At 35.1% G+C, this 144,179-nt stretch overlaps 7 protein-coding genes across 17 annotated transcripts in view; 6 read left to right on the top strand and 1 right to left on the bottom strand.

Moving 5' to 3' along the window:
- The window catches only part of LOC112285946 (vacuolar protein sorting-associated protein 53 A), a 9,684-nt gene extending 5,454 nt beyond the window's left edge, over window positions 1–4,230 (top strand). For all 4 annotated transcript variants that reach the window (XM_024527366.3, XM_090252402.1, XM_090252401.1 and 1 more), the window contains 12 exons: window positions 253–330; window positions 641–739; window positions 860–925; window positions 1,271–1,348; window positions 1,434–1,567; window positions 1,791–1,884; window positions 1,984–2,061; window positions 2,549–2,611; window positions 2,767–2,835; window positions 3,000–3,095; window positions 3,209–3,512; window positions 3,701–4,230. In XM_024527366.3, the coding sequence (XP_024383134.1) occupies window positions 253–330; window positions 641–739; window positions 860–925; window positions 1,271–1,348; window positions 1,434–1,567; window positions 1,791–1,884; window positions 1,984–2,061; window positions 2,549–2,611; window positions 2,767–2,835; window positions 3,000–3,095; window positions 3,209–3,512; window positions 3,701–3,744 (1,203 nt within the window). In that variant the 3' untranslated portion in view covers window positions 3,745–4,230. The remainder of the gene's footprint in view (window positions 1–252; window positions 331–640; window positions 740–859; window positions 926–1,270; window positions 1,349–1,433; window positions 1,568–1,790; window positions 1,885–1,983; window positions 2,062–2,548; window positions 2,612–2,766; window positions 2,836–2,999; window positions 3,096–3,208; window positions 3,513–3,700) is intronic.
- An 18,983-nt stretch (window positions 4,231–23,213) lies between these two features.
- LOC112285867 (thioredoxin) lies at window positions 23,214–24,520 on the top strand. Its single transcript, XM_024527174.3, has one exon. It carries the CDS (start codon window positions 23,783–23,785, stop codon window positions 24,353–24,355), a length of 573 nt encoding a protein of 190 aa, XP_024382942.1. The 5' UTR covers window positions 23,214–23,782; the 3' UTR covers window positions 24,356–24,520.
- A 9,371-nt stretch (window positions 24,521–33,891) lies between these two features.
- Window positions 33,892–39,461, top strand: LOC112285737 (O-fucosyltransferase 9). Its single transcript, XM_024526819.3, has 10 exons — window positions 33,892–35,971; window positions 36,258–36,384; window positions 36,682–36,749; window positions 36,938–37,026; window positions 37,208–37,405; window positions 37,628–37,835; window positions 37,977–38,147; window positions 38,369–38,536; window positions 38,690–38,880; window positions 38,991–39,461. The coding sequence occupies exons 1-10, from the start codon at window positions 35,525–35,527 to the stop codon at window positions 39,208–39,210; spliced, it is 1,887 nt and encodes a 628-aa protein (XP_024382587.1). The 5' UTR covers window positions 33,892–35,524; the 3' UTR covers window positions 39,211–39,461.
- Window positions 39,462–39,745: 284 nt separating this feature from the next.
- On the top strand, window positions 39,746–41,345 carry LOC112285738 (peroxidase 29). Its single transcript, XM_024526821.3, has one exon. The coding sequence runs from the start codon at window positions 40,157–40,159 to the stop codon at window positions 41,117–41,119; it is 963 nt and encodes a 320-aa protein (XP_024382589.1). The 5' UTR covers window positions 39,746–40,156; the 3' UTR covers window positions 41,120–41,345.
- Window positions 41,346–71,570: 30,225 nt separating this feature from the next.
- Window positions 71,571–75,325, top strand: LOC112286185 (uncharacterized). 4 transcript variants are annotated; one of them, XR_016504427.1, is made up of 7 exons: window positions 71,571–72,048; window positions 72,489–72,899; window positions 73,157–73,249; window positions 73,390–73,455; window positions 73,577–73,647; window positions 73,863–74,921; window positions 75,173–75,325. XR_016504427.1 is itself a non-coding variant. In XM_090252399.1 (6 exons), the coding sequence occupies exons 2-6, from the start codon at window positions 72,747–72,749 to the stop codon at window positions 74,692–74,694; spliced, it is 1,215 nt and encodes a 404-aa protein (XP_090108525.1). In that variant the 5' UTR covers window positions 71,601–72,048; window positions 72,489–72,746; the 3' UTR covers window positions 74,695–75,156. The 4 variants fall into 4 exon arrangements, 3 of the variants coding, with proteins under 3 accessions (XP_090108525.1, XP_024383624.1, XP_024383626.1); XM_090252399.1 differs by lacking the exon at window positions 75,173–75,325 and having other exon boundaries at window positions 71,601–72,048; window positions 73,863–75,156; XM_024527856.3 differs by lacking the exons at window positions 71,571–72,048; window positions 75,173–75,325 and having other exon boundaries at window positions 72,059–72,899; window positions 73,863–75,156.
- Window positions 75,326–81,041: 5,716 nt separating this feature from the next.
- LOC112285301 (nuclear-pore anchor) lies at window positions 81,042–101,164 on the top strand. Of its 2 annotated transcripts, XM_024525987.3 has the most exons (54): window positions 81,042–81,172; window positions 81,613–82,060; window positions 82,472–82,618; window positions 82,895–82,993; window positions 83,268–83,396; window positions 83,573–83,665; window positions 83,916–83,981; window positions 84,267–84,356; window positions 84,488–84,565; window positions 84,866–84,984; window positions 85,179–85,290; window positions 85,424–85,516; window positions 85,699–85,747; window positions 85,958–86,061; window positions 86,186–86,254; window positions 86,586–86,723; window positions 87,091–87,195; window positions 87,403–87,516; window positions 87,839–87,926; window positions 88,312–88,355; window positions 88,477–88,550; window positions 88,734–88,836; window positions 89,145–89,279; window positions 89,378–89,476; window positions 89,605–89,646; window positions 89,786–89,839; window positions 90,083–90,262; window positions 90,543–90,590; window positions 90,691–90,762; window positions 91,018–91,101; window positions 91,286–91,360; window positions 91,478–91,662; window positions 91,872–91,974; window positions 92,095–92,211; window positions 92,326–92,418; window positions 92,786–92,947; window positions 93,044–93,097; window positions 93,423–93,536; window positions 93,769–93,846; window positions 94,080–94,229; window positions 94,742–94,813; window positions 94,959–95,135; window positions 95,429–95,482; window positions 95,627–95,717; window positions 95,992–96,182; window positions 96,373–96,480; window positions 96,908–97,238; window positions 97,431–97,663; window positions 97,816–98,205; window positions 98,445–98,796; window positions 98,920–99,344; window positions 99,638–99,922; window positions 100,277–100,322; window positions 100,549–101,164. In XM_024525987.3, exons 2-54 carry the CDS (start codon window positions 81,755–81,757, stop codon window positions 100,671–100,673), a joined length of 6,945 nt encoding a protein of 2,314 aa, XP_024381755.1. In that variant the 5' UTR covers window positions 81,042–81,172; window positions 81,613–81,754; the 3' UTR covers window positions 100,674–101,164. The 2 variants fall into 2 exon arrangements, with proteins under 2 accessions (XP_024381755.1, XP_024381754.1); XM_024525986.3 differs by having other exon boundaries at window positions 98,445–99,344.
- A 17,619-nt stretch (window positions 101,165–118,783) lies between these two features.
- On the bottom strand, window positions 118,784–122,131 carry LOC112286145 (uncharacterized). 4 transcript variants are annotated; one of them, XM_024527778.3, is made up of 5 exons: window positions 121,454–122,131; window positions 121,130–121,178; window positions 120,543–120,620; window positions 119,443–119,595; window positions 118,784–119,289 (listed from the first exon to the last, which is right to left on the bottom strand). In XM_024527778.3, the coding sequence occupies exons 3-5, from the start codon at window positions 120,606–120,608 to the stop codon at window positions 119,089–119,091; spliced, it is 420 nt and encodes a 139-aa protein (XP_024383546.1). In that variant the 5' UTR covers window positions 120,609–120,620; window positions 121,130–121,178; window positions 121,454–122,131; the 3' UTR covers window positions 118,784–119,088. The 4 variants fall into 4 exon arrangements, with proteins under 4 accessions (XP_024383546.1, XP_024383543.1, XP_024383547.1 ...); XM_024527775.3 differs by lacking the exon at window positions 121,454–122,131 and having other exon boundaries at window positions 120,543–120,719; window positions 121,130–121,232; XM_024527779.3 differs by lacking the exon at window positions 121,454–122,131 and having other exon boundaries at window positions 120,543–120,709; window positions 121,130–121,232.
- Between the last annotated feature and the right edge of the window lie 22,048 nt (window positions 122,132–144,179).

Below are 144,179 nucleotides of genomic sequence, written 5' to 3'. Positions count from 1 at the left end.
GTCGGCAGAACTTGATTTCTCACCGCATTTTATTTCTTTCTAAAGTAGCCTTACACCTCTACATTGAGGAACATTCATCCTTTTGATCGCAAATTTTACTAGTGCTTAACGGTTTCATCTTGCACAAGACGTATCAACAAATTGTTGCATTAAGGCATGTTCATTCTGCACATTTAGGCATATAGGTTTGGGCATGTCAGTCATGGTTTTCATTTGCACACCTAGGCATTACTCAGAGTCAGTTACGCGCAGGTGTTTTTGATCATTAAAAGAAGCTTGAAACGTTGCAGTGCCCTCACCCGCAACCAAACACTTTTCAATTTGTACAAGGTGCTCTTCTTAATTCGTCTTGGTATCCGCCATGTTTATGGTTTTTAGAGGAGTATTTAGTGTAATTAGATCATGTTTAGATTTTGGAATCATGCGGGAATGTCACTTTTCAAGTAGAGCTTGATTAAAATGTGACTTATTATGTAGTTTCTGAAAAAAATCATCTGGATCATCTTTATGTCCTGTTCTTTTGTTTGATGTGTAGTGTTCAATCGTTTCAATGCGCTTCTGTGTAGAGCTCTCAAAATACCATTAAATATTCACATTCCATGTGACAACATTACTAAAATGACCTTTGTTTCTGAAATAGGTCTTCCAGCGAGTGCTTCGAGCTTATGCTGGGAAGCTAGTTGCAAGGCTGCCCAGAGGTCAGCCTGGACTTGTATCTAGCACGGAGGGGCAAGTGAAGGTAATATTGATGTACATTTCAAAATTAATCAAGCTTTAAGATGTAGTTGCTTGCACGAATATTATTTGATACGCTAAAATGGCTACGATGCTCTAATGTTGCGTTCGTCTGTGTATCCAGGTTTCAGACAAAGATGAGAGAGTCATCTGCTATATTGTCAATACGGCAGAGTACTGTCACGAGACGGTATGATTTGGTTCCTCGTATGCTGCTTACTTTGCAGTTTTTTTTTTTTTTTTTTTTTTTTTTTTTTTCTCAGTTTAATTGAGTAATCTGCTGATGTTAATGGGATCTTGATTTTAGATCTGCATTTGTGGACTGTAAAAGGAGCGTGCACTAATCAGCAAATATGGGTTTTGTAATGTCTGATGCCTGGACTTGGAGAATTAAGTTGCTAGACTTTCAGCGATCTTCCTGACGGGAGGCAATATACTTAACAAAGATCTTTCCAGGCTTTTTAAGGTGTAGAATCTCCAATGTCGAACGCACGCTTGAATCATGCATAAGTTATCTGGTGTTATCTCCTCGCAGGCTGCAAATATGGGCGAGAACGTTGCAAAGCTTATTGATTCCCACTTTTCAGAAAGCATAGACATGTCTGAAGAACAGGTATGACCGCCCTATTTGAACCTATTAAATGTAGGTGATTCGCATCTGTGGACAACTTTTTTCTTACTTAAGGCACTTTTCGTAGGATGAGTTTTCTGGAGTAATCACGAAGGCTTTGTCAATATTAGTACTTGGTTTGGAGACACGGCTTGAGAATGAGTTGGCTAATATGGCTCGTCTTCCATGGGCCACTCTTGAGAGTGTGGGCGACCAATCTGAGTACGTATTTCAATCTTATATTTGTAGACAGATATAAGTGGAGAGAGAGAGAGAGAGAGGGGGGGGGAGATTTCATTTTGAAGTGCTTATTTGAGTTCCAGCATCAGTCTTTTACCTCTACGCAGTGTGGGTAAGCTTGAGTTTTGTGGGGACTTTATTTAGCTGCAATGGTGTGTTTCATCCCAAGACCTTACATTTTTTTATAATTGTCGATGATTTGCAGCTACGTTAATGGCATCAGCGTCATACTTTCTAGTAGTGTCCCAGTGATTGCAGGACTCCTATCGCCTCTCTACTTTCAATATTTTATGGATAAGGTATGCTATTCTCAAATGATGGCAGTATTTGTCCTTGTAGAGTGCACATGCACATCATACGTTCATGCATCTCCACTTATTGTATCGTTCCATGTGCAGTTAGCAGCGTCATTTGCTCCAAAATTCCACAACAATATATTCAAATGCAAACGCATCTCTGAAACTGGAGCACAACAGGTGAATCTAGTCCCCACTATTTGAACACCTTTCTCTTACGGTAATATTGACGAGTCTCTTTTCGATGACTGGACACGCTGTCTGCAAATCTAAAACCTTCAAGAGCTGATATGGGCTTGATTGTTCTGATTTGGTAAATGTTCATTATCATTTGACTTGATTAAAACTTAGTGCCTATGTATTTTGAGCCAAAGATGAATTCCTTAGGTGTGGCTACTATTAAGAGCGGATTAAAAAAAATTATAACATAATGGCAACTGGTTATGACTGGAGGCGGATATCTTCTTGGTTAATTCTTATGAAATCAAAAATCGCGCTTTTCGCCCTTACAGATTTCATCATGAAGGTTTTGTTTGTTTATTATTGTTGAGTTATTATCTTGTTTGCTCTTGGATTTGGTTCACCTATAACTAATCCAAGTTGTAGAGTGGAGTGTATGGTGACTTTCATCATTGAATAATATGGTCTTGTTTCTGTTGATATGCAGATGCTATTGGATACACATGCAGTCAAAACTTTGCTTCTGGAGGTTCCTTCACTTGGAGGCCAGGTGAGCCCTGATCTCAACATGTGTGTCTTGAATAGTGGAATAATAAAGATCCTTTTCTTACACTTTAGAGCCATCTATTTTCTTTAGAGGTTGGATTTAATGCGTCTTATCTTGCAAGAAAGTTATGTAAATGAAGTTTGTTCTAAACTGACCAGGCCAGTACCCCAGCAAGCTATACCAAGTACGTGGCGCGTGAAATGAGCAAAGCAGAGCATCTGTTGAAGGTTTGGATAGCTCTCACATTATTGTGGAAGCATTTATAAATGCACATTCCTTCACCATGTTCAGTTATGGTATATTTTGTGAAGAACATTTGAGCCTATGTCTTATTTTCTGGGAAATTGTAGCAAGCTGTAAATCTCGCTAATTACTTAGCAATGAGTTGTAGGTTATATTATCTCCAATGGAGGCCATTGCGGATACTTATCGTGCCTTGCTACCGGAAGGTTCTGGTGCTGACTTTCTTCGAATTCTTGACCTTAAGGTTAGATATCATACTTTTGCTTACCAATCTTAATCGATGTCTTAGTTTTATTTTTTTGACCTTGTCTTTGTTATTTGTTCAAAAATAACGTGTCATTGGTTTCCTCATTTCAGGGTGTAAAACGCACGGATTCGCAGCCATTGATTGACCGATTTACAAACCGTAACATTGAAGCATTACCAACTTCACATGTAAGTGGGTCTCAGCAATCCAATCAAGCGAATACAGCACCGTCCACTCCCACGTTTGCAAACTCTGGACAACAAAGCAAGGAAGCCATGATGTCTCGCGTAGGGGCTCTGGGAAGGGGTGCAATTTCTCAGTCCGCAGCAGCAGCTGCTGCTGCATCTAGTACAGGTTTGAAACGCCTGTTTGCTGTCGTTGAGCAAGCCAAAGAAGGAGCTGCTAAAAAAGAGGGTAAGATGGTGTTACTGGAAACATCTCCTCTATTAACTTATGATATCTTGATAGCCATCGTAGTATCAGCTCACACTTGATTTATTCTAGGGCAATTCTTGGCTTTGCAAGGTTTGGTTGTGCCATGTATTTCCGCAGCATACATTTCCTAATCGCCTCTGATTTTGAGTGCGCTTGGCATGGTGCAGGATCCCATATACAGGAGTGGTTCTCTAACATAGGAAGACGATAGAAGCTACACATTGATGATAAGAATGAGACTGAACCCCATGCGTGTCTTCGTAGCCGATCGCCACTATACACAATTGTTGCTTCCCACTTTGCCATTAGATCTGTCCCTTAGAAAATTGGTCTCTGCTGTCACTGGATCGTGTATTAGTTGCTGGTGACACCTATTCCCAGTGTTGAGCAGAGTATAGGACTAATCACACATCTTCAGTACAATTTGAGAAGACACTCTGCACGTTTGGTCCCTCCAATTCAGTACCATCAGGGTTTTGATGGACGTAAAGGATTTGCCAGGACGTCTTCTGTCAATCCGCTGGACTTGGAAACGATGCTGAATGAACACCGTGAAATCGTGAATGGCGTGCCTTACGAGCGCAAGCCGTTTTCAGGAATCTTTCATTACGATCGACATGATACGTGTCAGGTTGTGAAACAACTACCCAACATCTTGAGCGTTAAGGTCAATATCAATAAGATTTTGATTAAACCATGCAGTTTGTTTTGGATGATAACTTTGTTGTCTTGTCGGACAAAAGTTGTGTGCCATCACCCAAATAGCTACTCGACTGAGGTCTATTACCCTGCTTCGTTTACAAATTGTGATTCATGAATCTTTTACGATTTGAAAAGACACTAAGCACATGCTGCTGAGTCTTCCCAAACTCACCAGAGTTTGTTTCCTATCCCTTTTGACACAGTTGTGGTATACCCATTGCATTGATTAGGGGTTTTGTTATCAGAGAGTTGTCTAATTTCGTAACACATTATCAAAATGTAGAAATTAGAGTACTACAAATCTTTTTTGATATTTAATACTGAATTAATCTACTAGCATTACTTCGTGAATGGTCAATCTGATACACTGTCATTCAAGCCTTTTGTTTATTTAACTCTGAACATTCCTCAACCCATCCATGATCTAAAAGTAGAGATGTTTCAGAATTATGTCGTTTGTTCAATTTATCTCTAATAAACTTCCTCATTAATCTTTTGTAAGTTAGTCCGAATTATTTTTCAAATGTGTTGGTCAAATTATACTTCATTCTTTGATGCTTGAGCAATGTGTTTTATATACATTATCCATATGCATGTTCTTTTAAGCGATGATCAAATGATTTTGAGTCTTTTAGAACAATTAGAATGTCTTTAATAAATTAAAAGCTTGTTAAGGCTTCCAAAATCTTAGACTTGAGATTGGTTTGTAGATCAAAAATAAATATGATAATCAACAAGGCATCAAGTATTCTATAAATCATTTAAAGAAATTTTCTAAGCTAAAATATTTGGTTTTAGATCAAATTACCACCTTCAAATTTTAATTAAATGGCATATATGACATATTTGTTATTTTATAGTTTTGTACTACTTCAAGAAGCCTTAATAGCAATTTAGGCTTTTAGATTGACTACCTATTTTATAAATTTTTCTTTTAGTTGTTCTAGATGATTTAACTCATATTTTTTATTCTAATTTTGTATTTTGATTTTTAAAGTAAGACATATTTTGGGATAATGTCATCCAAAGACTTATTTCATCTCGTATAATCTTTAAGTTTTAGAGGTTGTAAGCTTTTTATAATAAATATTATCAACCTCTCAAATAAGATCTAATCAAATATTGCCAAAAGCTTTTTTTTTCATATACAATAGAAAATTCTTATGTTTCTTAATTATATCTTATAATAAGTAATCTATGCTCTACAACAAAAATTTATTCCAAATCTTTTGAAATATAATTAATGTGGTTTTTTAAGGTACATAGTTAGTTTGGTCATTGCACTTTTAATTTTAAAATAGTTTTTTGAATCTCTATTTTAATAAATAATTTTAAAGCAAAGCATAGACACAATCTGACAATAATTTTTTACTCACCTTTGGCAAAATTAATATTAGTTTGTACATTAGAAACAACTACAAGTTAGATTTACTTAGATATGAGGTTTTAATAATTCATTTTGCAGATTGAAACACTTCTACTACTTTGAGATCCATGAAACAAGATTTTTATTCATCAAAAGATTTACAACATTTATACTATGTGTTTTTAGATTTGATCAAAGATTTGATGTTGTTCCACAGAAAACCTCATATTAAGGCTTTAATTTTTCTTATTTCTTTTTAAAATCTAACTCAAATAGATAAGAATAGTAATAATAATAATAATAATAATAAGTTTTTTATTAAAATTATCTTTCTTACTATATTTATTTTGACTATTATTAGTTATTTTTCTATTTTTCTATCAATACAAATTTAGTCAATATCTTTTGTTAAAAAAATCAAAATAGAATAGAGTACCAAATAATTTTAATAATTTATTTCCAATAGTCCATGACCATCTAAATTCTTCTATCTATTGACATCAAGGAAAGAATTTATTTTGACAATATACCAAGGATTATGACCAATTTCTATCTAATCTTATTTTTTGGCAAAATATTCACAAAATTTCTACTATCTTAAATATAAAGCTACTTCTAATTTTATATTTATTTATTTATTCTTATATATTTTTTCTTTGCAATAAAATTTATAAAAATTGATTCATTTACAAATTTTAATTTAAAAACATCTATATATTATAAAAAATAACCAAAATATAAGATACTTTGGTTTTTACTCATAAATCTATTAGGTACTAAAAATTAAATTTAAAATGATATTTTCTTTAAGATGCTTATTAAATTTGAATATAAAAAATTATTAGAAGATAATCCAATGGTATTATATCAAAATAAATCCTTTGTCAAAATATTTCAATTTGAAGTAGAAACAAACTTCTTATATAAAATTTATTAGATCTTATCAAAATTCTTATGGATTTTTCTTAAAAGTGATAAACTTGTCTATTTTTTTTTTTAAGTTGATCAAGTAATATCATTAAGGCCATTCTTTCTTGCTAAAATCAAATAAGCTTTTTATCTAAGCTACTAAAAAAATACCATTCAAATCAAATTATATATGTAGTCGTTAAGGACACAAACTAGAAGAAGATACATAAACTCGTGGAATGTGTGTCAAAAGAAAAGTGACAAAATAGAAGAAAGTATGTTTTATTCAAGGAAGAATTGGAATGGCTATTGCCAAAGACTAGAAAATATAAGACTCTTGAAATTAGACTAAAAGCAAGAAAGGAGTTGACAAGAGTGAGAAAGACCTCACTCTTGCCTCTATATATACTACTTAACAAAGGAATACATGGCAACATGCTATAAGACCTCTAATATGCATCCAACTTGTAAGATACATGTTTAATTTGTAAAACAAGTTTCTTAGGTGTGTGCCATATGTCCAACTTCTACTACAAGTGGTCAACATGTCAACATGTCGCCTCCTTGTTGGCCAAGTTTTCAATCTATCAATCACCTACAGACATGTATAAAAGCAAAGTAGTGTCTATAAAGCTTCTAGGAAGCTTTTCATAAGATAATGTCATATTTATCTATTTTGACTTACTTCTATCTATTCTTATTACTTAGATAATTATTGGAGTAAATACATATGTCCTTGATATTACCTCCCAATCTAAGGACAAGTTCCACAAGAAGAGATGATTACATATTCATGAAGTCCAAGATGTGCGAATTATATTTGTCACATATTGTGAACTTTGTTCCATTCGAAGGAAGTTGATAGGTCCATTCAACCATCGATAATGTCTCATACCATGGTAAGAAGACTACCCTGATATTTGATCATTATTGAGGCCTTCATAACTTTCTTCAAACAAAACATTAATAATACCATTAATAGTAGTTCCTACCTCCAAAAGTATCACTAAACACTAAGAGTTCTTTCTAAGGTCGTGGTACCAAATACATTATATCTTGCCTAGTATTTGAGGAAGAACATATTATTTTTGAGGGTCTTCATCTCGATTTTGTCATCTTGAAGGTTGTAATAGTTGCAATGTCTCATCTGGTAGCTGAGCAAATGATAGCTCTAAAATTGAATCTACTAGTTGTTGGTTCTTCATCTCTTAAGTACTAAAAAATCCAAAAAAACAATCAAACAAGATAGAATGAAATCTCTATTGGACTTACTTTGCTTCATAGCAAAGAATTTCTTGATTCTTCATCTTAATTTTGATGGATGTTGTTGATGAAATGCTTAAACTTACGCAAATGCATTTACTAGATTCTTAGATGGCTCCTATGTGCATTCATTAATGTCATATCCATGCCAATCTATCAGATATTCTAACCTATTTTGGCACTTCCTTGAATCTAAAACTTCATCCACCTCAAATTCGTCATTATTGTCCACTTCTATAGAATCCATGGTAAAATCTATAGAGACACAAAAGCATACTTGTTCTCGTATAGGTAATGGTTGAAGGAGTTCATCAGATCGATGACGAGGAGTTTTTGATCTTGAAAAAATATCACATGTTTGCACAAATTCTTTAATAGCCTTCTACATTTGAGGCCACCAAAAATCTCTAGATATAAGCTCCAAAGTCTTATTATATCCAAAATGTCCTATTACAGGGAAATTGTGATAAGCTTCAAGAGCATGTAATCATGCTTCTCCTTCTAGAACATATAAATGTCCTTCAAAATAGAGTAGGTCCTCCTTAAACTCAAACTTCAAAATATCTTGAGACTTAGAGGAATTATTTTTAATATCATCAACAAGAAGTTTTGAGGACATACTTGCTTGGATTTGCTTGAGAAAAGACAAATCAATAGTTAATATTGATTTCAGTGCTCAAAAATGAAATTATTCTGGCTTCAATAAAATTATCTTTTGTTGTTCAAAAGTTGCTTCTCTTTCTTTTGGTGTAAGATAAGAATGTCTAGAAAAGACATTAGACAACCTTGATTTTTTTTCTAGCTGATAAGTGATATTGAGCTCGAATCTTAACAAAGATATGCTCCAACGAGCCTAGCAACAATTCAAAACACATGCTGACATGAAATATTTGAGATTCTTGTGAACCATATACATGGTGACTAGACTTGAAGTGACTTCTAAATAATGATACTGTTCTTGAAAAGAATCCACAATTGCAAGAAGTTCTTTATCATAGATTTTATAATTAATCTCGGCTGTTGAAAATTTTCTTGAATGAAAAGCTATTGGATGAATTTTGTCATCTGCTTCTATTTGTGATAAGATTACATCCAAGGCAAAGTGAGATGCATCTATCTCCATAAAAAATGCTTTGAAAAAATCAACACAATACAAGATTGGTGCAGAAATAAAAGCTTTCTTCAAAGCTTTAATTGATGCTTCTACTTCTTTATTCTACTCGAATTTATCTTTACAAGTTAAGCTTATAAACAGTGCTGTAACTTGAAAAAATTTCTTGATGAAATTCAATAATAATTGACAAATCCTAAAAAGCATTGTACATCTTTTATTATTTTTGGAATCTTTCAGTCTATGATTGTATGAACTTTTTTACAATTCATCATTAGACCATTATTTGAAATGATGTATCCTAAGAAGTTAATTTAAGTAGTGTGGAATACATGCTTTTCTATCTTGGCATATAATCCCACATCTCTAAGTTTTTGTAACACACAATGAATATAAATTTTATATTTTTCTGCATTCTTAGAATAGATTAAAACATCGTTTAAGTAACAAACAACAAAATCATCTAGAAACTCACAAAAAACATCATTCATAAGATGTTGAAAACTAGTTGGTGCATTTGTGAGTCCAAAAGGCATGACATTATATTCAAAGTATCCATACCTTGTTCGAAATGTAGTCTTCCATTCATCTCTTTTTTTAATGCAAATCAGATTGTATGCTTCTTATAGATCTATTTTTGTATAGATCTTAGCTTGATTTAATTGATCAAGAAGACTAGATATCAAAGGTATAGGATATCTATTTTTGATGGTAATCTTATTCAGTCCTCGGTAATCTACACACATTTGCAATGATCCGACTTTTTTCTTCACAAATAAGATTGGAAATCTTACATAAGATTTTGAATGATATATGCAATTCTTGGCCAAGTTTTCATCAATGTACTTCTTAAATTCAGCCAATTCATTTTGTCATAAACTATAGATTGGACCAAATAGCGGCTGAGTTTTTTCTTTAAGATCAATTGAGTAATCATATGGACGATGCTTTGGGAGAATATATGCATCCTTCTTCTCAAAAACATCTTGAAAAACTTGATATTGACTTAAAATTTTACTTGAAATCTTTCCATCATTTAAAATAGATGTGGCATAAATAACAAAAGATGATCTTTCTTTTGCAACATGGAAAAAAACTTTTGCATCTACAAGTATAAATTTGGCTATACTAGACTCATCACTTTCTATTCGATTAGAAAAACTCTTAATGATGTTTGAAGAAAAGTCAAGTTTATGAAAAATCCAATCTATCACAAGATTATACTTTTCTAGCGACGATAAACCTAATATGACTGAATTAGAGAGAAATATAATTGTATTAAAAATTACATGACTATTATGATTATTTATTATTACATCTATAGGAAGTATTTTTAGCAAGGTTTGTATCTTGCAACAAGACAATCAATCAATGATATTATACACTTCACAATTTTGTCAATCAGTGATAAATATCAAGTGAGATGATGCATCACTCATCAACTAATTTTTCTACACATTATAATATGAAGTAAAGAAATTGATGCTCAATTTATTTGATCTTTAGACATTGAGTCAAGTAATTGACTTTACTGTGAAATGTGATAATTGGCTTTTGAGTTTTGATCTGAGAATTGCACAAAAAAACCTCAATGTTATTACAATATTTTTTAATCTAAACATTTGGAAGTAGAAGACATACAAATTGATGCAATACGTTTTAAACCTCTTACCAAACAAGAAAAGATTTGTCATTGTCAAAAAGGTCTATATTCATATTGTTGAGAAGCTAAGCACACTGGCCAATATTATCTAAAGAGACGACACAACTACAAAATGAAGAGTATTGCTGTCAAAGATAAAAACATGTCAAGAAACAAATTTATCCAGCTACATAGATCAAAACTCTCCTAAAAATGCTTCCAAATTATCCAATATTGGATCACGTTGTTCAAGAAATGATAAAAACCATGATAAAGTAGAACCTGAAAGTAGTATTCCAATAACCTGACTTGTGATCCTTAAGTTAGATAACTTTGAGGTTGTAGTTCAATCACTAGTTGTACCTGATTGATGAATCCTCAAAACTTAGATCTTGTGCCATCAAACTTCTTAGACCATCCAATTTTTGCTTTCCTGAAACTTGAATGATGTTTTGTTGTAGAAATAATAATATGGCTTAATATAGATATTGAAGTAAGTCCAATCATCTCTATATCTTCATTGCTTGATTATCTTGTTATGCTTTGTGGTGGTAGATTGAGTTGATGCATCGCAAGTATTAACTCTCTCATTTACTCTTGCATTTGAGCCATTACACTCTTCATTTCAGCAAACTCTGCCATACTAGCATAATAAAAAAGAAAGGTTTTTATTTTCACAAAGTACAATACTCAAGAATAAAAAATAAAAATAAATAAAAATAAATAAAAATAAAAAAATCTAGAAACAATATTAGTTTAGAAGAGGATAATCCACAACTTCTAATACGCTTATGCCTTATTAAGAAAAAAGAGTAATCCACTCTTAATCAAGAAAGGACAAAGCTTTGATATTATATGTGTACTCTTGTCAATCTATCAAGGACACAAACTAGAAGAAGATACATAAATTCGTAGAATGTGTATCAAAAGGAAAATGACAAAATAGAAGAAAGTATGTATATTCAAGGAAGAATTGGAATGGCTATTGCCAAAGACTAGAAAACATAAGACTCTTGAAACTAGTCTAAAAGCAAGAAAGGAGTTGACAAGAGTTTGGAAGGCCTCACTCTTGCCTCTATATATACTACTTAACAAAGGAATACATGGCGACATGCTATAAGACCTCTAATATGCATCCAACTTGTAAGATACATGTTTAATTTGTAAAACAAGTTTCTTAGGTGTGTGCCATATGTCCAACTTGTGCTACAAGTGGTCAACATGTCAACATGTGGCTTCCTTGTTGGCCAAGTTTTCAATCTATCAATCACCTATAGACATGTACAAAGACAAAGCAGCGTCTATGAAGCTTCTAGGAAGCTTTCTACAAGATAATATCATATTTATCTACTTTGACTTACTTCTACCTATTCTTATTATCTAAATAATTATTAAGATAAATATGTATGTCCGTGAGAGTAGTGGTATTACCTCAAAAGTAGTATCAAATCCTCTTAATACCTTCTTTGTGCTTGTTGTTAACATTTAAATGTATTGACCTTCCTAATATATTTTGTTGTTATGAATAACTATTTTTATTTGTTGATTTGTATTTTAGTTATCAAATTTGTCTTGCTAATACCATTGTGGCTTACAAATAAAGTTGAAAATAACCAATCAATGAAAGAGATTATTATACATGGTTAATAAGCTTCCCACATTGCTACCAAATATCTAATATCATTCATTGTAGAATTTTTTTAATCCATTAGTATGTCACGGCCATAATCATATAAGCTAATAATTACATATAGAAATAGGTAGAAGTAAGTAAAAGTAGATAAAAGTAAGTTAATTGTATAATATTTAATATAGAAGCTTCCTAGAAACTTCCTAGACGCTGCTTTGACTTCATAGGTGTCTTTAATTGACTTTTTGGATTAGAAACGTGGTCAACAAGTTGGCCATGTGCCACACATGTTGTTAGCTTGAAGATCAAGCTAACTATGTGGCCCACACGTAGGAAAACTTGCCTTGTAAGTCAAGGCATGTGTCCTACAAAGTCAACACATATTGGAGGTCCTATAGAACGTCGCCACGTAGCCCCTAGTTAGATAGTATATATAGAGACAAGAGTGAAGGCTTCTTCACTCTTGTCAACTCCTTTCTTGCTTCTAGTCTAGTTTCAAGGGTCTCTAGTTTTCTTGTATTTTGGCAATAGCCATTCCAGTTTCTTTCTTAATATACATATTTCTATTTTGTCCTATTTCTTTTTTGAGAAAAGTCTCACTTACTCTTTAGCTTTCATCGAGTTCTTGTCCTTGACAGATTGACAAGAGTACACTTACAATATCAGAGCTTTGTCTTTTCTTGATTAAGAGTGGATTACCCCTTTTTCTTGATAAGACATAAGCGCATTAGAAGTTGCGGATTACCCTCTTTTAAACTGATATTGTTCTTAGTATTTTTTTTGTTATCAATTCCTCTCTTCTATTTGTTTTGAGCGTTATTAGACATCTTCTCTTTTCTAAGTGCTACTATGGCAGAGCTTGTTGAAATGAAGAGTACAATGGCACAGATGCGAGAACAATTGAGGGAGTTAATGCTTGCGATGCATCAACTCAATTTACCACCACAAGGAGCAACAAGAATGGTAGGAAGTGAAGATATAGAGATGATTGGGGCTGCTTCAACATCTGCACCAAACCATGTCCCTTCTCCCAGAATGGAACACCCTTCGAGTGTTAGAGAACCGAGAGTTGCCTTGCCCGAGAAGTTTGATGGTACCAGATCCAAGTTTCGAGGATTCATCAATCAGGTCCAACTAGTGATTGAACTTCAACCCCAGAGCTATCCAACTCCAGGGTCACAAGTTAGATTCATTGGTACACTTCTTTCAGGTTTAGCATTGTCATGGTTTTCATCTTTTCTTGAACGACGAGATCCAATATTGGATAATCTGGAGGCTTTTTTGGCGGAGTTTCGATCCATGTTTGGAGAACATGATGCAATTCGTGTTGCAACCAACAAGATCCATATTTTGCGACAAGGCAATCGATCAGTAACATTATATGCTTCGCAATTTCGACAACTTGCAACTGATATCAAGTGGGATGATGCCGCACTTGTGAGTCAATTTCTCTACGGATTACAATATGAGATAAAGAAATTGATGCTTAATTTACCTGATCCTCAAACATTGAGTCAAGCAATTGACTTTGCTGTGAAGTGCGACAATCGACTTTTTGAATTTCGATCCGAGAGTCGCACAAGTGGGCCTCAACGTTACTACAATTCAATGGCAACACCGACGTCTCCTCAACACATATCTTCAGAAGTAGAGGATATGCAAATTGATGCGGTACGTTTCAAACCTCTTACTGAGCAAGAAAAGTCTCGTCGTCGACAAGAAGGATTGTGCTTATATTGTGGAGAACCTAAGCACACTGCTCAACATTGTCCAAAGAAGCGACGTAACTACAAAATGAGGAGTGCGGCTGTCAAAGAAGACAGTATGTCGGAAAACGAGTACGTCCAGCTACAATAGGGACCGTGCGGCTGGAATCTTGTACAACTTCTAATGAAGGTCCTATCCTCTCCTCAGAACCATCTCCTTGTTTTATAATAGATGTGCGTTTAGGACCTAATAATTACAAAGCCTCTGCCTTGATAGATTCAGGAGCCTCAGCTTGTTTTTTAGATGAAGAATTTGCTAGATGTCATAGAATATCATTAATACAAAAAACTAAACCTGTACACGTAGAAGTCATAGATGGTCGTCCGTTGTCTTCTGGAGATGTAACTCACGAAACACTTCCTGTAGATGTAGTAATAAATGGTCATAGTAGTTGCGTAATTTTTAATATAATTAGATCTCCCTCTAATCCAATAATTTTAGGCTTATCATGGTTATGAAAGTATAATCCTCGAATAGATTGGATTTCTCGTAAACTTGATTTTCCTCGGAGCATTAGTAACAGTTCTATTAATCAAGTAAAAAACCATGAGTCTAGTATAGTAAAACCCGCACTTATAGGTGCAAAAGCATTTATACACGCAGCAAAAGAAGGATCAACTTTTGCTATTTATGCTGCACCTATTTCTGAAAGCGTAAAGACTTCAAGTGGCATTCCAAGTCAATATCAAGATTATCAAGACGTTTTTGAGAAAAAGAATGCAGATATTCTTCCTGAGCATCGCCCATACGATTGTTCAATCGATCTCAAGGAAGGAACTCAGCCACCATTTGGACCAATTTACAGTTTATCGCAAGATGAGTTGGCTGAACTCAAGACATATATTGACGAGAATTTAGCGAAGAATTTCATACGCCATTCAAAATCTCCAGCAGGAGCTCCAATTTTATTCGTAAAGAAAAAAGATGGATCTTTACGAATGTGTGTTGATTATCGAGGACTCAACAAGATCACAATCAAGAACAGGTATCCATTACCTTTGATATCAGGACTCCTTGACCAGTTAAATCAAGCTAAGATCTATACAAAAATAGATCTAAGAGGAGCATATAATCTAGTACGGATCAAAGAAGGAGATGAATGGAAGACTGCGTTTCGAACCAGGTACGGACACTTTGAATACAATGTCATGCCTTTTGGACTCACGAATGCACCAGCTGCTTTTCAACATCTCATGAATGATGTATTTCGTGAATTCTTAGACAATTTTGTCGTCTGCTACCTAGACGATATCCTGATTTATTCTAAGAATGTTGAAGAACATGAAATACATGTTCGTCAAGTATTACAAAAACTTAGAGATGCAGGATTGTACGCCAAGATAGAAAAGTGTGTATTTCACACTACTCAAGTTGACTTTTTAGGATACATCATTTCAAATGATGGTCTCATGATGGATTCTAAGAAAGTCCAAACAATCATGGATTGGAAGATTCCAAAGACTGTAAGAGATGTCCAATGTTTCTTGGGATTTGCCAATTACTATCGGATCTTCATCAAAGACTTCTCACGAGTTGCAGCTCCACTTACACGCTTGACTAGTAAAGATAAATTCCAATGGAATCAAGAAGCGGAAGCAGCATTTGAAGCCTTGAAGACATCGTTTGTCTCTGCACCAGTCTTATATCGTGTTGACTTTTCCAAGGTATTTTTTATGAAAACAGACGCATCGGATTTTGCCTTGGGTGCAGTTTTATCACAAATGGGAACAGATGACAAACTTCATCCGATAGCTTTTCATTCAAGAAAATTCTCAGCAGCCGAGATCAATTATGAAATCCACAATAAAAAACTTCTTGCAATCGTGGATTCTTTTCAAGAATGGCGTCATTATCTAGAAGGTGCTTCTAGTCCAGTCACTGTGTATACAGATCACAAGAACCTCGAGTATTTCATGTCAGCACGCGTGTTGAACCGTCGTCAAGCTCGTTGGAGTATGTCTTTGTCAAGATTCGACTTCATTATTATTTATCGGCCAGGAAAACAACAAGGTTTGTCCGATGCCCTGTCTAGACGTTCTTATTTTGCACCAAAAGAAGGAGATGCAGCTTTTGAGCAACAAAGAACGGTCCTCTTGAAACCGGAGCAATTTCATCTCCGAGCAGTGAAATCAACACTGACTGTTGATTCAACTTTTCTCAAGCAAATCCAGTCCAGTATGTCCTCAGACCCTCTTGTTCATGATATCGAGAATAATTCTTCCAAGTCTCATGATTCTTCTAAGTTCGAGTTCAAGAATAATCTATTATATTTTGAAGGACGCCTATATGTTCCAGAAGGAAAAGCACGTTTGCGTGTTCTTCAAGCACGTCATGACTTTCCAGCAGCAGGTCACTTTGGATATAATAAGACTCTGGAACTCATATCAAGAGATTTTTGGTGGCCACAAATGTGGAAGTCAGTCAAAGACTTTGTACAATCATGTGATATTTGTTCAAGATCAAAAATTCCTCGACATCGACCCTACGGACTTCTTCAGCCATTACCTATACCAGAACAACCATGGTCTTCTGTTTCTATGGATTTCATCACAGATCTTCCAAACTCAAGATCTTATGATTCTATATTTGTGATAGTAGATCGTTTCACCAAGATGGCACATTTTATGCCATGTACAAAATCTATCACAGGTGAAGAAACAGCTAAGCTTTTCATTGATAATATCTATCGCTATCATGGATTACCTAAAGATATCATATCGGATAGGGGAACTCAATTTGTGTCGAGATTCTGGAGGACTCTTTTCAAGATTTTAAAAGTGGACATAAAGCTATCTTCAGCTTTCCATCCTCAAACTGATGGACAAACAGAGCGCGTAAACCAAGTCTTGGAACAGTATTTAAGGTGTACCATCAACTACCAACAAGATGATTGGACAATCCTTCTGCCATTGGCAGAGTTTGCTTATAATAATACAGTACACTCTTCCACGCAACAAACACCTTTCTTTGCCAATTATGGCTATCATCCACGACTTGATACTTTTGATTTTTCAAAAGTTGATAATCCTGCAGCAGAAGACATGGCAAATCGGTTGTCAGAGTTACATGCAATAATGAAGGCGCAGTTGAAGAAAGCTCAAGAACGACAAAAGATAAATGCAGATGTATATCGTAAAGAGCAACCACAACTCAACGTGGGTGATAAGGTATGGCTACTTCGTCGCAATATCAAGACCACTCGACCTTGTGACAAATTGGACTATCGTAGGCTTGGCCCCTTTTCTGTTTCTGAACAGATCAACCCAGTTGCATATCGGTTACATCTACCAGAGTCAATGAAGATCCATCCTGTATTCCACGTGTCTCTTCTTGAACCATATAAGACAGTGGATATACAAGGAAGAAGACAAATGCCATCGCCTCCTATAGAAGTAGATAATAATGAAGAATTTGAGGTGGAAGAGATATTAGACTCAAGGCGGCGCCGAAATAAGCTGGAATATCTTGTTCATTGGCGCGGATATGATATTAGTGAGCGCACATGGGAGCCATCCAGGAATCTAGGAAATGCATCAGCTAAAGTCAAAGTTTTTCATCAACGACATCCATCAAAACCAAGATGAAAACCTCTCTTATAAAAGAGACAAGATTGAGGCAAGATAACATTCAATTTCCTATCCTTGTTTGTAACTTCTTTACATTTGTGATGCTAATTAGATGGAGAGCCAACAACCAGCGGATTCAACTCAAGAACCTTCGTTTGCTGACCTACCGGACGAGACATTACGATTGTCACAACCTTCAAGACGACGCAATCGAGATGAAGATCTTCAAGAACGACATGTTTTTCCTCGAACAGATGGTGAGATACAACGCGTTTGGTATCACGATTTGGGAAGGGACTCCCGATGTTTGGTGATTTTGCTAGAGGTAGGAACAACTCCTGATGGTGTTCCGAATATTCTATTCGAAGGAAGTTATGAAGGCCTCAATAATGATCAAATAACTGGGTGGTCTTCCCGCCCTGGTATGGGACACTACCGATGGTTGAGAGGCCCTATCAATCATCTTCGAAGAGAACACAGATCAGAGTATGTGGCGAATATAATTCGTCGCATCATAGATTTCCTCAACATATGATGACCGCTCCTCGTGGAACTCGTCTCTAGAAGGGGAGGTAATGTCACGGCCATAATCATATAAGCTAATAATTACATATAGAAATAGGTAGAAGTAAGTAAAAGTAGATAAAAGTAAGTTAATTATATAATATTTAATATAGAAGCTTCCTAGAAACTTCCTAGACGCTGCTTTGACTTCATAGGTGTCTTTAATTGACTTTTTGGATTAGAAACGTGGTCAACAAGTTGGCCATGTGCCACACATGTTGTTAGCTTGAAGATCAAGCTAACTATGTGGCCCACACGTAGGAAAACTTGCCTTGTAAGTCAAGGCATGTGTCCTACAAAGTCAACACATATTGGAGGTCCTATAGAACGTCGCCACGTAGCCCCTAGTTAGATAGTATATATAGAGACAAGAGTGAAGGCTTCTTCACTCTTGTCAACTCCTTTCTTGCTTCTAGTCTAGTTTCAAGGGTCTCTAGTTTTCTTGTATTTTGGCAATAGCCATTCCAGTTTCTTTCTTAATATACATATTTCTATTTTGTCCTATTTCTTTTTTGAGAAAAGTCTCACTTACTCTTTAGCTTTCATCGAGTTCTTGTCCTTGACATAGTAACACTCAAAATTTTAGTTTGAAATTATTACTTAAATTAAACTTATTGACTACACTTGGATTTATTGTAGTCTTTTCTTTTGATTGATAAATAGATTGTATTACTATTTTTTCTTTTTTCTTTTTTTTTTACTAATTTTTAATTAATAAAAATACTAATTTATATCTTTTTTACATAGGTATTGTCAATGTTGATTAATTTTGATATATTTCATTGCAAATAAGTTTTATTCCTATAATCTACAATACTTTCAATTTTTTGTTGTACTAGTAGCATTAAGAGGATAATATTTTACTCTAGTTCATCTTATTTTTACTTTAGAAATCCTTGTTTTTTTTTTGCTATAGCCTAAGATTTGTGTATTTCTATCATATTGCACTATTGAGTTTTCCAATAGTTCATTGTTAATAATTACCATTTCTTATATTCTGTGTATATAAATATTTTTATAATTTATCTTATGCATTACTTATTGGAAAATCATTATTTTATATTATGTGATTGTTAAAGCAATTGTTACTTGCTCTATTTCTATTGTGTATAATTAATAATTCTATTGTCAATAATTAATTTATCTTTCTATATATTGCTTCTTATTCAATACTATCCCTTAATTATTAGCCTTGGAAACATTGTTATTTTGCACAATATTGTCTCTCTTTGAAACAACACTAACATACAAATAATAATAATAACAACAATAAGATTTATTTATTTTTCTCCTATATCATTTTTTCTATTAGTTTAATATATTGTTTTGAGACACTATTATGTGTACACACTTACTTGGAAAAAATTACTAATATAATAGATATATTAAATAATAATTTTATTTGTATTATTTCTTCCAAAAGTTCAATATCGACTATGTTTTTATTTGATCTTTTTTATTCTTGTAATGTTGTACTACTATAAATCCATTGTCATCAATCTAGTCATTTTGTACATTCTTCTCACTACCTACAATTATATCTGCTTCTGTAAAAAACTACATGTTTTGAGTCATAAGTATAATTGTTATTTATTTCTAAATATATGTCTCCCATTTTTTTCGATGTTGGATATTAAGATCTTCTTTTGGAAGATTATTGGCAATCTATAATTTAATGTTCTAATGCTAAGATAAATAAAATAAATCAATAGATTATAATAGTTAAATAATACACCTTTCATCTTCTTCAAAAGTGACTTTTGCACAACTACCTCTATTTTTTATCTAGCTTCAGCATTCAATGCCATATAAAAAATTGTTCTTTAGAATTGTGGTTTTTAGAACTTTCATCGTATACTTGTTCCATGCTAGCTGCAATTTATTATGCTATTCTTTTGAAGCTTTTAATGACTCCTTTCAGTTAATATACATGGATGTTTTGATGTCTTTTGTATCCATTTATGATTTTAGAATCTGTATTTCCTTAAAGTTGAATTTTAGGTTCTAATTTAAAAATTTGCAATAGCCAAATTATATTTTGTACAAAGAACAATGCAAAAAATTCAAATTGTCTTTACTAATTCCAATTTGAAATAGAAATATTTTTTCTATTATTATATTCAATTATAATAAGAATCATGATATGGTTGGTGCTCAACATTTGAAAACTAATATTTGATGAAGCTATTATGCTAACCTAAAAAAATGAAAATTATTATAGCTCCTGATTGTTAGAGAATGATTTTGAATAATATAGATATAACAAAATGATTAGATTTATTTTTAATAACATCAATTCAATGAGAAAATTAAAACATTGATATGATTGAAATAAGAAATTATACTAAAGTAAGATGATTATATATATATATATATATGGATTAATTAAAATCACAAATAAAGAATTAACCACTTGCATACTCTCAATAATATCCTATTTCAAAGCAAAATATACTAATGGATGGACAAACCCAATTTTCAAAAAAGAAACACACACACACACACACAAACACACAACACAGCATTTCATCACCATTAACTCAGTGAAATAATAGCATCTAAACATTGAGATAAGAAAGAAATGATTGATACAGAACATATCATGCTTAATATCATGCATATTAGTAGATACCCTCATGTGAAAACAAACCATACAGAGATGGACAGACACTTCCAAATAATGCTCATTACACTATTCATCAAAGAAATTCAGTTACTTATCATGTAGCATTCACAAACCACGCATATGTCACATGTAGCATTCACAAATGTTAACATATCACGCTTAATATAGCATTCACAAACCACGCAAATGTAGATATATGTAGATGTGTGTTTATTTTTATATTATTTATTTTAAAAAAAATCTGATCATTTGACGATTGCCATAAAGAACTACACTTTCTCATTAACATATAATTATATATATATATATATATATATGTGTGTGTGTGTGTGTGTGTGGGTGTGGGTGCCATTATTTGCTTTTTTATGAAATAAAATGAAGTTCAGCGTCTGCCGAGTACCCACAAGTCTGTTACTTTTGCAAGTCTCCCCACACAAGCAAAACGTGTCAGCCAGCGCGGCCAAAGCTGCCCTGGTCCACCACCCCTGTGCCCGACCCAACCGTGCAACTACCCTAGTTACCGACCCTCGTAGTCTAGTCAGCAACGCCACCTCACTTGCCACCTGGAAGTAGTCCCCCACGTCAGCCGCCCCATCCGAACCCAGTCTCACCTCCAACATTTGAACGCGCGACCGCGACAGCCCACGCGGTGAACTTTCAGCCCCCAATGCCGTTTATAGTCTCCGCGCAGCGTGGACTCGTCCTCTCCGAGCCTGTCGATAATGCGAACATGTGTTAGCTAAATCCAAGTATAATGTACAGGTGAGCGGTTATAGGAGATGCTTTTGATTGGTCTCTCGTGAAGCTTCTGGTTGCCGCGTTGCGGACTAGGCAAGCTGAATGAAGGCTGCCGTAACTTCACGCCGAAATAATAAGAGTCGCACGCCACCAGCAACCGAGGTAGGATTGATTATTGGCGCGTCGTGGTGAATTGCAGACTTTTGATTGCTTTTATACAGGATTGAGATTCGTTGCACTTCATTGTGTGCTCTTTAGCTCTTTATCTCTTTGGCCCGTACTGGTAGTGTGTGCTGCGCGGATCTGTGCTCAATTTGGAAGGGAGACATCGTTACAGGAGATTTTGGCAAGGTTGTGGTAGGTTTGAAACTCTGAATTATGGGTGCGTTTTCGAAGTGGATCCGAATTGCTTCGGCCGCAGGGTCGGTAGCGTTGGTGAGCTTTGAGGCTGCGATGATGGAGTCGCCGAAAGGAGTGAGTGGTGTTGATAGCTCGCGACGGGAGGGGGATGCAGAGCAAGTGAAGCGTGACGTTGAGAAGAACGCTGGGTTGAGGCAGGAGGCGGCTCGGAGGAGTAGCAGCAGGACTCCCAAGATGGCGCCACAGTTTGACGGGCTCAATTTCTACGAGACTTTCATTCGAGCATCTCAGCGGTAGACGGATGTGTCTCCAGTCTGTTTTTTACTTGATGGCGTGGTGTTAGTGTTTCAAATTGATTTTCGGGGCATTTTCTGAACCCCTGCAATAGACCGTAGTTCAGGAACAACGAGGCGACGAGTCTCATATTCATTGGCACCGAGATTTGCCGCTCGCAGGAAACCATAAGTTGTTTCCAATTGTACAGATTAGGAATTTTTGTACTGTAATTGCTCCGATCAATTCATGAAACTTTACTCTATTTCTTGGAGTGATCCCTGTTTCTACTTTGAACTGTTGTTGGCTCTGTCTTCTACCCCCATTTCCTCCTATGATCGTTTACTTAATCGATTGAAGTTTGCTTACTAGCTCCCGATGCAGTTATCTCCATCCCTTAATTTGAACATCAAATTATATCCGGAAATTCTTAAAAAATGAGTAGGTAGATAAGGCCATGTTGATTTGATTAAAACTGAATATGTGCTGCAACATCACGGAGCATTTTCACATTTCGTTGATTGTAATGAAATCAAGTCCTTCTGAAAATACAAACTCTTATTTTACTGAACATTGTGACGAGTCCTGATTTACTACTCTCCCACAGTTCTTCGAAGAAGCTTTTAGCACATTGTGCCGAGTGGGTAGAAATGCCTTACTTCGAATACATCAGAGACTCTCTCACTAATTTGTAAAGCATCAAGGTCAGAGGCGGAGTCTGATCGCGTCGCCGGATTTCCTCAATGGTGACGACTGCTTCACACGACTCCTTACACGGAACATGCAGAATTGCTCGTGTTGTGTACACAATCCGGCAGAGTTCTCATGCTGTTTGAATTGTATGCCATGTGGAGTGTCTAACGTAATCCGCGCAACTTTCAATGCAGAATGATAAGAACGCATCACATCTGGCAGGTCTTATTTTAACCCTGTCCCGACCCGAAGGCCTAAGGCCACAACCCCGTGATCTCCCGGCTTGGTACGCGTGGAGATTGCATGGAACATTCACAACGTGCTGGGAATATGCACAGATTAATCGCTAGACACGCAATCAAATCTCTGACAGTAACTAATAATTTGATGGGTAATACTTCGATATACGTGCTAAACACGCTCAAGATTTCTCCATGCCCTGGAATCCATGTTCTCAGCGTCAACAAATTCAGACAAAGAGGCATCTTCATGTTCTGTTTCCTGTTGTGCACTTCAAGGATAGCAAGGTAATGGGTAGGATCGCAGACATGTAGATGTTCTTTTACTAGGTGGGTTTTTCAAACATGCGTTAAGGATATAAAATCTCTGAACCGCTTTAACTAGGGATGTGAAGAGCAGTTGGGTTAGAGATTCTTGGCATGGTATGTCTAGATAGGTTTTCCAGATTCTTCTGTTCAGATTGATGGTTCGTTGAAATCCATCCAATAGATTCTTCTGTTCAATTCCTTGGATGGATTTCGCCAGAAAATTATATCATTTTATAAAACAAACAAACGTGGGAAGATGAACCCAGTAAAATAGAGATCGAGGTAAAAGTAATGGACCGGACACCGCCTCGTTGCTGCTTGGTTAGCTGCGCTCATTTCGCCGTATCCTGCAGCTCTTCACCCCAACTACATCCGAATCAGACAATCAGTCGACTATTGTCAATTCTCAATCTTTACAACAGTCACCATCGTGACCGCGCATCGAGGGTTTTTTGTTTTTTGGGTTTGAGAAGCAAGCATTGGCAATTATCATGTTGACATCGTCGCAAGCAGTGGTGAGCAGGGCTGGGGCAGTGTCGTCGGGTTTGGTTAGGAACAATTGTTGTGAAGCAGGATGTAGGGTTTCGGCACAGATTCCGGTGTTGGGTAGTGGCGGATTGCGGCAAGTATCGTGGAGATGGCAGGGGCCAGCGAGCTGTGGGTCGTTGCGGGCGATGGTTAGCAAGGGTAGTCAGAGAATTTCTATCTTTGGAGTTCGGTGTAAGGTTATTAGCGTAAACCAGGATAATTTTGACGCAGAGGTGCGGCAATCGAAGGAGCCGGTGCTGGTTGATTTCTGGGCAAATTGGTGTGGACCTTGTAAGCTTGTGGCCAGCAGCATGGACACCATTGACAGGAAGTATGATGGGAAGTTGAAGGTTGTGAAGGTTGAGACGGACCCTAACCCAACGCTTGTTGAGGAGTACAAAGTGTATGGGTTGCCGACGCTTATCATGTTCGCAGATGGCAAACCCATTCCTGGTGGACGCTACGAGGGCGCGATATCGTTGGCGAAAATTGAATCCATGCTCAAGAAGTGCCTCCCTTCTCTTACAGCTGCGTAACTCGTCGCTTACTGGTCGAGGTTTGTTGTTCATTTCATTGCCATTATTAGTCGAAATTTTAGGACCTTATCCTGCTTGAGGTAAACCTGCAATCAATGTAGTTTTTATCATGCGTATGTAACAATTTTCTCTTGATTGAATTGCTCGGTTCTTGTTTTCAAGTCAGATCAGAATTTCAGACTGGAAGTTTGTCTTTTATGGAACTGCATCGTACATTTGTGTGGAATGCATTTCCGTCTGGAAGACGAGAAGTAGTTGACGATTGTGTTCATACCAAGTCCTGAAATCTACTTGGGTTCACCGTTTCGTCTGGCATTCTGGGTTCTGAGCCTCAAACTTCATCGTAGATTCACATTGTTAATGGGTTTAGACTAGGTTATCAGTTGGGCGTTTCCTGAAAAGCTTAAACATGCATTTCGTTCATGTAAATTTCTTCGTTTCTGTTGAAATGGAGAGAATTCGAATTTATTTTGAGAATGTCAGGTAGGGAAGTTTATGAACATACACTTAGAAATAATATTCCGCCTCCAGCATCGCTTGTTTATCGACCAGTATATAACTTATTTAATTGTTTTTTTGATGGAACCGTGGAGCTCCGAATCTCACTCAGTACCTTGACCAAATCAGACATCTGGATATGGCATGTGAACAGTATACAACTGACAGCACAGGACGGCCGGCGTGAGACAAATCTGAACGTGATCTACAGAGCAATGCCAGTCGATTGAAACTTCTTTACCGTGTAGAAACAGTCTCTGCGTGTAGGATTGTAGCAACGCGAATTGAATATATTTGTGTGGATCAAGACACATGTAACATATCTCCTGACTGCGTACAACTAGACATCTAACTCGACAGGAAGAACCGCAGCAACCCTTTTGATGGGTTTCGTCGTACTGCTTACTTCTACATGACATTATTTTTCTGGCGATTATCACCATACCACTTATCTAAGCTTCAATATAGTTGTGTATGATCCTTATCATCAAAAGCGCGCTATCAGTAAGGCCGGCACGGAGACATTCTCCCATGAGCTATACCTCACATCTATCTATATCCGTGTTTCTTAACACTCGTCGAAGTTATTGGGCGCATTAGTCTTGATCGACATACTCTTGGAGTGATCATAATTGCCCAGGTTAAATGCTCCAACTCCAGATTTCACTTCAATTTGCGTTGAGACTCCAAAAATTCTGTCATAGTACTCTACGTGTGTTGAAAATTTTATGAAGTGGTTTTGTTCCATGTGCATTGGTTCTGATACATCGACTTGGAGTTTATCAACAGTAAGATGTTTGAGAGAGTCGTCGCATTGCCCAACAACTTCTCATCATACTGGTGGCCACGAGCTTACAAGGTCTACACCAATTTGCCTAGAAATCGACCTGCACCAGCGCCTTTGTCCGCAAAATCCCTGCTATATCCACGACACTTGCCGCAATCTATCACTACACCCACCCTGGTCACTACTGCTTGCGACTATGTCAACATGATCCTTGCCAATGCTTGCTTCTCAAACCCAAAAAATAAAAACCCTCGATGCGCGGTCACGATGGTGATTGTTGTAAAGATTGCGAAGTGACAGTAGTCGACTGATTGTCTGATTCGGATGTAGTTGGGGTGAAGAGTTGTAGGATACGGCGAACGAGCGCAGCTACACGAGCGCAGCTACACGAGCGCAGCAACGAGGCGGTGTCGGGTGCACTACTTTTATCTCGATTTGAATTTGGCAGTCTTCTCCTTCTCCATCTTCCCTTGTTTGTTTCTTCTCCACATTACTTTTTTCATTTTCTTTCGTTTCCGGCAGGAAAATCTCGTACCAACATATGCAGAAGTTGTTAAGATGCTGTGTTTGACCTTTCCCGGAACCCTAAACATGAGTTTTTGATTGCTCCTGCGCCCACCCTTGTTCCCATGTCCTTCCTTTACACTGCTGTGGTAATCAATCAATTTTGAAGGCTGTCGAAACCCATCCAATATTCTCATGTAAAATTTTACCACCACTTTACTATTCCTTCACAACCCAGCTGTTGCAACTGCGCCTCTGCAAAAACAATAAGTTCCCCATGATGTTGATCCCACACCAAGAGCTGTCTTTTCCTCTCTCTCACTCTCTCTGTCAGCTCGACGCCGCTTCATCATCAGATCCATTTTCACTGTCCCTCATCCCACTCCACCAATGTCAAAAACGGATACCCAAAATAACATTTCATTGAAAAGTGTTTCATCAAACGTATCGAATGTTGCACTGTGTGGTTCACCTCTAACACAGTAAACAACACAGTGAAATATTCGATACACCACATTCAATTCTCTGAGATTACTTGAACGAAGCAAGAAACGAGAGATACTTGTTGTTTGGCCAAAGATTAGGGCTGCCGTATCTAAGTTTTGGAACCAACCACCCCCTTGTCAACGCTGTGGTCAAATCCTAATTTTTACTTTTTTTATATATTTCCTAGTAGTGGGTGAGTTCCATGTGGAGAGGAGCTGGCAGCTGCCACGCTGGACTCGTGGTGTTATCCACTTGGCAAACAATGTGTAGTGCCCCAAATTCCTCTGCTCAGGAATCAACCCTTGTACTTTTTCCTTTTCACTCTATGCCGCTTTCCCTTCCTATAACTTTTCTTTCCATAAACACCTTTTCAATTCCTCATTCATTCTTTTTCCATCCTTCTCTTTTCTGCTTTTTTGCCTCTTTCCATTCTTCTTATCTTTTGCCATCGTCTTTGTGTTTCTTTTTCTTGCCTTCTTCCAATGGTTACCCTACAAATACCCTTCAAGAAAATTAAACCACCCACTACTCCCATGATTGGGCATCATAGCATTGTATGAAGAGCACGACTACACTCATTGCAAAAGCATATTCAAAAGTTTGAATCTTTTTCCCACATAATTCACTCAAAGCCTCCATCATTTGGATTAGGCATCACAGTATTTTCCCCTGCCCACCAGAAAGTTATTTCTAAAACAAGAGTATGTTTATATATATATATATATATATATATATATATGTGTGTGTGTGTGTGTGTGAGTGTGTGTGTGTGTCCTCACATTTATAAGAAAAAAAAAAGCAAAAAAAAATTTAATGGCTCTCATACAAACACACAGGAACACTTGCAAAAATTATGACTATTATGAATTCCAGCAAAGATTCATCAATCAATGATGCATGCAACTGTTGTAACATAAAGAAGAAAACACATTATTTTCAGTTCTTTTGTTCTGAAGTGAGTTTGCAAGAGTTTTTATGAGAAGGTGTTGTCCCCTGCATGGCTGATTTATGATTGAAGCTGTGATGGTTCCCCCCCAAAAAAGCACATTTGTGAATTGAAATGTGTTTTATTTGTTAGAAACTTCCACCATGTTTGACAGTTTTTATGTACTTTTGCACATGTGGATGTTTCTTGGCATAGGGCATTGCATGATCTTGGAGTTATAACTCCTACCGTTGAAAACTTGTACACAAAAAATGACATACAAAATAAATTAAAATAAAAACTACATTTCAAGAGAAAAGTTGTAATCTTGTTTGCTAAAAGTCATTAAATGTTTCAATGAGTATGTACACTTTTGGTTCTTGTATAGTATACAATGATGTTACTAAAGCAATGCTTCTATTTTCAAATGACCATATATCTTAATTGAACAGATATAGGGTTTTTATTATTTTATTATTTTTTTCACAAGACACATGGAATCTTTCATCCATGGATGAACGTTTCTCATTCCAAGCACTGCACAGACCTTTCTTGGTGCATTCTGTATTTTTTGATTCCATGTTCACTTTGTTGCACCCAAAAGATGTCTCTCGAGATAATCTCATTTGCATGTAATGAAGAGCAGCATTTTCTTTTATTTTATTTCCTTTTCGTTTCTTTCTTGTTCTTTCCTTTTTGAAAGAAATGAAAACTTGGGTAGTTTCAGCATGGGATACTATGTGTGATTGAGTGAGTAAGAAAAGGGGCCCAATGAGTGGGGGCTATAGGCCCATTGAGGGGTAGAGTGTGGGATCCATCAAAGGGAATCTCCAATGATCAGAGCCCCTTTGCTTGCCTTTAACTCAGGATGGCACCAGGACAGCACGGCGCTGTGTGATTTGGTGACCTACAAGGCCCAAAGGGAACCGGACCACCCACACAAAATCCACAAAGGAAAACAAATATAATAAAATAACCCACTTTACTTACAACCAAGGAAAACTAAATATGAGAAGTAAGTATATGTTCTCAACGTTACATTGAATTACACGACACCGAGAGAATTCTTTACGTACCCAACACGGTTGTAGAAAACACGAGTCGAATAGGTCGATTTTAGCCATGAGAATTAAATAAAACACTGCTCACACAGACGTTTAATTTTCATAATTTTCAGCATATATTCTTCTTTTTTATTTCAATAGTACTATGAAACGACCATGAATCCCAAATTCAAGGAAATTCAGACACGGAAGTTACCAACAATTTTTAAAAATTTTAATTTATTTTTTTTAAAAAAATCTCCTTTCTGCAATGGCCTGCAGCACGGCAGCTTTTGCCTCATATTTCCAGCCATATTTGGTACTTTCTCTCTTTCGCTTTTCATTTTGATTTTTGTTTTTTTCCCAATACTTTCAGTCTGTGTCTTGGATTAGAATCAGAGGTCCAGCAAGGCATGAGAGGCACTGCTGCAGTGAGATGAGGACACTGGAGCAGGTGGCCAGCCATGGCCTTCAGTTCGTGGCATTTTCTGAGAGGAAATTATAGAAAATGTCTTGACGTGAATATTGCATGAACATATAAAATTTTACATTTCTTTCTATTTAATTATTTTGAAATATCTTTCCTACGGTTCCATTTCTAAAATGCAACTCATCAGCTAATACCTTCAACTCCTATTTAGTATTTTCTGAAGTACAGACTAGCAAGTCGTAGAAAGGAGATTATTTTAAAAGCTAATCAAAATGTCTCCTATACCATTTATATTGTGTGGGTTTTTTTTTTTTTTTTTTTTTTTTTTCATTGTTCATTTTTCCATTACACAAAATCAGCAAATAAAGTAGAAGGATTTATGCGTAAAAGTCATAAAGTTTCTTTGGATCAACAAAGGTTTTATAATATATAAAAAATAAAATAAAAAAATAAAAAAATAAAGAACTTCCTCAATATAGATAACAGCTGACAGTAAAATTAAGCCTTAGCTACTTATTATTTCAATTAAATTAACATTTCATGTTACATCTACTTAAGTCGTAATATAATGCGATTCATTTAAAACCATTTATTTATTTATTTTTTTTCCAATACAAAGATAAATGTTCCTGTTTTTTTTTTTTTTTTTTTTTTTTTTTCCTTTTTTTCCTGAAAGTAAATTACTACTTTCAAATTCATAATCACTTTTTTTTTGTTTTTTTGTTTTTTTGTTTTTTTTTTTTTTTTTTGTTTCCAGATTAAGATCACCATCAACACCGCATTCATTTAAGATTCTTAATGGCTGAAAATGTGAAGTTACTGTGTGCTAATAATACTGCTTAACACACCATTTAGCAACTACAACATGGTTGTCTGTAAGTATCACAGAATATACCACATCATTAACAATTGATTCAAACTATCTTGTCAGAAAAGACAACTCAATGTTATGATTTAAAATTGAGATACATGCAACTATCATTATTATAAAGAAAGGAAATTGTTCTGTTTCATCCACTCATAATAATTATATATCATGCAAGATTATAATATCAGGCAAGATTATAATATCATGCAAGATATGATTCATTTCTCATGACATAATAGTTACATATCCTGAAAGATATGATTCATTTTTTATTCCCTAATATAATCCTATTTTCAGTTCAAGAAACACTATTAGGCATGACCCATTTTCCTAAACACAAAAAACTTATAAGTTTTAGTACCAACTTTATTGAGAATCCCATGATGAACACACACACCCACATTCCTCTGACAGTGACCATGAGAATGGAGTTCTTCACAAGAAAGCAGTGTGACCCACAACCCCAACCAAGCATGTGAAGACAAATGCAAGGTCAAAGAATTAGGGTTTGCCAGTAGTGACACAAAAGCAGTCCAACAAAACCACGGTTTATTAATAGTTAAACACAACAAGCAGTTTGGCGCTGAAACATCCACCTAAGTCCTAATCTTAAATATAATATTGAGCAATGTGGAGGAGGGGGGTTCATTGGTCCTCCTTTGACATTGGAGCCAAGGATGTATCATGTATATATATACACACAAAAGGCCAAATGTGGGTCCAGATTTTGTGGGAAAACACAGAAACAATCATGTGCAGTGCAGGCTTGTAACAATAGCGGAGTGGGGGGACAGGGCACAGATGATGGAGGTGAAGATTCCAGGCAGTGTGTTACGCTGAATCGACACCTCAGCATGCCAACTCAGCCAATTCCAGTTTGGCATGGGTCTGGTTTGTGTGTGTGTTCCAAGTGCACTGAATGCCATCCACAGTGGCCAGCCAGTTCGTGGGTGAGAATGTTTCCCTGGATTCTGTTAGTTATTGGAAAACTGCTGCTGGCGAGGGGCTATTTGTTTGTTTGTTTGTTTGTTTGTTTTTTTTATTTGCACAGTTTGTGGGTGGCGGTTGTGATTGGTGGGTCCTGGTGCCTCACGCCAGCTCAGCATTACGTGGCGTGTTGGATGCGCTGGAAGAGGATCTGGAACCATCCATCTACCAACTCCACTGTGTGCATGAATGGATGAAAAACGATCCTTCTTCCTCTAATTCATTCATTCATTCGAATGCCCCAGCCTCTGTTCCATGATGCTGACGTCAACTCCCTCCCTCGACACTGTTTTCTGTCCTAAGATGATGTCATCTATTCCTAATTCCTTTTGGTGTTATTCCACTAATGATAGTATAATCGGTGGTGAAAGTCATCATTCCTTGTAATCCAAATTATGGTAAAAGCATCGTAAAAGCTTTTTCTTGTTTTCTCCCACTTGTTGGATTCTTAATGAACTTGGCTCCCTCTTAACTTAACTCAGTTCAGTGTGTTTGGTTTTGTTTTCATTTTTATTTGTTGTAGCTTTTGTGCAACATACTTGTGCTTGTGGATGCTTTATCATAGTCTTGTATACATTATTTTTTTTAATTTTTTTTTTTTGTCATGTGTTAGATGTGGAGTGTGAATTAAGGAAAGGCAAAGATGATGGTTTACAGTGAATGGTGGTGTTGAATCCAACTAGTATTCCATTATTAAGGTATTTTTGCCACTACTCTGTTAGTTTCACTAGATAATAATTATTATAATTTTATTCCCATGCAGTGGAGTACACTGCTGCTCATGAGTGAGTGTCTGCTTGTTTGATGTATTAATCACTACCAACTGTATTAGCAGTGATATAGAAACATAATATTAAAAAATTTAAAAATCCAAAAGTGTGGGTATGCAAGCCTTAAAAATCTCTCCATTCAACAGTACTCAAAGGCTAAAATTTAATGGAGGCAACATGATGCACTAATGTGTTGCCTTATTTTGCTTATATGGTAAATGTGCCAGCAGCTTTTTGGTATTTCAAATCACAAATGCATTCAAAAATAAAATAGTTGAAGGTGGTAGAATGAGAAGTCTTGCTATATTCTGCTCAATTTGTATGAAAAATCTATCATATGGGTCAGCAAGTGACACTTGATATTGAAGACTTTGTGACTAAGACAAGTTCAAGTCTTCTGGAATCCACCTGAGTATTGTTTTTCTGAAGATGAGTCTGATGCACCTGGTCAGCTTGTCAATCCAAAGTCTTCCAGTATTTCTAAGCCACCAAAATCATGTCATTTGAGTGCCTTATCCAAATGCATGTCTTTCTCGTCAATATTTTTCATGTGTAACTATTTTTCAACATCCCAAGTATGTTGAATAGGACTCATGCTTTGGCCCCAAAGTGGAAAGTAATATGTTTGGTTACATTGATTGAGCTCATTGTTGTGTACCATGATAGAATAAACCCCCAAATATTAATGAATGGATGTTCTCCCCCACATGAGTAATCTTTGGATTTATTTTCTTGTTATCATTTCTCTCTTCTTCCCTTGTATACAAATTTGAACATAAAAAGCATGAGGTATAGACTATGGTGTTTGTAGTAGAAGGGTTTAGCACAACAAAATGAGACATTGAGTTTAATTAACTATGCAAGGAGATGGCTATGTTTTGTTTTGTTTTGTTTTGTTTTTTTCTTTTTCTTTTTCTTTTTCTAAGTATAGCTATATGCACTTTGTTATTTTGAACAAAGCTAAATTTTATGAATTAAGTTAACATTTACCACAAATGTTCAATCCCAACACACTCTTATTGGTACAAGCTCAAGGGTTGTTTCTCCATGATCATCATTTGGGGTACTAGATTTGAATGCAATGTGTCTTTGATGGGGGATTCTCCTACACACACACACACACACATTCATTTGTAATTATTCATTCTGTGAGGGATGCTTGACCTTGCAATGTAGCTTTCTACTTGGGAGTGATCAAAGTTTGCATCCCTGTGCTAAAAAGAGTGACAATGACAACAACCCTTTGTACTCTCTCTCCTTAGCTTAACTTGTATTTATCATTTGAATACTCAATTGTAAGAAAAAAGATAAGAAAAAGAAAAAAAATAGGAAGAGTATTTTTATGATTCCCACTATCTCTCAGTGAAGCAGTAGTACTCACAACAGAGAGTGTTGTTTTGACTTGGTCACAATTACCTTTTGCTGCTGTGGGCCAGATGTGACCCTGCCCAAGTCTTTGCTTGTGACCTTGAAAGAGACTTTGCAGTTTCCTGACCACATGGACCTACATCACAGCTCAGGTTTCCTGCATTTGACTGTAGTGGTGGCATGAGACCCCAGTTCTGGGTTATGTGGAACATTCATTGGCTCTCTCACTGCTGAAAGTAAAGGAATGATGTACCCCATAATAATAACAACAACAACAATTATACTTGTGGGTTTATGTGATTTCATAACCCATGTCAAAGCTTAACACACTTTCAAAGAGAATTGAAAGCAAAGCAAAAAGTGGGTTGCCTAGAATGACCTCTCAAACCATACAAATGCCATTTGTCCTCATTGCTATTTTCTAGCCTAAGATTACAACGTTTTTGACACTTACCCATTTCTATTTCAGAAATTTATTAGTGTCATTCATAGTTCGTTTCTTCACAAATTGTATGAAATCCAGAAAAGAGAAAAGCTAGATGATTTGTTATTGTCCCACAAATATCATATCCTGAAACAAACCAACACATCATTTGATGCATTTTGAACCCCCAAATCCTGCAAAAAATCTCATTTCAGCACCTCCCACACAGCTTTCAGCCACAGTTTCACTAAACTCAATCTCCAATAGTCAGCAGTAGATAGTGAATCAGTTTCAATTTTACTGAATGCAACTCCGATTTTAACAGAAGCAGGCTATTTACGGAGGGAGAGAATTGCAACAAGCGCAAATGGGAACTCCAGTTTGCCTCCCAAGTGCGTACTTAAAACCAGTTTCGACACCACCCACAGGACTCAATAGGAAATCATGTGACGGTGAAGGGAAGGCAAAGGCTTGAGAGTAAGAAAGAAAGAAACGGTAGTAGAGCACCATCTCATCCTAATCTGGTAAAGCGTCGATTTCAACAATAACAGGGGAAGAGAGTTTTAAACGATTTAGAAAAGGTGTTCCTGAGGAACAACGTGAGCTTTGCGCCTGGTACCACCGGTTCGCCAATGGACGCCTCCCAGCTGGGCGCCGAGGAGGCCATGATTGGGCTGTGGCATTGGGGAGGGGGTTGGGGGTAAATCAGTGCCCGGGGAAGGAATGTTGCAGGCAAAAGGGGACGAGTAATGTATGTGTGTGTTGTTGGATGTTGCTGGCAGCGCGCGTTCTGGTCGGGGAGTTGATCGATCCATCGGTTCTGTTTTGGTTCGGATGTGAGAGAGTGTGTGTGAGAGTTTTGTTGTTCGCTCGTTGTGGTTGTCATTGCGTAGCTATGCAGGCTTTTTAGTGTCGAAGACATATTTTAGAGGACGGTATGATTTGCCAGTTTAGCTGGCTTTGAAAGGGCTTGCGTTGTGTGCCAATGTGCCGCGGAAGAGGAGGAGGAGGTGGACGAAGACGACACGGTTAGAGTTTCTGTGGGCTCTTGGAGTTGTGTGTGTATCGGAGGAGGGTGGGTGCTTAGGGGGGCCGTTTTTCTGTGGTGAAGCGTATAGGTCAGCCTACTATTGAATTTTTATCGCTTTTTTGAGAGATTTCGTGGTGGGAAAGGGCGTTCTACGAGGGCCGTTTTTTGGGTGTGCGTCCCTTTCGAGGCGTGTAGGTGTGTGTGTGTGTGTGTTTGTGTGTCTTGCGGCTGGTCGGGGTGCGTGATGCGTGTGAAGCTGATTTGAAGTTGGGAAATTCGTACTGTTAGGAGGTTAGTTGGTTGGTTAAGTTCTGAGGGAGCTTCGATTGATTGATTGGGTCTCTGCGGTTCCGCACCTCGTTATGGTGCTGTAAGGGTTGGAGATTTTGCCGCTGGCTGTGGTTCGCCGACGACGAAGGGGTGGAGCTTTGCGCTGACACATGTATGAATCTCAGAGTGAATTTATCCGCAGTTTGTCGTTGCAGGACTGGGGCAGGATCTCCTTGCTTGAGGTGGTCTCTTGCAAGTATCAGTCTCCCAACGCCATCCATCTTTCCTGCCTTCCTTCATCCGTCTGCAGGAAGGTGCAGGCATCATCGGTTTGGAAATACCTTTTCTTCATTGCCGGAAACCCCAACAGGAAACAATCTGGGCAGGGATGCTCAGTAAGTGTGACACAATAGGCTGTTACGTTATTTTTTCACTTGGTCTCCCATAACTCTTAACTCGACTAGGTTGCAACACCAACTCCGGCTTCCACTCTTTACATAGAGAAATATTAGATACGCCAATCTCATTGGGAATTTCGAACGACGGGATTTGGTGCTGCTTCATCTAAACGAGACCTCTTACGTCGTTGCATTCTGCGGTTCGGGAGCGTGCAGTTTTCTCCCGTTGATCCCAAATTTGTCGGAAAACTGAAAGCAGGAGCAGAGGAATCGAGGTTTAGATTTTATCGCTGTGCAAGGTGGTGATGGTCTGGAGGTTCAATAACTAGATAAGCGCTGTTGACAGATGGACTACGGCGGGCGGGTACTTCGCATCCTCTGATGCAGAACGGAAAAGATCACATGCATGTATTCGGCCGCCCTGCTGGTATCCAGAACGGGCACAGCCATGTCGCTACGTATGTCTCCTCCTCTCCTCCAATGTCGCCCGGCAGTTCCCCGCGCCTACGCAGCGGGAGATCTCTCGGTCGAAGCAGTCGCGACACGAAGGTTAAGTATGGATCCCCCGGCGTGAAAGCGCGCCAAGGCGCCACATTCCTGCAGAAGCTGACCCTGCTGTTGCTACATTTCTTCTTTAGACGACATCGAGTGCTCCTGCTCATCCCCTTCATCTATGTCTCGGGGATGCTGCTTTACATGGGCGGCGATATTTCTGTAGACTTTCCGCCGTTTCCAGGCAGGCATCGACCTGGATCTGTGTATCGGAGTGACCAAGTGTTTGAGAATCTATGGCCGGAGATGGAGCGGGCTGACTCCTCCTTTTATGGGGTGAGCATCTTTCTCGTAATGTGTAAGGATTCGGATAGTTTTGTATTCCAAAGACGTTTTCGTTCCCTCACATGTCTCTGATTGTCACAATTTACGACTTCTGTAGTTAAGAAATGGAAACAAGTCTCGTTTCAATTGTAAATCGTCCAAGTTCGACAGTGGCAGTTCCGTCCAGCAGTAACTGTTTGAGCTCTGCTGTCTACCTGGATGGCATGGTTTTATGTAATCTCTTGGAGTTGAGGTTTTAGATTCTTGGCTGGAACCTCATTGGATAGATTGTGTATAGGTGGAATTTGGGACTCTAAATGATGCAGTTGGAGGAAGTCATGGACGACAGGTTCTATCGGTTTGGGAATACCCTAAAGACGGTGGAGGCTTTACGCCCTGCCTTAATTCCATAAAAAATGACGCAGGTAATTGCCGAGGTTGGTCCTTCAGGTTGTGCGTCAGCTGCTTTGTTTTGTGTTGGTCATACAATTCTGCATTGCTGTTGTGATTACGCTTTGAATTTTTCATTCCTTCTCCACCTCTAGTTCCGTAGCATCCGCCTCGACTGTCTTTAAATTGTCTGACGTTGATGGATAAATAGATGAAGTAAATCGTGATGCTTGAGTGTTAGTTTCTTGTTTTAAAGTGGGTAATTCTTGTGGGCCTTCTTCGTAATTGTAATCTCAACTAACATGCCTTGAGTTTTGATGCATTTTCTGTAGGTCTTCCAGAATCAAACGGTTATATTCTTGTAGAGGCCAATGGCGGACTTAACCAACAACGCTCCACAGTATGTGTTGTTTAGTATTCCTATTGTTTGTTGTATAGAAACTCATACAGGTGCCACTGTTGTTCAAATGAACGCTGATTCTGTTTGGTAGCAGCTTGTGTCAATTTGGAAATTGAACGTGGAATTATGCGAAGAATCGGATATACGTGTGGATTTGTCTAAACATTGATTCTGCGAATTTATTGCAGATTTGTAATGCTGTTGCAGTTGCAAAGCTACTAAACGCCACTCTCATTATACCCCACTTCCATCTGAACAGTGTGTGGAAAGACCCCAGGTATGTATTGTTTGGTTTTTGGAGGAATCGTTTACAATTTACGTGCAATGTGGAGATTTAAGGTCATGAAAATGCAGACCTGGTTTTTTACTTTAGGGTTTAAGCTACTTGTTGGGTGGAATCCGAGCTTGTACTTGAAGGATTTGTGCTCATGTTGAGTGTATTTTCACGTTTCCTTCAGCCGTTTTGGGGATATTTTTGATGAAGAGTACTTCATCGAATCTCTATCTCAGCAAGTAAGAATAATGCGGGAGCTACCTAAAGAAGTGATGGCACGATATGAGAACGCTAGCATGATATACAAAATATCTAAGGTTAAAGCATGGTCCCTGCCTCGGTTTTACCTGGAGTCTGCTCTCCCTGAGCTTTTAAAACGGGGGTTAGTTGTGCCTTCACCCACTCAGTGTTGCCACTAATATGTTATTGGGATTGAACTATTAAATTTACAGGAGAGTCCCTGCAAGCAGTTTTTCTGTTGAGCAACATTCAGAGATGGATTGATTTCTCCTTTTCCTTGCAAAAAAACGGATACGAATTTAACTTCAATGGTCAGATCCTGTTTAGGTTCTGACACAAGCGCTGGGTCTGTTGGGTTATACAGAGTTATCAGGTTCTCTCCCTTTGCTAACCGGTTGGCGTATGATGGTATTCCGAAGAAAATTCAAAAGTTGAGGTGTTACACCAATTTTGTGGCCCTGCGTTTTTCCCAGCCAATCGCAGAGATGGGTGACACAGTAGTTAAACGAATGAAAGCTAAGAGTGCAAGTACTAATGGCAATTATGTCTCTATTCATCTGCGGTTCGAAGAGGTATATTCTCATTTAATTTCAGGTCTTGCTTTGTTTCCCTGACTGGGCATAAAGTACTGACAAGTAGCTCTGTTATAGCTCCTTTGATATCATCAGAGGGCAACTGTTAATGGGTTTTTATTTGACATGTGCGCCCAACAGGACATGGTTGCTTTCTCTCAATGTGTCTATAAAGGTGATCAAGAAGAAAAAACTCAGCTTGATAATGCTCGGGAAAAGTCATGGAGGGGTAAATTTAACAGAACAGGGCGTGTCAACTTATCCCCAGAGGACATTAGAAGAGATGGAAAGTGTCCAATGACACCTGTTGAGGTATGCAATTGAATTTATATGTTTAGCTTCGGTTCTTTCGGATTTAAAATCAGTTGAGCATATTACTGCAGCTGTCTCATGATGTATCATGGAACAGTTTTGCTGTATAGGTTGGTTTGTGATTGTATTACAACACGCTCATGGTACTCTCAAGTTTCCTGTTAGTGAGAACAAAGTTTCAAGGGCTGTGAAGATTATTTTAAGACACCCCTTGCCTACAGGTAGGAATGATGCTTCGTGGAATGGGCTTCAGAAATTCTACGCCCATATTTCTAGCAGCCGGGAACATCTATAAAGGTGAAGAGAGCATGGAACCCCTCCGGAGAATGTTTCCATTGCTTCAAACTAAAGAGACTTTATTATCAACAGAGGAGCTCAAGCGCTTCAAGGTGAGCCTTCCGTGGCCGTCTTTGCATGTTGCAACTGTAAATGATCTTTTTTCGTTGTAGTTCGATTCTGCATGAACCCCATATTTTAGTTGTCGCTTGTTGTTACTGGGTTTAAACAGGAACTCATTGGAAAGTGGCCATGCATTTGCGCAGGGCTTTTCGTCGCGATTAGCAGCCATTGATTACACTGTCTGCCTATACAGCGAGGTATTTGTGACCACTCAGGGTGGCAATTTTCCCCAAATATTAATGGGCCATCGCCGGTTTCTTAACAAGGGCCACTCTAAGACCATCAACCCTGACAAGCGACGCCTTGTTAGACTCCTGGATGATCCACATATTGCGTAAGTCTGCTTATCCAAGTATCTGAAATATTCATTTTCACGAACTTGTGCTATTTTTTTGAGATTGGTGCTTGTTCAACGAGTGATGAGTGATCTTTCGTGGTGTTCAGGTGGGAGGTTTTCCGGAAGAATCTAGAAGATATGCGGAGGCATAGTGATTTTAAAGGCTTGCAGCCGCGGAAGGCACTTTCTGTGAAGAAGAATGCGTTTTATACTGTTCCTCCTAAAGCCTCTTTGTACACATTTCCTGCTCCGGAATGCATGTGTGCGGAACCTACGAACACTGGGAATTCGGAGATGCCAGAAGAAGTCGGAGCTTCCCAAGCATAAGAGATGGGATCGATCTGTTGGGACCAATCATTTTTTTTTTTTTTTTTTTTTTTTTTGAGTGAGTTAGTTAGGAGTAGAAGGCTACCTTCATAAATTCATGTGTGGGCAAAGAGCCCCTCTTACTGTAATTTACCAACCAGTTTCATGCTATGATTCTTTCTTTGTAAGTACATGACCCAAGAAGTTTACTGGGATAGCTTCTTGGGTTTCTCAAGTTCGAATAAAATTTGAAAACCAAGTATATGTCTCCACTTTCACGCTCAGAACCTCTGACTGGTGTATCTGATACTGCGCATTGATGTCTAATAATGCATTTCAATACTGAGATGCGTTGTTGTTGAAGCTTTTTGTCGTGGTTATTGTAGTAAAACGTCATGGATGTAGTAGTCACATGATATCCGTTATCTTCAACTGAACAAATCGCCCAAGGATGTCACCTCCGTTAACTGAAAGTAAGGGTATTTATAACAATCCCAAGGGATTCCTCAGCCCCTGAATGATCTTGGACACTTATTCAGGCCGAAAACTAGGTAACGTATTTCACTTGTAGATTTTAGAAGCAGCAAATCGTTTGTGCCCAACCTGTGCTGCTACAGAAAAGTGATGACTGAGCAGTCGTGTCTAGGGCCAATTCATAATGAGGTAGAAGGCGTTGACACTATTCTAGGTGGCTTATTGGTAGAGAGTAATTAATTTGGCAGTCGGCGAGGCAGTTGACACACACTCAACACATAGCTAATCACCCACTGGAATTAATTACTTCGTGGATTCAAGCATACTTATACTGGCTATAAGCAACGGGATCATGTGAGTTGGTAATGCATGGAATGCTGGGTCTTAACAAACTGGTGGTTTTGCAGGCTGAGTATATAAGCAGAGTTTGAGGTAGTGGAGCTGTGTTCGCGTGTGAGGGCTAGACGCAAGAAGGCGATTGGTGGTGTACAGAATGGAGTGGGGATCCGTTTTGATATTATTGCTGCTGAGCAGTGTGATCCTCTTCAGTGAAGGGCACTTGAGCTCAGATTATTATAAAAGCACATGCCCTAACGTCGAACGGGTTGTGCGCAGCAGCTTGAGAAGAGCGTTTCTGCTAGATCCAAGTGCTCCAGCTTCTCTGCTTCGCCTCTCCTTCCACGATTGCCAAGTTGAGAAATGTGATGCGTCCATCTTGTTAGACTCCGTCTCCAATGACATCAACGGGGAAAGAGAGTCAGGCGGGAATTTTGGCATTCGACGATTGGATATCATCGACCGAGTGAAGCAAGATCTCGAAAAGGAGTGCCCGGGGGTCGTATCCTGCGCTGATATCGTAGCCATGGCTGGTCGAGACGCTGTCTCTTACACAGGTGGGCCTGAAATTCCCATTCCGTTGGGCCGCAAGGACGCAACAACTGCAAGCAGCGAAAATGCTGACGATCAGCTGCCACCAGCTTCCTCCACCGTCTCCACGATGCTCCAGGTCTTCTCGCGTTATGGCATGACCGCGGCTGAGACCGTCGGTATTCTGGGAGCGCATACTCTGGGCATAGGGCACTGCGTCAATGTGGTAGACAGATTGTATCCCACTCGAGACCCCGCTCTGTCCACAGGACTTTACCTGCAGCTACGCGTTCTGTGCCCCACCAAGGAGCCCCTCAACCTCACCATACTCCCTAACGACCTCTCAGTCTACAGCTTCGACAACCGCTACTTCAAGGATGTGCTCGGCGGCCGAGGACTCTTCCGAGCTGATGCGAATCTGGTAGGTGACGCTCGTACCAAGCCTTTGGTTGCGAAGTTTGCGTCCGACCAGAGCTTGTTCTTCAAGACCTTTGCCTCGGCGTATGTGAAGCTGGTGTCCGCCCAAGTGTTGACAGGAAGTCGGGGGGAGGTGCGCACCAACTGCCGACGAGTAAATGCACAGGACTAGAGTTCACATGAATTTTGGGGACGGACGACAATACCCACTAAAAATTAGAAGTAAAATTCATTGTTCAAGATTATTATAATTTTTCTCAACGCCAGGATGATTTACGATGATTAATATTTAGGTGAAATGATTTGCAGTTAGATTGCGGCTGTAACTTGCCGACAGGGAGATTGTGTTTGATGCAATGTAATTGAAACCCACCATATTTTGTGTGGCTTCGCCGGAACGACGATTCATACCCAAACTCTCAACACTTCCAGCGGTTACGCTCGAAGTCCACAAACCCTCTTCGAAACAAATTATACTAAACTCAACAGTTCACTAAACTTTAACAATAAGCTCAAAGAAATGGAGATGAAGACTTATCAGAAGTGGTATCAGAAGCAACGATTTTACGTCAATTTAGGATGGCAGCAGTACAGCACAGGACGACCAGCACTTCGAAAACAGGATCGTCAAAGCTAAAATATTGCCGCGAAGGAGACGGCGGAAGCTGACAGCGCAGCGAGAGTCGTCGTTTGCAGGTCGCGGCACACAGACATGCTGACGATGTGCACGCATCATCACCACCCTCTCGTTCTTTCCTCCTCCTTCTCCTGAATTGGCATATTAAAACCCAGCAATCGAGGCAACAGTTCGTGGACTCACGTGGAAGAAAAGCGAAGCCTCGCGTCGCGCTTCCTCCACGGCACACCGCAACCACTGGTGCATGCACTGGCGAGGCCACGCATGAACGAACCGTCGGTTGGGGGGACGGAGAGGCCGTATGGCGGACGGATTCGTTCGTTACCCCCGTTGTCGCGTTCCGACTCCGTCATAATGTTGCTGCCGCTCTTCTTTTCTCTCATTCCGTGATATTCTTTCCTTGCGATTTTGTGGAGCTAAGGAGGGCAATTTTTGCAGTGCGTTTTTCTGCTCGTTCGAGGGTTTTGGTTGGAGCGACGTATCAGCATCATGGAGGGCGCTCGGGAGTGGTTCACGGAGCACAAATTGCGTGCAGTTGGTGAATTCGCAGTGGACTTTTAGAACTTTTTATTGCTGTTTTGGTTTTTTTTGTTTGCTAGGGGGTTTCTTGTGTGGACTGTATTCGGTACAAGGTTCTGGATGGGAATCGAGAATGTGATTGCAATCTCGTGAGAGGGTGTTTATTATTTTGTGGAGACGAAGAACTGTGCTGCACGTTTAAGTGGTTTTGGAGTTGGTTCGTGGATGGGAAAACAGAGTGACCTAGTTTATCCCTTCGATTTTTTTCTGTTTTTTCGTGGAAGTTATGTAGATTTTTGTGTTTGTTCAAGTGCTTGCTAGTGTTGCTGAAATCAAGGTCTTGAGAGTTTGATGTCAGTAAATCGTATTCTATCGGGTGAATCTTGAGGGAGCAGACACTGTATCTCAATCATATAATCATTGTAGGCTTGTAGGTTCATCAATACATGTGGAGAATTGGTTATCTAATCATGTACAGCATCTATGTCGACGATAGAATTTTATTGATTTTCGTAGTGCGTGCGCAAGTTTGCGGACAAGTACCTGCTGCTTTCGTTATTTGGGTTACTGGTCTTTATCTGTAATGAATTGGAAATTCATCCTGGACTGTAGATGACCTTTTTTAACGGAGATTTGCCATCGCGTGGGACTTTAAGGCGACATAGAACATGCCTTATTCACCTCGCAACAGTCCGCCATCCATTATATTTATAATTACGCAGAGTTTAAAATTTTCAGGGACCAGGGGATTCCCTTTAGATGATAGCTCTAATAGACCTAAAATTTACTGACGTGGATAATAAATACATTGTTTCTTGCAATGTCTTCTTAGTGTCAAATATGCTTGATTTTACCTTGGTAATTTGTACTTGCACCATTCATTTTCTCTAACAGTCGTGGTTGCATGCGCCAGGTACACTTTGGGCTTCATCATTGATAGGCTCATTTGCGTACAATTTCGCTCAGCCAGGGGTGAAAATGAGTGTCAAACTGATACATGCCAGGTATGTACAATTCAGGTTAAGTATGTAATGAGGCTGACTTCTTGTCTACACGTAGTTCATCGTATTAGTTAAGGGAAGTCTATTTAAGTTTTGAGGAAGTGCATCACACTCTGTCCTTAGCTTTATTAGTACTTTGATGTGGTAGAACATACGGAATATTAAAAATGAGAGTCAATCCGAATGACTGGGACGTTCAATATTGTCTATGAAGGCCGTTCGAAGAAATTTATCCTCTACCAGTCTACGTGAATCGTTTGGTTTTGGTGCTTTGTTTGTGGGAGGTTGACGTTGATTGCTTGGATTTTATTTCAGGCTACACGCTCAAGCTTTGACCTTGGCAGCACTCGCCGGTAGTGCTCTGGTGGAGGCTTATGATCATCATTCAGGAGAGAAAGCAAAGAGATACGAGAAGCACATCTAAACCTTAGAACGTGAATAGCGAATTCATAACCCCTTGATTGTCTTCATGATCTGTTGCGTATCATTGGTCGAAGTTCAATCAATGAAGAAGCATGCATTAGTAGTGCTCGTTAGTTGTAAGGTAGAGGAAGTTAACTCGCTTGCAGTTTATCATGCATTTTGGGAGTATTTTTTGACTTCTTCACAACGCCCGATGGTAGTGCCCCCCTGAGCAATTAGGGTGGATCATTGAAAAATCTAATTGTTAGTCTTATCGTTCTAGGATTGGCTAAGGTTTTGATTCAGACTCTGATTCTTTTTTTTATTCGTAAATATTTAAAAATTTGTAGATGACAAGATGCTATTCAGATTGCGATGGTTTTGACATGAATTGGCCTCCATTTCCATCATTACCATCAATCCATATTTATTTCTTTAACTAGTTAGTTAATGGTATTCTGATATAGCTTATTCGGACAGTTCCAAGCTAGTAAAATCTTAGTGAATTTGAGTTTACTTAAAACTTGATCTTGCAAGTTGTATGTCTTGTATATTTGTTTCACATTGTAGACTTTGTTTCATGATTTTATTTTATATATATATTTATATATATATATATATATATTCAAGTAAAAAATGCCTAATATTTTAGGTTTATATTGTGAAAAATATTATGCTATTTTTATTTTCATTCAAATGTATATAAAATCGAAATTAGAATATAGTTTTGGATGATGCAAATTGATAAATTACTCAAATTTTTAATGTAAGTTTTGAATTCTTATTTAAGTAATACTTATTGCAAAGATATTTGAGTACTTGGTAGTACCAAATAAAGTTTGAAAATTGAATAATTTATCTGAAATTAAAAGATTATTTTTGTTATTATTATTTTTTATGCAACAAAGATTAAAACCTTTCAATAAATAAACTAAAAACTAGTCCATTAAGATAGAATCTAAATAAAAAATTTATATAGAAATAAAGCATTTTATGCAAAAAAAACTTATAAAGATTTAATATTCTTAAGATTGTATTGTTTCTTCTGAAAGACTTTTGTTTGTAAACAAAATAAATCTAAAAAACTTGAAAGGTTCTAACAAAGATTCTTGAAATAATAAACAAACCATACAACTTATATGCACAAATTTTAGCAAATGTAGAAGATTTTTTATAAAAAAATATAGAGCTTTTAAAGATATGCATTATAAATGCATGTTACTTTTGAGAGATTTTTTTATGATACAATGTTTATGTTTTATATATTTGAATAAAATTTCTATTTGTAAATTAGAAATAGATCAATAATTCTAAATCCATTGAGAAGTAGGGAGATTCTTTCAAAATATATTAAAGTAGGTTCAATATTAAAGACTTTGATTCAAAATATCTATTTAAGATTAAATAAAAATGAAAAATTATAGATAAATATTTCATTGATATGTGAATTTTATCTTCACAAAATTTTGATGTTGATGATTTAAAAAGATGAATTATTGAGAAATTTCTTAAAATTTTATTTATTTATTTCAATGCATATGTAAGAATTATAAAAGATTATGCTAAAAATAGAAAATTTTAATTCAAGCAATTATTTAAATAACTAAATCCACCTACGTTGCTACTATTAACTTAGAATTAAAGGTTCAATATTTAATTATCTTATTGTAAAACATTATTCCAAGTCAAAGACTTGGTAAGAGATTACATGTCAAGGACAAGAATCCAATAAAAGCAAATAATTAAGTAAGACTTTTTTCAAAGAAATATGACAAAATAGAAGTAAAAAAATATTTATATTAAAAGAAAATTGGAATGAGTATTGCCAAAAGACAAGAAAAGTAAAGATTCTTGAATTTCTATTAGAGCAAGAAAAGAATTGACAAGAGTGAAGAAGGTTTTATGCTTGCCTCTATATATACTATCCATTTAGGAGCTATGCAGTAATGTTCTATAGGACCTCCAACATGTATTGACTTTGCAAGCCATATGTCTTAACTTGTAAAACAAATATTCTATACTTGCGCCACATAGTTAGCTTGTTCCATTAGCTACCCACATGTATAATATATGATTAACTTATTAATTAAGTTTTCAACCTAAAAGTCAATTATAAACATGTATAAATTCAAAATCATGTCTATAAAGCTTTTGAAAAGCTTCATTAGAAGATATTATAAAATTAATCTATTTTTATCTATTTTATCTACTTCTATTTATTTCTATCTAATCATATTGATAATTACTATAATAATTATATATGTCTGTGATAATATATCTGTGACAATATTTCTCTCTTTTGAAGATGAGTTTCATAAGGCGTGGTCATCATATGTTGAAGAAATCTAAAATGCAACAAATTGTGTTTGCCACATACTTTGATCTTTGTTTTTTTCTAAGATGGTTGATAGATCCTCTCAACCATTGATAGTATTCCATACTAGGGCTAGAAGACCACTCTATTATTTCATCATTGTTGAACCTTTCATAACTTCTTTCAAATAAAACATTTGGAACATAGTCAAGAGTTGTTCCTATCTCTAATAAAATCACCAAACATCAAGAATCTCTTCTAAGGTCATGATATCAAACATATTATATCTCGCTATATATTTGAGGAAGAATATGTCGTTCTTGAGGACCTTCATCTCAATTACATCGTGATGAAGGTTGATACAATTGTAATTTCTCATTTGATAAGTTAGCAAACGATAACTCTTGAGTTAAATTTGCTGGTTGTTGGTTCTCCACCTCCTTAGCGCCACAATGTAGAAAAAAGTTATAAACCAAAATATAAGGTAAAATATCATTTTTTCTTGAACTTATTTCTTTTATAGCAAAGATTTGTGATTTTTTATCTAGATTTTGACAGATGTCATTGATAAAAAGCCTCCACTTTTTTTGTTATATTTACAAGATTCTTTCCTAGTTCTCATGTGTATTTAATTATATGATACTTGTGCCAATGAACAAGATATTTTAACCTATTTTGGTACCCTTTTCAATCTAAGACTTCTTCTACTTCAAATTCTTTATTATTGTCCACTTTTATAAGAGGAAGTGGCACCTATTTTTTTCTTGGTATATTCATTGTCTTGTATGGTTCAAAAAGAGATATGTGGAATATAAGATGGATTTTTATTAACTCTAATAAGTATAATTAATTAATAATTAGATTGATTTTTTTATAAATAAGAAATAATCTAAGCTTAAAATAATTCAATTTGTCATAAAAATGAGTACTATATTAATATTACAATGAAGTAACCATATCTTATTACTTAAGTTGAATTGTGATTTTTCCTTGTAATAAGCATTTGTGTTTATATTTTTTTTTGTTTTTGAGCTTCTTTTAATTGTACCTTCATTGTTGCATGTACCTCTTACAAACAATTTGTCAAATCTTCTGTTGTAAGATTATCCACTTTTAAAAAGTCAAAAGCATTAAGTTATGGATGATAACCATAATTAATAAAGAAATGTATTTGATGAGTAGAAGAATGTACTATGTTATTATAAGTAAAATTTATTAATAGAAAAAAATCATTCAATTATCTTATTGATAATTGATGGTACATTTCAAATATTGCTCCAAAACTTAATTAACATGCTTTGTCTATCCATCAATTTGAGGATGAAAGACTGAAGATAACTTTGTATCTACTTTTAAAATCTTAAAAAAGATTGTTTTGAATCTTAAAAAAAATTGAATCCCCCTATTTTATATAATTACTTTAGATAATTTATGATAGCAATAGATGTTTTCAAAAAAAATTTAAGCTATTTTTTACATATGATAGATTTTGCATATAGTATAAAATATGCCATCTTGGAAAAATGATCTACAATCACAAATATAAAATCATACAAATGTGAGATTGAAAGATCCGCGATAAAATCCATACAAATAGATGACCATAATTGTTTGAATATGGAAAATGGTTGAAAAAGTTCATAGGGTCAATGACGAGGAATTTTAAATCTTGAACAAATGTCATATGATTGAACAAATTCTTTCACTACCTTTTGCATTTGCAACCACCAAAAATCTCTAAATGTAAGCTTTAAAGTCTTATTGTATTTAAAATATCTGGTCATTAGAAAATCATGACATGCTTTAAGAATACTTAAATGTATTTTTTTTTGGAATATATAGGTGTCTTTTGAAATAGAATAGGTTGTCCTTGAATTCAAACTTGAAAGTATCATGAGACTTAAAAAAAAGATTCTTGATATCATAAATAAGAGGTTTAGAGGACATACTTGATTGAATTTGTTTGAAAAAGCTCAAATCAATAGTCAATATTGATTTTATTGCTTAAAGATGAAAATGCTCTTGCTTCAAAAGAATCATTTTTTATTAATAAAAAGATGTGTTTTCTTCTTTTGGTGCAAGATAAGACTATCTAGAAAGAATGTTTGACAAACTTTGTTGTTTTTTGGATTGATAAGTGATCTTTAAATTAAATATTGACAAAGATATGTTGCAATGGGCTTGACAACAATTCAAAATACATGCTCACATAAAATATTTAAGATTCTTATGGCACATATAAATAATAACTAGATTAAAAGTGCCTTCTAGATAATGGCGTCATTCTTGAAATGATTCCACAATTACAATAAGTTCTTTGTTATAAATCTTATAGTTGATCTTGGCTACTGAAAATTTTCTTGAATGAAAAATTATAGGGTGAAGTTTATTATTTGTTTCCATTTGTAATAATACAACATTTAAAGTAAAATCCAATGCATTTATTTTCATATAGAATGGCTTAGAAAAGTTGATATTATACAAGATTGGTGGAGAATAAAGGTTGTTTTGAAAGCTTCATATGCTATTTTTGCTTCTTAATTCTATTAAAGTTTTCCTTCACAAGTCAAATGCATAAGTAGAACTAGAAATTGAGAAAAATCTTTGATGAAGATTCGATAATAATTGACAAATTTTGAAAAGTATTAAACATTTCTTATGATTTTTGATATCTTCCAATCTATAATAATTTGAAATTTCTTAAGATCTATCATAAATCCATCATTTAAAATGATGTATCCTAAGAAGTCAACTTGAGTAGTATAGAATACATATTTTTTAATTTTTTTTTATCTTAGTATTGAATTTCATATCTCTTAGTTTTTTGTAACACACAATAAACTTGAAGTTCATTTTTTTCTATGTTCTTAGAATAGATTAAGATATTTACATAATAAATAACAAAGTTATCTAAAAACTCTTGAAAGATATCATTTATTAAATATTGAAAAGTTGTTGGTGTATTTATAAGTGTAAAATGTATGAAGTTCTATTCAAAATATCCACATCCAGTTTAAAACATAATCTTTAATTCATTTCTTTCTTTGATGTATATCAAGTTATATGCTCTTTGTAGATCTATTTTTGTATAGATCTTAGCTTGATTTAGCCAATCAAGAAGCTCAAATATCAAAGGTAGTGGGTACTTATTTTTATTGGCGATTTTGTTGAATCTTCAATAACTAAGTTACATTTGCAATGATCTCACTTTTTTCTTTATAAATAAATTGGAGTACCTGCTAGAGATTTGAAATGACATATGAAGTTTTTGGTTAGATTTTCTTCAATATAATCTTTGAATTCAACTAACTTATTTGGTAATAAATTATAGATTGGTCCAAATGATGATTGAGATTTTTTTTGAAGGTCAATTGTATAGTCTTAGAGATGATGTTTTGAAAGAATATTCATATATTTTTTTTTCAAATACATCTTTGAAACCTTAATATTGACTTAGAATGTTACTTCAAGTCTTTATACCATTAAAAACAGTTGTGGCATAAATGACATAAGATAATCTTTCTTTTGTAATATGCAAGAAAACTCTTGTATCTATAAATAAAAATTTAGTTATATTAGAATTGGGACTTTCTACTAAATTAACTATACTCTTAATTATACTTTCAAAAAAATTAAGACTACAAGAAATCTAATTTATTTTTAGATTATATTTTTTTTAGCTATGATAAACTTAAAATAATTGGATTAAAAAGAAATCTACTAATATTATATATTACAAAGTGTAGAATAGATATTAATTCGTTTTTAAAAGATATTGGTAAAATATATTAATAGTCCATATAATAGGAAATTTAGGAGGACGGATGAGTGATTTAGTTATTAAAAGTAGTTAATTACAAAATTACGATTAGAATCTAGAGAATTAGAAGAAAGTATATAAGAGTTGCAGAAGTTAATTAAGGTGCCATCGCTGTGATAGTTATGAGCTAGGATAAGCTTGGTGCTATCTCTTTTCTTTTGTTTGTTATTTTCTTTGAATAAGAGGATTGAGAGTTTCTGAATATTGTAAAGTGAATTTTGGAATAGAAATGTGATTGGTATTATTTGAGAAGAAGAAATTGAATGGTAAAATTTGATTGTAGTTTAGCAGAGAGAATGAGTCTGTGTTTGTGTGAAACACAGTAATGTGAATGGCAGTTCTGTGTGAAGAATTATAGTGATTGGAATGAGGATAATTGTGTGTAAAAAGCTGTGAGGGCATAGTATTACAATTAGAGATTATGAGAGTGAATATATTGGTAGAAATAGCAGTTATTGGTATGACTAAATTGCTATAAGGAAGAGATCGATAAGGTGAAGGAGGAGATTATAGTTTCTATGTGTGTTCAGATATTGGAAATAGAGACGATATATTCAGGAGATAATTGATTGTATGACCTTAACGTGAATGCTTAAGCAACTAGTAATTTCCTATGTTTGAATCCCCCTATACGGATTTATTTCCATTAGATTAATTTGGAATAAATAAAACGAGCAATCACATTTTGGCGTCGCTATTGGAGAGTGATAATTGCTTTGAGTGTTAGGAATTAATTACCAAACATGTAAGAAAATTGGTAATGGAAGACGATTTCAATAGTGTTTGAAGCAAGATTATGGTTAATAAGAATGAGAGCATTGCATCTAGGAAAATAAATCAGTTGAGAAAAAGATAGGGAAGAGTGCAAGGAAGGAACTTGCTTAGAGAGGACCAAGAACGTAATCTTAAAAGGAAGCATCGACAGAATTATCCAATAAAGATAACTATATTGTATTTTAAAATCTGATATTTTTACCTGCAATTCAACCAATAAAACTATTTGCAAAAAATAACAGTAAATCGAGGAGCACTGAGAGCTCGGAAATTAGAATAAGGGAAAGCAGAGATTATTTTAAAATGGAGTTTAGCAGAATAAGAAATTCAATGGTGTCAGGAGGACCAGCCATTCCGATTGCAGTACAAATGGGTATAGTAGGCGATAGTACAACTAGTGTCGCACCACTACCTACTTTCAGGGATTTTTGGGTGCGGATTCCGATCAACATTTATCTCAGTTTTTTACAGCATGTGTAGCTAAAAATGGTAGAATTGAAGATATTTGGTTGTGATGGCTGCTAGCGACCTTAAAAGACACGGCGTTTGAATGGTACAACCGCTAACTAGTGGGTCAATTTTCAAATTGGAAAGCATTGAAGAATGCATTTTTATCTCATTTTTGGCCAATTGGTTTTGAGGACCACCTTTGAGAGAGGTTAATGAACAGCAAAATGATCCTAGTGGAGGTGGTGGAATCGTACTATGGCCGAGTGGCTGATATACTCAGTAAGTGGCCGAATCATCAAATATCGGAGGCATTTATCTTATCCATATTAATCAATGGTTTGTACCCACCAGAGCTAAAAATATTTGTAAAGGAAGCTCAAACCGTCACGGTGGCTACATCCCTTAATAGAGCCAAGGTTTGAGAGGAATGCCATTATGATCAGTTTTTAATTGCGGGAGCCACGATGATTCTAGTTCAAGGTAGATATCAAAATCTAACTTCAAACGAATAAGTGGGTAGTTATCCACGGATGTTAGAAACAGGGGCCAATTCCAATACCAATATTCAGGGACTAGTTAATGTCAGTCCATTGCAAGCTATACCATCGAACGTGACAACAACGTATGCTCTATATTTTTCGTATCAACAACAAGCATTAACTATGGCGGAAATACTAATAATGCCAACCCTAAAAGATTCCAATGAAACCTTGTTATTGAATTTGACGAAGAAAATGGAGGAAATGGCCGTCAATATGGCCAAAGTTAAGGAGAAGAGACAAAAGCCTACCAATACTAGGACCAATGCATGATGCAGTAATTGTAAGGGCCACAATCATTCTGTAACAGAATGCCCTTCATTCTCGCAAATAATGGGTCAATGTACATTTTGCGGAGGAAAGCACCTAATAGCAAATTGTTGAAATTGGCAAAGACAACAACAACAATTTAATAATCAGACCATGATTCCACCAACCCAATGGGACGTCAATCAAGTGCAAATAGAAAATATGTTTGGATGGAATGAAAATCGATTTAATTGACAAAATTGAGCATTTAATAACTTTCAAAGTTCCAATTTTAATCACGAGTTTGCATCGAACTCCCAGAACTATGGTAAGGAGCAGAAGAGGTATCAGCAATATGCTCTACCAATGTCATCAAACCAAGTTTGCTCAGTACCAACGGGACAACCAAGATCATTTTCTAATCCTACATGGAACAAGTCTAGTAGGTATATACCGATGGAGACACCCAATATGCCTGATGGGAGTGCAAGAAGACCACTTCGTTGTTTCCGTTGCAAAAAAATTGGTCATTATGCTAACGAATGTCCCAATCCCAGAGCTAGTGACGATTATGCACCAATTTGTGGAAATTGCAAGCAGTCGGGGCATACGTATCAGCAATGTAATGCTCCATTCAATATCAATAATCGGGGTCAACAGATTCAAAGCCAAGGAAAAATTGAGGAGATAAATCAAGGTCCTCAAGATTCTCTAGTAAATCGGATGGAATGTGTCTAAGCCGTTCTTATCCGGAGTCAGCAAAAAGAAAAAGGACCAATTCAACATTTGGGTAATCCCGATGCGAAAGACCAATTTGACCCAATTAGGGGACCATCCAATCCAGGTTCTGTTATGGGCTTCGTACCCAGTATGAGACCTGTCTCGATGGCACAACCCAATGAGGTCCCAATTACGGAGGCTTCGATTCCATTCCAAGCAGTTTCGATGTCTATGTAATTTTGATCTCTACGTAATTTCGAGAAACGTCCTATCCGTTGAAAGATCCTCTTGAGGACGAGAATTCCAAGGAAGCCTCGGCTGCTGTTCCAATTCCGAGTCCAAGGCGGAAGAATATCTTACCTCACGGAGTTAAATTCAAACCAATGAAAAGAAAGAGGACATTGGAAATTACCCTAAATATTGAACCCTATGATATTTTGAAGGATCTGGATGCTATTCGGCCTTCTATTTCTATGAAGCAACTTCTAGCGGTTACACCAGAGTACCGTTCTACATTGAATTCATCGTTAACACAACATATGCACCGTAATAAAGAAGTTTGTGAAGTGAGTTTGAACCCTGACCCAGGTGCACCAACCATCGATGTTTCGATTGATAGTGTTATGATCTCGGGTGTTCAGGTGGATGGTGGTTCCAACGTCAATTTAATGAACGCTGATACAATGGATGCTTTAGATTTGAAACTCTTAGTACCTACAACATTGGTATTGCGGATAGCAGATCATAGCCGGATTAAACTAATGGGTATCTTACGAAGTGTTCAAACTATGATTGTCGGTATTACATATGAAATCGATTATATTGTCTTTCGGTTACAACATTCAACTTTATCATATCCAATTTTATTGGGACAACCTTGGCTTTATCAAGCAAACGCCAAGAATGATTGGGGTCGAGATACTTTGACAATTGGTAAGGGTGGAGACAAAATGATATTACAAATATACCCAGTACACTATCATGGGGAGTCTCAATTATCAGCATCTGAATTAAAGTCGGACGATGAGCTTAGCTTCGATGACGACGCAGTAGCACCAATTACAGAGGCGCTTGTAGAGGCAGCACTATACTCTGGAGTGGTGTACCAATGTAGAGGTCCGGGGGAGTACTTGATATACCCAATGGACTCGAAAAACTTGGATTATGTTAGTATTGATTACATGACCAAATATGATGTGTACCATGTTAGTGTCGTGGACAAAGGATTCAAAACTTCGTACATGTCGAACTTATCGACTGACTTTAAACCAGCGCGGAGGTTGAAACAGAACATCACCGTTGCACCTTTATGTCAAACTATCAACTTGGCGACCACAGCAAAACCTCGGACAATTAAGGTCTACAAAGGTATTAAGGAATAAGAATTGACTTGCTAGACCGAATTTTTCTTGCATCATAAATTTGCTTTTGCTTGGACTTATGATGATTTAAAAGTTATTCCCGCTGAAGTCTATGAGCATCGTATCATTTTAGAGGAGAACGCTAAACCAGTCTGGCAGAGACAACATCGCCTTAATCCTAAATATTCTCTCATGGTGAAGGAGGAATTGAACAAGCTTCTTGCGGTTGGTTTTATTTACCTGGTACCAAATAGTGAGTAGGTTTCTCCAATAGTGATGGTGCCAAAAAAGAATGGGAAAATCTGAATTTGTCAGGATTTCTGAAACTTAATGCGGCCACCAAGAAAGATTACTTCCCATTGTCCTTCATGGATAGTATATTAGATGCTGTAGCAAGTCATGAATGTTATTCGTTCTTAGATGGATTTTTTGGGTATAATTAGGTTCAAATTGCAATGGAAGATCAGCTCAAGATGACTTTTGCTATGGATTGGGGCACATTCGCTTATTGCGTGATGCCTTTTGGATTATGTAATGCCCCAGCCACGTTTCAGAGAGTGATAACTCAGGCCTTCCAAGACTATCTTTGACTGTTTATGGAGATCTTTTTACATGACTTCTGTGCATTCAGTACAAAATAAGATCATCTTAATTGTCTCTGCAAATGCTTGGCTCAATGCTCTAAGTTTGGGATATCGTTGAACTCGGATAAGTGTCAATTCGGTATTCCATCAAGAAAATTATTGGGACATATTGTCTCTAGCCTTGGTATCGCTATAGATCCGGATAAAGTGACACATATAATGAACTTGCCCAGACCAAAGACGGTCTCTAATGTTTGAGAGTTCGTCGGCCATGTCAGTTATTATTGACGATTTATTTGTTCGTTTGCAGTTATTTGTCAACCTTTAACAAACTTATTGAAGAAACCTCCATGAGATGGAACTAGTCCCATCTGGACCATGGAGTGTACCATGGCCTTTGAAGCATTGAAGTCAAAATTGGTCTCTGCACCAATATTGGTGGCCCTTCGTTGGATCGAGCCCTTTTATGTATATGTTGATGCATCCAATGTGGCTATTGGATCGGTGCTAAGTCAGAAGGATGACTAGGGTCTAGATCATCCTATCTATTATGCTAGTCGATAATTGATGGCTGCTCAACGTAATTACACTACTATTGAACGAGAAGCATTGGATATGATATACTCGGTTCAGAAATTTCGGCATTATTTGCTTGGATATCTATTTGTGTTTTATGTGGATCATGATGCCCTCAAATACATGATTAATAAGCATCAATTGAGTGGACGCATTGCTCGATGGATGTTATTACTTCAAGAATTTAATTTTATTATCAATGTACGACCAGAAAAGAAACATGCCAATGCAGTGTCGTGTTGTAACACGACTCTATGGTGAAAGATGATAATATGGATCTTATTATAGAAGTACCGAGTTAAAAGAAAAAGTAAAAAAATATGGATAAAAGATAGGAAGGTAGTAAAACTTTTAGTAGTAATGCTACCTTTTTAGAAAAAATAGCTTCTACTTATTTTGTAGGGCCAAAAATAAGGCAAAATAAGGTAGATTGAAAAAATAAAAGATATAGACATCTTTAGGAGGAAGTTAAGAGTAAATTCTAGTAAAAATTACTTTAAAAAATTAGATGTTGATACCCGGAGAGGGCCAGTTATGAACCAAGGTCGAAATCAGATCCTGAGGCACAAAACCGAGTCTCGATGATGACTTCGGAATTCTTTGGTAGATCGGAGAGTGGGATTTGATAGAAGATTGGATAGAATTTCTATAGACGTTGATTTTGGATGATTTAGAGTTATTATGGCTTTGTAAGAGCTTTGCAAACTCATGGTTTGTTTCGGATGATTTGGATTTTATGAAATAAAATAGGATTAATGTTTTGGGTGATTTCAAGAATTTTATAATAGATCTACAGGTGGAATTTTTTGGATTTATGGTTATATTTGTATTTAATATGTGTTATAAATTTGAGCTCGATCTAACGATTGAATTAAAGAATATTGAGGTTTAAGTAGATCAAGGTCTCAGAAAGTAGAATTTTAGGTCCAGTGGGGTTTTTTAAGATTTCTCGCATTTAACTAGTAGATTGGAGTGAAACTTGTGTGAGAGGATATTAGACTCGTTTTTCTATGTGTATGAAAATTTTGAGATCTATCGAATGGTGTAAAGGAGAGATATTAGCTCTGGAAGATTGGCATTAAGATTGGAGAAGGAGGCTAGCCAATACCCAAGCACATTTTTGAGGTTATCGTCAATTTGGTATTTTCAATCCTTTTTAATTTTTTTGTGCTTGTTTTGAACTTAGTTTTTAAGAAGTATGCTAAATTTGAGTTAAGATCAACGGTTTATTCATTAGTTATTGAGGTTTAAATCTGTTGTAAGAAATACTAGGATTTGGTTTAGGATTTGGTTAGGAATTGGTTAGGATTTGGTTTAGGATTGGTTTAATGTTTGATTAGGGTTTGGATTAGGATTTGATTTAGGATTTAGGATTTAGGATTTGGTTTAGGATTTAGAATTTAGGATTTGGATTAGGATTTGATTTAGGGTTTAGGATTTGGTTAGGATTTAATTTAAGGTTTAGGATTTGGTTAGGGTTTGATTTAGGATTTAAGATTTAGTTAGGATTTGGTTTAGGATTTAGGGTTTGAATTAGAGTTTGGGATTTGGTTTAGGATTTAAGATTTAGGATTTGGGTTTAAGATTTGATTAGGGTTTGGTTTAGGATTTTATTAGGATTTATTTAGGATTTAAGATTTAATTAATTTGGACCTAAATTTTGAATGAAGTCCAATAAGATTTTAACTAAGATTAAGTTAAGATTGAATTGAGATATATTTGAGAGATATTTGTGATTATTTTAATATTTCTTTAAGATTTCTTATTATTTCTTTGAAATTTTTTTGAGATTTTCTTTGAATTTTATTAAGCTTGGTTAGCATTATTGTGGTCCAATTAGAGCATTGTTTGTATTCTATTAGAATTAGGATTTTGTTATTATAATTTCTATTCTTCCTACTACAGCCAGGTACCTGGAGCATTCTCAAGCAAGACTTCACATAATACGACAGCGGATCACTTGTCCCAATTGTCCAATATCTTGCATAATGAGCCTATTAATGATGCACTTTCTGACGTGCAGTTATTTGCCGTCGAAGTGATTACAACTGACTATAGTGAATTCATTCAATATCTGACATTTCAGACATTTCCACCTACATATAGTGAGAAACTCAAAAAACGACTGATTTTAAAAGTGCACCGTATACGATGATGGGAGATGCCTTGTATAACCAAGGCCGGGATGGAATTCTACGTCGTTGCATCTTTCCCAGTGAAGTATAATCGATACTAGAGGGATGTCATTTGGATAGGTGTGGTGGGTATTTTGCGGGAGACAGTACTGCTCACAAGGCTTTAATGGCCGGATATTAGTGGCCCACAATGTTTTCTGATACGCACCAATTTGTTCATCATTGTGATCCTTGTCAATGAACTGGTTGATCTACGGGTACTTCAGCGATGCTATTAGTACCAATCTTGGCATAAGCACTATTTGAAAAATGGGGAATTGATTTTGTTGGACCCATTGCACCAGCATCGAGATATGAAAAAAAGTAGTATATTTTAGTCGCCACGAACTATGTAACCAAATAGGTGGAGGCTATTGCTACCCGCAATGATAATGCCAATACAATGGTCACTTTTCTTTACGAGAATATTATTACTCGATTTGGGTGTCCAAAGGAATTGGTTAGCGATCGCAACATCCATTTCATAAATGCTACCATAGCAGCCTTGACAAACACATACGAAATCAAGCACAAAAAAACAACACCATATCATCCTCAGGCCAATGGACAAACGAGAAAGACCAATGGTATTCTATGTAAAATTTTAACCAAAACAATTTTGGGCACGAAAACGGATTGGGATACTAAATTGTTTGCAACATTGTGGGCATATCGTACTGCATATAAAGTGACTACCAATTCCACACCATTCCAATTGGTGTACGGGCAAGAAGTAATATCACCAATTGAATTGGAAGTTCAGAGTTTGCGCATTGCATTGGATGAATATCTTGGAGATAAAGAATCACTCTAATATCAGTTGGCAGAGTTGGACAAATTAGATGAAATACAGGCTATAGCTCTCATCAACATGGAAGTAACTCAAAAACGACGGAAGAGTTACTATAATAGTAAATTGCGTCTAAAGAATTTTATGCCCAATGATTTGATATTGTTGTATGATAGCAGGTTTAATCATTTTTTGTTTTGGTTGATAGTAACTTCTAAATATTTAGAGTCACCTTTATTAGACATTGGTGACATTTGAAAACTTATTTTGGTTCTTTTATTTGGTGTTTAGAGCATTCATTATGTAAATCTTATAAGAAAAAGGATTGAAGAAGGATTTTGGTAGCAAAGGGAGTAATTAGGGCACCAATATAGATGAATGGAAATGAAAAATAAAAATCTCCATTCCTATTGGTCAAAAATCATAACCAATGGGCTTTGAGGAGGCTGCCCGAGGCCATATTAGGGATTAGGGTTAGTTTCTCGATGCATTCAAACTTTGAAGGCTAAGATCAGAAGGTTTAGGTTTTTCGTTAAGGTTTTGGTGCAAGTTTTGTGTCATTTGGTGTTTTTTATGAAGAAGTTATAGGTGCTCAAAGTTAAGATGTTAGTTTTGGACCTAGTGTCACTCTTTTGGGCATAACGCACGCGTACGGATGGCAATTGAAGATCAGCAACCACAACTACAGAGAGCACTTTTGCAGCTATACTTTTCACATATTGCTTAGTGGATTCTAAGTTGGAGTCAAGGAGTTATTGGATTTTGAAGTCAGCACATGCAATCTAAGGGTAGTAAGTAAACCGATTTACTAGTGTTTGTCTCTTGAGCTATATCTTGAGCAATTTGACAAGGTTTTGGCTCAAAATTTCAAAGAATGTGTAATTTCATGTTAATAAACTTTGTGCATAAGTTTTATGACATTTGGAGTTCGGGTTTTTGAGATATAAGGAAAATAGTTTTTCGGGTGCTTGTAAATTAGGGTTTGGAGTGTCTGCTAGGATTTCTTAGATGCCAGAAGATCGGGAGTGAATTTACAGTTGGTTTTTTTTTGTGATAAAAGTTAAGGGTAAATAAAACATATCTTTTAAATTTAAAATATGCTGAATGGTTAGATCAATAGTTATGATTTTCTAAAGTTTGGGGTGAGAAAACCCTTCACAGGAAAAATATGTTTTGAAGGGATTTTGTTATATTTGGAGTTTTATACAAAAATAAAGGAGTTTTGGAAGCTAAGAAAAGAATCATATAAAGGTTTAAGGTACACTCTCTACAGCTAGATACCCAGTGTATTCTCAAATAGCAAATCACGCCATACGACACTGAGAAGTTATTTCAAAGGTGGCATGTCATCGTTTGAGAAGAACCAAGGTTGGCGGACGGTTGAGGCAATTACACCAAAGCTCATAGAATGGTTGTGCTTTGTGCTGAGGCATCTAAGATTGTATCAATACAACACATATATATCAAGACGATTAATGTTTGCAGTGGTAGGGACGTTTGAAGGGATAGTGTTCAATTGGGCAGCTTTTGTAGCAACCCGTATTCATACAGAAATAGGAGCCAAGCGCAAAATAGAGAAGTTTACAGCATTCCTATGTTCCAATTATGTGTATGTGATCATAGCATACACATTGCGGCAAACATCGCTAGTAGAGGGAAGTTCTGAAGCAATGCCAGTGCCTCTACAGCGAGAACGGAATTCGTTGAAACAGAATGTCAATAGAACGGAGGTAATATATGAAATTGGAGAATTCAGTCGTCTAGTGGCACCGGAAACGGATCCGATTCATTCGGTGGTGGAGGAGGAGAATGAAGTCTCGACGTTGTTAGATATCAATCAGTTAGCGTTTCCACAGGGCCGACTATTGGAAGGCGTACATCTTAAAAATGCTCTATTGAAGTATATTTTGCAAATACATTATATGGTACGAGCATTAGATGTAAAGGGCAATGGTAAACAGGAATTAGAAGTAAGAAAAAAGGTGATATCAGAGCAGACCCGAAGAATTGAAGAGCAAAAATGGATCATCCAAGCGAATGCGGAATCCAAACTGCTATTGGAGCAAAAAATTGAGAAACAACAAAAAGCTTGGGACAAAGAAAGAGAATGCATGGTAGAAACCCATATGCAAGAACTATTCTGGGCTCGCAGTCATTCAATTTTGGAACTAGAAAAAGTGAAAGGTCAGTTGGTAATGGAATGAAAAAAGGCCAAGTTATTGGCGCAAGAGAAATTGGTATTGAGTGACCAATACAGATGTGAAACGGAGCAGTTAAGGGCTGAAATTGAGGCCTTGAACACCAAGGTGACAAGATTGGCAGAGGATTTAGTCAATATTGGTCAAGCACAAGTATTGACGTTACCAGTTCTCGAAGTTCCAGAAGAAATGAGTCTTTTTCAGCGCCAGTTGGAATTGAGAGATTCCTAGTTCCTGAAATTGGAAGCTCAAGTCCGTGAACTAGGTGAGTACAATGAAGATCTTTTAGCTCAGTTGAGGCAAGAGCCGATGGAAGAATTGGAGGAAGACGAAGATTTGCAGTTGGAACCAGAATCGGTGGAACTAATAACAGATATTATGGCAATTGATTAATTAGATAAGCTAAAGGGATCGTAATTTTTGTAGAGTTTTGTTAGATAATTTTTAGATAGGTATCAATTGAGTGTTTGCGAGGACGTTGCATAGATAGGAGTGGGGCTATGTAGAATAGATATTAATTTATTTTTAAAAGATATTAGTAAAATATATTAATAGTCCATATAATAGGAAATTCAGGAGGACGGATGAGTGATTTAGTTATTAAAAGTAGTTAATTACAAAATTACGATTAGAATCTAGAGAATTAGAAGAAAGTATATAAGAGTTGTAGAAGTTAATTAAGGTGCCATTGCTGTGATAGTTGTGAGCTGGGGTAAGCTTGGTGCTACCTCTTTTCTTTTGTTTGTTATTTTCTTTGAATAAGAGGATTGAGAGTTTCTGAATATTGTGAAGTGAATTTTGGAATAGAAATGTGATTGGTATTATTTGAAAAGAAGAAAGATTGAATGCTGAAATTTGATTGTAGTTTAGCAGAGAAAATGAGTCTGTGTTTGTCTGAAACACTGTAATGTGAATGGCAGTTCTGTGTGAAGAATTCCAATGATTGGAATGAGGGTAATTGTGTGCAAAAAGCTGTAAGGGCACAGTATTACAGTTGGAGATTATGAGGGTGAATATATTGGTGGAAATAGCAGTTATTGGTATGACTAAATTGCTATAAGGAAGAGACCGATAAGGTGAAGGAGGAGATTATAGTTTCTATGTGTGTTCAGATATTGGAAATAGAGACGATACATTCAGGAGGTAATTGATTGTGTGATCCTAACGTAAACGCTTAAGCAATTAGTAATTCCCCGTGTTCGAATCTCCCTATACGGGTTTATTCCCATTAGTTTAATTTGGAATAAATAAAACGAGCAATCATACAAAGCTACTATGAAAATTAGTTGTTATTTATATAGGAAAGATTTTATGAATAATATCTCTTAAAGAAAATGGACATCCATCTATGACTCGTATTTGAATAGGTTTATTTTTCTTCAATAAAGATGTGTTATGTCTTTTATTAAATTTTTCTTCTAAGAAATACGTTGAGACTCCTAATTTTAATAAGAAAAAGGCTTTGTGATATTTAAGTCCTAAAATAATATTTATTATAAAAAAAAAAAAAAGATTTTAAGGAAAAAATAGGACCTTCACTAGGTATTGTACAAGGTTCTAGCTATATGGTTGCTTTTGTAACTGGACAAATTTATTTTCTGACATACTATCTTTTTTAATAGTTGTACTTCTTATTTTATAGTTGAATTGTTTTTTTAAATAATATTGAGTAGTGTACTTAGATTCTCCATAATATAAGCACAATCTTTACCAATAACAATTATTTTTTGTTCAATAAAAGATTTAAAATATAGCACATTAAATTACATATCTTCTACTTCCAAATGTATATATTAAAGAGATGTTGGTATTTCTATTAAATTATAGTAATATTGAGGCACACTTGTACAACTCTCAGATCAAAATTCAAAAAATTAATTGTCACACTTCACACCAAAGTCAATTGCTTGACTCAATGTTTGAGGATCAAGTAAGTTGAGCATCAATTTTTTTACCTCATATTGTAATCCATAAAATAAATTAGCTAATAAGTACAACATCATCCTACTTAATATCATTTATAAGTTGTCAAAATTGTGAAGCATATAACATTATTGATTAATTATCTTATCGCAAAATATAAAACTTCTTGATTGCAATACAAATTGCATCATGTTTTCTATACATGGATTGAAACTCTTCTACATAAGCATCTAGTTTATTTAATATTGGATCTTATTGTTTTAAAAAAGATAAAAATTATGATAATACTAAACTTAAAAAAAGTGTAGTAATGAATCTAACTTGTAATTCTGGAATTGAATAGCTTTAAGGTTGAAGTTCAGCCACAAGTTGTACTTGATTGATAAATTTTTGAAATTTGAAACTTATGCCATCAAATTTCTAAGGCAGTGCAATCTTTGGTTATCTAACAGTGGAAGAATGTTCCACCATAAGAAAAGATGCATGATTTGGTGCAAATATTGAAGCTTCTCCAATCAACTCTATATCTTTACTTCTTGCCATTCTTGTTACTCTTTGTAGTAGTAAATTGAGTTGTTCCATCTCAAATAATATCTCTCTCAATTGTTCTTGTATTTTTGCCATTCTACTCTTGATTTCAAGAAGTTCTACCATGATGACACTTAGAAAAGAGAAGATGTTTAATATTCTTGAAGATAAATAGAAGTGAAGACTTGATAACAAAGAAAATACTAAAAACAATATCAATTTAGAAGAGGTAATTTACGACTTCTAATATATTAATGTCTTATAAAAAAAATGAATAATCTACTCTTAATCAAGAAAAGACAATGCTCTAATATTATAAAAATATTCTTATCAATTTATTAAAGACAAGAATTCAATGAAAGCAATTAACCAAGTGAGATTTCTTTCAAAGAAGTATGACAAAATGGTAGTAAAAAAACATGTATAATAAAAGAAAATTGAAATGGCTATTGCCAAAAGATGAGAAAATTAAAGATTTTTGAATCTATACTAAAGCAAGAAAGGAGTTGATAAGAATGAAGAAGGCTTCAGTCTTGCATCTATATACTATCTATCTAAGAGCTATGTGGCAACATTCTATATAATCTCCAACATGTGTTAACTTTACAAGCCACACGTTTTAACTTGCAAAGCAACTTTTTTATATGTGTGCGACATAGTCAGTTTGTTCTACAAGCTATTCACATGTATGACACGTGGTTAACTTGTTGACCAAGTTTCTAACCTAAAAATCAACTATAAACATGTACAAAGTCAAAACCATGTTTATGAAGCTTCTAAGAAGTTATTCTAAAAGATATTATGAAATTAAACTATTTTATCTACTTGTATGTACTTCTACCTAAACATATAGGTAATTATCACAATAATTATGTATGTCTATGACCTTGTACTTAGTCATTACGTAATTTATTGAACAATTTATAGAGACAAGATTACTATTTGGAAATAAGAAGAGACAATTAACTTTTTTTTTGAAGATATCATTATATCTATCACTTGCAAAGATTTTATTCAAGTTGTAACAAAAATAATTGCTCAGTGGTAATTACAATCACCATCAATAAATTCCAAGAGTAATTACAATGACCATCAATAAATTCTTAAGAGTGGACTTTAGAACCCCAATATTTATACATGGACAATCCTATATTGTCTTTTTGTAATGCACTTCTCTAAATATGATTAAGATCCATTATCTTAAAGATAATAAAGATGAAAATAACACTATAAATATAATTTATTTTTTTAAAAAATAATTTTTTTATAACTATAATAAATAATGATTATATTTTTTAATTATCTTAGTCAATATTTCTTTAGGAGTTATTAATTTTTAATCTAACAAAAATAAATTAAAATAAATTAGTTTTTTTGTGGTCAATTAGATAGATTTTAATAAATATATAAATAATATTTTTTTATCTTTTTATTTTATGTATTTATTATAATAATTTTTACTGAAGCTTACAATTACACATACTTGAATTTTCACCTAAAAATTCAAATCTAAGCAAGTTTTTAGATTTGGGTACTTAAATGAGAATGATGGAACTAATTTTGGACTAGTATTACAGCATGACAAACTGACTATAAAAGAGTTAAGTATAAATACTTCCCTCTTCTATAGCTTTTATGATATTATAAGAATATAAAACTCCTATTAGACATAATGTAGAATGGGAATTGAAACCGCTTTGGCAATTGAAAAGTTGTAGCCACTATTTATTTGTAGTAATATTATTTAGCTATTGTAGCCTACCAAGCTATCATGTAGCCTAACAAGATGAATGTCCACATATTAATTGAACATTGTTGATTTTGCTAGTTGTTTGTGTGTTCATACTAGAAAGTCCATGTTGTTAGACATTAGATTATAAGCATAAGAACTCAAATCAGAAGCTCATTTTGGCAAGTGGTTTTAGTTTTCTTCTCTTCACATATTTATACTTCTATTCGAGCAATATGCTTCTTCATATTTTATCACATGGTATCAAAGCTTGGTACTCTTAAATTACCTTTTGTGGGTTGAGTATATATGTGAGGTTGTTTTATAGAACGTGGTCTCTTAATTACCTTTGAAAAAGTTTAATTTTTTTGGTAGTTCTTGTTAGAAGCAACATAAAAAATCAAGGAAAATAAGAAGAAGGTATTAAAGCTTGAAAAAACTCTATCCATAGTCCATAGTTCCTTCAAGTACAATCCATATTCTATACAAAACTATAATTCGATCTAGAATGTATAGTCAAAAATAGACTATCAAAAATATACAGTCTTGATTAGCTATAAGGTATAGACAATCAAGATTGTTTTCCAAAAATGAACTATTAAGAATGGACAGTTGGATTGGCCAATTTAGAGTTTTGAAATATAGATTAAGACTTCAAATACCAAACTCAAAGAAATTCAAGAAGTCTAGGAAGTCTAATAAGTTTAGAGACTTCAAGAAGATTTGTAATTTAAGTTTTTTGATTTAAATTGGATATCTTAGTCAATTTTAGAAATTTAAACTTGAATTTTTTTGAAATTTTGGTATTTTGGAGGAAATTTAGAATTTCTATAAATACTCAAGTAAAAAGCTATATAAGAAGGTATTGAACTTCACTTTGATTCTATTTTTATTCTTTCTAATTCTTTTTTTAGTCATATTATTTTTTATCTTTATTATATTTTTTATATTATGGCAATAGAGTATTACATCATAGAAAAATTTACTAAGGACAATTGGTACCTATAAAAAAAATATTAAATTTAATATAATTGATAAAGTATTATGAATGGTTATATATAAAAAATACAAGAAATCTATTGGATGACTTATAGATTTGATTGAGTTAGGAAAATGAAAAGATATAGAAGAGGGAGCATTATTTGCAATTTTTCAAGATCTTTTTGGTTCAAAGTTCATAACAACAACTAAAGCAACAAGCGTAGAGGCTCTATAAAAGATTTTAGAAGAATATTTGAGGTTAAAAATACCTCAAGTCTATTTTTTTGATTATAGGTTTTAGACTGTTAAAATAAATGAAGGGGACAATGTCATTATAGACATAGGCAAATTATAAGAGATAGCTAAGCAACTTTCTTCAATTAGAGAGGAAGTTTTGGATACACATTTTAATATGGCATTATAGAAGAATCTTCTAGAGTCATATTATATCTTTGTGGTGTTATTAGGAATACAACCTTCTACTGAGTTGATATTAATTATGGTGATAGCTCAATTATTGCAATAAAAGTTTCACAATAAGAATGTAGGATTGACTTCTAAGGTGGTATTGGCTATAGAAAGAAAATCCAAGCAACATTTTCATATTCATGCTCATATAGGGTCTTTATATGAGTACAAGAAAGATGCCAAATATAAATATTATTACAAGAAAGATCACTATGAGAAAAAACATTGGACCAAGGAAAAAGATAGGAATTCAAGAAAGTTAAAAAAAAAAAATTTAAAATATTAGGTTGATATAGTAGAGAAGAAAGTTTGAAAAGAGGATGAATATGTTTTTATAGCTGTATTATCTATTACTATAAGTGACAAAGAATGATACATCAATTTTGGTGCTTATTAGTACATGACAAAAAATCAAAGTTAGTTTTTAAGTTACAAAAACCTACCACAAGATTCTAAAATTTATTTAAGCAATGATATTGGACTTGCTATTATGGAGAAGGATAAGATTTCTTTCAAATTTCTACATAATATTTGAAAGGATATACATGACATCTTGCATATTGAAGGATTAGCAAAGAATATGTTTTCTATTAGGAAAATGATAGATCAAGGTTATGAAGTTAATTTCAAGACTAATACATGTCTTATGGAACAAGACAATATAACTATAAAAGGTGTTAGGTATGATAGCTTATTTAAATAAAGATTGAAAGACTTTTCTTATTATAGAAATAAAATAAACTTTGAATAAAGATAATCTCTGGCATCAACAATATGATCATCTTGGCATTTCAAGCTTAAAGAAACTACAAGCATGTGATATGATTACTCATTTAGATATAGGCAAAAACATAAAGTTAGAGTTTTATAAGGAGTGAATTTATAAAAAATAATATCATGATGTTTTTTCAATAAAAGATGGTACTTATGCAAGAAAACTTTTAAATACATTCTAATGTAAATGGTATTATGAAGTTATTATCTTGTGGAAGGACAAAATATTTTGTTACTTTTATTGATGATCTTTTAAAAAAGAATTTTTTATATTTCATGAAATAAAAGTATGAAGTTCTAGATAACATTAGGATTTTTAAGGTTCTAGTTGAGAAACAAACAGGCTTGAGGATTTAAAAATTGCATAGTGACAATGGTAGAAAGTACATATCAAAGGCCTTCAAATAGTTGTATAAATAATATAGTATTGAAAGACAATTTTTGATATCTTATATGCCTTAAGAAAATGGAGTTGTAAAATGTAAGAATTTGATATTGTTTGAGAGTACAAGGTATATGTTACAACATAAGCAACTTTTTAATGCATGATAGATAGTGGCCATCATCCATGCAACATATTTTTTTAATCAAGCTCCTATTATTGCTGTGGAAGGAAAAATACTTGAAGAAATTTGTTCAAGTATAAAACCTTCAGTACAACACCTTTGTATCTTTGGATGTGATGCCTATGCACATATTTCAAATAAAAATATACAAAAATTAATCTTAAGAGTAAGAAATGTATATTTTTGAGCTATATTGAAGATATTAAGTGCTATTGATTATATGACATTAGAAATGATTCCATATTTAAGAGCCATGATATTAAATTTGTTGAATGTAAAAATTCTAAGCAAACGGTGTTATGTAGTAATATGACTATATAATAAAACATAAAAATGTGGATATTATCAAAGAAGAACTTAGCAAAAAGATGTAATAAAAAAATAAAGATAAAAGATAGAAAGATAGTAAAAGATTTAATCTTAATGTTGTTATTTTATAGAAAGAACTTCTATTTACTTTGTAGAGGCATAAATAATCCATATCAAAGTAAATGAAGTAAGAAATTAATATAAGCATATTAAAGAGATAATTAACAATAAGATAAAGCAAAATTTACTTCAAATTACTAAAAATTGATATCCAGAGAGAACCAATTGTCAACTTAGATCAAAATTAGATCCCAAAGCATAAAATTACATCCATATGGCAACTTCAAAGTTTATAGGTAGATCAAAAAGTAAGATTTGAAAGAAACCTTAAAGAGAGATTTTTTAGTATTAGTTTTGCATCAATCAAATCAATATTGAATTTATGAAGAATTTTTGAAGTTAGTGATGTTCTTGATTAGTTTAGATTTCAAGAAATAAAAATGTAATTATAAGTTTGAGGGATTCTTCAGTTTTGTAGCATGTATACTAGTAAATTTTGGACAATGTATTGATGTACTAGTTGTAAATGTGTTTGCAAATTTTGAAGTCAATCAAAAGATTAGGTCAAAGTATGTGAAGGTTTTTGTACGTTGAAATCCCAGAAATTAGAATTTGAGGATCAATGAGTATTTCTAAGATCTTCATCAATCTATCAATTGGATTAAATTAAAATATTTTTGTATGAATATTAGATTCAATTTTTAATATTTTAGGTGAAATTTGGAAGCAATTCAATAGTTCAAGAAGGAGATATTGGCACCAGAAGTTCAACATTTAGATTGGAATAAGAGGCCGCCTAATACCCGATTGGATTATCTTACATTTCTCTCAATTAGTAAGTGTGATTGCTTTCATCTTTCTTTTGCTTATTTCTAACTAAAACATTAAGATGTGTGAAAATTTTGAATTGATATCAACGATTTAATTATTAAATGTTGAAGTTCCATTTGCTATAGGATTTATTAAGAGTTTGTTTAAGATCTAAGATTTGGTATAGAAATTGGTTAGGATTAGAGTTTGCTTAAGATTTGGTTTAGAACTTCTTTGGGATTTGTTTAGGATTTAAGATTTTATTAGGATTTTATTAAGATTTGACCTAGTATTTGATTAAGATTTAATTAGGATTTTAATTAGGATTTGACTTAAGATTTGATCTAGAATTTGGTTAAAATTCAATTAGGATTTTAATTAAGATTATATTAAGATTTTTATTTCTAGTATTTTTCTTTAAAAAAATTATATTTTTATTGTGAGTTCTTTTAAATTTATTTCAATACGTTGAAGTTTCATTGGATTATTAGAAATGACTTGAAGTTTATTGAAGGCTCTATTAGTAGGATTGCTATTGCATTATTACTTATCTTACTCAGTTAGGTACCTAGTGTATTTTCAAGCAAGAATACACATAATAAGACAACAAAAGGAACTTGATAAATCTTAAGAAATAAGGATTAAAATTGAATCTATGGAGACTTCATCAGATTTAGAAAGTGACAATGAAGATATATTAAGAGATTTTGTTACTAGCAAAGATCACCAACAACCAATTATTGAATTTTCATCTTCAATTCAAGATATTCAAACACAAGCTTAAGCACTCAGACAATAATGTGTAGCTTTAATTCCACCTCCAATCTCACATCCACTTCCATCTTTACCAATGATGATGCGTGCGAAAACTCGACTTTTGGCACAACAACAAGCAACTAATGAATCAACATTGGCTTAGTTTCTTTCCAAATCATTCATATCTTTAGCATATATGGCATATATTTTTTACAAAAGCACTAAAGAACCATCTACTATCATTAAAGCTATGAAAAGGGATGATACTTGAAAGTAGAAGGAAGCAATGGATTTAGAACATTGGAGTCTTATTAACAACAAGACTTTGACTTTGACTTTGATACTATTATCAATAAACAAAAAATTAATTGATTGCAAATGGATTTTCAAGATCAAATATAATATACATAGATCAATGGAGTACTACAAGGCAAAATTCATTACAAAAAATTACGTGTAAAAAGAAGGTATTGATTACAATGAGTTTTTTGCTTTAGTGGTAAAAATAACCTCAATTCATATATTTCTTACACTAGTTGTATTTAAAGATTTGAAAGTTTATCAAATGAATGTCAAGACAACATTCTCAAATGGAGATCTTAAAGAGGATATATATATATATATATATATATATATATATATACCAATTAAAAGGCTATATATCAAAGAATGAAGAACAATTGATGTATAAACTTTCTAAAACTTTCTATAGACTTAAATAAACTTCTAGGGCATGGTACAAAAAGCTAGATGATTACTTTGCCTTTCAATGTTTAAATAAAAGCCATGCCAACCTTAACATTTATATATTGTAGATAATTGGTGGATTCTTCATGATTATTCTATTTTATGAGGATGAATTGATTCTTGTCTTAATAATAAAGAACTTCTTTTGAAAACAAATAAAAATTTAGCTAAGAGATCTAAGATAAAAGATTTGGAAGAAATCTACTATATTTTGGATATGTAGATTATGAAGAATCAAAAGATTTGTAAAATCTAATTCAATTAGTAAAAATATGTAGAAAACATCCTGAAAAGATTTGGCATGAAAGATTATAAATCTTTGGCTATAGCTTTGGATTCTAACAACAAATTGTTAAGAGATATGAGTCCACAGATTCCTGAAGAGGTTGAAGCAATGAAAGGGATTCCATACCAAAATACAATTGGCAGTTTAATCTTTGAATGATAAGCACTTGAATCAATATTTCTTATTTAGTAGAAGTTGTTAGTCAATACATGGCAAAACTTAGTCCACAATATTGAATAGTAATAAAATGCATTTTGTGTTATGCTCAAGGTACATGAGATCATGTACTATAATATAATGAAAGTTGTTTGAGTTTATAAGTGGTTGATTACTATGATGTAGACTATGCAAGAGATATTGATATATAATGTTTGACCATTGGTTATACATTCTTGTTGGTTGGTGGTATAATTAGTTGGAATAGCAAGAAGCAACTAATAGTCGTATTATCTACTACCAAAGCAGAGTTTATAGCAACTTCTCATACTACAAAAGAGACAATTTGGCTTCAAAGATTTCTTTAAAACATTGGATTTTCACAAGACAATCCTTTGACTATTTTCAATGATAACCAAAGTTGGATTTTTCTTTTAAAGAATCCTACATTCTATATTCATAATAATCATGTTAAAATTCAACATCACTTTGTTTGTAAAAAGATTAAGAGTGGTGACATCAATTTAGTTTTTATTGGGACTCAAGATATAGTTATGGATGTTTTGACCAAAGATTTAACTTATAAGAAAAATTGTAAATTCAAGGAGATAATGGGTATTATCAAATTGAGTTAGTCTAATATGTCAATAAATGGAAGAATATGTAACTCCTATTAGATATAATATAGAATGAGTGGTTGACATTGCTTTGTTGATTCATAAGTTGTAGCCACCATTTATTGGTGGTAATACCATTTAGCCATCGAAGCCTATGAAGCCATCATTCTACATAACAAGACAAGTGTCCACATATTAATTAGACATTGTTGACTAAGCTAGTTGTTTATGTATTCACACTAAAAAGTCCATGTTAATTAGACATTGTTGACTAAGCTAGTTGTTTATGTATTCACACTAAAAAGTCCATATCGTTAGACATTGAACTAGTAGTATAAGAATTCAAACCAAAAGCTCATTTTAGCAAGCAATTTTAGTTCTCCATGTATTTGTACTTCTATTCTAGCAATATATGTCTTCATATTTTATCATATATTATATGATGGACCTTCTAAAAGTTTTATTGCAGTCAATTCATCTTTTATCACACATGATTGATCCTAGAAAAGCTTTATTGCATTCATTCATCTTTTTCACACATGATGGACCCTAGCAAAGCTTTACTGCAGTCATTGCTAGCAAGACTTTACTGCAGTCATTGCTCGCAAGACTCTACTGCAGTCATTGCTCGCAAGACTCTACTGCAGTCATTGCTCGCAAGATACGAAACCCATCTTCGTCGAGATATTTGCATGATCGACGTGTACCGGCGAATTCCAACATTCTACAACGCAAAGTAGAACACATGCACTGAACGGAGCACAAAGGGATCTAGAATCTTGCCCCCGGCGGCACTAATAAGTCTCGACGTATGCAGGAGTCATTGTGTTGGCGTATGCCATTTCTTCTATGATGGCCTGTTTCTTCTATCTCTTTGATTAGCATCGCTGGGAGATAATCAGCTCAGAATGGCAGTGTTCGTGAAAAAGTTACAGCGTTTTCTTTTATCACAAAGTCTGAGATGGAGTTCGCTAAGCTAGATCTGACGTAGCAAGAGGGAAGGCGAAGGCGTTACCAGCGCTCCGGTTCCAGAAGGCTAGGATTTTGTAGGGACGCCAGGGAATAGACAGAATTGCGTGATTGCAGGCCTAGTTTGCAGAGGTGGACGTGACAGTGAGCAATGTGGGTGCCAGAGTAACAAGGCTGAGGCTGCTCCACCTTGTCCATCGTCGGGTGTATCGGCGTCTCTCTCGTCGACCTATAGCGCTGAATGCCATAATTTGCGGGTCTAGATTGTGGCCCCTGACAGCATCAACTACGGACACATTGAGAGACCACACCAGGTTCACATGCTGCGCTCATTGCTCAATTTCCTCTTTAACGTTACTAACCCTGTGACGCTTTCCCTGCTTCTCTTTCTCTCTCTTACTCTCTCTTCCTTCTCCTGTTCATGTCGCAGTCACGACTTTTGTGGTTTAGTGGAGTTAGTGTCGCTGAAAGGGACTCTGTGTTTTCTGTGGTCTAGAGATCGTATGGGATAGGAATGTCGCCAATAGCTAGGAGCATGGGCTGGCCCTGAGCAATGTGAGATGGAATTAGCTTCGTGGACGTCGGGTGTGCGGGCTACCAATGCTGTAGTCACGAATGGTTTGTAGTGATCAACAGTTTCGCGCAGTAGATGTCGACGGTTTGCACATGCCTGGCCGATCCAACGTGTTGCACATGGTGCGGGGCGATCTCGTAGAGCCAGCCGTGTCATACTAAGTTAGTGTTTTTGGTTCAGGTCTGCGTGAAGGAGTGTGTGTACGACGCACTTGTGATTGTAGTTTCAGGAACTCTTAGGGGAGTTGCATATATTATTTGTATTTTCGGTGACACACAGGGGCAACTTGCAGCAGCTGAAGCACTATAGTTGCTGCGATCGACCTATTCGCGCAGTGGGGGGATTGCAACACGCGACGATCGACGCATTTTTTGGAGTGTATTGCAGTCTTAGGGTTTCAGGATACTCAAGGGAGGGTTACTTACAGAGGCAGTCACAATGCCTCTGTTTATGACCGAATCGGAACTGGAGGCGGAAGGTGGTAATGTAGACGCGATAGTGGCAAAGGCTGACGCATTCATTCGGGTGTTACAACAACAGCTTGAGACGCACAAGCAGGCCTGCTTTGATGTCGAGGAGATGTTCCTCACGGTAGGCCTGCGGTTTCATCGACAATTACTTATCCCTCTAAAAAATCAAACTTAATACTGAGCTGAACGGAGTGACCCTATCGGTCTGATGGACAGGCTGTTGTATAGTTTAAACCCTTACGGATTTGCTTTGATTGGTACCTTGCGAGGTTCATTCGTAAGATATTCCTGTAAGCAATGTAGCTTTTAAGCGATGAGTAAGGTGCCAGAAAGGTTCGCAAGCTGTGATGACCTATCGGCTTTAAACTTGATGTACAGGCTGAGAAGAATGGAAAGGACGCTGCTAGGGCTTTGGAGGAGTTGAAGGAGCTAAACCTTGACTTGGAAGCGAAGCTTGAACAAACCAACAAGGTTCGTTAGCCTAGAAGTACCTTGTGCCAGTCCTGTCATGAATCAAATATTTCGTCCCTGGCAAAATAAATTATTTCTGCTTGATTTGTGGCTCCTTGGTGTACCACGGTGATTCCATGTATTGGTTGTGAATTTTGCAGGAGCTGAGTTCCTTGAAAAAGGGTCGCGGTGGAAGAGATCATAGATCCGGGGCCAAAGTTGCTCCGGTACTTGATGTGTTCCACGTTCTCTGAATGTAGATGGCTAGGCTTGTGTTCAACCCTTGAGCTATTCTCTATTAAACTATTTACCTTCGGAGCCTTAATTGTAAGGCCATTTTCTGTACAGGAAGTCGACTCCAAGGAAAAGCTTCACAAGCTGTCAGCTAAGGCCAAACCTACGCCGGTGAAGGCCAAAGAGTGAGAAAAAATTCATTCTCTAGCTGGAAATGCTTTCACGGGACCTATGTATATTTAACATTGCATGCAGCTTTCATGTATTTTTTTTTATTTGTCGGTCCTATTACTTCTTTTTTCTTGTTCTCCTACGTCTGGTTACCATGTTGCTGCGATTGACCTTGTTGTAACATATTGAAGCTGAGCTGCTTTTCGGGATATTCCTTGGTCTTTCTCAGAGAAGCATGTACATCATCAGAAAATGGTGCTCCAGCCCGAGCTTCTGAGTTTTGTGAGAAAGCAAACGGTAAGGATCCCACCCAAAATGGTCGCACTCATGCGGATCAGAGAGCGCCTGTCTCTGCCCGAAATGCCAACCCAACGCACTTCACACCCACATCTGCCCCAGTTGGCGATGGAATTCTCTCATTAGAGCTGTCTAAGGAGGATCAAGATGCACTGGAGACACTGAACAAGGAGGACGCAAAGCTGGGGGAAGAAATGGCCGCACTCAAGAGTAAAGGCGGCAACACATCCGGCTTCAGCTTCAAGAGCCACGAACGAGCAGAGAAGCGACGGGAGTTCTATTCGAAACTGGAGGAGAAGATGCGAGCCAAGGAAGAAGAGAAGAACCAAATCGAGGCGAAGACACAAGAGGAGATGGAGAACAAGGTGAAGGAGTTACGAAAGGGTCTGAAGTTCAAAGCCACTCCGTTGCCAAGCTTCTACCAAGAATCCGGCCCTCTAAAAGTAGAAGTGAAGAAGATTCCACCAACTCGAGCAAGGTCTCCCAAGCTCACCACATCACGAAGAGCTAGTCATGGGGGAGTGGGGACAGAGCATGATCGCTCAAAATCTCCAGTGGCTAGAATTAAGGTCTCCACCGATCATGCTTCTAAGAACGGTTCGAAGGATGAGACGAAGAAGTCACTTCCACGACGTCCAAAGAGTAGTGCTGCCTTATCTAGGCGTGTAAGTCTCGACTCAGGCCTGGCGAAGCTTGCTGCCGGAGCACCCAGCAAGGACAAAGCAACGAATGCAGTGGTACCGGAAGTGGCAGTCGCATTCTAGAGAAGCAGCATCAATGTGCCGGTGTCGTGTAGGATCTGGCGGCCGTAGAAGTTCCAGTGGATTTTGTGTCCTTTTTGTAAAAATGAGGGTTGTGATACTTCAAATCCAGTAGTAGTGGTTTGTTCAGAAGGATATGAACATGCTTGTTACCACTCACAGGAGACCATTGACACGAGATGTGTGCATCCCGTCATCGATGTGCGTCCCAGCGTGAGCTTCTTTCCTGGGTAAGACTCTAGCTTTCCTTGGCGGTTTTTCACCGACGTTTGAAGCCCTCCAGGTTACTGCCTTGTTGTCATCTGAGTCAGCTTTATCTAGTCGACTTTTCTCCATGTTTTTTCAGAGTTTTGTACCCATTCAAGTCAAGTGAATTGGACAGTAGTACAATGCGATCCATGTGCCTGATTGGGCATCTTCAACCTCAATGCTACGGTCACTAAACAGTCCAATCCTTTCGTTTCACTCTGCCTCGTGCCAGTTTGACGATTCTACCCCATCCTGTTGTCGATATGCCCTGCGCCCCACATCATCGATTGTTTCGCTCATTACAAACAGTATTGGGTGGTGCAATTATGTGAACCAATTTTTCTTTCTTCTTGTTGGTTCATTTATTCGAGGTGAGTTACATCTTCCAATGGCACTCTGATTGTATGATCTTTTGGGTTTGATCTCACATGATAATATTCTCAAACACAGAACGTAACAGCAATGTAAATGTCAAAGTGCACGGCATTGAGGCTTGTTTTACCAGGACTCAAGCCACTTTCCATGGAATTAAATGCACTCCTAATGATTAAATTGCAGTAAAAACAAGTGTTGGTGCATCAGATTATTTAGTGTAAACAATTCGAACTGAATTCCATTTGTGCAAGTGGGGACTTGACTGGAAGCCTACAAGATGTTTCAAAATCGATCTATTGAAGTGGGGGACTGCATTTAATAAACGGTGATACCTTGCTGAAGATAAGGAATAAATTGGCTGCATAGGAACATGTGATGTCTTAGAGTTTCACAGAGCAAGCTAATAACTTTAATTCAATGCACAGAATATAAAATAGTGCGTCTCCCTTGTCGAACTTGTCCTTCAAAGAAATGTTTGTACATGTGTACTTAGAGCATGTAACTGAGGATAGAACAGTAGTTTTTTTGCTACAAGGCCCGCCTTTAATAAGTTTGATAATTTTCAACTTTGCCTCTGAATTAGACGGACACTTTTTCATTATTTATTAAAAGAAATGGAATAAGTAATTTATAAACGATAAAAAATAAATGCTAAGGATGCTATGTAATTCACTAAACGATTTATAAAACATTGAACCATTCTAAAGAAGAATGATTGTAAATTGTACATAACAAGTGATGTTCTAGTAGAAAAGTACATACAAGTGTCAAAATCTATTAAAAATTGTAACAATAAGATAAGAACTTATAAGTGCAAGCACATGATATCTTTAGATTTATAGCCAAATTCTTAAACTTTCATTCTACTGTAAGTTTTGAACTTATTTTGATCCAAATTCAAATAAATTTGTCTATACAAAACAGATTTTTAAAATTTATTAGTAGGCATAAAGAAAAAATTACCACATATACATTCATAAATATGTATGTATGTATAGTGGAAATAAAAAATGTAATTATTCCATAAAATTGTTGCATAATATTTTATTAAATAAAGAATCTTATACCAAACCATAAATAAGATTAAAAATTATATACTTCAGAATTTAAGAATGACCAATTCTATATTTATATGTATTCTAATTTACTAAATAAAGTCGTGTGTAAAATAGTTTTAAAAATCTTAAACCTTCAATGTGTTTGTGAAAATTGATACAATATTAAACTAAAATTATAAAATTAAAGAGTTTTTTATACAATAATTCACAAAACATTTAATAAAATAATAATAATAACTAATTATGAATATTTTTTAAAGAATACATATTTAATTATTATAAAATAAATAAATAAATAAATAAATAAATAATATTGTTAAAAAGCTATTTATAATATTATAAACTTTTGGTTTTACAAGCTTTTTAATACCAAGCAGAAAAAGATATACCGAAAATGATGATAGAACTTCAAATTTTATTTAGCATGAGATTTAATTATAAATAATGAATTTTCTATTAATTCTAGGGTTTTTTATTGTAAAAAATCATTTTTTTAGAAGTTTAAGCACAAAATTATGGATCTCGAAAGCATCTAAAGATAAGTGGTTAAAAAATAGATATGTGTTTATACATGATTATGAATATATTTGTGGTTTATGCTTCAGTTTTTATTCATTTATTTATTTATTTATTTATTTATTTTTAATCTGTTTACATTTTTGTAATCAAAAATAAGCATAGGCACATTATCTACCTAATAAAAAAAATTAAAGAATATTATTCAAAAAATCATCAACGTATATCAGACAGTCTTCTAATAAAAACTTGTTTTCCTTTAGATATTCACTACAATGAAGAACAAAAAAATGATTGTATTTTAAATATCGTAAAAAGTATTAATATTCACAGAAAAAATTCTTACTCTCTAATGATTTTTGTAATGAAGTAACTCTTAAATAGAGGTCCCAAATCTCTTATGTTGTAAAAAATACCATGAAGAAGTTTTAAAGTGCATTTATATGTTGTACAAAAATAATTTGTAAAACTATGGGCTTTAAGGGTTATGCACTGAGTAAGACATATTTTTAAAACTTTGAATGACCAGTCTTTTTTGACTACCTAATTATTATATAATTTAATGCAATCAATCAATAAAATCTTAAAGAATAAGATCCTACATTTGCAAGTTATACAAATCAACATAAGATAGAGGTATTAGTCAATCTCATTAATTATTCTTTTTAGTCTTTAATTTCTTGTATCCCGCATGACCATTTGATTGCCTTCTTATGTTGTATTTATTCATAAGTAAATTAAAATTTTATTTTTTTTGCACAAAGACTATACATCTATTTTTTGACTTACCTTCATGTAAATGCTTGGTAGACTTTTAGCATCTTTTTTGCTAATGCAAAGAATGGTGAATACAACAACAATAGATAAATAAATAAAAAGTTGATGACATTCTATATGGCTATCTTTGTAGTAGATATTTATAGAGTTTGATTTTTGGACAACAAGGCTACTAAAAACCCAAGACACCAAACAATACCAACAAACAAACAAATCAAGCCAAATGAACTGTTGTGTGTATTTGTCAAAGTAATGACAATGTTGGTGTCACTGAGAAGGTCTTGACATTTGAGGGCATGGACAGGCTAACATGCTATAATCTTTCACTGTCAGAGGCCGCAATTACTACCCTAAACCTCCATCTCTGAGTAAAGACAACAGCATCATTCCCACATTGTCTAAAGACCATCCTTCTTCAAATTGGTGTTTAATTAATAGGAGTACAAAGGTTCACACCATAGCACACCAGGTGATTCTAAAAAGAGTATTTCTGAGTGAGAAAATGCTGCTATTGGTACTGCAATCAATTCATATTTGGCAAGGACAGGCTGACAACTACTTGGGATAACAAAGATCTGCCATGCTCTAAAGCCTTATCCCTTCACTCGAAATAAAAATCAGAAGTGTAATGGAAATTGGGTTAGTAGTACTTATGTGTGGTGAACTGGACAGTGTTGTCTTGGTTGTTGTAACCCTAGTATTTGGCCTGTGTCATTGTGGAGCAGCCACTTAGAGTTCTTATTCAGAACAACAACAACAACAACAAATTAATACACTGCTTGCCCCCATTGATGGGCAACTACACCTCCAAAACCTCTGATTGTTGCAACTTATGCAGATTTAAAATAAAATAAAATAAAAAAACAAAACAAACAAAAACAAAACGCTTTCCTTCTGAGAGGCACAGATTGTGTGAAAAACATTGGAGTGCACAGTAGATTAAACCAAAGTTGTAGTAAAACCCTAAACATTTAGACAACAAAATCAAGATCCATAATCACTTAGATGCCGCAGTTTGTTTTGTTTTGTTTTTTTTTTGTCGCAGTGTCCATAGTAAAATTTTGTGACAATGCCATGAACTCGACTGACCAAATGAGGATATTGGGTCATTCTGTGTTGAAAAAAACAGAGTGAAGTTAATGCAGTCAGTGTAGCATAGTGAAGACAAAAGAACCCAAAAGTGTGTATGATTAAAATGTGGAACACTGAACAGTGATTTGTTTTAAAACCATGAGTTTTTGGCTTACTCCAGGGAAACTTTTATTAAAATCATGATAATAGTAATGGTGATATATATATATATATATATATATATATATATATAAACATTCTTGGTCTGAAAAGTATAATTTCAGAACATATACAAAATTATATTACAAATAAGAATTTGCACCAATATTGATGTTTGATGTTTGATATTTTGATTTTGAAGTTTATTTTCTATTGAATTAATAATTCAGTTAAAATTACTTTTTTGCTTGTGATTGAATAGAAATGAAAAATTTGAATTTTTGAATTTATTTTAATTAGTTATTAAATAGTTTAACTCTCAAATTTGTATGTGTTTAAAAATTAGAGTATTGCTAATGCCACCATAGTTTTTGCTACTGCCAACACAACTTGTCACCTACTTCACTTGTATTATTTTAGTTTTTTAGTTATTTTATTTGGTTTTTTAAACTCCAATATCTCTCTCTCTCTCTCTCTCTCTCTCTCTATATATATATATATATATATATATATTCAAATCATATTAATTAATTATTTAATAAGAATAGGTTGTGATAGCAATAGCAACTATTATAGTGGCATTAGCAACATCCAAATATTAATGTTGAATAGAAGTTGAATTTTCTTGTTTATATTAATTTATATTATCAAATTTATAAAGTAAATTACACAAGCCTATTTCTAAATTTAAAGAGAATGAAATTTGAATTGAACTATTTAGAAACTTAAGAGATTATTGTGTGTATGTGTTTCTTTTTTCTTTTTCTTTCGTAAAATTATACATGAAAATAAATATTGATAAATGGAGATGTGGTGTAAAGTTATTGCTGAAGATGTTGATGTATACCTACTCTAACAACTCTTTCCAACCTTAAATGTGACCAATAAGTTTTACATAATAAGTCAAAAATATAAAAAATAATAAATATATTATAACATCAATAAATCTCTTCAAAGTAATCTTTAATTTTTTTGGTAAGTAACTTGTTAGCAAAACATTTTATGAAATATTTAGAGTTAAATAACAGTTATTGAATATAGTATTTAGTATATTATTTTTATTTATTTATCACAAAAATATTTTTTGTATACAAAGCACTAAAAGCAAAATGACGTGAGCTTAGTAATACATGTTTGCACTAAGGAATATTGGTATTTTAAGTAGAATACCTTCACATTAAAGATTTATTAAAGAAGTTGATTTTTTTTTTTTTTTTTTTTTTTTTTTAAATTCAAAGGAATAATATTGGATGCATACATCAATACTTTGGTATATATATCTATATATATCAAAGTTCATTTATAGCATCAATTAAATTTAATAAATAATCTGCAATAACATATAGCACGCACACAAATCTTATAATGTAAATTTAAATAAGCAAACATTTATCTATGTGTTAGTATAGATAAATTCAATGTTTTTAACTTTATTCATTTAAAAACATTCTTAGTATTTAGTTTTGTAAATAAAACACTTAATTTTTGTAGGCTCATAAAGAAATATTAATTTAATGGACATGTTGAATGTAAATCATTATTTGAATCACATGTTAGATCTAATGAAGTGTCATTAGAGACAACAAGTACAATGTAGAGTTGTTGCACATTGGTGAGGGGTACTTTTTAAAGGTCAACCATTATTAGATAATTACCTTCTATTCGTGCCATTGCACACATTATTGAACCTAAGAGATTGCATTGTGAAAATCAATTTATCAAAGATTCCATTTTATCTCTCACCCACCTAATTATTGTTATATTTTTGAAATAAGAGATTGAAATTTTAGTATTACAGTCAAACAATTATAATCTTAATAAAAATAAAAAAAAAGTTTGATATAACATGGCTTTTCCACAATCTCAAAGAACAAAAACCTATAAAGCCATTAAGTGGAATGCAAAAAATGATGGAAAAATCTTTCAACATTGCAATTATATTGTGCTTTGGGTCCCCATCAATATTAAAATGAGGTTGACTTTGAAGAGGGAACAAGTGACCGGTAATGGCCGGTGGAAATGGTAATAGGAGTGAAGTGCCAGTGTCCGAGCTCTCTGTGTGTGAGTGACCCCGGCCTGGCACGGCGGAGAGGGAAAGGGGGACCTAATTCCGCACCCCTAGACCATGCTCTCTTGCAGTAAGCGACTGGTGGAGCAATTTTCCTTCGGCTTCCACAACGTTGTGGAGGGGTTTTCGCAATCGCCTGCGGCTCTTTGTGGTTCATTTCCAGCTCGGGTTGTTTCCTCCGCGTGCTAGCCTTGCCTCTCAGCTCCAGGTAGGTGTTTTTTGCGCCAACATTGAGCAAGATCTCAGGATGTTACGGTGAAATTTGAAGTTAGGGTGCCGCTGTTGTTGAGTTTGAAGTAGATCCTCCGTGACAGGCTCTATGTAGGGTTTTGGACGTTGGAGTTTAACCCTGGACTGCTTCGGGTGTAATGTTTTATGGTTTTGATGAAGAGTGTCTAGCGAAGGCCATGAGAAGAGTGGATCCTTTCGGAGGACTCAGTTGTGTATTGCGTTTCGAGGCGGTGTCTTTTAATTTGGAAAAAGAAAAAATGCATTCTCTCCTTCTTGTTCTGGTGTAGTTGGTTTTGAAGTGAATTGCGGTCTGGGAAGCTGATGTTGTATTAGTTTGGTAGTTTGGATAGGGTTTTGTTGAGCTTGGTGATCTGCTTGCGTCATATTATGATTGAGATTAGGTTTTTCTGGGAGCAGGTTCTGGCGCTGGGAACATTGAAGGAAGTTTGTTTCGAATTGCGGTGTTGCATGGAGAAGTAAGTGCGTGGCGAGTGGACTATTAGCAGGAAGTTGATGCTGGAGGAAGCTGCATGGTAAGGTTCTTGCGGTAGCAGGCACAATGCCTCTCTTTATGAGCGATTCCGAGCTTGAAAGAGAGCAGGGGAATGTACACGCTGTCGTATCGAAGGCTGACGCCTTCATTCGGGAGCTCCAAGAGCAACTGGAGACCCAAAAAGCTCGTGCAGATGCTGTAACAATCAATGCGGAGCAGACTTGTTCACTTATCGAACAAAAGTTCCTTGCACTCTCGGCGCAATTTTCGCAGCTGGAGAATGAGAAGGATCAGAGTTTTGCTACTTTGGAGCGACGATCCACTGAGCTCGCCCAAGCTCAAGCACAAATTCATAAGTTGGAAATTGAAGCTGTACGTTCTTCCATTTTTTGTTGAATTTTGTTACAAAACTTTGTTGTCAGAGTATTCAGCCTAGCGCAATCATGTTATTAACTCCCTGAACACTGAAATGTGATTGTGTTGAATAAACTGTCACGACTTTCCGGTGCCCTTACAATTGCTTCTCATTTAACGGGCAAGCCCTAAATTTTTGCTGTCAGATAGCCAGCAGCTAAGCTTGCGATTATTGCATGATTTTTCGGCATCACCTAGATGATGAATGAGATCCGTACTCGAGCTAGAAATCGTAATGTTTTATTATATTATATGGCTCAAAGTTCATCAGTGCTTTCATGTTTTTGTAGTTTACCATATTGTGGTCACTTGAATTGTTATTATCAAATGTATTTAAGCTATACTATTCTTTACGTTTTTTGAAAACAGATAAAGCATAATAGTACCACGGAACGCCTATCATGTGAAGTAGGGGAGCTTTCGAAAATAAAACGGGAATTGTTGGAAGTGATTGAGCACAAGAGGTTAGAACTGGAGGAAAAAAATTCATCTATCAAGACCTACCTCAACAAAGTAGTAAGTTACCTGATCCCGATTTTTTCCAGAAACCTTTTTCAAGAGAATGTGAACCAGATTTCAGCGGAGACTCTGGGTTCCACATTTCTCTTAGATCACATATTCTCCGGTCTATTGAAATGTGATAGGATTTGCTAGTGTAGATACTCTCGTTAAATCCTATTTGTTCATTCTATGTAGTGTTTGTATTTAACAATCTTTGTTACATTGTGTTCGGAGCAGACGTATTTTATATGTGTTTTGTTCTGAAGCTGGCTAGCCTATTTCAATGTGCAGGTTGAGTTGACAAACGACCGCAGCAGCCTTGAAGGCAAGCTCCACGAGCTCGAGGCCGAAGTTATTCGCTCTAGGGCTAGTTTGACAAGAATCTCACAGGTACTCTTGATGCATGTAGACCATTTTAGTGAACGTCAATATGATTTGATTTTGGTGAGGTACGCACAAAATTTGAATGAATTTTCTCTTGTTTATCATCTACCTACGAAGTGAGTTCCAATGGCTCCTAACTTTTTTTAGGGCTTGTTAGTAGATTTATCGAGCAAGACTATGCAAAGCAGATGAGGAGACAAGCATTTCATTGTGTAAAATTGTTCCCTATGCCATTGAGTAGATCTTTATTGGTATTGTGTTGCACTTTATTTTAAACCAGGATAAGGAGTTAGTGGAGCAACATAATGCTTGGCTGAATGACGAATTGACAGCAAAAGTTAGCGCTCTTTTGGAGGAGAGACATGAAAGTGCGGAGACAGAGGCGGGTTTGAAGTTTAAATTATCTGAGGTGCTCACATGACCTTACAGCTCACGTTATGTTTATATTACTTTCGTGAGATGATAAGGGTGGTGCTTTGATAATGTTGGTCCTCTGACCGAATTTGTACTCGAACAGATCTGCTTTGATAGTCGCTTCAAACATTCAGCTAAGGTATTGTGTTACATTCCATAATTGTTGTGCAGGCTGAAAGGTCTGTAAAGGATACAACTCAGACATTGCAGCGAACGAAGGAGTACAATCTTGAGTTGGAGTCTAAACTGAGTCAAGTTCGAGAGGTTTGTGTTCTGAAATAAGACTTCTTCCTATGAGTTTCTATGCGGTTAGCTATTTTCTGTTTTTTTTGTCCCGCAGAATCTAGTGTCTAGATCTGCTTGTTTGTGACTTAAATCAGCCGATCAGTGCGTAATATCGAGCACTTCTACAGAGTGTTCGTAGTATGATAATTTTGAATTCTAATTGGGAATCTGTTTTCGAGCAATCGGTCATTGGCGTCATTTGGTACAATATGATATCTTGCTTGTGCAGGAATTGAAGTTTTTAAAGGAAGACTCTGCCGTGAAAGAGGAACAATTTGCTGCTGAAGTTGCTACGGTAATTTTTCTGTTCGCAGAACTTTCGAGTTTTGTGAGGTTGTCGTACCTGCGTAGTCGTTGCACTGCGTGGCACTGCATCTTACAGCGCTTATGTTATTCGACCATGTGAATGAAGAATTTTCTTTTTCAGAATAACCGTTCGTTTAAGAAAGCATTTTGAAGCAAAACCGTGTATGTTAACTTTAATGATTTGGCGTTCACACTATGCTTTCGGTATCTACTCCATTCATGCAATGTACTTCGATCTTTGATTTTTATTACAACTTTGTGTTACTTTGGGCAGGCTGCTAAGCTTTTGGAGCTTTACAAGCAAAGTTCTGATGATTGGTCTAAGAAGTCTCATGAGCTTGAGGGTGTGATTAAAGCGCTTGAGGTACGTTTGATGAGAGTAAGATGTCCTGATTTGTCTGACCATGGTGCACTTTTAGTCTTTTTTCAGACACTTCCAACGAAAGCGTTTTGCTAGCCACATCCTGATTGTGGTCTTTGGGAACATCTGTATAGACGCACCTAAATCAGATAGAAGCAGACTACAAGGAAAAGCTCAAGACTGAACAAAATGCTCGTGAAGAGGCATCCAAAGTAAGATTATTATTATTATTATTATTATTCTTATTTGTTGTCGTTATTGTTTTGTACTATTTTTTTTTTATTCTGAAGTATTTAAATAAAAACCCATCCAAAAACGATCTAAACTTTTAATTCAATAGTGTAAGTTCAAGAACTATTCTGCAGCTACCAGAGCTCTCAGATGGAATTGATGAAGAACACGGTTATCCTATCATACTGTTTTTCCTGTCAGTCATGGTGTAGTTACTCTGTACTGGCAGTTGCAGTTGATGTAAATACTACGTGATGCTTATATTACCCTGGTCATTGTAGGAAGCTGCCGAGCTAAAAGAAAAGTTGGAGAAGATCACTGCGGAGGCCGATAAAGATATTCAAACCAAGTCTAGTGGAGATTTCCTTGCTCTTGCTGATAAGCCATACACGGGTCCCATGTGCGTTCTTTTATGTTATGTTCTGTGCATTAGTTACATCTTTGTTGCTGTTGCGGTATGCATTTCTAGCGATAATTCACAGCAGGACGGGTCATCGATGGTGGTTTCGTCGGGAACGTGTAGATTGTTTTTCTCCCTTGTATTCAAATTATGGGTGCTCATATTATTTATATACATAATTTTTCTGTTAGCAGAGAAGGACAGCTAGCGCTTGAGTTTCCAGGTGACGGTGCTCTAATACCAGTCGTAGCATCTGAGGTGTCAGGGACCGCTCTCGCTGCTGCACTCCTGCGCGATGGTTGGAGTGTAAGTTGAATATGCTTGCACTGATATTCATTCATCACAATGGCTGGATGTCGTGGCCTCGATTTGGAAGGGTCTCGTTATAAATAATTGTCATTACAAAGCACTTTCTGAACTTAAGGAATGCTGTTTACAGTTGGCAAAATTGTATAGCAAGTATCAAGAAGCTGTGGACGCATGGCGGCACGAGAGGCAAGAACGAAGACACTCCCAGTCACTCCTTGAGCGAGTGAGTGGTTACTGCACCCGGGATTATTAACGCCCACTAGTGTACTCGTGAAGGATTTTTAAACCATATTTAGCACTGTGCGATGTAAAACTTCTTTTTGGAAATGTATGCCCTTTTTCTGTAATTTCTGCGTGTGGAGGGTATGTTTTTGGATCATGGGTTTTGATTTTTAAATATTTCAGGTTCTTCATGAGATAGAGCTGAGGGCGGAGGTCATCATGGAAGAACGAGGTGTGTGTGGTTCTTTTGTATTGATGTTCAAGATAACTGATCACTAAGGTTTTGTAACTTTCTGGAAGCTAAGCTGAACTATATTACTGGTTGATGTTTGCTTCGTCTGATAATGCTTGCTTTAGTCATTTCGAACAACCGACACTGTTTGTATGCAAATGATGTAACCATGCGAAAATCCTGACGGCGGCACATTTTTTTTATTTACAGTTGCTCACAATGAGATGGTGGAGGCTTATCATAAGATGGAGGAGAAGCTTCATCAGTACCTAGAAGATCAAAATTCTCTTGACAAATCTTGCAAAGAACTGAAAGTGAGCCTTGCACAGTATATTATGTTAGCAATGAACACATAACTGCTCTGCGTCAAGTCTGTTTTACTTCGTGAACATTCCCTATTCTGCTCTTTATTGTGCTCCACCTTATTTCAACGTGCAGGCTGAATTGCGAAAGAAGGAGAGAGAGTTGAATATGCAGAGAAAAGAGAAAGAAGATCTACAAACTCAGGTATTTCACAAGTGGATAAGTGGACTAGCCCTTAAGCCTATGACTGTGAACTAGTCATTAGCTATTTGATATAGATTTAGACTAAATCTCAGATGATTGGATTTAACAAGTGTAGAGCGTCTGTTTTCATTTCTTTCCGGTTCTAAGTCATAAAACTTCGCTTCTCGATAAGCGATAAGCATAATAAATTCCCTTTTCCATGTCGTTGAACCCATCGTATACCATAGTTAATTTGTGGAGCTAACATGGCGACTAAGCCCCTGGCTTTGGTATGTTCGTAGTTATTTGCTCCTAAAATGCACTAAAGATCCTTTTTTCTTGTTGGTTGCAGGTCGCAGTGCTACTCAAAGAGTGTTTAGACGTCCAACAGCGATTTGGAGTTGGAGACGCAAATGGAGAAACTGCTATTGAATATGTGACTTCTAGGACTGAAAGCTCTGCTTCAGATGCAGTGATTTCTGAAAGACTCGTAAGGCTATCCTTGTTATTTTAGTCTGCCGCTTTTTTGGAACCTTCGTTTTCTTTTAATAGTCTTATTTAAAATTAAGTTTGATAGCTATTTTGTGGACTTGCTGTGTTAGTTTGTAATTAAGTATTAGTCTTTTGTTCCGGACTCTGAGGCGGTGCTGGTATGAAGTTGGTAGCTTGCTAGAAGTAGCGCTAGAGGTTGTGTAGTGCATGTATTTTACCGTCGTATTCTTGATGTTGCAGTCTTATGTGCTTACTTCAAAATTAGTTTCAGTCGGGAGTTAGCTCCTAGTGATAGACTTCACCATTGTATTTTGGCGTTTTCTGTACTCTATGCGTCTTTGATATTTATCATGTCTTTAATACAGCTTTCATTCAAGGACATTCGAGGCATGGTAGAGCACAACACACAATTGCGGACACTTGTGCGAACACTTGGACAGCAGAATGAACTGAAAGAGCAGGAGTTGAAGGTGAACATCCCCATGTTTTAAAGAAAACAGAAAATTCGAATCTCATTCATTTTTTTTTTCAGCACACACATCAATAGGTGGTCCCAATGTCGTTTTTGTACCTGATTCTTACAAACAACTATGGCTAGGCTGTAGTGGTGGAATTTTCGTGATAACCTTTCAGTGTAGCGCTTACATGCTTTTTTGCATCCTTTCCTATTATTTCAGGAAGAATTTCAGGTAGAGCTGAAGAGACGCCTTGAAGATATAGGCCGTAAAGTTGCCGACACTGTCAAAAGAAGTGAAGAGCAGGCAGAAATTATTGACAGGCTTCAAGGGACTGTAAGTCTTGTTTTGATGGTCTTGTAGTCTTCCACATCATTAGTGTGAAACTTAGGATTTAGTTTATGTGATATTTCTAATAATTATGTGACAATGCGGTACCTGGAGGTTTATTCTGTACATGCTCCGCTTTTTGTGGTCTGCCTGTACTCATTTAGTGCCTGTTTGCAGCTGCGTCAGATAATCTTGTCACATTCAGTTTATTTTTTAAAGTTATTCCTCAGCTGCAGAATGCGGCCAGATTGTCTTCCGTTCCACGACATTTATTTTCCTCCTAGTTTTTGACAGTTTCCTCAACTGCCCTGGTGGTTTAATTCTGCAGGTTGGCATGTACAGAAGGCTTTATGAAGATGAGATGAATACACGTCGTTTGTCCCAACAGAATGCTGGGGTTCCACCAATGGCTTCAGGTACAGGCTTCAATTGTGGATTTGAACATAAATCTGCAGTATCTTCAGCTTAAATAAAAGCATGGTCTCATCTAGAATCTTCGTCAGTGTGTCTGGCTGTGTACATGGATACCTTGGTTGTTTTCATGTCTTCACCCAGATAATCCTTTCAGTAGTTTTGAAACATTTTTTTTGTATGGATGGAACAACAAAGTCAGGTATAGTTGCAGCTGTGTATCAATTTTAGTGAGGCGAGGTAAGGTAAAGTGATTTTGGACCGCAGATACTAGTTTTAGGGGTTGTAATTATTCTGTTGGTTTTGATAATTATTCTGGCGTGGGCATTCAAGTTGAATGTTCTGAAGGTTGAATAATTATTATATTCTTCGTCGATGCCTGAATTGCAGGAAACAATGTTCAGGATCTTCGGAAGCTTCTTGACAATTCTCAGGTGTGAGAGTGCCACATACTTTCATGCTGTACGGTGCTTTTCTAGTATCTGTAGTCTTTGACCAGTTGAATTGAATGAGCTTATCATGCTTATATGTTTTGTTGCATTTTTGTTTGTTCAGGAAGAGATTAGTAAAATACGCGAAGAAGCTACAACTCGAGTTAAACTATTGGAGGAAGAGCTCACCAAAGTTAGGTTAGTTGAATATGAGGGCCTTTTTGTTCTGAAGAGGACGTAGTCTGGGATACAGATTGTTAATTAGCTTTCAAGGTTCTAATACGGAAGAGTTATCAATTCATTTACTGTGATAATTTGATGCCCCTGTATACTACTTAAATTTGACACATATCTGTCATGGGTTATTGACTTGGATATCAGGCAGGAAATTACTAACATGCGTGTGGAGAGTGCGAGAGCTGATGCTGAGGCCTCCTTTGCTAGGGATCAGCTATCATCACGGATGCGTGAGACAGAGAACCAGGTCTCTTCGCGTATCCAATCTGCTCGATGTTTCTTGAGCATCATGAATTACTGTGAACTATTGTTTTGAATATCAATCATTAAAAGGCGAGATGAGTTGCTTCTGGATATAATCTGGTGCATCTAACGGTTGTGGATAATCCAGTAATTGATGTGCCGTGATACGCTCTTGCTTGATGTTTTTCTGTCCTGATTGAATAGCAGCTATGTTACTTTTACTCCTTGCTCGCTGAAAGCTGTTTACTGTTGATACAGAATTTCTGTTTGTTATCATATTAATTATTATACATGATTGGTGCTCATTCTCAGAGGAAAGAGATGGAGACAGTACTTGCAAGGAATATGGAGTTTTCGCAAACAATTACCGACTATCAGCGCCGACTACGGGAGAGTGCCCAAAAGTTGCAGGCGGCAGAAGATCTTGCTCGTCGCCGTTCAATCGAGGTTGATTATCGTATTTACTCATATTTTGGCTTGGTCCCTCGATGCTCACGTAGATAAATTGGATCACGCATTAAATATTCGACGTCTTGGATGTGCAGTTTTCAGTTGCTGAAAGGGAGAAGGAACTGTTAGCAGCTGCAGAGAGAAGATCTTCTGAGGAGGTGGCAATGTTGTCCGATCGTTTGCATCGGGTCCAGGTATAATTAAGTCATTATCGTAACCTTAGCTTAAGTTTTTATCTATGCTTCTTCACTGATGGTTATTCTCCTTATCTGATATTTCATTGATGCACTGTATTGACTGGTTTCTGTAAATGGTCGTACAGGCTGCTCTGGATACGATGCAGAGTGTGGAAGAGACTCGTGAGGTATTATGAACCGGCTTGGTTTTTCTTTTTGGGGCAATATAATTAACACGTTCTAATAGAATACATCTTGATAATGAAAAGACTTGGTACTTTTGAAACTGTGAATAGTAACTCCAAAGTGTTTCCCCATGAATCGCAGAGCATGAGAATTGTCGAGAAGAAGAAGCTAGAAAGCGAGTTAAGCAACCTTCAGGTAAAGATAATGTCTTGCCCTTGCGTCTGAACCCCTAAAACTTGTACATTTTTTACTGCGGAGGAACCTCTATCCTAACTATCAATTAAGTTCTGCAGATTTTTGAGCACTTGTGGATACTTTTGCAGAAGTTTCATACTACGAATGTAATATTTTTATTAAACTAAAAGTAATCTGTATTTAGCTGTGTTGTAAATTTTCTTTGGTACTGATATTTCTTATGTTAACATCAATGTTTTACAGAAAGAATGGGTCGAGGCAAGGAAAGAGCTGGAAATTGAACGAGAACATGGACGACGCTTAACTACTCAGCGTGATAGAGCTGTAAGCGAGGCGTTGGAACGGGTTGAAGCTGTGAGCAAGGAGCTAGCAGTTGCCCTGAAGTCTGTTTCTGCAGCAGAGACGCGGGCGCAAGTTGCAGAGGTTAGCATTGGCATGTCTTTCATTAAACAGATTTTGGCTCGTGTATCCTTCTTGAGTCCTAACGAGCTTTGCCCTAGTTTTCATCGGTTCCGAATGACACTGATGTAGCTATTGTAGTTATTTTTGCATCGTAATACATGATGTCCATCCTTGTTCCAAGTTAGTGTCAATTAGCAGATACGAAAGTAGCTTTAGTTAAGCCAAGTGTTAGCAGTCGTGTTGCTTTGTTCATCATTTCTATTTGGGTAATTGTTTTAAGATTATTTCTCAATGATTGTAGGCGCGCTGTGTTGAGCTGGAGTTGAGTTTGAAGAAGGCTGACGATAAGGTGAATTGCAAACGTACTTGTGATTTTCATGCAGTTATACAATTCATCTGCTGTGTTTAGTATCCTGTAGTCAATATAGGCTGACACCTTGACACCACAGATTCTGCTGGCTTTGGGAGGGTCAAAGACTTTGGTTAGTGATGATGGCGTTGGTGTTGATGTCGATAATGAGGTGAGGATTTTCCTTCGGTTCTCTTGACGATTTCAGCTCTCATCAGGTAGCTAGAATTATCACGCTTGTGTCCACAAATTTCTATCACTTAAATGGTTTGTGAAATCTAATGTTGTATTGAAGCGATTTATATGTGAGTTTTTGCTTGTATTTATTGTTGGACGTCATTGTAAACACGTGCATTTTGGGTTTACGTATTGTGTTATTGAACTTCTCAATTTGTTACAGTAAGTGTTGCTTTCGATTTGTGTACAGATAATGTTAAATCTTCAGCAAACAAAAGAGGAATTGGAGCGTTTGAAGGAAGATTTGGCAGCTGCCAAGATCCATACTGACCAAGTGGGTGTAGAATAGATTCGACGAATTTGCTGTATAATTTGCATTTTGTAACGCACTCTACTCTTGTCAATTAGATGATCTTACCCTTATTCATACTTGTGTAGAGGGCTGTTTCTTCGTCCTGAAATATGCAATTTCTTTTCGTTTTTTACAACCTGCTTACAAGTACGACATATGTATGCAGTACAAAAAGATTGCTCATGCCAGCGAAGAGGCTTTGAAACAGATGGAGGAAGCTTATCTAAATTACAAGGATGAGGTACATTTTTCGTATTAGCCACGTTTTTATCGACATCACAGGCTGTGCCCAGGAATCATAGTTCGTTGTGGTGTTTCTTATTCGAATTTTTTTGTACTTATGTTCTTGATTCTTCAGTCTGAGCGGAGAAGAGAATTGCTGGAATCCGAAGTCAAAGATCTACAAAAGCGGGTCAGTGAGTTGGAAGCGGATATTTCTGAGAAAGACAAAGCTGCAGACGTTGCCGCTGAGGAAAAAGAAAAAGCTCTCACGAGTGCATTGAAAGAAATATCTTCCCTTAAGGAATCTCTCGTCAGTAAAGAGTAAGTTATTAATCTGTCGTCTCTAATAAATAGGCAATTTTTTCCCCTGAAGTTTGGAGCTTGTGTAGATGACTAGATCCCTTTGCAAGATGCTAAGTTTATTCTCATTTTTATCTCAATCGCTGAATGAGCATAGCTCGGTAGTCTTTTTCTTCTGATATTGAATTGCGTTCCTCATCACAAAATGATATTTTTCATCTTTCTTTCAGAGCCGTTGCAGTGGAATCGGAGGAAAGGATTTCATCTTTGAAGCACGAGGTGGAGAAGCTACGTCAACAATGGCGTGATGCTCAGAATAACTACCAGAGTCAGGTTTGGATTTAGAACTCATTTGTTGTAAACGAATTCGCATAATTTTGCTTTATGGTTTGCCATTTCACAAATGTTAAATCAGAGGGTTTGGCGTCATCACTTTCTGGTCATTGTATGTAGGTTCTTCTGCAAGCAGACACAATAAGAGAGTTAACTGCGACTTCTGAGAAACTTTCAAATTTGGAGTCAGTGGAGCAAACTTTGCGTGAGCGAGCAGAGAGTGCCGAAGCAGAATTGGTATGAGCCAACTTGACTGAGGAATTCGAAGAATTTTTTTTCGCAATGACCGAGGAGTTCTTTGTAGCTTGTGGAAACCAGATGTTAACATGTTTGTACGTTTTGGTCGTGCAGGGAAGTTTGCACGTTCATTGGGCAATGGAAAAGTCCTCTTTAGAGGCAGCTAAACTTGAAGCTGAGAAGAAAGTCAAAGCTTTGGATGAGCAGGTACGAAAGTAGAAAATGACGGATGTTGAGAATTAGGTTGGACCTTAATGAATACGGTAGATTTAACACGAACGGTATATGACTCGGCTTTTTTGTTTTACTGTTCACCCGCGGCTGTACATAGGAAAGTGTAACTTTAGGAAGATTCAGTTGATCTATCTCTGTATTAGTTCCTTAGATAGGGTTATTTTGAAGCGAATTCTTTCATTCTTTTTTTCTTTATTGATGATTTATTATTATTTATTTATTATTATTTTTTATCGTTCAATCACGTTGCGTGATTAACCGGTTAATTGAAATATTGTAAGTACTGGCAGTTCAAATCAAGATGCTCTCTATATAACTAAGAACTCGATGTGTTATGCAGAATCAAATATTGTTGGATAGACTGGAAGGCATGCACATCGTGGCTGCAGAAAGTGAACGAAAAGCATCAGTGTCTGTGACCGAATCAGGAGAAACTTCGGAGTTTCAAGGAGGATCCGACCTGCAGAACGTGATCAGATATCTGCGCCGTTCGAAAGAGACGGTTAGTTTCCTCAAGTTGCAGTGCACATTCTGACCCAGATTTCTTGTTTAAAGGTCAAGTATGTAGAATTTCAACCTGACTTGGGAATCGTTGCAGGCGGACACGGAGCTAACGTTAATGAAGCAAGAACGGGTTCGGTTGCAGAAACAGGTACTCTGACCCTGAGAGATTGTTGTGAATATCTCAACAATTAGCATTGATTCATTTTGAGTTCTTTTAATATGTTCATTTTCTTGAGTTTAGAATTAATTGTTTTTGGCTGTTCTTATCAGTCCTTCTCGCCCGACAGTTTGGTTATTTGATCGGTACCCGAAATTGAATGTGCATGTAACCACCATCCTCAGACCCTTGATGATCTTCGGAGAGATTGTTTCAAGTTTAGAGGCTTGGGTCAATTCTACCTTTCTATTATTTGATATGCACAAGTCTGCATTTCACAATTAAGTTCGAGCTTATGTTCTGTGATGTTGGTTAGCTGGAAGGAGCTTATCGGGCTGCTGAGGAAGCACAAGCAAGCTTGCGTCGCGAACATGAAAGTGCACGAGTCAGTTTGTATACTGATGAGGAATTTCGAACTCTCCAAACCCAGGTGTGTGAACCCCATCTGAAGTTGTTGCCAATCTTGGTCACTAGCTTAAATACTCTGCTACTTTGAGATGCTACAATATCAGACAGTCGCAAATGAAGGGGGTCCGTTCATTAGATGTAAGTATCTTGTGCATCTTTTTTAAACGATGCATATAACTGGATGATCTTGTTGCTCCCTCTTTCTACAATGTCTGTGATTTTAAGAATGTTTTTATATGTTTTTGCGCAAGTAGGTCAGGGAGCTGAATCTCCTACGAGAAAGTAATGCGGAACTTCGAGAAGAAAATAAGAAATCCTTCGAAGATTGTCGGGTATGTTATTTCTTTGCTGGTGTTTGTTTCACCGCAAATGACGGGTCCAATGCCTCTTTTTGTGTACTTGTATTTTGTTTGATGTTTCTGGTATTTTATGGCAATCTTTATGATAAGTTGTTACGTTATATGTTGTTATGATCGTGTTAACTATGCTGTAGAAGGTGAAGCGAAGGGTGGGTAATTGTTTGATTTAGTCAGTGGTGTTAATATAGTATGAGATTCTTTGTCAGGAATGGCGCGAGAAGGCTAGAGTGGCACAGTCGGAATTGGAGCCTTTGCGGAAGCGCCTGCGAGAAAAGGAAGTTGATTTAGAAGCAAGTGCACGTACATTGGAAAGTCAGAAAGCACAGACTCAGAGATGGGAGAGGCGAGTGTCACAGGTTTGCAGTCTCTTTGTGGCGACAAAGTTTCTCTGTTGGCATTTTAAAACTGTAGCTGATATATTTCGATCATTGTTCTGGATGTTTGTAACTTCATTTCATATGTAAATCTGCCATGGCATTGTTTTCGTGGTTCAGGCAATCCGTCTGTAGGTTTAGGGGTGTTTTACATCTTGTGCCAAGGGACCGCTCAATGTTTTCATCCGTGTTTGGAAAGGACAAGTAGTAAGACAAGATAGGAGAATATTATAATACATTTTATTTAAAAGTACCTGGGCCCCTGCACAACTTTTGAAGAGATCTCCTCTAACGATCAATGTGACAAGATTATTTTGCAGTTAGTGTTGTTACGTTGGGTCTACGACTATTTTTCCATATCGGGTCTCTTCTATCATACTCATGCTTTAGATAACAGTCCTCAACCTTGAAGCTATCATAACATGGAGTCGAATGACTAAAATTTCCCTCGACTCAGGTGAAACTGAAACTTTGATTCGCTCCATTGTTTGCAGTTGCTAGACAAGTACAAAGCTGTTGACTTAGAAGAGTATCAACGAGTGAAGAACGAGCTTTCTGCGATTCAGGTAAAAAGAGTTCATTTGTGTGTGAACTTGTTTATGCTTTAACATTTCTATTCTTGTAATTGTACGAGATTTTTACCCATTGTGAGATTACTCTTTGTTCGACGTTGTTATCAATGAACTCTTTTACTCTTCGTGCTAAATGCAGGATCGAGAGAAAGAAACCAGGTCTTCACTTGAGATTGCTAGGAAAGAAATACAGGACTTAAAGTCTGTCGTAACAAAATTCGAGGAGGAAAAGCAAGCGAAGAATAACCAAATCAGTGATTTTGAAAATCGTGTTGCGGAATTGGACAGAAAACTGCAGGATGCTTTGCAAAACGAGGTATTTTGTTCATTTATAGTGATCTTTGTCTAAGCACTTACTGATCTAAGAATCAAGTTTGACATATGAAACTTGTCACTGGGTGAGCGTAGGATGGTTGACAAGAGCAACGAGTAGATTTTAACGTTTATTTGTACTATGTTGTATATGTTAGGTTTCTGATATATATTAAAGCTATTTACTACATACCAGACTGTATTGAGGTAGTTTTTTAGCACTGTCATGGTTGGTCCGTGTTAGTACGTTGTTTGTTTTCTTAGTTTTATCTCATTGGTTTTTCAATTCTGACGCAGACAAACGTGAAAACTGAGCTTACACGTTTTAAAAGACACGCTGCTTTTCAGAAGGTGTGTATGAAACCACTGTGTGGGCGAGATACATTCCAAGCTAGTTATTGGACTGTGTTCGGTTGATCTTGTGTCCATGCTAATTTTGATTGGTGCAATGTCTTTTAAAGCACTTGCATGACCTGTGGTATGTGTGGCGTTCAGAAAAAAATTGACGACTTGAACAAGGAAAAAGAGGACATTTCAAATGAGACTGAGAACCTCAGAAAGCAAATTGAAGAGCTCAGAACAACTGGTATGTAATGCACACAGAGTTCTGCCGTATCTTGACTACTTAATGGCAAAAGGCGTAGCTAGTCAGTTGCATATTCTTGTTTTGCTACATTGTGCTTAGTCCACAACTTCGCTTGTCTTTGCGGCTTGGAAATATCTTGTATTGACCATACGTGTTAGAATGCCGTAGTCACTTTTCGGAGTCTCAGCTGATATATCATGTTTTGGAACAGCCTCGGATGTTTTTCTTTTCAGAGGCTCACCACGTTTCTTACAACTCTAATTCTCATCTTCAGGTTCAGGAAGACGACCTGGTGGTGATCAATTTGCTGCAAAGCAATATGAGGCACGGATAGAGCAGGTGCAGAAGGATTTGAAGGACGCAAATAACAGGTTTGAGCAGGCTGAAAGGGAGGCGGCTGCTCGACAAGAGCAAGTTCAGAGGGAGGTTGAAAACCAGTTGAAAGAGAGAGATTCTCGCATTCAGGTTTGTACATTTCGCTATCTTCGCATAGTTCTTAAAATTGAGTTTGTAGTAGTCCTACAATTAATTTGAGTTTCTATGATTTACAAACCGTCGTTGTTATGTTTGAGAGTGTCCAATCCCACTTGATAGTGTAATCCCTCTATTGATGAAAGTTTCTGGGTTACTTGTTACTTGGGTATCTGTCGTCCAGGTTCTGGAAAAAGCTCTTGAGAGAGAAAAAGAAGAAGCGAAGAGAGAGAAAGTCAGGAGAATGAAGAATGATAGAGCTTATCTTGAATACAATCAGAAAGCGCAACAGGTTACATTATTTGTCATTTCTTACCTTGTCTCTAATTTGCTTTTTTGAATGTCTTAATCAATTTTATACCATTTCATGATAGTATGGAATTTAATGAGGATCCTTTGTTATTTTTACGGAGGTAGGAAATGTCTGGATGAACCCGAGCACTTGCAGCCATTTTCTCTTTCTTCTTGTACTTCTCTTGAATTCTCGTATACCCTCCTGTTTGGTCTACTCGGTGTAGAAACAAGGTGATAAATGATTTTGGAGAAGGAGAAGGAGCAGTCTTATGTGTTATGGGCCATCTTTTTTCTAGCTTATCCTACCCGACAGTTTGTTTTCAGTGGTTGAAAGTTACTACCGATGAATCGTCATTTGTGATTGTGGTAATACTAATTCAATTCAGTATTTTGGAATTTAATTATATCTTTTTCTCGATGTGCAGCAACTAGCTAGCGCAGGCCTGGCTGTGGAGCCTTCAACGAAGGCAGCAGAGCATGAGGAGACCGGCGAAACAAATCAAGGAACTTTACAACAGACGGCGCAGGATGCAGCTCCAGAAACATCGACAGCTGCTACCCCTGCCTCTAGCACTCCTGCGCTTTCTGTGCCAACGACAGCAGGAGCTGCAGAGCCATCTGCACCCATTGAAACCACTTCAGCAACTCCAGTTTCTGCAGAGCCATCCACCATTATCACTGAGCCTGCCAGTGGGATGCCGACTGCTCCCATTGAACCACCTTCTGTAGTACCAGCTCCTCCAGCTCCACATTCTGGTGCGACTCGTCCTTATTCGGCGTCCTAGGCTTGATTGAGTTGTACCAGACATTTAAGCTGCCTGTGCACTGATGAGTCGAAGAAAATTAATTATGTACAAAGTACTTTACTAAGCAGGAGTTTCGTTTGTGTCACACGCTCTTTCGTCAAAATTTGCGTCATTTGGTATTTATGCCCATTGTCTTCTTCAGGACGTCCACTGAGGGCCGACGTTAATCCCTTCGTTCCTGGAGTATCGACTTCAGTCCCTCCAGTGCGGCCATCCATTAGAGCTACATCGTCTGCTAGTGCAAATGCTCCTGTGCGGCCTCCAGCAAGATCGATTCCTACAATTCCTGCTGCTGCGCCATCCATTCCAACCTCATTTGACATCGCAAGAGAACGAGAGATGGCTCTGCTTCGTGAAAAAATAAAACAAGAAGAGGTACAATAAAAGCTTAGCTTGTCTCTAGTTTGAAGTACGACAGCTTATTATTCATTTATTGTAGGTAAGATGTTTTATGCGTAGTCTGCTCTCTTAGGGGAGAGTTTTTAACACATGAACTCACTTAGTGGCATTCTTCTCATTTCCAACAGAGCAAACGCAAGACTACTCGCCGTTTGATTCGGCCTCGTATCGAGCCAGCGCATGGAGCGACTACCAGCAGTATGGAAATTGGAGAAGGTTCGCAGGAAGTTGTAAGTGAAATGGTTGATGCCGACATTGAGATTCCAGGTGAAGGGAAGGCACCCGTAATATCAGAGCTTCCTGACCGTGTAGCCTCCCCTCCCACTGGAGTTGGCGAAACCGTACCAAGTGCAGGTGCAGTTGAGACCCCGATCGTGGTTGCTCCACCGGCAACTGCAGTATCTGTTGCACGAAAGCGTGCAGCCCCTGCACAAGAAGCTACGCTTGATGATGAGGTCCCGTTGCAGGATAGCAAATCAGAGAAGGCCCCGCCACAGAAAAAATCACGTCCAGCTGAGGTGAGATGCTTGATTTGATCATGGAGATTCAATAGTATTCTAACCCTTTGGTGTATCAAAGCCATAAAAGAATATCCGTCTCCCATCTGTCAAGGCGGCTAGTTTTCGATTGTCAATAAGGTTTGGCATGAAGTCGTAAACAATCGATTTGTTTGTACTTATCTTCAAAATTAGAGCGTTAGAGTGTTTGGGTGGGCTCTGAAAAGGGCAGCCTTATAAGAAACTTTCCGAATGTGCAGGAAACACAAACGGAGGATCTGAACTCCTTAACTGGCGTACAAAGTAGTGCTCACCATGTGGAGAATGCTGATATTCCATCAGAAGTTCGTCCACAGGGTACTACAATATCCGAGATTTCTGATTCCGTTGATCATCGTCCTCTTGCTGATGCTGCCGATGCTCCAGCTTTGAAAAAGCCAAGAATTGTTCACGTGAATGATATCACTGCACCTGTTCAGTCATTGGAGAAAGGCACGTCCTCATCAAGTCAGAATATAGGTTTGCTCCAAGAGAAGGCTGATTTGGGTCAGAAGGAATCGTCAAATCTAGAGGAGCTGGGTGGAAAACCTGGAGGACAATTACAGGAAGCAGGTACGGAGTCGCTGGAACTACCAGTTGTGTCAACATTCAAGACTGATGGTCAATTTCCAGGTGAATCCATGATGATGGATAGTCTCCCCGCTACAAGTCTTGACCCTTTCACAAACGTTGCAGAGCTGGTTGTGGATTCGATGACTGGAAGTGCTGTCGATGAGGCCATTGGTCAATTTCAAAAACCAGGGCTTGAGGTTGACTTACCTGGGGGCACTGCAACAGAGACTATTACAACAGTGACTACGATCATCGAAGAAGAAATTGTTACCACAACGGAAACAGTTGAAATGGGAACAGAACCTCAGAATCCTGATGACGCTGAAGAAGGTGAAATAGTTCCAGAGGTTGTGGAAGATGTCACCAAACCTGCAGAAGCAGTGCCATCTGATGCTAATGCACACGACAGCAAAGACCGTGGTCCAGAATCAATTGCCAAGCCAGAAGTTGAAGACCCCAAGACATCAACTACTTCCATCACTGTTGATGCAGAAAGTGTTCCCCAAGGAACAGAGGCAGCTGGTCCGAATTCTCCATTGGAATCAGAGGTGACAAATTCATAGTAGGATATAATACTAAAAATCAGTCTAGGTCGGATTCCAATTATCTAAATCATCAACTTTCTATGTATTAACATGATGTAGTCCGTGCTTATTGGAAACGTTAGTGTGATGAGAGTACTAACCATTTTTGTATATTATACTATATCTCCTTTTGGCGGCCTTTGAGAAATCGTAGTGTACTAACACAAATTATGTATTGTGATATCATACACAATACACGACCTCATTTTTGTGGCCTTCAAGTAGTTGTAGAGTATTTAACTGAATGTCTTTCACAGGTACCGATTTCGTCAACCTCTACTCCGGAGGTAGCAAAGCCTGCAGATACTGAGCCGTCTACTGAGATGAGTGTTGAAGAGAGATTGTCTGAGGCTGCTCGAACTGCTGAAGTTGCTAGTGGTCATCGGACAAGACTGGCAACAGGAACTGTGCAAAGATCTCCTGGGCGGGGTGGTACGACTATTAATTTGGCTGATCGTGCCAAGGAGAGAGCCGCACTTCGCCAAGGAGTTGCAGCTCCAACGTCCCCAGGTGGTCGTCGCGGTGGACGTGGTGGAAGAAAGGTACATTTCACCAGTGACATCTCGTTTTAGTTTTGTTTCTATACCAAATACTGACCACCTCGTTCTTTGGTTTTCTTGCAAGAGTATAATGTAGTGAAAGCTAGGTCAGGTGCACTTGCTTAAATTTTATACCTGCTGCTGCGCATCCTAATGTGCTTTAGAAGATGTCTATCAGCTTATGATTCCCATGTAGCTACTGTTATCCTACTACCCTGTGTCTTACATATTAATCAATGTTGCTATATTTAATCTGACCAAATAAATAATGAAAGTAATGATTGTTATATTTAAGAAAATGAGAGTACTGAAAAGGTGTCATTAATATTTTTTCGTACAACAACGTGATGCACTCAGAGAGGTGTAGGAGCAGGGCGTGGCAGGCTAGGCGGTGCAGGTAGAGGTGAGATAAAAGCCTTTTCCTTGTTCTATCTGTTTAAAGAACCTTGATAGCTGTATTCCAGGAAAGCTTTTCTTGGAAATATTTTAGACGGTTGCCGAATGATATACGTGGTTTTTATTTTCAAGGTTTACCTCCTGCTGATATTGGTGGTGTTCCACTTACTGAATATTGGTAGATTTTTGGGAATTTGTCTCGTCTTCTTGAATTTCTTTTGCTTTCTCTGTAGGTGAAGGCAGTGGTACATTACCGCAAGGAGGAGCTTCAGGAACAAATCCAGGCGATCAACCACAACAATCTACCAATCCTTCAGTTCCACACGATTTTACAAACACTAAGGACAGTCAAAGTTGAAGGCAGAGCCAAACAAGGCAGTGAAGGTTGTAGCTTTAGCTCATGTGGAAGCAAAAATGCCATCGATGGCTACAAATTCTGAGTACGATTTACTGAAATTTTATTTGACCTGCTCTAATTATTTTTCTTGTCGAGAAATTCGGGGTACAAAGATGTTCAGACAGTATTGGTTAAGTAATATGTGCATAACTTGTTTTTGGATTACTGTCGAGTTTATAGGGTCTACAGGCTTTCGGAGGGGTAAACCAGGCCTTATGTTCTCGCTGATTATAGTAGACACTTTAGTGTTCAACTCTCATGGTTCTCGAGGGTGCATTTTGGAAGCTTTTCATGAAGTTTCAAGTCTGTAGGTGAGGCTTGTCCCGTCTGTTTGAGGACGCGCATTGGCTGAGTGTTACCAATTTTATCGATGTTGATTTGTCGCGGTTTCTGCACTTGCAAGGAACGTTTCATCCGATGCAACTTCTTTTGTTGCATTTCGTCTGGTGTTATTCAATTGTGTGGAAAATAACGGTTTGAATCTGCTTTTGTGTGATGCGTTTTGTGAATTTTCCAACTTTTGCACTTACGTAATAATCCAAGGGACATAGTATCACTAGTCTCTAATTTTCTACCGTTTATTCGTATAAATTTACATCAAACCTTGGCATCTCAATGTAAAATGCCATTACTTCCATAATATTGATTGCAAAGCATGGATCTCATATAATTGCAAAGGAGATTGTACTTAGTTGCTAGGACAATGGTTCCTTTGTAGATTTCTTGGTGACATACAGAAAATGTACTAACTTTCAATAGATGTTTGTTATTTACTACCAACGCCAAGAACTACTATAGAAGCATGTTATGAACCAAAAATTGGTATGCTTTCTACATAAAAATATAATTTGATTGGGTAGTATTTGCTTTTTTTGACTTAGATGTTTTTCATTTTACACATAAATATGAACCATGGTTGGATATATAATATAATACTCTCGATTTGAGAGTTCAATAAAAGCTATTGTCAATAATTCACTGCAATAAGTTTAAATTCTAACCCTCTGTAACATGCTAAGTATATAATGCTGCTTAAAACTTAGATGATTGTCTTTAAATCCAATGCCAATTTCATTGTCTTCATAAATATTGAGGATCTTGAAGACTAAATACAAAACAACTGCAATACAAGTATATGAATGCTAATATATTTTGTGCTGTAGCGCTAGTTAGATAACCCTCAATTCTATTAAACAACCACCAAATTTTATGGTTTCTTTTAAAAAATTTGGAGCATCACTTAGTGCTAACATAGTCCAAGGTTGCTATTTATTTGAAGAAGCAACATTTATATTCCTTGCATCATCACTTAAGACTATAGAAGAAGTCTCTCTACCGAAATTGGTTTTTATATATACTGCTCCTATAGGTGATGAAACATCATTGATGATGACTTATCAAAACACCTCTCTTAATAAGACTTGGTTTTAGAATATCACAACATACTTAGTCCTTGATTTTAAAATTTGAATGAATGAAGGCAACTTACAAACATTAGAAATGTCCTTTAAAGCTCTTCCATCTTGTTGAGTAAATCAAATAGGTGTGCATTATTTTTCATCATTGCCATGGACATCCAATGCCCATTTAAAATATCATCTATCTTCTAATCAATAGGAAGTATGATTTAAGAAAATACCAAAATTAGCACATAATCACTTAGATTAGTAACCATAAGATTCTAAAGCCATTACATCTATAGAAATTATTAGGCTAAGTAATTGCCAAACATAATGTCTATCTTCTATAATCTTTAGCCACAAATTACTAAATAGAGATATGTTTTTAAAAATGTACATCTATGGTGTAGAATCTACAAGTAGATGACTATTACATGAGTTGCATTAAATTCAAGAAAAGACTTTAATTTAGGTCATTCAATTCATATGATTTTTTTTGTATGATTCATATGATATAACAAATTCATTTTTTTTTTTTTTTTTTTTTTTTTTTTTTTTCCCTTCAATCTTCTATATTAATAAATTTAATGTCACAAAGAAGGTATCCAAAATAATTATAGGTAGTAAAATAATGAAACTAATCTATATATAGGGCTAAAATCCTTTAAAAATGTTGATAAGCTACTAAAGTAGAGGTAATTTTGTTCTTTACATAAATATACTACAAAACTTTAAATCCTTCTTCTTAAATTATTTTTAAACAAATAAGAATAAATTCAAATAATTCCACTATATTAATATCTTCTATTAATAGATGCTAAAGAATTGATTGGACAAAAATTTGCAAAATCAATGGTTTTAACAATACTTTTGGATCCAAAGCATCCATAATGTCTTGATGTTGTCAAAAAAATTCTATATATATTCTTTATGATAGAAATGGATTCTTACTATATTAAATCAGAACTACCAATGTATATATTATTTTGTATAATTCATAAATATTAAGGTTTCTTTTAAGCAAATTAATCTACAATTTAAAATTTTGATTAAGGTACTACAACCAAATATTTTTGACATTGACATAGATAAGATTGTTGTTGTAAATTCCACAAAAATTAGTTGTTTCTTTTCATAATTTGAAAATCATGTTGGTCCAATTTATTCTTCTTTAATCTAATTTTTTATATTAAAACTAAGTAGATAAAGGACTTATTGACTAACTAAAATGTCATGATTAATTTTCTTGATATTAAATACTATAAAAATAAGTGTGAATAAAGTGTTTCTATATACAACACAAAAAATCAACTAGTAAATTTTTTAACTATAACCAATGATATGCTATATGCCCTCTTATCAATGTAGCAATAGTAAATTGACATGATTTGAGGTTATTTGGTCTTAATTTTAATTCTTAGACAAGTTGTTTATCAATCATAATTAATTTGGCTTTAAATTCAATATCACTTTTAATAATATAACATAAGTAGAATTACCACTTATGCCACTAAGCACAAGGACACTATTATTATTAATTAAGAAGATTATTCTTAATTAAAACAATTGAAGGTTCATAAGCAAGCTTAACCACCATGCATGATAAATAAGTGGCTATAGCCACCAATAAAGTAGATAGATTCAATCCTAAAAATATATTGCTATTAACAATTGACATAGCTTTTGCAATGAGCTTTGCATGGAATTGAGCCATCTATTTTAAATGTTTATCTAAAGATGGCATATCCATTGCTTAAGTCATATTTACAAAAGTTATAGCTATCTTGTCTTTTAAAATCTTATCAACTTACTTAAGATCTCTTTTTAATTTAAAATTAGGTTAGATCAATTATAATATTGAGAAGATTGGTATTTGTAACTTCTTAAGTATTTTTGTAGCATCAAAAAACTTAAGTTTACTTTCATATGCCAAATATAATATTTAAGATTGATTTGTAGCAACTTTCTCTAAGAAAAAAGAAAATAGTAAGTGAACTTAACTAACTTAGTGATGAGGACCACCATGCTTATTTTGAATGGTATTTTCTACTCATTTTATAATTAGAATCACTTACATTACATTTAAAAAAATATATTCTTAAGTGGCAATCACCACTACCACCTTCTTAAATACAAAAATCATATAAATATCTAAAATTAAAGTATTAGTTTTACAATTAGAATTCTATCTAAACTTTGTCATTTAACCTTAAGATATCATTGTTCTTAATTTTTCTTTAAAAATAATCACCTTAACTTCTAGAGTCTTTTTCTATTCAAAAAAAGTTATTTTTTTAGATGCAATAAAAAAATGCTTCTCATAATATCCAATCCTATAATAATTGGAGCATGTATCACGGACCAAAAATACAAACAAGAAATCTAAACAAGAAGTTCAAGAAGAAATGACAAGAACTAGATTATCAGATGAGTACAAGAGCAACGCCAAGAGAATTGAGCTAGAGCTTCAAGAGATGTGTTGTCGAGACTGAAGAATTCTTCAGCCTCGACTCCTATATATACTACTGGCCTATGGTTCTAAGGAAGCACATCAAGAAGCTTTCCAAGAACTATGAAGCTTCTTGAGCAACTACCCAAGAGTTAGGAAGCTTCTCAAGTAACTTCCTAGAATCTACTAGAATATTCTAAGAATCTTCTAGAGCCTTCTAAGGGAATCTTTAGAGAATATTAAAAGAATCTTTAGGGAATCTTGAAGAATATTCTAAGAAAATATTCAAGGAATCTTCTGAAATTTTCTAGAGACTTCTTTCTAGAAGATTCTAAAAACTTGTCTCTAGAAAGGTCTAAAAACTATGTCCCTAACATCACCTCCTCTTTTAGCTTCGAGGTCTCCGAGAAGCAATGTTATCGTCAATCAATACCAACGCAAGAAAATGAAGATCTGTCGCATAACCTCTGCTATGAACTCCAATTGTTGTTCACGAGGCAAGTGATTCAATGGTCCTTGAAGCCAACAGTAGTGGCCCACGCTTTCAACTTCTGACCAAGCATGAACCTCCGTGTCTTCATTGTGAAATTGTCCTGCAAACACTCCTTCTGGCTGACCATTGTAGGCAGGCTCGACCTCAAATACAATCACCAGCGATCTGTTGCTCGGAATCCTTCGACGTCGTCGTGGTGCAGGCGGTTCTTCATCTCGCGGTCGTCTTCGTGAGCTAGTTGCTTGAGATGACATGACAAGTGTAGTATCTTGGCTATCCATATTCAAAGGCTAAAATAATAAGAACAAACTTGGGCTACTAACAAAGTTCTACGCTATCTTGGAGAGAATGACTACATCAACTATGGATTTTGGTGGTGCTCTCTCCTCTTTTCTGTTTTCTGGATGAGCAAGCTTCAGTAAGAAGCTATCGTCGAACCAGCTTGAGTTTCTCAGGATATCGTCGATGAAACTCCTGTACCTTTGCGGCGCATTCGCGAGATTTTCGACCGGCTCCCATGTTCGTTCATTAATATCGTAACCGCTCTAATGCACAAAGTATTCTAATTTACCCCGTCTTTGCCGTGAATCCAGGACCTTTTCCACCTCGTATTCTTCGTGGTTCTCTATTTCTATGCTAGGTGGTGGACATTGTACTCTTCCAGGAAAAGACGATTCTCGATAAGGCTCCAACAAAGAAACATGAAAGACAGGATGTACCTTCATAGTAGTTGGTAACTCCAGACGATACGCTACAGGATTGATCTGCTTCTGGATAACAAATGGTCCCAATCTCCGATAGTCCAATTTGTCACATGGCCGCTTGGTCTTAATGTTTCGTCGAAGCAGCCAAACTTTGTCTCCAATCGTGAATTTAGGTGCCTGATTCCGAAATTTATCCACGGACGCCTTGTAAGATTCTTGGGAAGTTTGTAATTGAAGCTTCAATGTAGTTTGAAGCTGCGAAAGCTCCTTCACCAATCCTTCAACTGCCGGATTATTAATCGTTGACGAACTCCATAAGTCAAGCTTCGGATGGTATCCATAATTGGAAAAGAATGGTATTTGTTGAGTTGACGCATGAAGGGTGTTGTTATATGTGAACTCGGCTAGCAGTAGATATGCGACCCAATCATCTTGTTGATTGTTGATGGTGCAACGTAAATATTGCTCTAAAACTTGATTCACCCGTTCTGTTTGGCCGTCCGTTTGAGGATGAAATGACAAAGAAAGCTTGATATCCACCTTCAATATTTCAAAAAGAGATTTCCAAAACTTTGACACAAACTGGGTTCCTCGATCTGATACGATATCATCTGGTAGACCATGATATCGATACACATTATCAAGAAAGAGTCTTGCTGTGTCTTCGCTTGACGATGTCTTCTTGCAAGGGACAAAATGTGCCATCTTTGTAAGCCGATCTACGACAACAAAAATGCTATCAAATGAATTCAATGGTGGTAGATCCGTAATAAAGTCCATGGAAACTGAAGACCATGGTCGGCGCGGAATAGGCAATGGCTGTAGAAGTCCATAAGGCCGATATCAAGGGTTTTTGGATCTTGAACAAATGTCACAAGATACAACAAAATCTTTCACATCCTTCCACATTTGAGGCCACCAAAAATTGCGGGAAATAAGTTCCAAGGTCTTATTAAATCCAAAATGTCCCGCAGCTGGAAAGTCATGACGAGATTGAAGAACTCGGAGTCGTGTTGGCCTTTTTGGGATATACAACCGCTCTTTGAAATATACTAGATCTCCTTCCATCTTGAATTTATCATCACTAGCATGTTGCTTGATATCAAGGGCTAGAGAATCTTCAATGGTTGCGGCCCGTACTTGGTCGAGGAAATCAGCATCAATTGGTACAATAGCTGCATTGAGCCGCAATTTCTCTAGCTTCAACAATGTCGTGCACTGTTGATCAAATGCTGCATCTCCAGCCTTTGGCGCGAGATATGATCTCCTTGATAATGCATCGGACAACCCTTGTTGCTTCCCAGGCCGATAAGTAATAACAAAGTCGAACCTGGATAGCGACATACTCCACCGAGCTTGACGCCGATTCAAAATCCGAGCCGACATAAAATACTCCAAATTCTTGTGATCCGTATATACGGTCACTGGATGTGCAGTTCCTTCGAGAAAGTGGCGCCACTCTTGGAAAGAATCTACTATAGCAAGGAGTTCCTTATCGTGGATCTCATAGTTGATCTCAACAGCAGAGAATTTTCGAGAATAGAACGCAACTGGATGGAGCTTCTCATCTACGCCCATCTGTGAAAGTACAGCTCCCAAAGCAAAATCCGAAGCATCTGTCTCCAAATAAAAGGCCTTTGTAAAGTCCGGATGTACCAAGATTGGAGCTGTAGTAAATACCATCTTCAAATCTTGAAATGCTTTTTCTGCGATAGGTCCCCATTCGAGCTTGTCCTTACACGTTAACCGAGTGAGGGGGGCAGCAACTTGAGAATAATTCTTGATGAAGATCCAATAGTAGTTAGCAAATCCAAGAAAACATTGTACGTCCCTAACCGTCTTCGGAACTTCCCAAGACATGATTGCTTCCACTTTCTTTGGATCCATCTTCAAGCCTTCCGTAGTCGCGATGAATCCCAAAAACTCCATCTCAGTTTGGTGAAATAAGCACTTCTCCAATTTGGCATAGAGTCCTCGCTACCGTAGTTTTTTGAGTACCAGACGAACGTGCTTCTCATGTTCTTCCTCGTTCTTAGAAAATATCAAAATATCATCTAGATAAATGACAACAAAATTGTCTAGATGCTCTCGAAAGATGTCATTCATCATGTGTTGAAAGACCGCTGGAGCATTAGTAACACCAAATGGCATGACATTGTATTCAAAATGGCCATACCTTGTTTGGAACGCTGTCTTCCATTCATCTCCTTCCTTAATTCGCACAAGGTTGTAAGCTCCCCTTAGGTCAATCTTTGTAAAGATCCTTGCACGCCCAAGTTGTTCTAGAAGACCAGAGATCAAAGGTAGTGGATAGCGATTCTTTTTTGTCACCTTGTTGAGACCTCGATAGTCCACGCACATCCGTAGTGAGCCATCCTTCTTCTTCACAAATAAGATTGGTGCCCCAGTTGGCGACTTCGAATGACGGATGAAGTTCTTGGCTAGATTCTCGTCAATGTACTTCCGCAACTCAGTCAACTCCATCTGCGACAAATTGTAGATTGGTCCAAAAGGTGGTTGTGCTCCTTCTTGCAATTCAATGGCACAGTCATAGGGTCGATGCTTTGGCAGCTTATCAGCATTCTTCTTTTCAAAGACATCTTTGAATTCTTCATACTGCTTTGGAATAACCAAAGTCGGAGTTGCATCTTCTCGAGTCGGAGTTGCGAAGATGACAAGAGGTGTATTTTGCTTGGCTTCCTTCATGAAAGCCCTTGCACCTATAAACAAGGATTTGTTTCTAGACATTGTCTTGGCAGATTCCACCTTCAAGGAGTTTGTTGGAAATGTCACTTTCCGCAACTTCCAATCTATCAATGGATTATATCTATCAAGCCAAGATAGTCCCAAAATGATAGGACATGAAGGGGTCTTGATAATATTAAACACAATATTGCTCTCATGGTTTTCAAGACGTACCTTCAATGGTTTAGTTTCATAGATAACATTGCCCGAAGACAGTGGTCGTCCGTCTATGACTTCTACATGGACAGGCTTAAGTTTCTTTACAAGAGAAATATTGTGAAGCTTGGCAAACTCTTCATCTATAAAGCAAGCGGATTCACCCGAGTCTAATAAAGCATCGACTTGTAGTTCTTGAATACCCAGATGTAAAGGTACCATAAAACAATCTGAAGGTTGAGCTGAGAGAAAGGGACCTTGATTAATTTTGGATGTTGAGATGTCCAGCCGCACGGTCCCTATTGTGGCTGGGCGTCCTTGTTTTCCTGCATGCTTGTACTCCTGAGTCTTGTTGTTTGAGGCTTCTGTTTCTTCCGACAATCTACAGCTTTATGGCCCGCTTCTCTGCAATATAAACACAAGTTTTATTCAAACCGTCGCTTCCTTTCCTCAGCTGTGAGGGGTTTGAAACGTACCGCATCAATTTGCATGGGTTCAGGATCTGTGGAGTGATTCTCTGGACCTTTTGAAAATGTAGCAAATGCTCCATCATTTCTCCAGCCTGATCGTCTTTCTTGTTGTAATTCAAAGAGGCGGTTGTCACAAATAATTGCCTGAGATATAAGTTCTTCTAAAGTATCCGCCTTAGGCATGGTGATCAATAAGTTCTTGACATCATCTCTCAGTCCATATCGAAATCGTGTCATGAACGCCTTATCATTCCAATCAAGATCACATGTAAGCTGTTGAAATTCTGCAGCATAGATTACAGCAGAACGTGATCCTTGTCGCAGATTTTGTATCTTTCTTTCAGCCACTCTTTCTCGATCGCTATCTCCAAACGCAGCAGTAAGTCTCTCTATGAAAGCCTCTAGATCGTACAATATTGGAGAATCCTTCTCCAATAGTGGAGCAAACCAAGAGCGAGCATTTCCTGATAGAAGAGTACATATGAAAGCAACCTGGGTAAATCCATTCGGATAACTAGAAGGGTATAGGCATAGATAAAGCCGTACTTGTTGCACAAAACCTCGGAAGTTGGCTCTTGTTCCGTCAAACTTGTCTGGCATACTCGCTTTTGGTTCTTTCGTACTAATCCTTGAAGTATCCATAGGGGTCGTATGTGACACATGTCTTGCTTCTCTCAGTCGAATAATCTCTTGTTGTAGGCTATGAATTTCGCGTCTAGCTTCTTCGGTCACTAGATCAATTTGAGGTTCTTTACTTGGATTGCGAAGAAATGCAATCTCCTTTCGTACACTATTCATAAGAGCTTGAAGATCTGCAAGAGTTGCCACTCTATTGTCTACTTGTGTAGATGCACTGTCTATGACCTGGTCTACTTCCATATTTAGAGAATAGATGGATTAAAATTTTGAGAGAAGAAGAAATTGCTAAGTCTCTTGGAGAAAATTGTAGCACTACTTGTCACTAAAACCTACTCGGAGAAAAGAAAAAAAAATACTAAACGATTTCAGTTTTAGAGGAGGGTAATCCGCAACCTCTAAAAATGCCTCAATGCTTTCGAGAAGAGGGGTAATCCGCACTCTATCAAGAAGGCAAAGCTCTGAAATCGATGTTAAGAGTCTTTTTTACTAGCTATGCTAAACAAAAAGAAGGAATTAATATCAGTCCAAGAGAGGCTAATCCGCAACCCTTAGAACGCTCAAGTATCTCCAAGGAAAGGGGTAGTCCACTCTCTGCCTCAAAGAACTAAGCTCTGATATTGTGATTGAGAAAATATCAGTTTAGAGGAAGGTAATCCGCAACCCCTAAAGCGCTAGAATACCTTCAAGAAGAGGGGTAATCCGCTCTCAAACAAGAAGGATTCAGCTCTGATATTAAGATAAAGTCAGTCTCGACAAACTGTCACGGACCAAAAATACAAACAAGAAATCTAAACAAGAAGTTCAAGAAGAAATGACAAGAACTAGATTATCAGATGAGTACAAGAGCAACGCCAAGAGAATTGAGCTAGAGCTTCAAGAGATGTGTTGTCGAGACTGAAGAATTCTTCAGCCTTGACTCCTATATATACTACTGGCCTATGGTTCTAAGGAAGCGCATCAAGAAGCTTCCCAAGAACTATGAAGCTTCTCAAGCAACTACCCAAGAGCTAGGAAGCTTCTCAAGTAACTTCCTAGAATCTACTAGAATATTCTAAGAATCTTCTAGAGCCTTCTAAGGGAATCTTTAGGGAATCTTAAAAGAATCTTTAGGGAATCTTGAAGAATATTCTAAGAGAATATTCAAGGAATCTTCTGGAAGTTTCTAGAGACTTCTTTCTAGAAGGTTCTAGAAACTTATCTCTAGAAAGATCTAAGGATTATGTCCCTAACAACATGTTAATTATTTTTTGTTAAACTTGGATTCTTTTATCTTTTTAATTTTTCAATATTCTTTTTTCTTATGCTTATCAATTACCTAGCTTTATTCTTGTTTTTTGAAAAATTTAAATAATAATTAATAATAAATAAAATAATATTTTTTCTTGTTATTTGAATAAGAATTCTTTACTGTAAGACCTATACCACAATTCTAAAAAAATACCAATATTTCTATTTATATTTCTATTAAATTATCCTTAATCAAAGTATTAATTTTTATAGACTAAGAATCCATTGTTATAGAAATAATCATATATATATATATATATATATATAGGATCATAATAAGAAAGAATTTTATTATATGACTCTACTATTTCAAACACTTGCACTTGTATTGTCTTACTATCTTAGTTCATTATGATGTATGGAATAGCTGGCTCCAATAACCATTGGTCAATCTTAAATAAGTTTATTATTATTATTATTATTATTAATAATTTAAAATTGATAAATATGTTGCTCAACTTGAAAAAAAACCTTATCAATCATATTGTCATAGTTATAACCAATACTATTAATTACCTAGATAATAAAAGTTATGAAGAAATAAGTAAAGGTAGGGAATGAATATGATACCTTATAGAGTAGCTTCTTAAAAGTTTCACAGAGGCAGATTTGACTTTATACATGTCTATAGGTGATTAGTAGGTTGAAAACTTAGCCAACAAGTTGGACTTGTATCATACATGTTAGTCACTTATAATACAAGTTGGTCATGTGGTGCACATATAGAAAACTTACCTTTAAATTTAGACATGTGTCTCCTAAGTTAAACATGTGTTAAAGGTCTTATAAAATATTGCTTTAGAGCTTCTAATTAGATAGTATCTATAGATATAAGAATAAGATCTTTTTTACTCTTGTCAATTCTTTTCTTACTTTTGGTCTAATTTTAAGAACGTTCTTGCTTTTTGCAACCTCCATTATAGTTTTTTTTTTTTAGTTTTTTTTTTTTTTTTTTAAATATATATACTTTATATATATATATATATATATATATATATATATATATCTTTTTTTAATACTCATCTTACTTGTTTATTTTTATTCTTCAAGCTTTTGTTCTTGATAATTTAACAAGAATGTTAATTTTTTGTTCTTGCTTTATTTTAGAAGTAAATTATCTTAGTTCTTTTTTTGTATCTAAAAGGTTGCAAATTACTTATCTTTAATAAATCTCTTCTTTTTCAATATTGATTCTTTTTTTAAACAGAGTTAATTACTTTTTTTTTCAAAAAAATTATTTGATATTAGAAATTAAAGATTATATTCTTTTAATTTTACTTTTTAATTATTTAATATCATCTATTACAGAAATAAAAAGAAAATAACATAGATGCTACATTTGGTGGAAGTAAGAATTAATTTGTAACAACTACAAAAATTTATAAACTTATCAACATACTTAGGATCGATTTTTTATGTATTTCTAATGTCAACTATTAATTAATTCTGATATGAATTGAAAGTTAATATGAAAGATTTATTATTAATAATACTAAAAGAAATTTTATCAAAATAATTTGTTATTTAATCTATTACATATAATAATAAAATTTTAAAAAGATGCCAAGAATAAAGATTTGGATGGAGAAGAACAAATCAAGTCATAAAAATAATTCCTAAGTATTTAAAAACTTATTTATTAAAGCCAAAACCTGTGCAAATTAATATGATACATTTTAAACCTCTCTTTAAACAATAATAAGACTTAATGTTGTCAAGAAGGATTGTACTTATATTGTGGAGAACCTAAGTATACTGCTCAAAATTATCTAAAAAAGTAGTGCAATTACAAAATAAAATGTATGGTTTCCAAAAACAATAAATTATTGAAAAAAAGTTTGTCTAACTACAATAAATACTATTTGGCTAGAATCTTGTAAAATATCTTAAAAAATTCCTATTTTCTCTTTAGATCTTTCATCTTATTTTATAATAGTTGTTTGTTTAGAACCAAAATATTACAAATTTTTTACCTTATCAAATTTAGGAGCCTCAACTTGTTTAATAAAAAAAAAGACTTTATTAACAAATAGAAAATATCTTTGCTTTAAAAAAAAAAAAAACTTGAACATGTAGAAGTCATAAATAGTTATCTTATATTTTTTGAAGATATTATTTATAAAAATATTTTTATAAATTTAATAAAAAATGATTATTATAACTAAATAATATTTAATATTATTACATCTTCTTATAATTTAGTTATTTTAGATTTATTGTGGCTAAAAAAATTTAGATTTATAATTCTAAAATAAATTATATTTCATATAATATCTATCTTTTAATATCAAGACTTCTTAATGAATTGATTTAAGCAAAGATCTATACAAAAATAGATCTATAAAGAACATACAATCTTTTACGCATTAAAGAAAGAGATGAATAGAAGATTGCATTTTAAACCAAGTATAGATATTTTAAATATAACTTCATACCTTTTAGACTCATAAAAGCACCAATTGCTTTTTAACATCCAATATATGATATTTTAAAAAGTTTTTAGATTATTTTATTATTTAAATAATATTTTAACCTATTTTAAGAATACAAAAGAATATGTATTTTAGGTTTGTTGCATATTACAAAAATTAGAGATACAAGAGTATATGCCAATATAGAAAAGCATGTATTTCATACAACTTAAGTTAACTTCCTAAAATACATCATTTCAAATGATAGCCTTATAATAGATCCAAATAATATTTAGAATATTATAGATTAGAAGATTTTAAAAATAATAAAATAATATACTATATATTTTGAGATTTATTAATTAATATTTTAGCTTTATCAAGAGTTTTTTTAGGTTGTAACTTAGTTTATATGTTTGATTTAAAAAAAAAATTGAGTAAAAAAAATAAGATTAAGAAATAATTAAAGTTTTAAAAGAATCTTTTATTTTTGTAAAAATATTTTATTATATTAATTTATTAAAGATATTTTTTATAAAAATAAATGTATTAGATTTTTTCCTAGATATAATATTGTCACAAATAGGAGCTAATAACAAACTTCACTTAATATTTTTTTATTCAAAAATATTATAACAACTAAGTTCCAACTAACAATTAAGATCAACTATGATTGTTTATACAAATCTTAAGAATTTCTTCAAGTACTTCTTGTTAATATGTGTTTTGAATTGTTACTAAGCCTATTAGATGATATCTTTGTCAAAATTTGAATTCAATATCACTATTGGACTAAGAAGATAACAAGGTTTAAATGTTCTTTCTAAATATTTTTATCTTGCTCCAAAAACATATACAAATTTTAATCAACAACAAACAATTCTTTTGAAATTAGAGCAATTGCTTCTTTGAGCTATAAAATCAACATTGTTTGTCAATTCAACTTTTCTTAAGAAATTCAATCAAATATGTCCTCGAATCTTCTTGTTTATAATATGAAGAATAATCCTTCTAAATCTTATGATACTTTTAAATTTGAATTCAAGAATATATTTTTTTTTATTTCAAATAATGCTTACATATTCTTCAAGGTGAATATTAACTTCACACTCTTTAAATTTATTAAAAGTTTCTAACTATAATATATTTTAGATACAATACAATCTTAAAGCTAATAATAAGAAATTTTGGTGGCTTCAAATTTAGAAGTTAAAGGCTTTGTACAATCATGTGATGTTTGTTTTAATTCACAAATTCCTTATCATTGACCTTATAGACTTTTTTAGCTATTATCTACATCAAAACAACCATAGTCTTTTATTTTTATAGATTTTATCACACATTTTTTGATAATAAGTTCATATGACTCTATGTTTGTGATAGTGGATTATTTCACCAAAATGACATATTTTATACCATGCTCAAAAAATATCACAAGTAAAAAAATAATTAAATTTTTTTTAATAATTTTTATCATTATCATAGTTTATCAAAATATAGCATATTAGATAGAAGAATTTAATTTTTATCAAATTTTTAAAGAATTTTTTTTTGGGATTTTAGAGATGGATATAAAACTATCTTTGATATTTTATTCGCAAACTAATAGATAAATAAAAGTGATGAATCAAGTTTTGGAGCAATTTTTGAGATATACTATCAATTACAATTAAGATGATTGGACAACTTTTTTGATATTGAAAAAAAAATCTTATAATAATACAATATATCTTTTTATTTAATAATTTCTTTTTATTAAATATGATTATTATCCACAACATGATTTTTTTGAATTTTCAAAAGTTGATAATCATGCAAAATAATACCTAACAAATTATTTATTAGATCTAAAAGGTCTACTGAAAGCACAATTAAAGAAAGCTTAATAATAACATAGGATCAGTACAATTGTCTATTGCAATTAACAATCTCAATTCTATGTTGGCAATAAAATTTGATTATTTTGTTATAATATCAAGATTAGTCGCCTTTGTGATAAGCTAGATTATTATATGCTTAGACCATTTTTTATTTGTAAATAAATCAATACAATTGCTTATCAATTACACCTAACAAAGTTTATGAAGATCCATCCCATGTTTTATGTATTTCTTTTTGAGCCATATAAAATAGTAGATATACTAGAAAGATAAAAAAAAATGCCACCTACTCTTCTAAAAATGGACAATAATCAAGAGTTTGAAGTAGAAGAGATATTAGACTCAAGGCGGCCCCAAAATAGATTATAACATCTTGTTCATTAGCATGGATATGATATAAGTGAGTACACATGACGTATTAAAAAATCTTGCAAATGCAACAAGGAAGGTTAATACTTTTGATTGATAATATCAATCAAATTCAAGATAAAGAATCAAGATGTGATCATTGCTCCTTGTAGAACATGTTCTTAAAAAAAAATAATGTCATGGATATAATCAATACTTATATTTATCTAAATTAAAGAAATTAGATAAAAATAAGTAGAAGTATATAAAATTGATAATATTGTAAAGAGAAGTTTCTTAGAAGCTTTATATATGCAAATTTGACTTTATATATATTTGAAGTTAATTGATAGGATGAAAATTTAGCCAAGAAGTTGGCCATGTATAGTATATGTTAATGATTTATGGTACAAGTTGGCCACATATTACACATACAAAAAACTTGCCTTGTATGTTAGACATGTGTCTTGTAAATTAGATACATGTTGGAGATTTTTTAGAAAATTGCCATATAATTCTTGGTTAGATAGTATATATAAAGTCAAGAATGAAGCCTTCTTCACTCTTGTTAATGTCTTTCTTTTTTTTAGTCTTGTTTAAAAAATCTCTAGTCTTCTTGTTTTTTACTTAAGCCATTCTAGTCTTAATATTATATCATATTTAAAGAAATATTTATTCGCTTTGTATGACACACAAATATATTGATCCTAAGGTTGTTTGTAATTCATGTCCTTGATATCTTATATATTAATAATAAAAATACTAATATATTTTTTATACCATTAACCAAGTCTTAGAGCTATAAATATTGGATAAAGATAGAAAAGTAACTTATTTTTTAAAACCACTAACTTGATGTTAATAGGTCATCATTTCTACTTACAAAAGTTAAATACAATAAGCATTGTCTACTTAGTGCACATATAAGAATCTTATCAACCATTATTTTTACCTTACTATTATAATATCCTAGTACAAATTAGTATGAAGTATTTAATGGTGTAACTAGCAACAATAATTGATGTACAAGTTTACATTAAAAGAAGATACCTTGACAAAATCCAAGAAGGTCCACAACATGATCTTTTTCCATAAAAAATTACAAAAATACTTATAAGAATGGTAGATGTACCAACTAGCATATGCTTGTATTTGGTGGTCAATGCCTCAAAGAAAATACTTTATAATGCTTGATGTTTATTTATACTACAAGATATAAAAAGTGAATTTGTCTAGGCCTTATAAAATACCAATAGCTCTTTAAAAGCCTATTTAGAAACTAAAAAATATTCTTTTTTTTTCAAATCTTAAATACTATTATTTTCTTTTTTAAATTCTATAAAAGATTTTTTTAAAAAATAAAAAATTTAAATCTATAATGCTACCAAAATAATTTTTTTGAATATAGAATGCAAATGTACAAGGTTTTTTTTTATCAATAAACATAAATAAACTTGCTTTTAAGACTATGATGGCCAACATCTTTTTCTTTGTGTTTTTGTTCTACTCTACTATGAATTCTAATACTTCCAATAGTAATATGGTTTAAGATTCAATCTAATAGGATTTGTAAAAATTCACCAAAATAATAAAAGAGTATAATTTCTTGCAATAAGATAACACAACTCTTTAAAAAAATATCACATCTTTAATTCTTATAGAAGTACAAGTTTTTCTTTTATAATACTTTATAGAATTTTTTATAAAAAATATTACATTTTATGATAGTAACAAATTTCTTATGATTATTTTTCTCTTTTAATTTAATTTATTTTATTATATTTTAAGATGATACAAATCCACAAAAATAAGTGATAAAAATTAGTGATAAAAGTAAGTAAATTAATATTATATATTTATGGTTTATATGTCAATAAATTTTTTAATTTTTGTATTTAAATTAGTTATTATAGATGGCAAATAGTAGGATGATAATACTATTAAGTCTATATAAGTTAAAAGCAAAGATGGTGCCATTTCAAGACCTTAGGTATAAATAGAATTATGCAATAAGTCTTTAATAAACTAATTGGTGGTAAAAAATTTACACCAATGCAAATATTAAGTAACAATAATTGAATTTTTCTTTTTCTTTTTTTTTAACACTTTTACTTTGCATGCAATATGTGTTGAATTAATACTTATGGATTTTTAAATTTTAGAGGTGTAGCTAGCAAATATTAAGATATTTGCAATCACAATAAGCTTTTATTATTTTGTACAAATTTTATCTTATGTATAGGTAAAATAAATAAAGTGCTGAAAATAGTAATAAATTGTTTAAACAATTTCATAATTTGATTGGATTCTTTTAGAGTCAAAAATTATTTTGTTGAAAAATTGTAACATTCATAGTAATATACAATAAATCAAACATATGAAATATACACATGTTCTATATAAAGTTGTTTCTAACTACTAAGTAGTGTTTTGTACAACATTAGATTATTAGATTATTACAGTGGTGTAATAGAATGCGTGTTTATTTGTTTGTTAGTTTGTTTTTTTATTTTTTTCTTATTAATGTTTTATATACCATTATCTAAAGAATTGCACAATCGTCTCAAATTGTAGTTCCTTTAATGGCACTCTTGACTCCATGTATAAGATATTAGGAATTAAGTTTGTTGTTGTATATCAGTTTCACTTTACTAAAGCATTGGGTATAGCCCATTTTTGTGTCAAAAATAAAATCATCTCAAATCTAAATAATCTTAATTTCAACATCAATGATGGTCTGTGTGTACCATTTGCCAACTGTATGATTAACTGCATGGAAATTTAAGCACGTCGTCTGATTTTCACCAGAAAACACGAAGAAAGTGCAAGGTCTAACAGGGCAAACTAAAGCCTGTGTAATTTTTTGGATGGTAAGTACTTAAGCCACAAATTACAAGTAGTAAACAAACTGGGTCATTAAGCATTTCTGCATGGAGAACCTATTTAAGATACCTCAAAGACCTGAATTATTCACATTCAAGATACGCAATAAAATTTAACATTGTGACCACATGGAAAACAACACACGCATATTTGTTCGGGATGGAACAGAAACGAAGGCGACCGATAACATCTAGCAGGCTTGAAGATCTGAATAAGTAGGTAATTCTATATCTAACTTTGCACAGTACTTGCTGGCAAGTGAAACAGCCAAGTTAACATTCAGCTGAAATACATCTATTTGAGGTTTACAGTCTGCTTCGGAGCAGAGTAAACCGACCAAAGTCTTCTGGTTAAGGATCTCTCATCCTACACTCGTTACATCTGGAACTGTTGATCTACATTAGCTAACCAGCGATCTGAAATTCAGAAGGCAATAAAGCCGAGCTATATTACAAATGCATCTATGAGACCTGCACCTCAAGAAACCAGAGGTTCTGATAATTTTCGGGTTCTACTCGAGAAATTTCCTGACCTCGTATTCGGGTGCACTGTGTGCTACGAGTAAGAATTTCTCCTCCAAGGACCGGCCCTGCGTTCTCCGGGTTGGAATACTCCCACCACGGAAAACAGAATCTCGTTCCTTGGATGCTGCAACAATGTCATTCCTGCGTCGAAGACTTGCGACTATCCGTGCCCTCCACAGTATCCCGTCCTGCGATGAAAATGTGATTTTGAGTGAGTGTGCTTCTGAGTACTCTCAATGCATACAGATCATGATATCCTAGCAGTGCAAAAGGAAAGCATATTACACGATTCAACTGTCAAAATGAGAGTGAAGCGCGAGTGACACCAAGATTTACAATACCTCCATAATGTTTGGCTCTGGTTGCGGGCACCGCACTGGTTGGTCGATCTCGGAAGGCTCCTCTGGCTCTTCAATAGGTCCAAAGGAGTCGAAAGGCGTATCACCTTGCACTACAGCTGCCGGACTAATCCTCTTACTTCCGACCCTGTCTTCCTGCACGTTGATCCAGTCATATTAGCAACTAGTGAACATGCTGTAAAAGTTACCAAGCATTTTGGACAGCAATAAAATTGTGTCAGAATGAAGAGAGCAACAAGGGGAGGGAGATTATCCTATGGAGTTCAGACATGCGTTATAGGAATCTAGCCGATTATAATTTTCAAGTCTAATTCTTGAACTGCCGAGCAGTTTTTACTGTAGCAAGGGTAAGCATGTTTCTCATTTATTCTCGGGACTTAAACTTAATGAAGATTAGAATAACGACTTGCAGGCTTAGTATAAAACGGCCGTTCTAAGATGCAAATAGGTTTACTGACTGTGTTTCAATCATAACTACCTGCTTCGATATAGTGCAGGTATTGGGTGGCGAGCTGTTAGTTTCAAGGTACCAAAAAGACGTTCGGAGGAATCTTATCATGATGAAAGAGCAAACAGACTATATAACATTCTTTATTCTCCGATATCCTTAGGTCTCTCCGCTCCGAGAATCATATGACTAAAAGCAAACTAGCTCGCTTTCTGAAGGAGCCTTTGCTATTGCAAAGTCCTTGACATGTTTCTGATTTGTCAATTGAAAGGCATTTAGTAGCTTTGGAGGAACAATTGGCAAGTCGAGAATACAGCTCAAAACAAAAAGCCACAAAGAATCCCTCCCTCGTCTACGGAAGGGGGATGAGTAAGCTGTGTCAGGGAAGAAACACCATTCCTCTAGTCAGTATGCAAGCATTTAACGTTTAACCCGCATTCGAATGTGGCTGCAAACTAGCGAAGAAGAAAATACTCCCTCGCTTGTGGGGAATCAGAGACTAGCACATGCAAGTGTCAAGTTACACACCTACACCTGAGGGCCTCACTCGTGATTTGAGAGGAGCATAGAATTCAGAAAACTGCTTAAAGGATAGAGTGTGTCCAGAACTGAGAAGAGGGGAACGAAAACTGACCAGGAAATGTTTAGAACGGCGCGTCGCAGCGCGTCCGCCAGGAGATTTCGCATAGACTCCCACCATCTCTCCACCACTCTGGAGTATTGGAAATGTACCTTAAGTGCCTTTTCTCCTTCGACACATAAAATTATAGTCCCTCACAGAAAGCCAGAATCACCCACCATCTACTCCAAGCTATCAAACATGGACTGCATCAGCTATGAATCGCGCTTTGCATTGCCACAGTCGATAGACAGCGTTCGCAATTAATTGTAACATATTCGAAACAACACCCAGAAAAAGACGAAGCACCGACTGTATACAAATTTTAAGCAGTACTGCTACTACTAAGTGCCAAAAACGTCAAAAACTAATCGATTCAAAATCTCGTCCTATTCCTCGACTTACTTCACTTTCTAACTTTACAACAAAATCTCCCACCTAACAAAAGGCTATCATGAACATTAACTGAAATGGACAGCTTCTTCAACATCAGACCAGATCCAAGATGACAGACCAGATCCAAGATGACAGACCATACACGCACAAGCACCACGAACGCAGCAGTAGAAACGAGAGATGTTGATGAGAGAAGGTAGACAAACCTGCACAAGTTGTTGTCCTCCAACAACTCCAGTATCCGCCCCTTAATGACTACATCAGAAACAAAAGACGAGTGGACAGGGACAATGAGCCAGAAAGAGAACAGTGAAACGAGATGAATTTCATGACTTGTAGGCTAACTTGTAAGCTTTGCCAGAAACCCCTCAAGACTACAGCGATTGCACCGCCCCCTCCAATCATCGAGCAACCCCCCATGCTACAGAACCTATCTGCACTGAACTTTTCTCCTCGGTACGGTCAAATGGAGTGCAAATCCAGGATAAAACATCGGTCGCATGCACTACTGTGGGAAAAGTGAGCATCACCTTTTGCACAGAAAATGATGTAATGGTGTCAGAGCCTCAAAAACTGCAACCATTGAACCTCGGACCCACGCTATCATCACCCGAAAATGCTCAGAAAAGTCGGTACCATATTGTAACCGACGAAAATCCTCGCCAAAAGTCACGAAACTGAATCCTCCGTCAGCCCTCGCCAGTCGCATAAGAAATCCGCAACGTACACACGGTGTTCTCGCGTCTCTCTCCCTCAAACTCCCTTTCTCACTCTACGAAGAAAAGTTCCATTGCTGTCACACAACTATCAGCAATAATCATATTTATAATTACTGCTAAGTAACTCCTTCCAAAATGCGGCAACAGAGATCATCGCTGCTGCTGCAAGGAGTGCCAACGTTGACAATCATTGCCAAAAGCCAAACCTCGTCATAATGCCCGCGAGCTTTATCACACTCGCACTTCAGCCTTTGCCTTTGCTGTGCCTTTGAATTCGGTTTTGTGTTGCTTTGCGAACCCCCCCCCCCCCCCCGGTTGGCTTTTGTGCATGAGGCCGGTGTGTAATAATAATAAATCAGGTGGGCAAAAGCATGCGTGCGTCCTTGCGGTGGTGCCCCTGGCTTGTGACTGGCTCCGAGTCGTAGGACAGTGAATTCCGCAATGAATTGAGTAATCCTCCCGCCCTTCCCCGCCCCGCCCCCGCGCTTCCGAAGTAAGATCGACAAAGATGATTGCTGGATGCCTGTGACGGGTTGAGCTGCGGGTCGCAAAGGCTCAAAACCCGGCCGACGCCCTGATGGCCGGGTCGGCTCCCTCCCCCTCCATTGCCGGGTAAAGCTGACACGGCCCGGGATAGTACCACAACCACCCCCTGAAAGACACCGCAGCAAACTCGCAACACAACATCGTCTTCCAAAAGGTATCGCCGTGCCCATGCTCATGCCCATGATGGTGATGGCTCTCTTTTTCTCTCCTCTCTCTCTTTCTTTCTCTCACAATGGGAGTTTTGGGCGGCGGTCAGCTTGAAAACACGTCGGGCAGCTCACTTGGGGCAGGAGGGTCCTTGCTTTTTCGAAAAAGTTGATGGTGAAAAAGGCAACGGGAATGAGTTAAAGCTGTTGTTGTCCCTGGGGACAATATATTTTTCTGGCATGGACTTCCCAGTTGTTGTGGTGCAATGCAGAAAAGGCATGGTTCTGACTATACCCACAATTTTAAATATTATTAATATTATTATTATTATCTTTGCTTTGAGAAAGAAAAATCAAAACCAAAGAAAAAAGCTACTGGAGTGAGTGTGTGTGTGTGTTTTAAATATGCATCTGTTTGTATAGTTCTCCTTTTGGTGGGTGTGGCCAGTACAGCACCATTGGTGAAGGAATCTTTGTTTTCAATGCCTTTTTCATTGGTGTGGATTATCAAGGAATGAACAACAATAAGGCTACTTAATGGACGCTTTTGAACCATTCAACCCTCCCTTCTTCCCTTTGTTTTTAGTTTGTGTGTTGTTGAAATGTATTCCGAGAGTTGTAAAAAGGATTGTCTGATTTTGAAATGAAGGATGTGAAATATTTATGAATATTGTGCTCAAATCCAATTTGGTGCCAAAATTATAGAGTCTAATCCCTCAAAAAACATGCTTTACCTTTATTCAAGATAATTGCATTAGAATTGCTCAATTTTTTTTATAAAATAATTGTGCTATTATGTTGTTTCTTTTTGTTATACATCATTCAAATGGTTCTTCTATGCTTTTGCATTGCCATTGACTATGTATATGATGTATATGTCAAGGGAAATGTTTTCTTTTGCATCTGGTGATGTAGATATTTCTTCAAAAGAGATATTTAACATCTAGAGTTATTTTTATTTATTTGGCTTCAATGTATAAGTTATTAGTTGTTGTTTAAAACACACACACACACACACACATATATATATATATATATATATATATATATATACACATACATACATAATCTTTGAAAAAACAAAATTATTTTTCAACATAAAATTAGATCTACATTTAAATTTAAGTAAATTTAACAGAAAATAAAAATAAATAAATTAGTATGAGTTACTTTAAAGCCTTCATGAATTGTTTCAAAGTCATCATTAATCACTTTTGTAGTAGTGTGGTGCTTGCAATTGAATGTAATGTTTATCTACCATGTCATGCATAAACAGACAAGGTTGTCCATATTTGTCCACTAACATTCAGTTGAAGTTTGACCTTAGTGCCAACCTTGAACTTTGATACTAATATGGACAGTGACATAATATATAGGATGTACAACAACATTATATAAGTTTCTCAAGGAAAAAGAAAACTTTTAAAAAGATGAAAATGAATCAGATGGAAAGGCATTCGAATGGATGTGTGAGTGAGTTTAAATGCATGAACAGTAGTCATATTGTTTTATATGTAGCAAAATTGCTTAATATCATCACTGTTTTATGTTTAATTATTTTTACTGCCTGCTAAAAATGTCAAAAGGCTTCTGATTTTGCAAAACAAACAAACCAATATGTCGTGGCATGTTCTTTTAACAACATAAAATACTATGCATGTGCAATTGATTTCTCACTAGATTTTCTCAAAATATCATCTTGAAGAAATTCATGTAAATAGAAGTAATATTGAAGGTTTTTAGAAGTATTAATCTCTCTTACTTTATTCTATGAAGTAGATGGTGTAGTACCATGTTTTAGACAAGTACAATCAGTGGACTAGTGATTGCATTCTCCACATAGTTTTTTTTATACCAAAAACTGTTTGCAGCCAAAAACTTTAACTCTGAATTTCTCATGCTACTCTATCGTATATGTAAACAATACGAAATACAAGAGAGAATAGATGAGTCTTCTATCCAACATTATTGCAACACTACATTGATACATCCACAGTGATTTGGTGATAGATGTAGAGTATGAGGATGAAGAAATTTGAATGAACGACTTCATCCACCAAATACCCTATTGTCAAGTCACTGCTCACAAACCCAGCAGCCAATTATTTACAACAAGTATAAATAAAAATTAAATACTCTACCGTACATACAGGCAATGGTTTAGTAGGAGGACCCACAACTGGGCTCTAATCCAGAGAAGAAAAGGGAATCAGGACGATTCTGGTCGCTTCGGAGGGGTCCATCTTTCCATTCCAGGAATGGAAAAGAGTTGACCGCTCCTCGTCTTGTCATCCATTTCTGGAAGGATCCTGATTCGTCATGGCTATTTGAGATAAAGATAAAGAAATCATTTCAGAACCCAACGTAAAAGAGACGAAGTGAGTGCAACCGCACAGATCAACCACCCAATTCAAAAACATAAACAGGATGCCATGAACAGGAAAAGAAAAAGCAAAAAGGCTCTCAGCGTGACCTCAAAAGGGTGTTTTGTGTGGATAAGCTCTGGGGAACGCTGCTCCCTTCCCAAGGTTTGTGAGGGCGGGAAATCACGTGGATGGACGGATGAAGATTGGATACCCTATCTTCCATCCGTTTCATTTTCTATCCATCCATGTGAGCTCATTCTAATCTGTTGTTGAATGGGGCCTTTTCTTTTAGGTCTTGAATGGTTGGACGGATTTGGTCTCCTTGAGGCTTTAAGTGATGTGTGGGCTTTTTTACACATGTTCATACATGATGCAAAAGCTATAGCTCTTCTGTGTGAAAATGGAATAGAATAAGAAAAATTGGAAAAGTAAGAAGTGTTTTTAGAGAATAAGAAAAGTTTTTAGAGAATAGAATAAGAAAAGTTGTGAAAGTGAAAGTGAATAATACTTGAAGTACATCATGAACCTGCACATGTAAAGAGAAAAGGAGCACAAATCATTAAGCAGGAATGATATAAGAAAAGGTTATGTATATTAAATTCCTATGGAGACTCCTTTTGAAGGAAAAGGGGAGGGGGGGGGGGTTACAGAGGGGTACATTTGCCCCCTTTCTTCTCACAATAAAACTAATAAATAAAAAACACAAAAAAGTTGTTTTGAAGTCTCAACAACACCACCCAACTAAAGCATGGCACATCATGAACATCCAGCACAGTCTTAAATTCTTCTCAATAATATTGATGATAATCATACAAGAAGTATTATAAAATTCATTCAATACTTTGAGAAAAGGGGTAGTCCACTCATAAAACTTTAGAAAGTTTTACAAATTTATTACTTAAAGAAGTTATGTGCATATATTTTTCAAAATGGTAATGATTCAAGGACTCTCCCACACTATTTGTAGGGGCACTGCTGGGCCAATTTTTGCACAAGTACTCTTCCACAAAATGTTGCATTTGTTCATGTATGATTCATTCATTTACACATGAAGCTTGTGTTCTCCTGAACACCACTTTTTAAGCATTTTTTTTTAATTCCAAAATATGAAAATCCTGCCCACAATTTATTTTCTTTGTAAAGATAAGCTGAACAGTCAATCATAAATGAGTAAAAATATTAGAAAAAAGTGTTTGAATGGAAGATCAATTGGCATATTTCTTCCTTTTTAACAGAGACATGGAAGGTGGGAATGATGAGTAGATTGTGGTCTTTTATTTTATTTTATTTTATTACGTTTCTTTCTTTTTGCTTGTTTGTTAGTGAATAATCAAATAATGAAATGAATAGAACGACATTAATCAGTTGGGTGTTCAATGCAATGAAACTTGCTGGTGTTGCCACAATTGGGATTGCATAGGAGGATGAATATTTATTGCACCTTTTAAAAACTCTCAACCATTCTTGATGAATGGAATGAATAGGCTCACTATATTGTAGAAATATACCATTAAAATTTATTTTCTACATATTTCTTGAAGATAAAAGCTATGAAATGCAAGGTAAATCTTGTGTTTAAGTTACATAATAGTTAAGGAAGAAAAATTCATCAACAAAAAATATACAACAAATTGTGTTTTTTTTTTTTTTTTTTTTTTTTTTTAATACAAAAACCAAACATGTTCATCAATATTTTATTTTATGAACGATATTTTTTAATAGAAGTTAAAATTGAAAGAAAAATTCATCTCACATAGTAGAAATGAAGTAAATTTGATATTTAAAGATGTCTGTATTGGAAAAAATACAAACTTGATAGTACTAAGATATAGTTAAATTTAATCCAAAGATGTTCTATATTTCAATGGAGGTTGTTGTGATTCTTGCAGATGAAAAAAAATAAAAATAAAAAATAGAAGCATTTAAATTTTTTTCATTATGAAAACTGGATTCTAAATTAGTTGTGGTATACAATCACACAAATACTTTATTCTAGTTAAGTAAAATTCATTCACTGAAAATAATTTTTAGATTTTTTTAACTTTTTAATATTAAATTATTTTAAAGATGGTATAAAAGGGAACCATTTTCTTGTATTAATAATTTCATATTAAATATTAATTACAAGCTTAGTTATAATGTTATATAATTTTAGTGCAAAATATAAAAAATAAAAAAAGCATAAATATATATTTTGAAGTAAATTTCTCATATTTTTATTTTAAATTATATATATGCTTGTTTTTATTTTTTATATCATATATATATATATATATATATATATATATATATAAAGTAAAAAATAACTTTAAAAATATCATTAAAGTGATAAATTTAACTTTAGAAATTTAAAATTCTTAAATTAAATTCAGAAAATTTATAATTACAAAAATAATAGGTTAAATAAGTAAGATGGAGGTCCACATTATTTGGAACGGATTAAGATTTAGTGTTTATTTGGTTGTGTTTGGACAATAGTTAGTTTGGTATTATCTTATAAATAGAGGAGTTAGGTAGGAAGTAGAAAAGTTGAATACATATACATGTATAGATATTAGCAAATTTTTGTGGATATAATTGTGCATAATATAGATTAAAAAAGATATAGCTATATCAACAAAGAAAAAACACAATGGAAGTATGAACTATATCAAGAATGGATAAAGAACAAGATATTATAGAGGCAATGGACATGTTGCATACAAAAAGAATAGTACATTTTTCCAAGAGTATTTCTATTTTAGTAATATTATTAAACGTAGCTATAGTTATGTCAATTTTTTTTAAAAAATAAATAAGTCCAAAAGAAATTTTAGTAGATCTAAAAATTTAAAGTTAAAATTAAAAATATCTCTAAAAGTGTCTATATATTCCACCTACTTCTTGTTTATAGATTTTTTTTGTATTTGGTTGAGTGGATTGAAAAGATTAAGAAAATATGAATTATTTTTATAGTAAGTGAACAAAATATCACTAATATGGAATACAAAAATAATATCTTAGTAAATAAAGTAGAAGATATGTTCATAAAAAATATACTATTAGTAATATAAATAGAAGAAACTTGACAAACAACATCAATTGAAAAAATAAAAAATCAATGAAGATCTAAAAAAATTCTAAAAAAGATAGGTCATATTATACAAACAAGAAACAAATATTTATCCTATTACAATTGAAGAGAATATTTTTAATTTTTTAATTTTTTATTTATTTTTTACCTTAGGTGAGTTTTAAGATAGATAATTAGATTAATATATATACTCACACATAAAAAAATGATTTAAAATAAGTTGCAACTAATAGAAAAAAGACATGGAATGGAGTGAATTACATAAAGTTAAATATAATTTTATATAATATACTTAGTTTTATGATCTTCTTAAGATTCTTACTTTATATAATTATAACTAAAGTAATATTTAATAATGTAATACTTTACTTATATAAAAATATAAATTATATAATACAAGGATTTAAAATTTTAAAAATTTTCTATAGTCTTATATTGGTTATTTTATACTTGAGGGGGTTTTTAAATTATATTAACCATTGAAACATATTTGGTGTTGAAAGAATAAATATTCTAATTTTACTATTTATTAAGCTATTAGTTTTTAGTGTAGAATATGTTTTGGAAAATATGGTTTTATGAATTGTTTTAAAACAATTTCAAGAGGTTTTATTGATTTAATTAATATTTATATATTTTTTAAATTTAAAATAGATAAACAAGAAAATAAAAAATTATACAATATTTTTAGTAATATTCAATGAATCATTGGATATAATTAGAATAAGATAGAAAAATTTGTGGTAAATCTATATATATTAAAAGGATCTTAAGTTGTAATAAAAATATATGTGAAATCTTCTTAAAATTGTACTTTTTCTAAAAGATTATCTAAAATCTAAAAGGTATTACTAGTACTCTTGGAATAATAGAAAAAATGGTCTTTGAGTTCTTTCTATGTTTTATAGATTCTATTTAAGTACAAAACAAATTGATATAAAAAATATAAATCACGTTTTATAATTGACTTGATATTATTTAATCATCTCTTAGTTGAATGGATTATATAGTTACAAAATTCAAAACCTACATTTTGTTTTAAGAAACCATGAATAGATTGTGACTAGTTTTTTGAGTATGTAATTGTTTGATTGCATCTCTTTTACTTATTTGGTGCTTGTTTTTCTTTGTTTTTTAATAATTATATCTCTTATTTTAGCACTAATTATAAAAAACTCTTAAATGATTCTATCTTGTAATTTGGATTGAGGACTAAGTTTTATCCTCACAATTGGATAATATTTTGCTTATTGAAGAAATTATAGATTATGCTAAATTATAAAAATAACTCTTATTCTTACTTATAATTTATTTTCAAAATATTTTAAAAAAATATTATAAAATTCTTTTTATATGCTATAGAAAGATTAGGCTTATGTATCTAATTATGTTTAATAGTTAAACATAATGTTTTGAGACACAAGTATAAAATTTGGAATATTTTTTTTTTATAATATATTTTTAAATAAAAGAAGAATAAAAATAATTATCTTTTGGTCTACTATCTTTTTGTTATAAATAGAAAAATTCTAATAAATTGGTTTGGTCCTACCACTTACTAGTAATACAAAAAAAATATAAGACCTCAATAGACTAATGGCTTTGGATAGATTTTGGCTTTATTTGATTATTTGAATAAACTTCTAGATATTCTATTTGGACTATCTTAAGAAATTGATAATTTTCAATGGAAAGAATAAAATTTAATATTTAATATTAAATATATATGTAATATGAAAATTATATTAATTAGTAGCATCTATCTTTGTTTTTTTTACTTTCTTTTCTTTAAATAAGAAAGTTTTTTAAAATCTATTTAAAAAACCAAGACATTGAAAAAAATTATATATAAATATAATTTTTTTTTATCTAAATAAAAATATTTTGGTCTATAAGTTACAAATTTTTTTAAAAAATAAAGATCTAAGAATTATTGATATTAGAGAAGTAGTAAAATTCTTCTTTATTAAATAGATTGTATATGTGTTTTACATCAAAGTATCAAGTATATAACAATTTTTAAGTTAAAAAATAATCAATGCTAAATCTATTGCTTGAAATAAGTGATGGCTTAGTACTACATAGATTTTGACATCTAATTATGAATAAAAAATTTCATTAAAAAATTAGAAAAAATTAGAAAAAATATAGACTTCTACTAAGTCTTTTATTCATCTAAATATCCTAAAATATTTCTATAAAGTTTCTAATAGATTTTTATTGTGAGATTTAATTATTTTTACTTATAAATATTTATATTTGATATAAAAAGGTTGTTATCTTATACTCTAAAGATCTTCACATAATTAAAGATTTACTTAGAAATATTAATAATTTTTTTCTTTGATCAAGCTGGAGAAACTTACAAATTAATTCTATTAATATAAACATAATTTAAAATATATTTATCTTATTTTTTTATAAATAAATAGAATAATATAATAGAAGATGGAATCACACCTCATAAGACCAAAGATTAGATAGACTTTACAAATTAAAAGTTAGCCATTTCTTTATATAGTCATCCAATTTCTTGTTAAATACATAAATGCTAAAGAAAATACATGGTTTATTTTGCCTATGTATACCAAAAATTACTTATATAGTGCTAATATGCAATAAAGGCTCCTATATTATAATAATAAATTTTCTTTCAAACAAAATAAATACCAAATTTAACAACCAAACTAACCAAGTAGAAGACCTCTAATTTTTTTGAAAATAGCTCTAATATTTAAAATATAAAATATTAAGTTAATAAAGTATTAAAAAATTAGACTTATTAATAAAATAATATTTAATTATATAGAACTAATGATATATATATATATATATATATATATATATAGAGAGAGAGAGAGAGAGAGAGAGAGAGATTATTAATTTATAGTAACTATCTAAAATTTAATCTATAAACCATAAATAAATAAAAAAATCTTAAGAGATTTTTTTTAATTGGGAAAATATATGATTTAAGCTCCAAACATAGAAAGAAGAAGTATTTATATAAATTGTTTGTTACAAAGGGGTGAATTTTAATAAATAAAGATTATGGTATATTGTGAATATTAACATCAAATGCTCTCTTTGCTTAGTTTAAAGGAAAAAAAAAATATCCAAAGATTTAAGAAGTCTACAAAATCTTAAAGGATTTAGAACTAGGCTACATCTTAGTTGTTTAAATTAAAAACTAGAGACCATAAAAACTACTCTTACAGAAATAAATTATATTTGCATTTTCTAACCACCCAAATTTTAAAATAAATATATGTAGGGTTATTACTAAAATAATTGTATTCATGAACTATTGAGATCTATTGAAATATATTTACATTCTACGTAAAATATGGAGTGACCTCCATTCTAGGAAAATAAAATGATTAAAATTAATTGGATATGGACAAATCTTATAAAAAATGACATGCAATAAGATAGAAATATAACCTAACATGAAAGAAAATCTTCCTTAGAAACTGGGACAAAACAAAGATGGAAAGAATATGGTTGGGGTTAAATCCAATATAACAATGAAATGGAATTTAAAAATGCCCTAATGCTGCTTGAATTTTTTTATTGGTTTGTAGCTCTTATATTTACCTTATCAAAATGTGTTAGGATAAAATTTTCTTTGTCTTATAATTTTCTACATTTAGTCAAAGCAGTGGGTGTACCCGTTTTGAAAGATAAAAACAAAAACAAACAAACAAGAAGAAGATATTTGGTTTTCTGCCATATGCGGCTGCGTGCGTCGCGTCTGCGTCACTTTCTGCCGTTAACAGACGCGTAAAAACGCTAGAAGACGCCACCGAACGCAAACGGGCGTCAACCACTACGTTGTATTTCGGCTGCTTGAGATTCACTGTCCAGCTCCGATAGTTGAGGTCAGTATTATATATATATATATATATATATATATATTTTGCTTTGATCAATTCAGTGTTTAGCTTCATGCTCAGCTTCTCCCCGCTTGTGCTTCAATTTAAACTATAAACTTCGGAACATGGTGCTCCTGGACATACCCGCAGTGTCCCTGGTTTCAATATGAATTGGTTTTGTTTTCAGGAAAAGAGCTCCTGATTACGTATACAAACAGTTGCTACTGGGAATGCAGTGAAACCGATAGTGAACCTTTGTTGCTTGTTACTCTGGTTCAAAGAATCAAAGCTATGTTTCAAAGATTAACATGAATGGTATAAATGCATGGATTTTCTGGATCAATGTCCACCAATTGTGAGTCATTACTGCAGCACATCGGAGTGCTCCTCCTGACCTAATCTGCCAGGTATTTCTATAGAATTAAAGCTATAATAGAGTACCCATTTTCCTTAGGGATATATATATATATATATATTGCTGTTTAGACTCGGACTTCAAGGATTATTTGGGTCCTTGAGATTCTTGTCACTCTTGCAGTCACAGTTTTAAAGCTGACAGCAGAAAATACACCACTGTTTGAGATATTCGTAGAAGATGTTGTCGTAGTCGGTAGATTGGTTTGATACCTTAACAGTATTTGAGTGATTTTAAAGTAGAAGTGCAGTCGATGTTGGGTGCATGTTCTTCTCAGTGGCTATTGGAGTCTTCATGAGTGGACCTGGTTTGCTCTATTAGCAGGTAATAGAGATGGTTTTTCCCCCTCCAGTGCAAGTTTGTAGATTCAAATCATCATGTTTGGTATAGCAAACAAGCTGCATGGTCCTTTCGATGTGCTATATCTGAACTAGTCTGAATGCCTCTCCTCAGAGCTTCCAAGTGTTCAGACCGTCTAAGTAATTATGGTCGTCGTGTACAGGTGAAGGATGCTACCGTAACTCATCACTGTTTCAAGGATGAGAGGTAATATTCCTCTGCATTGTAGAGGATACAGTAGCCAACTCTAATACCCTGAATGGGCAACAGACAAAGATGTGTTTCTGTTCATCAATCTGGGATTTCATAAACCAAAGTACTTTGGTTTATGAAATCCCAGATTTAACTGAGACATCTGGATTTTAAATTGTCCCCAATGCCTTTGTTCAACTCCAGCTTCAGGTACTGTTTCATGATATTTTCACATTTTCCCTACAAAATCTTTTATGATTCTTTGGCGTAACTGACGCGAGTGGAAGATTAGAACTACAAAAGTCGTAAATTTCTGATGATTATTGAATTACTAGCTGTTCCACGTTGCACAAAGTCACTTATCACAGACGTGTCTCGTGTATGAAAGATGAGTGGCATCTTGAGCCACTAATGTTTCTCTTGCGGTTGGATTGTTGAACTTCGTCCTCCAGCTTCAGCTGGAAACATCAACATGCACAAACACACTCAAACAGCCTCAATCAAACGCTCCAAGTCCCTACAAAGGGTTAATTATAAGTCGAAATTGAATCGAAAGACAACCTTGTATTGTTCCACTCTAAACTACATAGTAACCCTCGATAACTCTCTTTGCAAATTTTTGAAAACTAGTCTGGGAGAATATTTGGTGACTTGTTTTAATATTACGCCTCTCTGCATCAATCTTCAAACAACTTCCATTCCACAGTGAAACTAACACACAGTGAGCCAAGAAATAAACTGTCTTCGGTCGAAACCCATCTCATACTCTGCCAGATCAATCTCCTTACCACTCATGCACCGAACTTAACAGATTGCAACCAGAAGACCAGTTCTCACAACAGATAATCAACACAGCCATGAACTAACTGAAAATAAAAATAAAAAGAACTATGCATGCTAAATTTGTCACAGTTCACTCACTTATTAAGTATTCCATGTCGTCGTTTTTGTCAATTCTTTACCAAATAGCGACTGGTTGATGTGTGGCAATTCTGCATCACAGGGAAGTTAAAACTCAGAAAGGGTTGAGCTATGGCACTAGCAGCATGTGTGTGGAATCTCATCATTCCTAAGCAAGTTTCCCTGAAACCAAGCTTCATCTTCGTCGTCGTCGACACAAGATTCTGAATCAACTGTTCTTCACTTATAGTCTGTGTTTTTTGCAGCAATTGACTTCATTGCCCTTGATATCTGACTTGAAACGGTGCTGCAGACAATTATGCTGGGTTCTGTTGATGTTGTGCGTCTTTACTCATGACTCACTAAAGATGATCTCAAAAAAATCAGAAGTTAGTCTTTGGAAGTGTCAAATGTTTACAGTGATGTTGCTTTCAAGCTTTTCTGAATGGAGCAAGTGAACATTCTATCTATTTTCATGCAAAAACACTTAACTAATAAAAAAATTAAAAAATTAAAACTAAAAAATAAATAAATAAATTAAATTTCAATTTATATTAAATTTTATTATTTTATTTTTACTTTATATTTTTTTTTATCTCAAGTATTATTTGGAATAAGTTAAGTATCAATATTATAAAATAAAAATTATAAAAACTTACACCATTTACCTTTAAAGGTTAAAAATTATATTATTTAATGCATCTATGAATCCAACTTGAATAAATTAGTTAAAATATTGATAAGGATGGAATCTTAGATAAAGTTTCACTTATTATAGAAATTCTTGAAACTTTGATTTTGTTTTGTCAAACTTCTTTGCCTCCTTCATATTTGTAGAAATAAGACTTTTTGGATTAAATTGTGAACTTAATCTTACTTGCTTCTTTCAATTGTGCAATTTCTTGGCATAGAGTCTGAATCTCATTGTTGATTTCTTCTATAAGTGTAGAAATAGTATTTCCATTTTTTACATTAAAATACATGATATTTCAATCTTAAGAGTGTTGAGAAATTCTTGAAGATTTGAAATAGTTACAAATTTATTTTTGCTTTTGTTAAGACTAGCATTTATAATTTTTTCTTTTATAGAAAATTCAAATAAATTCACATGTCAAATTAGAAGAGAATAATCTACAACTTCTAATATTAAATAAAAATTTCTACAAAGAAAAGTAGTTTATTGAAGAAAGAGAAGTTAGAAGCCACAATACTAAGTATCAGCAAGGTTGCAAATAAAATGAAGTGTTGAATAAGATGACTCTGACTTCCAACATTCTTTATTTATAGCTAGAATTTACATCAATTATAGATAAACATAATCATTTTCAACTTTCTTTCTTACATCCAACTAAACCCTAGATTTCTCTTATCCTAGCTACCAATATAATAACATCTTTTGATCATTTGTTATCTTTTGATTATTAGCAACTTACTATGGTTTAACTTTATGTAGTCGCAATTATGTAAGATCTTGTTGATCTTCAATACTTCTACTTTGCTAATTGTCAAAAGGCTTTCAAGTCTAATGCTTCTATCAATTCGTGGTGTCTATCCTTTATTAATACTTTTGTAAGCATATCAGCAAGCATGTCTTTTATAATACAATACTTCATACGTATTATTCCATCTTTAATTTTCTCTTATATGAAATGGTATTGAACATCAATGTATTTGGTTATTAAATGGTACTTTGGATTCTTAGCAAGTGCAAGACATCTTTGATTTTCACACATTATTAGAGTTGCTTCAAATTGTAGTAGTCTTATATCTTCTGAGAGTTATCTTATCCAACATGTTTCTATTGCACAATGACTTGCTGCCATGTACTTAGCCTCTATGGTTGATCTTGCAATGATAGGTTCTCTCTTGTAATTCCATAAAATGACTCCCGTTCCAATAAAGAACACATTTCTTATCGTGAAACTTCTATCATTTGCATCTTTAGCCCAATCCACATCACAATATCCTTGCAAATCAATGTTATTACCACCAAGGCATAATTTGAAGTTCTTTGTACTTTTCAAGTATCTCAATATTATTTTTACCATTTTCCAATATAAAATTCTTGCTCTAGATATGTATTGGCTCACAACACTCATATTAAATGTAAGATCCACTCTTATAGCCACCATTGCATACATAAGTGAACATACTGCTACCTTATATGGATTACTTTGCATGTCATCTTCAACTTGTGCATACTCTTCATCCATGAGCTTCAACAACCTTAAGTTGGCCTCCAAAGGTGTTCCAATGGGCTTACACTCTTCTATGTTAAATCATTTCAATACTTCTTCAATGTACTTGGTTTGGCTCATTGTAATGGTCTTACTACCACAATCTCTTATAAATTCTATTCCTAAGCAATAGTGGAGCTCTTTCAACTTGAGATTGGTCCATGTAGATATTTTCTTACAATTTTTTATTCAAAAATTCCGTCTTCACATCCATTTGGTGCATTTCTAAATCTATTACTATCCCAATTACCACAATAGTCCTAATAGTATTGAATTTGGCAACAGAAGTCAATTTCAGCAACTTGTGAATATCCTTTGATAATTAATCTTGCTTTGTGCCTCATCATTATATCCATTGCATCTCTTTTAATTCTGAATATCTACTTACAACCAACATTAGATCGATTTGCTAGAAGAGGTGCCAATTCTCATATATCATTGTTTATAAGAGATTGATACTCTTCTTTCATAGTCTTTTCCTACTTCATTGCATCTTAGGACTTTATAGCATCATACAAAGACAACGGATTAACAAGAAGAACAACATTTGCATGTTCTTCACTTACTTAAAGAAACATGTTGTTCTTCTACCATTCGCCACAAGGTCTTCTTTCTCTTAAGGGATATCTTCTTTCATTTGAAGAAGATTCAGCTTGTTGTATTTTAAGCTCTCTTCCAAGCTTCTTCTCTCTTAAAGGTTGTCTTTTTTCACTTAAAGGTTGATACTCTTCATCATTATCATCATTATAATCTTGAATATCTTCATTGCTGGTCCTTGGAATTTGTAAGGTTTTTTTTTCATCTTCTTTGCCTCTTTATCTTCATTCACACCTTTATCATCTTCATGTTCTTTATCTTTTTTTTGTTTCTGGAATTGGAGATGTGTCCACAAATATATCATTACTCCCACTTGGAGACATCTTCAAGTACTCATAAATACTTTTATACTTTAAAATTTCAACATTATAACTTTTGATGATCTTTTTGGTATCCAAACATATTAGCCTATATATCTTGGTACCTTCACAATATCCTTAGAAAATATACTTTGTACCTTTTGCATCAAATTTGAACCTCATACAATCTGGTGTCTTTGCATATGCAATGCATCCAAAGGTCCTCAGATGTGAAATGTGAAGTTGTCTTCCACTTCAACCTTTTTTTAGTATCATTGATACAAGAGTATTTATTAGACACCTATTCCTTGTATATACTACATTTACTACAACTTCCACCCAAAACTCATAACCAAAATTTTGACCATAAAACATACTTCTTGTCATCTCTACAATAGTTTGATTTGTCTTTTTACCAACAACATTTTGTTGTGGAGTATAAAGAGTTGTTGTTTGTCTAGCCATTCCTTCATTCTTCAAACAAACATCAAATTGCTTAGACATGTACTCACCTCCATTGATTGTATGGAGCACCTTGATCTTACACTCATTTTGTTTCTCAACAAGTACTTTAAACTCTTTAAACTTCCAAAAGTACTCACTTTTTGCTTTAAGAATATAAATCTAATTTTTTCTTAAAAAATCATGAATAAAAATGAAGAAATACCTTGCTCTTTCAATACTTATATTCTTCATAGGTCCACATACATTAGAATAGAAAATCTCCAATAATTTTGTAGCATGTATTGCTACACCACTTAGAAATGAGGCCCTTTATTGTTTGCCTTATATGCATCCTTCATATATAAGTTGTATTATATTTTGACTTATTTTGCCAAGATCTAAGCCACTTATAATAGACTTAAGCTTTGTCATGCTCTTCACATTCAAATAGCTAAGGCAACAATGCCATATATTCAATTTGTCTTGGTTTGATATAAACTCAATAAATGTAGCTATCTCTACTCCATTGACCTTCTTACACTTGAGGTAATACAAATTTTCTTCTCTAGAGCCTTTGGCAACCATATTTCTACACAATATTTTTATAAAACATCCATTCTTGTTGAATTGAACCATAAAACCTTCTAATACAAGTTTATTTATTAAAAATAGGTTTTATTTCATCTTAGGCATATAGAAGATGTTTTTGAATTTGATTCTATTGGTTTGTCCATTCACAACAACCTCTACCATAATAGAATCAATTCCAATGGCTTTTCTTGTGCCAATATTTGCCAAAATCATATTTGATGTTGAAATAGCTTCATAAGTGTCAAATAAATACTTATAAGGTTTTCATATGCTTTGCACAACGTGAATCTACAATCCATCCCGACATGACAGCTATAAAGGTCTCTTTTGTTGTGATGAATGCATAATCTTATCCTCCAAATTTATCTTGTATATTATTTATATTCTCTTTTTTCATCTTATTATATTTGTAGCAATTTTAAGCAAAATGTCCTATTTTTCCACAAATAAAGCAAGTTTTGACATTACTTCATTGGTTTGAATAGTTGCCCTTATTTTATTATGAGTAGAATATTAAATCTTTACTTTCAATTTTTTTTTCTTCTTGTTATTTACTTCATAGTTAAGTCTTGTTGTCACATAGTCCATTGTAAGTTCTTTTATCTTGATGGATTTTAAAGCCACAATGAGGTAGTTATAGGATTTTGACAAGCTCATGAGTAGTCATAACAACATTTGCTTTCTCTACGAGTGTGATTGCTCATTTTACTCATTCCAGAAGAAACCTCCCAGCATAAACCCGTATAGGGGGATTCAAATACGAGGAATGACTAGTTGCTTAAGCGTTCACATTAGGGTCACACAATCAATTACCTCCTGAATGTATCATCTCTATTTTCAATATCTGAACACACAAGGAAACTATAATCTCTTCCTTCACCTTAATGGTCTCTTCCTTACAGCAATTCAGTCATACCAATAACTGTTATTTCCACCAATATATTCACCCTCATAATCTCCAACTGTAATATAGCGCTTTCACAATTTTCAATACACAATTATCCTCGTTCTAATCATTGGAATTCTTCACACAGAACTGCCATTCACATTACAGTGTTTCACACAAACACAGACTCATTCTCTCTGCTGAACTACAATCAGATTTCAGCATTCAATCTTTCTTCTTCTCAAATAATACCAATCACATTTCCATTCCATAATTCACTTCACAATATTCAGAAACTCTCAATTCTCTTATTCAAAGAAAATAACAAACAAAAGAAAAGAGGTAGCACCAAGCTTACCCCGGCTCACACTATCACAGCAATGGCCTTCGGCTTACGACTCTCACAGTTTGGCCCTCAATTAACTTCTACAACTCCTATATACTTTCCTTTGATTCTCTAAATTCTAACAGTAATTCTGTAATTAACTGCTTTTAATAACTAAATCACTCATCTGTCTTCCTGAATTTCTTATTATATAGACTATTAATATATTTTACCAATATCTTTCAAAAATGAATTAATATCTATTCTACATAGCCTCACTTCTATCTGTGCAGCATCCTCGCAAACACTCAATTGATACCTATCTAAAAATTATCTAACAAATCTCCACAAAAATTGCGATCCCTCTGGCCTATCTAATTAATCAATTGCCACAGTATCTGTTATTGGTTCCACCGATTCTGGTTCCAACTGCAAATCTTCTTCCTCCTCCAATCCTTCCATCGGCTCTTGCCTCAACTGAGCTAAAAGATCTTCATTGTACTTGCCCAGTTCACAGACTTGAGCTTCTAATTTCAGGATCTGGACATCCCAAAGTTCCAATTGTTGTTGCTGACTCATCCATTCTAGAATATCTTCAATCGACACTTGTGACCGACTCCTCACTGTTAACTCTTATTTGGAACTACTACTCGCAAAAATATAAGAAATATAAGAAAATGGCACTCCAACCAACCCAAAACACCACCACACAATGACTTTAACTGGTGCCTCACTCCTATTCTTTTACCTAGTGGTGATAATGACAACATGTTACCCATATTGTCTGTGAAAAGTAATGAAAAGTAATCTTTCTTAGTAGCTGCATTTAACTTTCAAAAATCTTGACATATCTTGATTATTCCATTCTTCTTCCATACCATCACGATTAGCAACACCCATTCACTATGCAGAACATGATAAATAAAACTCACGTCGAGAAGTTTATCCAATTCTTCTTTCACTAAAAGGGAATATTTTGGTCTAAGCCAATGTTGTCTTTGACGAACTGGCGTAACACCCTCCTCCAGAATAATCTGGTACTCACACATGTCAACCGAAATTTCTTTCAAATCTGCATATGACCACGCAAAGGCAGATTTGTGACAGACGAAAAACTATTTCTAAGCATCCAATTCTGTACCGATAATACCAGCATATATTTTAATTAGCTATGGCATTTCGTTGGTGCCCATGTTAATAGATTGACACACAGGGTCTACAACAACCTCTGATTTAATTGTCTTCTCCTGATCTAAATATCTTGTATCATTCGACATAAGGGAACCACCTAAATCTGGTTCCAATGTGTTGACTCTATTGACTGCAAAATTTTTCATCCATTCAACAATAGTATGATCCGAGTTAGTTGCATCCTCCTGATGCAGTAAATATTCGTCGAGACTTCCACATTGATAGACTTCTATTTTTGCTGTTGAAGTGTTTTGTCCTACCCCAAATTGCGGTGAATCTATAACATCGTCATCTGCCTCAATCGAATGACTCTCATTGTCCAATGTAAATTTTGATTCTAGCAATTGAGATTCTCCATGATATTGTACAGGGTACATTTGTAGAACCATCTGGTCCTGGCATTTTCCAATTATCAATGTGCTTCGGCCCCAATTGTTCTTAGCTTTGGCTTCATAAAGCCAAGGTCTGTCCAATAAAATGGGATACGATAATGTAGAACTCTGTAATCAGAATACAATATAATTGATTTTGTATGTCAATCCCACGATTACAGTGGCAATATTGAGTAAGATTCCCATTGGCTTTACCTGACTATGATCTGCCATTCGCAAGACCAATGTCGTAGGTAGCAATTGCTTTAGATCCAAGTCCTCCATTGTATCCACGTTCATTAAATTGACACTGGAGCCACCATCGACTTGTACCCCTGGAATTAAAATGCCATCGATTGATACATCGATTTTTGGTGCTCCCGGATGTGGGTTTAAGCTAACTTCATGAATTTCTTTAGTACATGATCTTCATTGTATTAGCACTGAATTCAATGTAGATCGACATTCCGGTGCTATAGCTAAAAGTTGCTTCATTGTAATTGAAGGCTGAATAACATCCGAATCCTTCAAAATGTCATAGGGTTCCATATTGAGAGTAATTTCTAATGCTCTTTTGTGTTTCATTGGTTTCGATTTTACTCCGTGAGGTAAGATTTTCTTCCGCCTTGGACTCGGAATTGAAACAACAGCCGTATTACGGACATAGTCCTTAGAACCTTCTAGAGACAAGTTTCTAGAACCTTCTAGAAGCAAGTCTCTAAAACCTTCTAGAAGCTTCTTAGTTGGTAGAAGATGTTAGGGACATAGTCCTTAGAACCTTCTATAAACAAGTTACTAGAACCTTCTAGAAGTAAGTCTCTGGAACCTTCTAGAAGCTTCGTAGTTGGTAGAAGTTACTTGAGAAGCTTCCTAAATAGGAGTATATATTGGAATCGAGGCTGAAGAGTTCTTCAGTCTCGACAACACATCTCTTGGAGCTCTAGCTCACCTCTCTGGTGTTGTTCTTGTATTCATCTGATTAATCTAGTTCTTACTAGTTCTTCTTGAACTTCTTTTTAGATCTTGAGCCTGTATTTCTCTGTCCATAACAGTTTGTCGAGACTTCACTCACCTCAGATATCAGAGCTAGTTTCTTCCTTGTTAGAGTGTGCATTATCCCTCTGCTTGGAAGTGTACTAGCATTTTAGAGGTTGTGGATTATCCTCCTCTAAATTGATACTTCTTTTGTTACAATATTAGAGTCTTATTTTTCTTGGAGAGAGTGGATTATCCCTTTTCTTGAAGCTCTTAACGCATTTTAGAGGTTGCAGAGTACCCTCCTCTAAACCAATATTGTCTTCTTGTAGAGTCATTTCTGTCCTTTTCTTAGAATGGCCGGAGATCAAGACATTAGTATGACGGAAAGTTCGGAGTTCAAGTTGGATGCTATCATGAATGCCCTCGCTACGTTATCGCAAAGAACTGCAGAGATTGAAGGAGTCGTGGCAAGGCTTCATAATGATGGAGCATCTAAGATGGCACAATCTAGGTTGCATTAGCCTCAAACTTCTGCACTTGGAAAAGCAACTTTACCTCAGGTTCGACAAGCACCGTTGGTTCTACAACATAAGGAGCCCCGAGTTAGCCTTCCGGACAACTTCAATGGTACACGTTCCAAGTTTCGAGGATTCGTCAACCAAATCAGGTTGATAACAATTTTATAGTCCCAACGCTATCCAACGGAGGAGTCACGTGTTGGGCTTGTTGGAACCTTACTTACAGGGCAAGCTCTATCATGGTTTGCTCCTTTGTTTGAAAAACGATCGTCCATACTAAACAACTTTGAAACCTTTTTGGAGGCATTTGCGGAAGCATTTGGTGAACACGACAAGGTTCGATGGGCTACAACAAAGATCCGGTCACTACGACAAGGGATGCACTCTACATCGGTCTATGCATCAGATTTCAGGCAATTAGCATGCGACATCAATTGGGACGAAGAAGCGTTGACGAGTCAATTCTATTGGGGTTTAAGGGATGATGTGAAGGATTTGTTGTAAACTCTTTCTGATCCGCAAATGCTCAATGAAGCTATTAGCCAAGCTGTGAAGTGCGATAACCGCCTATTCCAACGCCGCCAAGATCAACATTCAAGACAACATATGGTCCGCCATGCTCCAACTATGTCGGCAAGCAGTGTGAATTCACATTCAGGGGTAGAAGACATCCAAATTGATGCGGTACATGTCAAATCTCTTACCCTAGAAGAAAAAAAGTGACGTATGGATGAAGGTCTATGCTTATATTGCGGTGAAGAAGGCCACAAAGTTGGAAATTGTCCCAAGAAGCAAAATCGACGCACTATCAGGACCAAGGGCACGTTTGTTCAGGAAAATGAGGGTGCCCAGCCACAATAAGAACCGTGCGGCTGGATAGTGAAATATCGCAACAACAACCAGGTTCCTTTCTTTCCGCTCAACCGGCCCTTTGTTTTACAATCCCTTTGTTTATTGGCCCTCAGAAACTGAGAACCTTAGCATTATTAGATTTGGGAGCATCTGCTTATTTCTTAGACGAAGAATTTGCGAAGCGTCATAAGATCCTTTTAGTACAAAAATCCATACCTGTTTACGTTGAGGTCATAGATGGGCGACCTTTATTGTCTGTTAGTGTCACCCATGAATCAGAACCTATAGAAGTGACGATTAAAGACCATAGTAGTCATATCATTTTCAATATTATTAGAACTCCATCAAATCCTGTTATTCTTGGTCTTTCTTGGTTGGAAAAGCATAACCCATCTATAGATTGGAGGTTGCAGAAGATGACCTTTTCTACAAAACCACCCAAGAGCAAGCCTAGTAAAAAACTCCAAATAAAGAAATCCTTATTCATTGGAGCAAGAATATTTATAAGATCGTCTAAGGAAGGCACACTGTTTGTCATTTATACGGTTCCAACTACCGGAGAGAAGATCTCGACACCAAGTATACCTGAGCAATATAAGAATTTTAAAGACATGTTTCAAAACAAGAATGTCGACATGCTATCGGAACATAGACCATATGATTGTGCCATAGACTTACAGGAAGGAGCACAACTGCCTTTTGGCCCAATCTACAATCTATCGCAGATGGAGTTCGTGGAGTTGTGAAAGTACATCGACGAGAATCTAGCCAAGAACTTCATCCGTCATTCAAAATCGTTAGCTGGAGCACCCATTTTATTTGAGAAGAAGAAAGATGGTTCATTGTGGATGTGCGTGGACTATCGAGGCCTCAACAAAGTAACAAAGAAAAATCATTACCCGTTATCCTTGATTTCTGGTCTCTTAGAACAACTTGGACATGCAAGGATCTTTACAAAAATTGATCTAAGGGAAGCTTACAACCTCGTACGAATCAAGGAAGGAGATGAGTGAAAGATAGCATTCCGTACAAGGTATGGCCATTTTGAGTATAATGTCATGTCCTTTGGTCTTACCAATGCTCCAGCGGTCTTCCAATATATGATAAATGATATTTTTTGGGAGCACCTTGACGATTTTGTTGTCATCTACTTGGATGATATTCTGATAATCTCCAAAAACGAGGAAGAGCATGAAAAGCACATTCGTTTGGTCTTGAAGAAACTACGCAAGCGAGGACTATATGCCAAGTTGGAAAATTATTTATTTTACTAAATGGAGATGGAGTTTTTGGGGTTCGTTGCGATTATGGAAGGCTTGAAGATGGACCCCAAGAAAGTGGAAGCAATCGTGTTCTGGGAGGTTCCAAAGATGGTTAGAGACGTACAATGCTTTCT

The sequence above is a fragment of the Physcomitrium patens genome, chromosome 8 (assembly GCF_059467195.1).
Source record: "Physcomitrium patens ecotype Gransden chromosome 8, ASM5946719v1, whole genome shotgun sequence".
Lineage (NCBI taxonomy): Eukaryota > Viridiplantae > Streptophyta > Bryopsida > Funariales > Funariaceae > Physcomitrium > Physcomitrium patens.
This window is presented reverse-complemented; position numbering and strand designations above follow the sequence as displayed.

What these genes read in the sequence shown, in the direction of transcription:
- LOC112285867 (XM_024527174.3), top strand. Translation starts at nt 23,783, where the DNA reads ATGTTGACATCGTCGCAAGCAGTGGTGAGCAGGGCTGGGGCAGTGTCG.
- LOC112285737 (XM_024526819.3), top strand. Translation starts at nt 35,525, where the DNA reads ATGCAGAACGGAAAAGATCACATGCATGTATTCGGCCGCCCTGCTGGT. An exon ending in AGTGTGTGGAAAGACCCCAG is followed by an intron (nt 37,027 to 37,207) that starts GTATGTATTGTT and finishes CGTTTCCTTCAG; the next exon opens with CCGTTTTGGGGATATTTTTG. An exon ending in CTGGATGATCCACATATTGC is followed by an intron (nt 38,881 to 38,990) that starts GTAAGTCTGCTT and finishes CGTGGTGTTCAG; the next exon opens with GTGGGAGGTTTTCCGGAAGA.
- LOC112285738 (XM_024526821.3), top strand. Translation starts at nt 40,157, where the DNA reads ATGGAGTGGGGATCCGTTTTGATATTATTGCTGCTGAGCAGTGTGATC.
- LOC112286185 (XM_090252399.1), top strand. Translation starts at nt 72,747, where the DNA reads ATGCCTCTGTTTATGACCGAATCGGAACTGGAGGCGGAAGGTGGTAAT. An exon ending in CCGGGGCCAAAGTTGCTCCG is followed by an intron (nt 73,456 to 73,576) that starts GTACTTGATGTG and finishes TTTTCTGTACAG; the next exon opens with GAAGTCGACTCCAAGGAAAA. An exon ending in ACGCCGGTGAAGGCCAAAGA is followed by an intron (nt 73,648 to 73,862) that starts GTGAGAAAAAAT and finishes GGTCTTTCTCAG; the next exon opens with AGAAGCATGTACATCATCAG.
- LOC112285301 (XM_024525986.3), top strand. Translation starts at nt 81,755, where the DNA reads ATGCCTCTCTTTATGAGCGATTCCGAGCTTGAAAGAGAGCAGGGGAAT. An exon ending in CGCGGGCGCAAGTTGCAGAG is followed by an intron (nt 90,263 to 90,542) that starts GTTAGCATTGGC and finishes CAATGATTGTAG; the next exon opens with GCGCGCTGTGTTGAGCTGGA. An exon ending in GAATCTCTCGTCAGTAAAGA is followed by an intron (nt 91,663 to 91,871) that starts GTAAGTTATTAA and finishes TCTTTCTTTCAG; the next exon opens with AGCCGTTGCAGTGGAATCGG.
- LOC112286145 (XM_024527778.3), bottom strand. Translation starts at nt 120,608, where the DNA reads ATGGTGGGAGTCTATGCGAAATCTCCTGGCGGACGCGCTGCGACGCGC. An exon ending in GCCGTTCTAAACATTTCCTG is followed by an intron (nt 119,596 to 120,542) that starts GTCAGTTTTCGT and finishes ATCAACGTGCAG; the next exon opens with GAAGACAGGGTCGGAAGTAA. An exon ending in CAGAGCCAAACATTATGGAG is followed by an intron (nt 119,290 to 119,442) that starts GTATTGTAAATC and finishes TTTTCATCGCAG; the next exon opens with GACGGGATACTGTGGAGGGC.